The 144,179-nt window shown below is 43.6% G+C and overlaps 4 protein-coding genes across 7 annotated transcripts in view; 1 reads left to right on the forward strand and 3 right to left on the reverse strand.

Annotated features, from left to right (window-relative positions):
* LOC139384882 (immunoglobulin superfamily DCC subclass member 3-like) overlaps positions 1–20,967 on the reverse strand; it is a 121,814-nt gene extending 100,847 nt beyond the window's left edge. The window contains exons 1-2 of the mRNA XM_071129781.1: positions 20,904–20,967; positions 10,161–10,466 (exon numbers count right to left, since the gene is read on the reverse strand). Of these exons, the coding sequence (XP_070985882.1) occupies positions 10,161–10,466; positions 20,904–20,967 (370 nt within the window). The remainder of the gene's footprint in view (positions 1–10,160; positions 10,467–20,903) is intronic.
* A 6,111-nt stretch (positions 20,968–27,078) lies between these two features.
* LOC139384521 (immunoglobulin superfamily DCC subclass member 4-like) lies at positions 27,079–87,136 on the reverse strand. Its single transcript, XM_071129351.1, has 20 exons — positions 86,808–87,136; positions 58,591–58,905; positions 53,331–53,472; positions 50,877–51,010; positions 47,942–48,079; positions 47,176–47,328; positions 46,407–46,817; positions 46,035–46,199; positions 45,458–45,595; positions 44,969–45,142; positions 43,267–43,503; positions 42,976–43,077; positions 42,657–42,840; positions 41,265–41,392; positions 40,157–40,327; positions 39,898–40,032; positions 38,745–38,847; positions 32,752–32,989; positions 32,516–32,644; positions 27,079–31,868 (listed from the first exon to the last, which is right to left on the reverse strand). The coding sequence occupies exons 1-20, from the start codon at positions 86,881–86,883 to the stop codon at positions 31,182–31,184; spliced, it is 3,960 nt and encodes a 1,319-aa protein (XP_070985452.1). The 5' UTR covers positions 86,884–87,136; the 3' UTR covers positions 27,079–31,181.
* Positions 87,137–98,447: 11,311 nt separating this feature from the next.
* LOC139384711 (secretory carrier-associated membrane protein 5-like) lies at positions 98,448–102,988 on the forward strand. 4 transcript variants are annotated; one of them, XM_071129539.1, is made up of 7 exons: positions 98,448–98,628; positions 99,198–99,253; positions 99,460–99,585; positions 101,118–101,274; positions 101,553–101,654; positions 102,214–102,331; positions 102,527–102,988. In XM_071129539.1, the coding sequence occupies exons 2-7, from the start codon at positions 99,247–99,249 to the stop codon at positions 102,716–102,718; spliced, it is 702 nt and encodes a 233-aa protein (XP_070985640.1). In that variant the 5' UTR covers positions 98,448–98,628; positions 99,198–99,246; the 3' UTR covers positions 102,719–102,988. The 4 variants fall into 4 exon arrangements, with proteins under 4 accessions (XP_070985640.1, XP_070985642.1, XP_070985643.1 ...); XM_071129541.1 differs by having other exon boundaries at positions 99,463–99,585; XM_071129540.1 differs by lacking the exon at positions 98,448–98,628 and adding an exon at positions 98,674–98,980.
* Positions 102,989–120,994: 18,006 nt separating this feature from the next.
* Positions 120,995–142,994, reverse strand: LOC139384845 (lysyl oxidase homolog 1-like). The gene is made up of 8 exons (XM_071129741.1): positions 141,477–142,994; positions 134,175–134,283; positions 132,889–133,026; positions 126,272–126,428; positions 125,884–125,979; positions 124,305–124,420; positions 122,768–122,802; positions 120,995–122,660 (listed from the first exon to the last, which is right to left on the reverse strand). The coding sequence occupies exons 1-7, from the start codon at positions 142,591–142,593 to the stop codon at positions 122,796–122,798; spliced, it is 1,740 nt and encodes a 579-aa protein (XP_070985842.1). The 5' UTR covers positions 142,594–142,994; the 3' UTR covers positions 120,995–122,660; positions 122,768–122,795.
* Between the last annotated feature and the right edge of the window lie 1,185 nt (positions 142,995–144,179).

Below are 144,179 nucleotides of genomic sequence, written 5' to 3' on the forward strand. Positions count from 1 at the left end.
GGAAATGAACCATGGCAATCACAGAGTTAAAAAGTAGTGCTAAAATACTGAAGCAGGGGAGGTTCTACAGTGTAGCTGTCTGGGATACTGTATGTATAGAAAACACACACAAATGGTAGTCAGAATGAGTTGTACCGATTGTCTATTTTCACCTTCACTCTTCATATTTGGCCTCTCCTTTTCTCCACCCAACACCCCACCGTGCTTCTCTTGATCCCCCAGGGTTACCCAGGTCAATTACAGACTCAGAGCCTGAATGGGCCCCAGAATTAAAATAAATTATAACTTAACAAAGCTTAAACTCTTTCCAATTAATGCATAAAAAAGGGGACAAAAGCCTGTCATTTCGATTGATCCTATTTTGTAAGCGAGGGCTTTTATGATCAGTTGCCTGGTGACAGGCGTGCGGGGTATAAAAGGAGGACCATTCAGTAAACCGCTGGTCCGACCGGTCTACTATACTGAGCACTGTAATTAATTGAAATGATGAAAAGCTTCCTGAGCCTAAGCTAATGAGGAACTCCAAGAGAAACAGGAGGGAGAGATGGAGAAGGAGAGGGAGAGAGGCAAAGCCATCAAAGAGATAACATTTACAAAAATAAGTGTTTCCTGGACGGCTGGCCAATTGAGCGGGTCGACGGGGAGCCCATGCTGCACCAGCTCCCAGCAGAGAGCTCACACACATGGCAGACAAGTAAATAAGAAGAACAATTTATGGTGGATGGGGTTGAGGGCCGGGCGGGACACTTTATCTGAGGGGGACTATAAAGAGGCTTCACTAATCGCGCCACCATTTGCATGGCAGCACTGCCTGCCTGTCACTGGGACTGCCACAGAGCCGTGGTGCAGGGAGCGAGGCTGTAATGCAACACAAATTATCCTAAAGTACAAATTGAGCATGAGCCCCAACACAGACAAATACACGAGACAAAAAAATAACCTTTGATCTTTAGAAGTCTTGAGTAACGAACCTCTCTTTAAAGGAGAGAAAAAAGGTCTCCGCTTCCTTCCCGTCTCAAATGTATTTCTCTACTGGTGGGCCCTAAAAGGATAAAAGAGATCTGAAATGGTTCAAGCCTCTCTCATATGCTAAACTGCCCCTGCTGGAGGTTGGCTATTAGTGTCTTCCCTAGGAGAGGCCTGCTGCACTGACAGAACATAACCCAGCACTCCTGTCTGCCTCTGTGTTCCTCCCTTCCTTATAGCTACTTCACTTTCACACTTCCTGTATCACAATCCTCTGCACCAAGTATTTAGACAACCCCCCAAAAGCGCAATACAGGAACAGTTGAGAGCGGTAGAGGCATCTAACAGAAATGGAAACATTCAGAGGCTGATAACATAACATCATCATAGCATTTTTTCACTTCCCATCAACACTTCTTCCCTGCTCTCTACTGGCTGGATATATGTGGACAGACAGAGAGGCCATGATGGTGTACACTGAGATTATCAATGTGTAGTTCAAACTCTGAAAGGGAGGAAGGTGTGAGAGACAACTCCCCTCCTTCACCTCTCCCTCCTCCCTGGGAGGAAAGAAGAGCACAGCTGTTTCAATTTGCCACATCTCTTCTTATGTCTCCTCCAGTGAGTGAGCCAGGGTTGATGCCTACTGCGCTTCATCCAATGATTTATATATACACTAGATGACTGAAGATACCACGCATCCATCTTGGCACTGCCCCACCGTTGTAAATAATATTTTGGAAGCTATAGAAATGCATTCATTAATGTCTACATTTGTTTTTGCCAAGTTTATTCTATTACGAACATCTTAATGCATACTTTTAAATTATATTATGTGAGCTAAACACAAACATTTTCCTTAAGTAAGTATAATTTTGAGAGATTACTAATGTTACTGTCCTTACTACAACAACATAAATACTTAAATACATGTAATTTTGTCCTTGAAACATTAATTGAAATACTGTAGAATTTAATTCATTCCTGTTGAGGACCGCTCTACTGGGGAGTACCAATATGGCCGCCCGGTGGCTTCAAGGCCCCTCAATGGCCAATACATAGCATCAGCAATCCAGGGATTATATACATCATTGGCTCCATCTAGCAGGGAATCCCTCCAGTCCATCACAGTCTTTTACTAAAGAATAAAATACAAACAAACAAAGGCTCCTACTGGATGATATAAAAAAACAAAACAAGAACTAGACCCACTGCTTTTGAAGAAGGAAATTGATTTTTTTTTGCTTCATGTGATAACAATACCCAGTGTGGATTGTTCAAGCCCCTCATGATGTGTAATGATTCATAGATCAAACTCCATATCTAGCAGGGCATCTGTACGTGCTGCTATCAAAGGGACATTGATTCTGGTTTGTAAGCCCAGAAGCATTTCATGTCTGTGACAGTGCACCCAGGAGCACACAGAGACCTTTACTGACACAAGGCAAAAGACATGAGAGGATCATGCTTTAACCACCATTTCCCCAAACAACAATAGACATGACCACGCTTTGATGGGCAACATGGGACGTTGGGGCTGTGAATTCCTGCGGAGCCAATTTGTCCTTCTCTAGCTGGGCATTTCCATTGAAAAGGACCCATTAGCACCAACATGTGAAGCTTTTAGGAGCATATCAAATTGGGTGTCAAATGACAGCTAAGAGTCTATATTTGTGGGAAATAAAGGCATAGATACATTTTCCAACAATTTTCCATCTTAAAAAGTTTGGCATAAGTCATGCATTTGATTTGTGGGTAAACAGATGGAAAAGGGGTCTTAGAAAACATCCACCAGAAAAAGTCTTAAAAGGTTTCAGAAATACATCAAAACCCAATAATGATGATGTAAAGACCCCTGCTAACTAATATCAACACTTATATTTCGTTTTGGAGAAATAATTTTCCTTCTGTAAGTTTAAGAAATATTGCCTTGTGCCTTGTAATTCCTTTACCAAAAACCAACATATCTTCACGCTTTAAGATATTTTCAAATGTCTCTACCTAATGAGAGAGGATAATGAAATCTTACAGAAGTAACAAGTAAAGGTAGACCTATCAATTAGTTAGTGTTTTTACTGATATCAATTTTGTTAATGAATTATTGAGTGATTAAAACTCGTTATTCCATTATCAAATCAGTAATGGAATTACTGCAAATGAATTGGCTACAATGGGAAATCCTAATAGTCACAAACCACAGTTGGGTCACATGCTACTGTCCTCCCTTCCACTGGCATACTGTTATGTTCAGCTCATAACTGTTTTCTTTGTGTTTCTGTTGTCTGGTGGTCAAACCAAGAGTGTTAAAACAGTCTGAGTCTGGACAACTCCTACCTCTCTCTCTCTCTCTTTCTGCCTCTCTCTCTCTCACTCTCCAGTTAATGTCACCTCTGCAAGCTCTTACTGACACCTACCCGTGAGCCCCTCTCTTTCCATTTCCTGTAACCAGCATCCTCCCCCACTGAGCACCGACCAACACTGGACGTCCATGGACGTTGAAACGTAGTTGAAACGTAGTTGAAACGTGGTCAGTTCACCCATGGCCTTGATGTTAACGTCCACAGATGGACAGCACTGGACCAAATCTTAACCTATCATAGACGTATATTTCACAAGTTTGGATAGTACAGTACAGTGAGTAGAGCACAGTAGAGTACAGTCCAATACAATACAGTAGTACAGTACAATACAGTACAGTGAAGAAAAGTATAGTACGGTAGAGTAGAGTATATTGTACTGTACTCTACTGTACAGAACTATACTATACTTTACTGAACTCTACTGAACTCTACTACACTCTACTTTACTGTACTGAACTCTACTGAACTATACTATACTTTACTGTACTGAACTACTATACTGATCTCTACTGTACTCAACTGAACTCCACTCTATCCTACTCTACTCTGCTATTGTACTGCACTTTACTCTACTGTGCTCCAAACTTGTGAAAACATGAAGAGAATGACATTGATATCCATAATAATGCATTTCTGTGTAGTACAGATCAGGGATCCATGATGTAATTCCGTTACCATAATTCCGGTACCGGGTGTAAATCCACTTTACTTACTGTAGTTCAATAACCAAAATATATATTTTTAACTCAATGTGTCCTGTCATAGCTGACTTCTCATTCTTTCTGCAGACATCTTTGAATCTTCATTCAGAGCAGATATTTAACAGAGTTTTAAGAAAACGTGGTCGCATAAAAACCTGAGGGAGATTTTACAGTAATTATGTTACCAAAGCTTGCATCTACACAGTTCTTCCACTAAATTAGTTTTTGTGTACATTTTTCCAGTGGAAATTTTAAAAAAATAGTCCTTGTGCATAGAGTTGTATGGTTTGTTAAACTTTGTCAAAGCGTTACCATGGAATTCCGTTACCGTGGAATTGCCCAGCTGTTCTTTTTCACTATGATTGCTTCCTCCTGTCCTGAAGCCTGGTGTCCTGCAGGCTCAGGTAACCAAGTAAAGATTCATTAAGGAGAAGGCCCTGCCCTTAGCTTCTCTTTGTCACTCAACAAAGACATCAATTCCCTGAGTCCAGCATCGGCACGCACACACACACGGTTACTATCATATGGTAGGCATGTCAGGACTCCGCGGTTCCCCATTCCCAGCAGATAAATATCACATGCTTCATTAGAATGGGGCCCTTTCTCAACACCCCCTCCTTAGGGGTCAAAGGCCATAATGTCAGAATGTGACCTCCAGACCATCAGTAATCCTTAAACTGATCAATATGAGTCACAGGGCAGGGGTCAACCATTTAAGTGACCCTGAAGAACAAAAGGGAAGGAAGCCCAGAAGAGAAGAGAACACACTATTATCTTTCAGGAGCAGCCAGTGGTGGAAAAAGCCCTACCACCCGAAGCAATGAGCTTCAACTTGAAGTTGTCTGCACATAACATTACATCCTAGTACATCCTGTAATCAGAGAGATCTGTGCTGGCCAGGTGTGGATACATGAGTAGATTCATTGTGTGACACATTCATTGTATCACTGTATATGAAATGTTGTTCGTAATACCAGCTCTACAGCTGAGCTCTACAGCTGACAAGACAAGACCTAATATTAGCCATCCCCCTCAGCAGTGAATATTCTAATTGGCCCAGGTTTGACCAGGGGTAGGCTGTCATTGTAAATAAGAATTAGTTCTTAACTGACTTGCCCGGTTAAATAAAGGTCAAATAAAAAATAATACTCCTCGGGTGCTGAGCTGTCAGTCAAATCGGGGGACCGATTTTCATTTCACCCCCCCGGTTGTACATCCACTCCACCCTCAGACCACTAAATCATAAATAAGAAGTCATGGAATAGTCAAATCCAGGATTTTCTCTCATGTAAAAGCAGGGAGGTGCTGAAACGGTAACTATGGGCTGACTTTTGAGAGAAAGCCTCCCTAAGGAGGTTTTAAAAGGTTTCTTGTGTCTGGCGGCGCCACTGCGCAGGGATGACTTTTTCCCGTGGCCTGCGAGATGCAAGGCCCTCCCCGTGACCACTTAGCCACCTCGGTCCCATTGAGCGGCGAGGCTGCATGGACACAACAGCACTGCAGTGAGCTGTCTCCTTCCTGGCCCGTGTTACACACAGGGCAGGAATCTAAGCCCTCTGCCAGCCTTTGTCTGTCAGTGTGTAACTCGACGCAGCACAGAAGAGCTTTCAGAAACGCTTAACTGTACAGTATCACAAAGGTGCTGCTTTGATTGCTCCCCACGACCTCTGCAAGGAGAGGATGCCTGTGCATTTGAGTTACTATATTGTAGGCAAGTGTGTGTGTGTGTGTGTGTGTGTGTGTGTGTGTGTGTGTGTGTGTGTGTGTGTGTGTGTGTGTGTGTGTGTGTGTAAGCACAAAGGGTTTTTAAAAGAATACTGCACATTCAACTGACCCATTGTTCTCCAATGTAAGGCAGTGACATATGCCGTTTTTTTTCTCCCACAGAAACACATGGGTTTGTCTATTGTTCTCCAGCACTGCACAGCAATGGAGTGCTGGAGCACACCACATCATCATTAACAAACATATGAAGGTACAGAGTTCAACACAAAGGGTCCTCCATTAGCCGTTAAAGGACAAAGGCTGCTGCACAAGCTTGGAGACCACATCAATTACTGTGGCTGCCTTGCTTAAGACACCACCGACCCTCTGCTCTATGGTCACTTCACTGTTCAGTTAAAACGACCCAAAGCCTCATGAAGCAAGGAGGCAAGACCTTCTGAAAATAACAAGCGCCACATAACATAACACATTCACTTTGAGACTAACTCCAGTGGAGGCTGCTGAGGGGAGGACGGCTCATAATAATGGCTGGAATAGAGTCAGCGGAATGGTATCAAACACATCAGAAACATGGTTTCCATGTGGTTGAGACTAGAGGTCGACCGACTAATCGGAATAGCCGACTAATTAGGGCCGATTTCAAGTTTTCATAACAATTGGTAATCTGCATTTTTGGACACCGATCATGGCCGATTACAGTGCACTCCACGAAGAGACCGGGCAGGCTGACTACCTGTTATGCGAGTGCAGCAAGGAGCCAAGGTAAGGTGCTAGCTAGCATTAAACGTATCTTATAAAAAACAATCAATCTTAACATAATTACAGGTTAACTACACATGGTTGATGATATTATCTAGCTTGTCCTGTGTTGCATATAATCGAAGCGGTGCCTGTTAATTTATCATTGAATCACAGCCTACTTCATCAAACGGGTGATTTAACAAGCGCATTCGCGAAAAAAGCACTGTCGTTGCACCAATGTGTACCTAACCATAAACATTAACGCCTTTCTTAAAATCAATACACAAGTATATATTTTTAAACCTGTGAATTTAGTTAATATTGCCTGCTAACATGAATTTCTTTTAACTAGGGAAATTGTGTCACTTCTCTTGCGTTCTGTGCAACAGAGTCAGGCTATATGCAGCAGTTTGGGCCGTCTGGCTCGTTGCAAACTGTGTGAAGACCAACTTCGCCAAACGGGGGATGACTTAACAAAAGCGCATTTGCGAAAAAAGCACAATCGTTGCACGAATGTACGTAACCATAAACATCAACCCCTTTCTTAAAATCAATACACAGAGGTATACTTTTTTAAACCTGCATATTTAGTTAAAAGAAATCCAGGTTAGCAGGCAATATTAAACTAGGGAAATTGTGTCACTTCTCTTGCGTTCATTGCACGCAGAGTCAGGGTATATGCAACAGTTTGGGCAGCCTGGCTCGTTATGAACTAATTTGCCAGAATTTTACGTAATTATGACATAACATTGAAGGTTGTGCAATGTAACAGGAATATTTAGACTTATGGATGCCACCCGTTAGATAAAATACGAATAAATGTTTTGTTTTCGAAATGATAGTTTCTGGATTTTACCATATTAACGACCCAAGGCTCGTATTTCTGTGTGTTATTATGTTATAATTAAGTCTAGGATTTGATATTCGATAGAGCAGTCTGACTGAGCGGTGGTAGGCAGCAGCAGGCTCGTAAGCATTCATTCAAACAGCACTTTCGTGCGTTTGCCAGCAGCTCTTCCATGTGCTTCAAGCATTGAGCTATTTATGATTTCAAGCCTATCAACTCCGAGATTAGGCTGGTGTAACCGATGTGAAATGGCTAGCTGGTTAGCGGGGTGTGCGCTAATAGTGTTTCAATCGGTGACGTAACTCGCTCTGAGACCTTGAAGTAGTTGTTTCCCTTGCTCTGCAAGGGACGCGGCTTTTGTGGAGCGATGGGTAACGATGCTTCGAGGGTGGCTGTTGTTGATGTGTTCCTGGTTCGAGCCCAGATAGGGGCGAGGAGAGGGACAGAAGCTATACTGTTACACTGGCAATACTAAAGTGCCTATAAGAACATCCAATAGTCAAAGGTATATGAAATACAAACAGTATAGAGAGAAATATTCCTATAATAACTACAACCTAAAACTTCTTACCTGAGAATATTGAAGACTCATGTTAAAAGGTACCACCAGCTTTCATATGTTCTCATGTTCTGAGCAAGGAACTTAAACGTTAGCTTTTTTACATGGCACATATTGCACTTTTACTTTCTTCTCCAACACTTTTTTTTGTATTATTTAAACCAAATTTAACATGTTTCATTATTTATTTGAGGCTAAATTGATTTTATTGATGTATTATATTAAGTTAAAATAAAAGTGTTCATTCAGTAATTGTTGTAATTGTCAATATTACAAATAAATAAATACATTGGAAAAAAATTGGCAGATTAATCGGTATCGGCTTTTTTGGTCCTCCCATAATCGGTATCGGCGTTGAAAAATCATAATCGGTCGACCTCTAGTTGAGCCCACTCCATTGACTCCATACCAGCCATTATTATGAGCCGGTCCTCCCCTCAGCAGCCTCTACTGGAATAAATACAAGCTGTTTGCTTGTAAGCAGGAATCAGGATAGAATTATGGTCAGATTTGCCAAATGGAGGGCGAGGGAGAGCTTTGTATGCATCTCTGTGTGTGGGGTAAGGTGGTCTAGAGTTTTTTTTTCTCTGGTTGCACATTTAACATGCTGATTTGAGTTTCCGTGCATTAAAGTGCCCAGCCTCTAGGAGCGCCGCCTCTGGATGAGCGTTTTCCTCTTTGCTTATGGTTGCAATGCTTAGCACTTGACGTGAAACTTAAGTCAATCCAAAAAAGACCTTTGTTGCTAGAGCGGAGCCTAGAAAATTCATCTTGGTGCCAGCAACCAGCAACAGGGCGATCAGAAACACTTTGAGATTACAGCAGGCACAAGAACGCAGTGTGAACATCAAGTATAAAGGCTTGCTAATAGTAAATTACAGAGAAGAGTACAGATTATGAAATTTTACTAGGGACAACACTAAGGGAGGGCAAAATCCAAAATGCTAATGTATCTGTGTAAATAAGGCAAACCATCAAATCCATCTCCCTGGCTCCCTAAGTCGCTCATATTAGGCTCATCCAAACATAATGTGGCTCCAATATTAAAGCTTGGTAAATACAGTAGCCTGTTGGTTACTCTGACTGTATAGCCACGTATCCAGCAGCGGTCGGCTACATGAGAGACATTCTGTAGACATGGGTTGACGAACCCAATGTCAGATTTCACCACCTTCCAACAATAGTGATGCCAAAAAGTTCTGCAGATTTAAACTTAAACCTACATATTATTTAGTTATTGTATTCATATTCATTGTATTAATTGAGTCAAACTTCCTAGCAATCAACAAATACCTCTCCTATTACCAATGTTGGTAATATGTTGGAAATGGCTAATTATGCTTTTCAATAACAGTGTAATAACATGGTACTACCATGGCAGTAATAACCCCGTAGCAAGGTTATTAAAGGAACACCTAGTAAAACTGACTATCCTACCGATCCTCGACTTCGGCGATGTCATCTACAAAATAGCTTCCAATACTCTACTCAGCAAACTGGATGCAGTTTATCACATTGCCATCCGTACTGTTAGTAAAGCACCTTATACCACCCACCACTGCGACCTGTATGCTCTAGTCGGCTGGCCCTCGCTACATATTAGTCGCCAGACCTACTGGCTCCAGGTCATCTACAAGGCCATGCTAGGTAAAGCTCCGCCTTATCTCAGTTCACTGGTCACGATGGCAACACCCACACGTAGCACGCGCTCCAGCAGGTGTATCTCACTGATCATCCCTAAAGCCAACACCTCATTTGGCCACCTCTTTACAGTTCTCTGTTGCCTGTGACTGGAACGAATTGCAAAAATCACTGAAGTTGGAGACTTTTATCTCCCTCACCAACATTAAACATCTGCTATCTGAGCAGCTAACCGATCGCAGCAGCTGTACATAGTCCATCGGTAAATAGCCCACCCAATTTACCTACCTCATCCCCATACTGTTTTTATTTATTTACTTTTCTGCTCTTTTGTACACCAGTATCTCTACCTGCACATGACCATCTGATCATTTATCACTCGTGTTAATCTGCTAAATTGTAATTATTCGCCTACCTCCTCATGCCTTTTGCACACAATGTATATAGACTCTTTATGTTTTTTCTACTGTGTTATTGACTTGTTTATTGTTTACTCCATGTGTAACTCTGTTGTTGTCTGTTCACACTGCTATGCTTTATCTTGGTCAGGTCGCAGTTGTAAATGAGAACTTGTTCTCAGCTAGCCTACCTGGCTAAATAAAGGTGAAATAAAAACTTACTGGCGGCCTGCACCCTGGCCCTGCGGCTCACCACCAGACCAAAGGAGTTCTGGCCCACGCACTCATAATCCCCTTCATCAGTTGAGCCGTCAGACTTGGTCCTCTGGAAGCGTCCAATCAGCAGAGTGCCGTTGTGGAACATGGTGTAGTATTGGTCAACCACCAGTAGGACTCCGTTCCGCCTCCACTGCGTGGTGATTGGTGGGATGCCGTCCACCTGACAGTGCAGCATGAGGGGCTGTTCCTGCACCGCGATGATGTCACTGGGCTCCAGCGTGAAGGAGAGCTCTGCTCCCGATGTCACACCTACACAAATAGCAGAGAAATACATACGTTACACCTACACAGCTACACAGAAAATACACATGATTACTGTGCATGCCACTGTCTGCCAGCTTCCAGTCCCATAATAAACCACCTTGATGTGCTGTTGACAATCCGCCTACCTATTGCCTTTGAGACATGATGCACTCAATACTGTCTCGTTCTGCTCTCGCAACAAACAGAACACACCGCTGGCTAGTGATGGAGGAAAAACATTGATACAGAAAAACTACTCAACTGTCATACTTGTGTAAAAGTAAAGATACTTTAAAAGAAAATGACTTAAGTAGAAGTGAAATACTACTCAAGTAAAAAGGCAAAAAGTACTTTGGTTTATACTTAAGAATCAAAAGTAAAATTAAAATGATAACTCGTAAAACGGCACAATTTTCTTTTTTAAATGTATTTACGGATAGTCAGGGGAACACTCCAACACTCAGACATCATTTACAAACAAAGCATTTGTGTTTAGTGAGTCTGCCAGATCAGAGGTAGTAGGGATGACCAGGGATATTCTCTTGAAAAGTGTGTGAATTTTCCTGTCCTGCTAAGCATTCAAAATGTAACAAGTACTTTTGGGTGTCAGAGAAAATGTATGGAATAAAAAGTACATTATTTTCTTTAGGAATGTTGTGTGAAGGTTTTCCAAAAAATAAATAGTAAAGTACAGATAGCCCCCAAGAAACCACTTAAGTAGTACTTTCAAGTATTTTGACTTAAGTACTTTACACCACTGCATATCAGGATATATTGTTGATATATCGCATCGTTTGACAATATCGCAATATTATTATTCCGCTAAATGGCTTCACCTGCACAAAAACTCCAGTATTTTTCCTTCATAGCTTGTTCTCCATCATCTTTTTAAATAGGGAGGCAATTTGTTTTCAGCACTTTTATTTCCATGACTGATCCAAACGTGTTTTCTCATGGCTCTCTTGTCCCTCTGCAGCAGACATATGAGGAGCAATATGTTTGGAACATCGAATCGCAATAAAATCACAATAGATATCATGAGAATCGTGAGAATTGCAATACATATTGTATCGGCACATAAGTATTGTGACAACATCGTATTGTGAGGTCCCTGGTAATTCCCAGCCCTATTGCTGGGCCACATTGATGTTTCCTTACTCTGTTATCACCTGCAGGGCAAATCATCAACACCAAGAGCAAAGTGTCAGTGATGATGGCAGTAATAAACATTCATTTAGGTCAGCAACTCAAACGACTGCATTTTGAATGGCTTGAATACAGGTTTGCTCAGATCAATAATGGAATGCAACAGAGAGAGGGTTTTGAAATGTCTGCTTTTCAGAGACACGAGCAATGCCTTTTGAGGGCAGATAGAAAAAGAGGCTAAAGATTATGGCCAAGGTCACTGGTGTTGTGTTTTCATCATTTTATCTGCTGCACTCATTTCATCTTTGTCTTACAGTAACATAACTGGAAGATTCTTTCCTCTTCCCCTGACCTGGTGACATATGAGAGAGAGAGAGCTGATTGAGGACTCTCCATCTAGTGTCCATCTACACTGAACAAAAATATAAATGCAACGTGAAAAGTGTTGGTCCCATGACATGGCTCCTGAGCTGAAATAAAATACATTTTCCATATGTACAAAATGCTTATTTCTCTCAAATGTTGTGCACAAATTTGTTTACATCCCTGTTAGTTAGCATTTCTCAGTTTCTCTGATTAAACAGCATGATCAGCATGATCATTTCACAGGGGCATCTTGTGCTGGGGACAATAAAAGGCCACTCTAAAATGTGCAGTTTTGTCACACAACACAATGCCACAGTTTTGAGGGGGTGTGCAGTTGGCATGCAGAAATGTCCACCAGTTCTGGTGCCACCAGTGCTGTTGGAGGAGAATTTAATGTTAATTTCTCTACCATAAGCCGCCTCCAACGTTGTTTTAGAGAATTTGGCAGTATGTCCAACCGCAGACCACGTGTATGGCGTTGTGTGGGTGTGCGGTTTGCTGATAACAACGTTGTGAACAGTGTGCCCTATCGTTGGCAATTTGAATGCACAAAAATACTGTGACGAGATCCTGAGGCCCATTAAAAGTGCCATGAAAGTCTTCTGCACCTCCGTGCTCTCAGTATCAGGTTTCAGCTGCTGAAGGACTAAGCACTAACAGTCCCTGCCTCGGACCCAGGAATCTGGGCGGGAGGGGCAGCACAGGGGTCAGCAGAGAGGACCTCCGACGTCATCCCTCAAATCCCATCCCAGGGATACTCCCCTTTAAGTGCAGACAAGGAATGCATTGACATGCTCTCCTTTCTAACCCGTTTCACTCCCTCCCTCTCTCTGCGAGGTAAGTAAAGCTGCTACGAGACCAAAGAGACATTAGCGCTACTGCCGCTGAAAAACAAAGGGGTGGTGAAATATTTAACCCCTTGCTGGCCGTGCTGCCCGCACAGAGCGCTCTGCTCCGCTGCCCCAACAAAGCCTAAGCGTTCCACACACACAGGAAGCCAGCGCAGTCAGCACAGCTACCAGTACATGAACAGCAAACGAAGAGGACGCGGGTACAGAGGCAATCAGTCACGCTTCCTGTTATGGGCAAAACAATGTTGGAAGCTAAAACACCCATTAGACACTAAAACGCTTCTGGACACAAATAAAGAGGATACAAAAGTGTTACATTATACATATTCTTAGGAGACAGAGCGGCTCTGTTTCTGACCCCTGGATATAGAAGGGATGTTCATGCCAAGCTTTCCAAACTGTCACAGGGCATTAATAGATGTTATACAGCATCAGAAACCCAGATAAAGTCTCAATGCAAGTAGTATTTCGTCGCCCGTAGTAACATCAACAAACTGAATCTGTGTTATTATCATGTCAGGGATTTCAAGAGCAGCAGAACATGGCTTTATTAAGGTATTTCACAGAGATGAGCCATTCATGAATGCATTGCAGTGTGTCCTTTTAAGCTGAACAGGAAGCTGATGAATTCATTGAATGAGTTGATTTTTAAATGAATAAAGCATGGAGAGAGAGCAGAGTCCTGCAGGTTTTCAAATGATAGCTTTGACTGATTGGCTCATCAATGTCATCAGATAGACTCGGAGGTCTGTGGACTCTCACAAAGCACTGATGACTGCCTCCAAGACATTAAACATTAATGTCCACATGGAACATTACATGACTGCTTCCAACACGGTCTTTGTAATCAACATGTATGAAAAAAAAGGAGAAGAGGAGAGGTGTAATAACAGACGGGTTAGAAGAGAGAGAGAGGGGAGAGAGAGAAACATAGAGAGGTGGACAGCATTGCCAGCACATGAGCACAACAGAAGCACTGAGCAGCGAGCTAAGATATAGAGGGGTCAGGGTTATGGATGAGGAGGGGAGGGATGGCTGGCTGGCTGGCCATGCGTGTGTTGTGTGCCGTGCTGCTGGGTGCTGTGCTATGCTGTGTGGAATAGGAGAAGAGTGGCCAGCACAGCTGTAGATGCCAGAGGTCAGAGCAGAGCCACACTGTCAAAGAGAGAGAGAAAGAGGCACACACAGTCAGGCAGACCCCTCCTCTTAATGCTCCCTTTAACAAGGGAAAGGGGACCCTGGGGTTTGGGATTACCACCGTGGGAGACCAGAAGCCTGCCAGGCTGAGAGAGACAACTGCTGGCTAAGTGTGGCTCGCGCTCGGGCTTACTACTGTCATTCAATAAAACCCACCGTGCTACTGTACGAAGAACTGGAGGGAGGGAGGCATCCACAGCCTCACAAACAAACTGCTGCAATTGGCTAAATAATAACCAAGCTCTTATCAACATGGTTAGTGATCAAGCGGTCAAAGCTGCATCACAGCACATTCTGTTGCGGAGCAAAAACACATAAAAAGCTTGGTTTAATCAATCACAGACAGTGAGCATCCTGAACACTGCAGAACAATGCATACTTAATGCTCCCATAATTTCCTCCTCAGTAAAAAGCACTCCTGGGTAATTTGTCCCGTGTCACATGAGGCACTTCAATTTCAGCAGCCACTGCTGTTGTTGTCTAATCAGACCCATACAGTCACAGATCTGGATCAGAGCATTACAATGCAATCAAGAGGCAGGTCTCAATTACAGACGCACAAAAAAACAAAGACTTGTGAGTGTAAACGTGTTAAACGTTTAAATAGCAATATTGTCTCTGCATCTACTCATCTAGTTTCAATGCCAAGTCTACTCAACCCTGTAGACTACCATCCATTGCCAACTCGTACATGATACAGGCAACATCTTGGTGTAATTTTGTACTCCTACAGCGTCCTCTAAAATATGGAATATGTCTAGATTCTGAAATAAAAACATTAATTTATTCAACATTAAAATGATTAATATCTCAAAAGTGCCCTTTTTGCTGTCGTTCATTTTAAGACATTGTTTGGAACAATACATCAGATTTCCAGAGTGGGCTCTATGCTAATTGTTAAGTTATGAGCACCACCAACACAGTGAATGGGGATATGGATTCAAAGGGAACTCTCTGCTGGTGATTTGCTGAATGTACAATCCTAAAGGAGGGCTGTGATTGGTTAATGACCTATAATGTGAAATTCTAATATTCTAATATGAATTATCTTCAAAAGTACCAGAGCCCACTCTGGAAATGTGACATGTTTGAAAAATATATTGTTCCAATCAATATGTCTAAAATAAGGGTTTAAAAGGGTTTTTCAGAATCTAGTCATTCTCTATATTTTAGAGCAAACTATAAGAAGTGACCACAAGATGTTGTCTGCATCATGTACAGTTCACAGATCACAGGGTCTTACAGGAGGCAGGTACAGGGGGGGATTTGGGGGAAGGGGGGGTAATGTAGGGAGTAAAAAGTACATGATTTTCTTTAGGAATGTAGTGAAATAAAAGTACAAGTTGTCAAAAATCTAAATAGTAAAGTAAAGTACAGATACCCCCCAAAAATACTTCAGTAGTACTTTAAAGTATTTTTACTTAAGTATTTTACACCACCGGTTGGCAGAATAGGCACATGTACAGGTAACTGCCAAAATAATGGAAACACTTGAGTAAATGAGGGATACAAAGTATATTAGAAGAAAGAAAGCTGGTGTTTCCACACAGGTGTGGTTCCTGAGTTAATTAAGATATTAACATCCCACCATGCTTAGGGCCATGAAGAATAGTGTCACATCCCTCCAATAGAGTTCCAAACACTAGTAAAATCTATACCAAGGTGAATTGAATCTGTTCTGGCTCGTGGTGGCCAAACAGCCTATTAAGACACTTTATGTTGGTGTTTCCTTTATTTTGGCAGTTACCTGTATATAGCTTCATTTACATATTTTAATACAATATTTCTGAAAATGTGTAATAAAAATAATCTCATATTTGTGTCTATATATAACTCGTAATGGACATTTTGATATACGTATATATAGATTTTAAAAATATTGTATTCGGTGTAGTGCCTGCCTGGCATTAATTAGCTTATGGAGTATACTATCAAGGCTACCTGTAATTATGTAGTTCTGAGGTAGAATGGCTTCTGTTGACAAAAAATGTGTCATGCTAGATTTCGATCAAGAAATTAGACTCATTTTAGTTTCATTCTCTGTAACATCCATAATGGTGTTTTTCCTCTCTAAAGTAATAACAGAAATTACATTAACATTATGGTTTTTGTGTTCAGCCAAGTCTTTCCTTCGAAATGGCTATCTCTGACAGCAGCCAATCAGACTCTGTAACATCCACAACAGTCATTTTCCTGTCTAAAGTTTTTAAAAACTATCTCTGACAGCAGCCAATCAGACTCTTTAACATCCATAACGGAGGGTGTAACATCCACAACAGTCATTTTCCTGTCTAAAGTTTTAAAAAACTATCGCTGACAGCAGCAAATCGTGGAGGTAAAAGTCACACACCTCCACACCTCTGCTATTTTTACAGCACTTTGCCGTGGGAGATCAAAACATTATCTTTAATTCTTGGGTAGACCCTGTAAGTAAAGACTATATAATTGTACACCTATCCACAAGCATCTACCCATGTCAATTATGAATCATTATGAACCTTCCTTTTGCTCCTCATACTATAAACACACAGACACACGCACACACACACACAGCTGCAACAGGGTGCCCTTCACCTTTCAAAGATCAAAGCAATACGCTGACCCACAGACTTAATCACAACACCAGGAAGATGATATTGAAAAGGAATATCTACTAACAACGGTCCCAATATAAGCTCGAAGAAAATGTACATTTTATACAAATGACAACTGTGTTTGCATTGTGATGATGACTCACCCTGGCCAATGCATTAACTCCCACCTGCTTCAATCAACAATATTCCTATGTCTAGTTCCCTCTAGTCCGGCGGTGATATGTGTCCATAACATTGTCAACACATGGTCATTCCCTATGGGATAGGTGCACCTGAGGTCTCTGTATAGACAGTATCTTTCACCACACGAACACAGAAGAATAACAGTTGTGTGTGCAGGCTATAATTATATTACAGGGTCTCACAAGAATAACACAAGTAAACAACAATAGCATCCTTATAGTGAATGTGACTAACAAAATCATTTGTTTCACAATGCAAATCCAAAAAAACAATACGAACGATTTATGCTAATTGAGAGACATTGCTGTTGCTCAGCCAATATGATTTTTTTGTTGCTGTTGTTGCTATTTGTCTTTATTTTGAACAAACATCTAACAGTGCACACCCCTCTGGTCATACCTTGCAGAATGAAAAGAAAATACAGACTGTTCTATACATGCTTCACTACAGCTTCTAACCGTACACCTTCTTACCTAAGTGGTTTAATGTGGTCTTCCTCATATTGACTGAAACTTTAAACGGCACAAAAAGTGATTCAATCTTTGCAGGATTAGTGAAACAAATCAATTGAAGCTATTTGATTTCTCTCAGATGTGTCGGCTAGAATACATTACAACAACTCCCCTATAACACTCACTAGCCACACACAAAGAACTCAAAGGCCCCAAATTACAAATGTGTTTACTCATTCACTCCTCCTTCCTCACTCCTTCAGTCCTCCTTCCTTACTTCCTCACTCCTCCTTCCTTACTCCTTCACTCCTCCTTCTTTACTCCTTCACTCCTCCTTCTTTACTCCTTCACTCCTCCTTCTTTACTCCTTCACTCCTCCTTCTTTACTCCTTCACTCCTCCTTCCTTACTCCTTACTCCTTCACTCCTCCTTTACTCCTTCACTCCTCCTTCCTTACTCCTTCACTCCTCCTTCTTTACTCCTTCACTCCTCCTTCCTTACTCCTTCACTCCTCCTTTACTCCTTCACTCCTCCTTCCTTACTCCTTCACTCCTCCTTCCTTACTCCTTCACTCCTCCTTCCTTACTCCTTCACTCCTCCTTCTTTACTCCTTCACTCCTCCTTCCTTACTCCTTCACTCCTCCTTCCTCACTCCTTCCTTACTCCTTCACTCCTCCTTCTTTATTCCTTCACTCCTCTTTCCTTACTCCTTCACTCCTCCCTTCCTTACTCCTTCACTCCTCCCTTCCTTACTCCTTCACTCCTCCCTTCCTTACTCCTTCACTCCTCCTTCCTTACTCCTTCACTCCTCCTTCCGTACTCCTTCACTCCTCCTTCTTTACTCCTTCACTCCTCCTTCCTTACTTCTTCACTTCCCCTTACTTACTCCTTCAATCCTCCTTCTTTACACCTTCACTACTCCTTCACTCCTCCTTCCTTACTTCCTCACTCCTCCTTCTTTACTCCTTCACTCCTCCTTCTTTACTCCTTCACTCCTCCTTCTTTACTCCTTCACTCCTCCTTCTTTACTCCTTCCTTACTCCTTCACTCCTCCTTCCTCACTCCTTCCTTACTCCTTCACTCCTCCTTCTTTATTCCTTCACTCCTCTTTCCTTACTCCTTCACTCCTCCCTTCCTTACTCCTTCACTCCTCCTTCCTTACTCCTTCACTCCTCCTTCACTCCTCCTTCCGTACTCCTTCACTCCTCCTTCTTTACTCCTTCACTCCTCCTTCCTTACTTCTTCACTCCCCCTTACTTACTCCTTCAATCCTCCTTCTTTACACCTTCACTCCTCCTTCCTTACTTCCTCACTCCTCCTTCTTTACTCCTTCACTCCTCCTTCTTTACTCCTTCACTCCTCCTTCCTTACTCCTTCACTCCTCCTTCCTTACTCCTTCACTCCTCCTTCCTTACTCCTTCACTCCTCCTTCTTTACTCCTTCACTCCTCCTTCACTCCTCCTTCACTCCTCCTTCCTTACTCCTTCACTCCTCCTTCCTTACTCCTTCCTTACTCCTTCACTCCTCCTTCTTTACTCCTTCCCTACTCCTTCACTCCTCCTTCTTTACTCCTTCACTCCTCCTTCCTTACTTCTTCACTCCCCCTTACTTACTCCTTCAATCCTCCTTCTTTACTCCTTCACTCCTCCTTCACTCCTCCTTCTTTACTCCTTCACTCCTCCTTCCTTACTCCTTCACTCCTCCTTCCTTACTCCTTCACTCCTTCTTCCTTACTCCTTCACTCCTCCTTCTTTACTCCTTCACTCCTCCTTCCTTACTCCTTCACTCCTCCTTCTTTACTCCTTCACTCCTCCTTCCTTCACTCCTCCTTCTTTACTCATTCACTCCTCCTTCCCTCCTCCTTCCTTACTCCTTCCTTTCTCCTTCACTCCTCCTTCCTTACTCCTTCACTCCTCCTTCCTTACTCCTTCACCCCTCCTTCCTTACTCCTTCACTCCTCCTTCACTCCTCCTTTCTTACTCCTTCACTCCTCTTTTCTCACCCTCCATACTACTGCTCCAGCCTTTACTGGAAATGTGATTACATGGGTGGTGTGTTCCTGTGGGTCTCTATGGCATGATGCTCATCATAAAAGCATCCCTCTATCCGGGTTACATGCTGGGAAATGGGGCCTCGCATTGAGGGACTAAAAACTGTCAATCATACTGAACAAAGGAGCCAAGAACATTTTAAAAAGAAGTTCATCTGTACAAATATTCTCCTCAGCGGGCAATAACTGCTGTCTTTTTTTATTCATTCTCACAGCAATAAATTGACTACACAAAGACTCACTCAATTAAAGATATCTCCCCCTATGACAGATGATAAGCGCAGCAGTGTTCAGTGCTCGGATTTAAAAAAAAAGGCTAATATGCTCTATGCAGACAAGTGCAAGTATGAACTGTCCAAACATCACTGCTATTATGTCAAATGTTTAATATTGGGTTGTAGATTAATTAAATTTTAGATTAATAACACATATACCTACCTACACAATATTTAAATGTACTTTTCATAAGCGGCGGGGAAAAGGAGGCAGAGAGATGGCAGAACATATTGGGAATGGCAATAAAATGGAATTAAAAAAGTTATAACATTCCATCAATGGATGAAAGGCTGGTTTGTGTGTATCAATGGTAAGGATTTATAGTGACCACAGCCAAGAAAGAAAGGAAGGAGATACTAGTTTTTCAAGCACTCTTTGGCACAGAGAGTGTATTTGGCACAAACCAACACAACAGGACACACACGCACGCACATGCACACTCACACACCTAAGAACCACATGGACCATAATGGGTATAAACAATTATCATTCTTATTTTTAACACATTAGATTAATAGGATAGCCTACTTAAACATCATACAATCCCAATCATATAATAACCTATTGTTGTTGTTATTATTATTGTTAGGCCTATTATTCTATTATTAGGCTATTATTATTATTATTATCAATATCATCATAATTATGATAATAATTAGCCTAACACTTTTTCTTGGTTCAAGTCCTTGGCTACAATGGTAGGAGCCTATCATCATCATCATAATCTGCCTATATCATTTTCCGGCTCTGAGGTTTTTACACAATTATGCATCAGACCCTATGTGGGTTAACCTATGTGTTTTCTAGGACGTAGGCTGCTGCACGTGGCAACAGTACAATAAAACCATAGGGCGCATGGATTCAAGATTCATTTTTTAAGCAACAACCATGTTGTTATATAGGCTAATGTGAGAATATTTTCAAAGAGTGTCAAACAAGTTCGTGCCAGCTACACATCACCACCGGCTCAAGAGTGAGATCATTGATACAGAAATATCGGGTTCTAAATTCCATTAGCACACATTCACAAAACACACTCATATAATACACATGCTGCATGGAACTCAATTCCCCAAATGAAGATGAACGTTCAAGGAATAAACGCAAGAGAAGAATATGGTCAAGTTCACGTCCAGCCGAGATGCTCCTATAGTTTCGTCCAACCATGTCTGCAGCGGAGACGGTATAGAAATATAGGGCTAGATATTATGCACTATCTTTGGTCTGCAGCACCAGCTTCTGATAGGGGCAAAAGGCGGTTCCGTTCCAAAAAGGTGTTATCCTGCAGAGGTAGTAGTAGCCTAGAAAGGATATCAATAAACACTTACCGACTAAAGCGTTGAGGAGCAATCCAAAAATGCATGGAACAAGGCAGAGCCTTCTGGTAGCCATTTAATCACTTTGAAATATATTACGATACTAAAAACAACGTGAGGCGATCGGAAGAAAACAGACATACAGCTAGCTCTTCATGTTCATGAACTACAACAATTGGTGGCTCGCAGGGGTAGAACTTGCTTGCGCCATTTTGCACATCTATCAGGAATCTGTCAGCATCTCGTGCTCTCTCCTCTATATCCCAGTGTCGCTGCCTCACACACATATCCACGTTGTAGCTTTTCCCACGAACTACACTTCTCTTCCATCTGTCTCCCCTCCTCCCTCTACTGCATTCGCTAAATCATTTTTTTAGGAGTCTCTACTCTGGGAACAAAAGCGACCAGAACGCTGCACTCTCAAGGCATATATACTATTAAGCTATGTTCAGTTTGCAAGTGGATTTATATTGAAAAAAAAGATACCATAATGTTTACCATTAGACTACTCACTACTGTATCCAAATAATTGATTCCCATCGTTATAGGCTAAGCCAAATGTATAAACATTTGCGAGTTGTAGCCTAACATTAATTTCATGTTTTCTAATCTGTTGTTTTGGCATATAATGCTACTATAATACAAATAATAATACTTAATGTAATGAATAATATTCGAACAATGCTGTTATCTGTTGAGTTATATTACTAGTATTATGAAATATAATAATACATCATGTTAGTCAAGGACAAATAACTGAAACATAAACGGTGTTAAAATGTGAATTGAAAACAATAATGTCAAAGTGCGCTCACAAATCCCCCTTTATGCTGCTCGACATTTCCAGGGATTTATTGTGCATCAATTATTGTGGACCACTTTTGTACCACATTGGGGGGAAAAAGCTGGTACACGGTCGACCAAGAGGAGAGGAGTGACATCTAACGGTGAGGAACAGTGTTGCAATTTATCAGCACAGCATCATTACGTGGAATTCCCCAATAGAAGCGCTGTTACAGCGTTGTTGCCTTCTCTGTTCTGCTGTTATAGGCTACATTTTCCCCTCCTTGCTACTCCTGTCATTTGCCAAAGTACAGTGTGTGTGTATTGACTAATTCTAAATCAATTCAGAAAGTTTCCTTAAGATAGGGACAAATAATAGGTAACTGAAATGAGCATAACAAAATTGTAAAAATGCAAGCAAGTCATGATGATCTGCATGTGCGAGGAATGAAGACTGGTGAGTTGTGTTTCTTTCCTCTCATTAACGGGATGCAACTGAAGCAAACGTGCTGTATGTAGCTCAATTAAATCTTGTAGGCTAATATTTTTTACATATATTATTATTTCTTTCTCATTACTAAGGCCTCTCTAGCCATTTAAAAAAAACATTTTTTGTTGTTGAATTTTACCCCTTTTTTCTCCCCAATTTCGTGGTGTCCAATTGTGTTTAGTAGCTTGTCTCATCGCTACAACTCCCGTACGGGCTCGGGAGAGACGAAGGTTGAAAGTCATGCGACCTCCGATACACAACCCAACCAAGCCGCACTGCTTCTTAACACAGCGCGCATCCATCAATCTCTAGCCATTTTAGACAACATGATCTTGCATTAACACTGCCTCCACACATTGTGTTGTTGTTCTTAAAATTATATATTGTTCCAAGTTTGCACGCACCCCATGTTCCTGTCATGGAATATATTAATGCTGCTTCCAACCATATAATTAAGAATTCGAAGAATTGAATAGGATCTCTATGTTTCCAACTACCAATCAGCAACTGCATCGTATATCTGGCTGCATATTAAACGATGAGTTTCCTGAAAGGCAAATGGCAAATGACAGGAGTGGAATGTTAGCTAAAAATACTGATATCTAGACTACAATTACTGTAATTGTAGGCAGTCTTAGAAGGTGACATTTCAGAATATGTTGCAAGTAGGCCTAGATTATATGCCTATAGGTAAAGTAGCTTGTAGAGTAACTGTGGTGTACTGCTATATTGCATGAACACCTTTATAGCATACGGTAGGCCTAGCCATTGGTCCAGGAAGGCTCAATCACAATTTGGCATTAAAAATATAAATATGCCTATTCATGAACTGTTTACTCTTTAGGGTAGCTCTGTCCACTTTCATTCATTTCATGATAATATTGTATCTCCATATACCCTAAACACAACAAAAGGCTTTTATGTAGGAATACCAAAGTTGTTATACTACTCCATTATGTCACTATGCATAAGGCAATCCTATTACGCAAACTAAATTGTCATTAGTTATCCTTAGTAATGGACAGGTTTGATTTTCTTAATAGGCCCACCTCTTATGGTGTGATTGCAATCTTGGAGGTTGTAATTTACATCTTATTTCCCCCCCCCCCCCCCTCTCTCTTGTTCTACGTGCCTGGTGCCTCGGCTTAAGGTAGCCTAATAGAACCAAGTTATACACTTACAGTAAGTCTGCAATATTACCTGACTGTCATCTGGAGGAGAGGATACATGTGACACATGTTCAAAGATAAAGCCTCTGTTTTTCTCCAAGGTGAACTATAGTAATCACAAAACCACACATACCTCCTAGTAAGTGCTTCAAAGATGAGCTGGGCTACTTTTTATTCTTTCATTGATATATAATTACAGTGTGTGCATAATGTCTCTGCTATTTTAGTGTATGGCCTGTGTTCCACCTAGGTGTAACGAATTGAGAGTTGTGGGAATGTTCATTTTTGGTTTCCCATTGGTTCTGGGAATGAAGCCATACATTTCCTGACCAGTAAAACCACTTCCTTTATTAATGTTCTGAGAACATAAATTAAAGGTTATTTGAAGGTAATGAAATAATGTTCTGGGAACGTTCTCTAAATGTGGGCATTTAAGGTTATTTTGAGGTTTATGAATAACTTCCTGTTTCAATAAGACTTTTTTTATATCACTACTAGCTTAGGTTAACTGTTTTCAACTCCAAGCACAGGGTGGACACATGGAAATTAATTTGTTTAATCATGCAAACACATTTCTTCTTTATTGTGGCACAGCATCAGTGAGATTCTAACCCATGATCTTCTGTTTTCTATCCATGGAATGAATCCACTGCACCACCAGGATGGAGTTAGCATGCCATGTTTTTTATTAACTCATACAAAGCTGTTCAATTTAGTTTATTCAAACAGACCCCATTTCAAAGGAAACATGCACTCCTTAACGTTCTGAGAACCATATGTTTGTTAGAGATGGGTGAGAGCGTGGTTGTCCTATGGGTATTTTGCATACAACCTTCCCACAACATTTTGTGAAAGGTGCAGGATAGTTGATTGGTTTTGGAATATTCTCAGCACATTTGAGGAACTTGACAAAATAGTTATTTTCTTGGTATTTCATTACTTTAACAGAACGTTTCCCTAAAAGTTCAAACGTGGTTACATTTATTTTTGATGATGTTCTATGAACGTTTTCCAACTGGGTTGACATTGTGAATTTTCTCAAATAGTTAAACAATTTTCTTCTGTGGGAATTTCAGTACATCAACATAACATTTCCTACAGGTTTCCTCATGGTTCTATTTAAAGTAATGTCCTCCGAATGTTCAGAGAACCTTAAAGAAACAACATTCTTCTGTGGGAATTTCAGTACAAAGTTTTCTGCAAGTTTCCTCATGGCTGTATTTAAAGTCATGTTCTCAGAACATTGAGAACTTTCCATAAAAACCAAAAGAAAACAGTGAAGTTGAAAGTTTCTTCTAATGTTTTTTAAAAACGTTTACATTCCGTTCTCACATCAACAAAACTCTCTCTATCCTCCATCTTGTTAAGTGTGTTCAGGTGTGTTGGCCGCGCCACACCTGATCTTATGTGCTAGCTGGGCACTGACACCGGTTACACAGAGAACAGAGAACCAAGAACAGGCACTGCTCTCCATGTCCATAAGTATCCATACATGGTTGTTCATGGGTGACTGTAATATTAGTGAAACATCAAGATTAAAGATTATCAGGAGGTCAAAGAAGGGTTACAAACAGTCAGACATCTTTGTTCAGTTATCCTCATCTCTTTATTAAGATGTTTTATTTACACAACAGTAGTTTGCTCAGACATCTTGAGTTGCTGTGAGTTTGACAAGTTCACTGATGGTAGCACAGTGTGGATAAACTTCTAAAAAAAACAAGATTACTTCTCATCCATGTCCACAACTTTGGCCAGCCATATGTACACAGAGTATACAAAACTTTTGGAACATGAGTTAGACTGACCAGGTGAATCCAGGTGAAAGCTATGATCCCTTATTGATGTCACTTGTTAAATCCACTTCAATCAGTGTTGCTGAAGGGGAGGAGACAGGTTAAAGAATGAATTTTAAGCCTTGAGACAATTGAGACATGGATTGTGTATGTGTGCCATTCAGAGGGTGAATGGGCAAGACTAAAAGACTTAAGTGCCTTTGAAAGGACTATGGTAGTAAGTGTGAGGCGCACTGGTTTGAGTGTGTCAAAAACTGCAATGCTGCTGGGTTTTTCCACGCTCAACAGTTTCCTGTGTGTATCAAGAATGGTCCACCAGCCAAAGGGCATCCAGCCGAAATGGGTGCAACTCAATATTAGGAAGTTGATCCTAATGTTTTGTACACTCAGAGTATACGTTATCGCTAACACTTGAGTCGACCTTGGCTCCAAACATCCTCCAAATTTGTAAGACCAAGTTAAATTGCACTTCTTGACACTGACCGTCTGAAGTTTCCATGGCCCCAACTCCCATAAGAATGAATTAATAAAACAATGCTGGAATGCATAAAAAGGGGACGACATATTACTGTGCAAAGCCGATGCCAACAGGGAAGGGGCCATGTGTAGTGATGGACAGGTGTGTTAATCAGCGAGGATGGCTGTGAGGGAGAGGTGAGCATCAGAGCACTGCCCGGATGTATGTAATGTAGCACCGACTCACTCATAGACACCCTCTACTGCCTCTCTCACGCAGCGATACCGCCGCCAACATGTTATACCTACTTTCACAATGCAAGCGCTTTTTCAAAACACATACACATATGAAGATAATGGAAGTGCTCATTCACAAGAAGTGCTCCAACAACCAGAGTTGATATCACGAGTGAGTTTGAAGTGAAAGAGGTTGCATACATACGACACAATGAAAATAATGTACTGTAATAAAAGAGTGAGTTCTGCTGGTGGCACAAGACCAGGGTCTCTATGATTGGACATTCTTGATAAAGCACAGTTCAGCTGGTTAAGAAGTAGAAGAAGAATGCACAAATGTGACATCACTGGACAAGGTAGCTCACCACAAAGCACCAGAGGACACAGAGCCAGAATACATCGATTCATTTTTTTAAATACAAAAACTAAAAGCTAAATAAAATATGCCATTTAGCAGAAACTTCTATCCGAATCTGTGTATCAGCATTTGTTTAGTGTTTTTCAGGATTACAAGTGGTGAAGCTTTGTTTGACAACTAATGACATGCTTCAGAGTCGGGTATACTGTACATGCTGGCAAGTCCTCTACAGTTTTATGCAAAGACAGGCCACCTGAGTAGAGAACAGTAAAGACCAGTATACTACAGAAATGTCTGCACTGAGAGGTAAGACCTGCAGGTAGACGTTCCTCTTCAACAGTCAATCACCGCTCCACAACTCCACTCTTCTTGGCACTGATATCACACGGGTTTCCCTTCACTACTTTCCCTAACTTCACCCTCCTCCCCTTAGCTCCCTGCCTTCATGCCTCTCCTCACACCCCCCCAACCCCTGCCCTGCACCCACTCACCACTCAAGGGTTTATTCTTGGAGTGGAAAATAAATCCACTGCAACAAGTGCTATTTCCAGCTGAGATAAGACAAGACAAGCAGTATTACGTCATCTTCTGCCAGCTTGGCTCCCACATAAGGATTCTTATAAACATAATTTCCATTATTCATAATGATCTTCATTAAATTAAAAAGTAACCAACAAAAATGAGGTATTCTTGTGATAAAATTTCGATAAAAGAGAGGATCCCGTTATTGAACTAATGTGCATATTTGATCAGATTAGAGCAAGATATTACTACGTTGAGCATCGCATCTGCTTACTCTGGGCAATGACGCTTACAGTAAGGGACACTATGCACTGCAAGATATGTGGTTAGAAGGAAACAGTAAAAAGAACCAACTGGACCTCTTCAGTGAGAGCACACATTCTTCATGCCGGAGGTGGTTTTATGTCTTCAACGCTGGCTTTGTTTTCAACAGACCACACAAAGCCGCTGCAATAGGTGCCCCTCGAGTAAGAGTTTGAAACAGAGCTGACATTGACACTACAATGTAACAATGTATGTTAAAAACAGACGCTTTAGTAGAAATGTGAGTAAAGAACATGTAACAACTTCTGTAATGTTACAAAGATACAATACATACTATACGCCTGTGAGATTCAAATTAACTGTAAACAGTCACCTTCTCACAGCTTCACTCAGTCGAAAATAGATATTGGTAGTTATACTGTATACAGTCCTATTAAATCATGCATTGGGTGGACACCTTTCATTCAAATCTAACTGACTAAATAAACCTGAGTGAGTTAGTCAGAGCACAACGATCCATATCCGAAAGGACTTTTGTATCGATAATGACTGGACTAATTGTATAGATTATAGACGGACTGAGAACGTTTTCCTGATGATCATGCTGTAGAGGAGCAAAGTGCTGATCTCTTAGACCAGAAGGATTTGTCTTGAGAAAAAAAAAGGCAGAACAGGAACATGTAGCGTACGAGACTGAGAATGTATGGGTTAAGGGGTAAGACGACAACACAAAATTGACATTATTTTGCTTCGATAAAGTTTGAGCATGCCTGATCCTGAGTGAGAGCTGTTCAAAGTTTAAAACTGGAATGCTTTAGTTATGAGACTCTTCTATATGCCTCTGAGTTCTAGCACCTATCTGGACTAACTGAGTCCTCATTCATCTGACAGACCATAAGACTCAATGTCTTAGGCCACGTTTACAACAGGCCCATTATACCTGTATAGTCTTTGATATGGGCATACTCTAATTTAGACAAAAAGCCTCACACAAAGTATGACGAGATATTCTTGTCCTTGTGTGGAGAGACAATTTTGAATAAATATTTTGTTAGGGTACACAAAGTAAGTATAAGAAATGTAAGCATGCATTATGCTAAATAAAATAAAGATGCTTGTTTAAAAATGCTATAAAGAAAGAAATGAAAACGTGAAGGTAACACAACATTTACACCGCCAATGTAAAGTCTACACCACCTCCTACTTTTTTTCATATTTTGTTGCGTTACAAAGTGGGATTGAAGTCAATTTAATTGTATATTTTTTTGTCACTGATCTACACAAAATACTCCATAAGGTGAAAGTTTAAAGAACATTCTACACATTTACACGTTTACAAATTAATAAAAACTGAAATGACTGAAATATAGCTCTTGCACAAGTATTCACCCCTTTGTTTAGGCAAGCCTAAAGTAGTTCAGAAGTAACATTTGGCTGAAGAAATCACACAAGTTACATGGACTCTGAAATAATAGCGGTTGAACTGATTTTTGAACGACTAACCCTTCCTCTGTCCACCATACATACAACATCTGTAAGGTCCCTCAGTCAACTATTGAATTTTAAGCACAGATTCAACTACAAGACGAGGTATGCTTTTGGAAAGCCTCAAAGAAGGGCAGTGATTGGTAGATGGGTAACAATAACAAATCAGAGATTGAATATCTCTTTAAGCATCGTCAAGTTAATAATAACGCTGTGGGTGATGTATTAAACCACCCAGAGACATCAAAAATGCAGTCGTCCTTCTGAACTGAGCTGCAGGACAGGATGGAAACTGCTTAGGGATGTCATCATGGTGATTTTAAAACAGTTACAGAATTCAATGGCTGTAATGGGAGAAAACGGAGGATGGATCAACAAGATTGTAGTGACTCGACAATAATGACCTAAATGATAGTTAAAAGAGAATAGAAATATACAGATTACAAATATTCCAAAACATGCATATGTATGCAACAAGGCACTAAAGTAATATTGCAACAAAAAAACAAACAGCAAATGAATGCACCTTTTGGCCTAAATGCAAAGCATTATGTTTTGGGCAAATCCAACACAACACATCACTGAGTTACTGCCTTCTTATTTTCCAGCATGGTGTTGGCTGCATCATGGTATGGGTATGTTTGACATCGGCAAAGACGGGGGAGTTTTCAGGATGAAAAGAAAAGACGGGGCTAAGCACTGGAAAAATCTTAGAGGAAACCCTGCGTCAGTCTGCTTTACACCAGACACCTGGAGAGGAATTCACCTTTGAGCAGGACAATAACCTAAAACACAAAGCCAAATCTACACTGGTGTTGCTTACCAAGAAGACAGTGCATGTTCCTGAGAACCAAGTTACAGTTTTGACTTAAATCTGTGTGAATTTGTTGGGCAAGACTTGAACATTGCTGTCTAGCCATTATCCCCAACACCTATTGGGCAATCCATATGTGCAAAGCTTTTATGAGACTTACCCAAGAAGACTGAGGTGATTCTAACATGTATTGACTCAGGAGGGTGAATACTTACCTAACAAGTTATATTAAAGTTTGTTTTTTTCTCAAATCTTTAAAAAAAATTGAATTTTTCTTCCACTTTAAAATTACAGATTATCTAAAAATGTCAATTAAATCCATTTTAATTCCACTTTGTAACAAAAAAATGTGAAAAAAGTTCAAAGGGGTGTAGACTTTACATGTGATATTGTGAAAGACCTCAGGCTGGCGAGAGTCAAAAGTACAAAGAAAGACAGGAAATATGGCTGAAAATAGAAGTGGTTTCTAGGTCTATTTCTCTATGATATTTCCATCCCCCTCACCTGCAAAGGGAGGAGCTTAGACACAGCTGAGAAAGGATGAGTGAGATGGCATCACAAAGGGTGAGGCCTCCTGACAGAGCCTTGTTCATATGTAGTAGGTCTAGTAACAAGCTACCATATATTAGGCCTGGTCACTAAAATGCTGCATTATTTCCCCAAGTTGAAAAGTGATTTGCGGTAATTGGTCAATTCAAAATGTTTATCTTTTCCGGTCCAAAGTAGATGTGACGACAGTTGGAAACCCAAATCTAATGGAACGACTGATAAAGGGGAAAAGGGCAATAAACAGAGATCTGAGACAGGCCGTTATGTACCATACGTGTCATTTCCTGTAGGGAATACGCATCGATGTATACAGAAAGAAGGGGACAGGAAATTATTCCTGAAAGTAGTGAAGGCTATGAATTCAAACAGTTAAAAAACAGATTCTAAAAGATGCACCTATCTGCATGACACTATTAAAATCACCAACAAACCATCCTGTAAAGAAATGAGGTAGTGCTGTTGACTGGGAGCAAAACCAGGAGACCGCTGCTATAAGATGTGTTATTTTGTCATACACCTGCACATCTCATCTAGTCCTCCCCCCAAAAAATAATGCTACCTATATCAACTACATGTACTGTATGCGGTTCCTTCAAATTATCTTCAATTGCCTAATTTATTTTCCCTTTTCAACATATTTGTCCTATTTTTATTGAATACAATCATCTATATAAATATACAGAGGTTAAAAATGCTCCTAAAATATTAGGCACCTGAGACCCCCAAGCTCCATTCAGGGAATGTGTGTGTGGATCCTGAGACAGCAGGAGGTTGGAGAGAGAGAGAGAGAGACAGGTCTGCACTCTGTGTCTAAATATAAGGCTTCTTTCCTGGTGCTGAGGCAGGCAGCATCCATACAGTGGAACAGCCAATAGGAACAGCTCAGTCATTTGAAAGGAGCCAGAGTGAGTGAAAGGGCCACATGGTCACGGTTCTGCTCCATCTTCATCCATGGTGCTGAATCAAGAGCCTCTCCACCACCATCAGCTGACCAAAGGTAGGTCTTGAAGTACCACACGCCCACACTCATTCTAAGAGTCCAACAGGTCAAGGCTTATGAAAAAAGGAATATCCTGCTTTCTACACTATGATTCCGTCATCGTACGTCTGTAATAGGAGCCTGTAGCAATGTACAGATTAAGGCCAGACTAACATACTGCTTCTATGCAACAAAATGAATACCCATACATACTAGCACTAAAAAATATATACTGTATATATACACATATAAAACAATGGATTCAAAGTACTGAGCCAGGAAGAAGAAAATCAGATACTGAGGTGCTTTAAAAAACAAAACATTTGATTCATCATGGATGAGAAAAAGAAAGAAGTCCAGTTGGTCTTTGTGTGGGGGTTTGTTCCTCTTGCTAAGGGCACAGGTAGCTGTGCACTGCTGAGTTAGAGTGGACAAGGCCGGCGCTGACGAAAGGAGAGGGGGCCGGGGGAGGGGGGCAGTGTCTGGAGTCCCCGTTCCCCAGGGTCTCCTGCCCTGGCCGCAGGGGCTTGGTGGAGTGGAAGCCGTTGGTGAGCCCCATTTCCGGGTGCCGCCCCACATCTACAGTCAGCTGCGCTGCCACGCCCACCATGCCCCCAACAATGCCCTCTGGCTGCCCATTATGATTGGACACTGGCTCCAGGACAGGGCCGGATGGGACCTTGGGCAGGGGTTGTGTCTGTAGGGACTCCTCCCCTGGTGATAGAAGTTGTGGTGCCTGGGCAGCCTGACTGACTGGCTCCCCTGGGTGTTGTGGTGCCTGGGCAGGCTGTCTGACTGGCTCCTCTGGAAGATGTGGTGCCTGGGCAGGCTGTCTCACTGGCTCCCCTGGATGTTGTGTCCCCTTTGGGTGTAAAGGGGCCTGGGCAGGCTGTCTGACTGGGGAGTAAGCTGCCTCGGACAGTGAAGGCCCCCTGGTGGCCTGAGAGTGCTCTTCCGTGTCACTCTGCGCCTCCTGCTGCTCCTTCTCCAGGTCGTTCAGCTCAGAGTGAACTATGACCTCTGCCTCCACCTGGTTACTACTGCACAGGGAGGAGTCCAGTTGGTCCTCGGGGTTGCCCTGAAACACACCACACACAGTTAGCAGACATTTAATTATTTAATTTCATACAGTCAGCCCATGTAACAGTGGAGTCCTACAAGGCAGTGTGTTTGTACTCCTGTTGTTCTGTATTAACATAGAACTGTAAATGACCTTACACCAGTGGTGTCAATCATAACTGAAAGGCAGCCATAATACAATTATAAACACAGTCATTATTTCTTGCTATGCTATCTAGCTTTCTGAACTGCTTACCATTCTCTAAATTAAATCACTGAGAATGCGACTGAAATGTCACCAGTAAAATAGAGCAGTGGTGGTATGAGGTGTGACTGCAAAATAAACGAGGGATTCATTATAGATTAATTATAGCTTTCCCCTCCTACACTTTTGAAGGGTATGAGAGTGCCTTAACAGTGGCAGAGTAATTAATTTATCAGATGCACGATCAAGCGGCTCATTCAGCTTTCAGCCAGTGTCACATTCTAATTAGCTATACGTCATCCTGACACCTCGTTCACTGTTTCATTACTTCCTGTTCAGCTCTCACACACACCTCTCTACCTCTAAACCAGCTCTTACTGCTCTTCTAGACGCATGCTTGCACACACAAACCACTTTCTACCCCATCTACCTCTTATTCTTGTACACACACACGCACACACCTTGCCATTCTCTGTGGTGTCCATGTCCAAAGTTCCATTGTTGAGCGTTGGAGAGTCCTCTGTGATGGTATCCCTGTATTTGGAGATCCGGTTGGCCCAGTTACGACTAACTGACCCATTCCAAGCAGCCTGGAGAATGACAAGGTCAGAAGAAAAACACGACTCAACAAGTAATCTTCAAAAGTACTATATTTGTAGTTGTTTCTAGTGTGGTATCTAGTGTCCTGACTACTCACCATGAGCTCAGCTCCTAGGGCATCGTCCCCTATTCCTACATTACCCATGAGGCTGTGCTCCTCAGTGGGCTCTGTGAGGGGCTGGGTGCAGTCATGTTCATGGTCCAGGCTGCCCAGGGGCATCAGGGTCTCTAGCTCATGGCAATCACTGCATTCTGGCACCATGGTGGGCACAGACTGACACCCATGATGGTACTGTGGGGGCAGAGCAGTGGAGTCCAGCCCTCCAGACACCTCTCTGGTTACACAGCACAGAGGAGTGACACAGGTTAAGGATTAGAGTTATGTCACTGCACATGGTTTAACCTCAGACCACAGTATACAAACAAGGATGATCATTAACAATTGTGGTTTTTATAGGAAAACGTCTGGATTTTTCCAATGAAGCCCTTTATTGACTTCCCCAGAGTCAGATGAACTCGTGGATACCATTTGTATGTCTCTGCGTCCAGTACGAAGGAAGTTGGAGGTAGTTTCGCGAGCCAATGCTAACTAGCATTAGTGCAATGCCTGGAAGTCTATAGGTATTAGAGGTCGACTGATTAATCGGAATGGCCGATTAATTAGGGACGATTTCAAGTTTTCATAACAATTGGAAATCTGTATTTTTGGACGCAGATTTTGCCGATTTTTTTTACAACTTTTTTAACTAGGCAAGTCAGTTAATAACCTCTTGGGCTAGGGGGCAGAATTTTCACTGTTGGATAAATAGCGTGCCCAATTTAAACTTCCTGCTACTCATGCCAAGAATATAAGATATGCATATTATTCATATATGTGGATAGGAAACACTCAGAGGTTTCTAAAACTGTTTGAATCATGTCTGTGAGTATAACAGAACTTATGTAGCAGGCAAAACCCAGAGGACTAACTGTTCAAAATAAAAAATGTTTCCCCTCTCTGTTCCCTGGGTTGTCATTGCCAAGGGATATTTCATAGGAACCTGTTTTCAGTTCCTACCTCTTCCACTGGATGTCACCAGTCTTTGAAATTTGGTTGAGGTTATTCCTTTGTGCAATGAAGAAGTAGGCCAACTCGGAACTGGGTAACACTTTTGTGAGTTGCGCAAGACGTGAAAAGCAGCGCTGGTTTGTTTTCATTCCTGTATTGAACACAGATTGCTCCGTCTACAATTTGATTGATTATTAAAGTTTAAAAATACCTAAAGTTGTATTACAAAAGTAGTTTGAAATATTTTGGCAAAGTTTATAGGCAACTTTTGAAATATTTTGTAGTGACGTTGCGTTTTTTGTAAGCTGTTTTTTTCTGGATCAAATGCGCTTTATAAAATGGACATTTTTAAGATATATGGACAGAATTAATCGAACAAAATGACCAATTGTGATGTTTATGGGACATATTGGAGTGCCAACAAAAGCAGCTCGTCAAAGGTAAGGCATGTTTTATATTTTATTTCAGCGTTTTGTGTAGCGCCTGCAGGGCTGAAATATGCTAACTCCTTTGTTTACTGCTGGTGCAGACAGTGCAGGCTATCAGATAATAGCTTCTTATGCTTTCGCCGAAAAGCATTTTTTAAATCTGACATGTTGGCTGGATTCACAACGAGTGTATCTTTAATTGAGTATCTTACATGTGTGATTTAATGAATTTTATAGCATTTTATTTGAATCTGGCGCTCTGCATTTTCCCTGGCTTTTGGCCAGTTGGGACATTTGCGTCCCGCCTATCCCTAACTAGTTTTAAGAACACATTCTTATTTTCAATGACGGCCTGTGATGGTCTGTGTTTATCTGGTCTCCACGTTGATTGACAGGAATGGGATAGCAAACAAAGCAATGCAATCAAACAGCGAAAGCAGACGTGGGGGACCTGTCCGCCTGCAGCGGGATCAAATAAGAGACATGAACTGCACTAGAGCAGAGCTGCATTGCAATATTGATGCTTTACTGGGGAAACAGTGGACAAAGAGAATTTTAAAATTGATTTTACCTTTATTTAACTAGGCAAGTCAGTTAAGAACAAATTCTTATTTTCAATTATGGCCTAGGAACGGTGGGTTAACTGCCTTGTTCAGGGGCAGAACGACAGATTTTTACTTTGTCAGCTCTGGGATTCAATCTTGCAACCTTACGGTTACTAGTCCAACACTCTAACCACCTGCCTCTCATTGCACTCCACAAGGAGCCTGCCTGTTACGCAAATGCAGTAGAAGCCAAGGTAAGTTGCTAGCTAGCATTAAACTTATCTTATAAAAAACAATCAATCATAATCACTAGTTAACTACACATGGTTGATGATATTACTAGTCTATCTAGCGTGTCCTGCGTTGCATATAATCGATGCAACGCTGGGGGATGATTTAACAAAAGTGCATTTTGCGAAAAAAGCACAATCGTTGGACGACTGTACCTAACCATAAACACCAATGCCTTTCTTAAAATCAATACACAGAAGTATATATTTTTTAACCTGCATATTTAGCTAAAAAAAAATCCAGGTTAGCTGGCAATATTAACCAGGTGAAATTGTGTCACTTCTCTTCTGTTCATTGCACCAGAGTAGTTGTTATGCAACAGTTTGGGCCACCTGGCTCATTGCGAACTAATTTGCCAGAATATTACGTAAATATGACATAACATTGAAGGTTGTACAATGTAACAAGAATATTTAGACGTAGGGATGTTAGATAAAATACCGAATGGTTCCGTATTTCACTGAAAGACTAAACGTCTTGTTTTCGAGATGATAGTTTCCAGATTCGACCATATTTCTGTGTGTTATGTTATAATTAAGTCTATGATTTGATAGAGCAGTCTGACTGAGTGGTGGTAATCAGCAGCAGGCTCGTAAGCTTTCATTCAAACAGCACTTTCGTGTGTTTTGCCAGCAGCTCTTCGCAAGCACAGCGCTGTTTATGACTTCAAGCCTATTAACTCCCGAGATTAGGCTGGTGTAACCGATGTGAAATGGCTAGCTAGTTAGCGGGGTGCGCGCTAATAGTGTTTCAAACGTCACTCGTTTGGGCCGCGGCTTTTGTGGAGCGATGGGTAACGCTGCTTCGAGTGTGGCTGTTGTCGATGTGTTCCTGGTTCGAGCCCAGGTAGGGGCGAGGAGAGGAAGCTATACTGTTACACTGGCAATACTAAAGTGCCTTTAAGAACATCCAATAGTCAAAGGTTAATGAAATACAAATGGTATAGAGAGAAATAGTCCTATAAATACTAGATTAACTACAACCTAAAACCTATTACCTTGAAATATTGAAGTCTCATGTTAAAAGGAACCACCAACTTTCATATGTTCTCATGTTCTGAGTAAAGGAACTCAAACGTTAGCTTTTTTACATGGCACATATTGCACTTTTACTTCTCCAACACTTTGTTTTTGCATTATTTAAACCAAATTGAACATGTTTAATTATTTATTTGAGGCTAAATTGATTTTTATTTAAGTATTATTTTAAGTTAAAATAAGTGTTAATTCAGTATTGTTGTAATTGTCATTATTACAAATAAACACTTATATATTTTATTTATTTATTTTTTTAAATCGGCCGATTAATCGGCATCGGCTTTTTTTGGTCCTCCAATAATTGGTATCGGCGTTGTATATACAGTGCCTTGCGAAAGTATTCGGCCCCCTTGAACTTTGCGACCTTTTGCCACATTTCAGGCTTCAAACATAAAGATATAACTGTATTATTTTGTGAAGAATCAACAACAAGTGGGACACAATCATGAAGTGGAACGACATTTATTGGATATTTCAAACTTTTTTAACAAATCAAAAACTGAAAAATTGGGCGTGCAAAATTATTCAGCCCCTTTACTTTCAGTGCAGCAAACTCTCTCCAGAAGTTCAGTGAGGATCTCTGAATGATCCAATGTTGACCTAAATGACTAATGATGATAAATACAATCCACCTGTGTGTAATCAAGTCTCCGTATAAATGCACCTGCACTGTGATAGTCTCAGAGGTCCGTTAAAAGCGCAGAGAGCATCATGAAGAACAAGGAACACACCAGGCAGGTCCGAGATACTGTTGTGAAGAAGTTTAAAGCCGGATTTGGATACAAAAAGATTTCCCAAGCTTTAAACATCCCAAGGAGCACTGTGCAAGCGATAATATTGAAATGGAAGGAGTATCAGACCACTGCAAATCTACCAAGACCTGGCCGTCCCTCTAAACTTTCAGCTCATACAAGGAGAAGACTGATCAGAGATGCAGCCAAGAGGCCCATGATCACTCTGGATGAACTGCAGAGATCTACAGCTGAGGTGGGAGACTCTGTCCATAGGACAACAATCAGTCGTATATTGCACAAATCTGGCCTTTATGGAAGAGTGGCAAGAAGAAAGCCATTTCTTAAAGATATCCATAAAAAAGTGTTGTTTAAAGTTTGCCACAAGCCACCTGGGAGACACACTAAACATGTGGAAGAAGGTGCTCTGGTCAGATGAAACCAAAATTGAACTTTTTGGCAACAATGCAAAACGTTATGTTTGGCATAAAAGCAACACAGCTGAACACACCATCCCCACTGTCAAACATGGTGGTGGCAGCATCATGGTTTGGGCCTGCTTTTCTTCAGCAGGGACAGGGAAGATGGTTAAAATTGATGGGAAGATGGATGGAGCCAAATACAGGACCATTCTGGAAGAAAACCTGATGGAGTCTGCAAAAGACCTGAGACTGGGACGGAGATTTGTCTTCCAACAAGACAATGATCCAAAACATAAAGCAAAATCTACAATGGAATGGTTCAAAAATAAACATATCCAGGTGTTAGAATGGCCAAGTCAAAGTCCAGACCTGAATCCAATCGAGAATCTGTAGAAAGAACTGAAAACTGCTGTTCACAAATGCTCTCCATCCAACCTCACTGAGCTCGAGCTGTTTTGCAAGGAGGAATGGGAAAAAATGTCAGTCTCTCGATGTGCAAAACTGATAGAGACATACCCCAAGCAACTTACAGCTGTAATCGCAGCAAAAGGTGGCGCTACAAAGTATTAACTTAAGGGGGCTGAATCATTTTGCACGCCCAATTTTTCAGTTTTTGATTTGTTAAAAAAGTTTGAAATATCCAATAAATGTCGTTCCACTTCATGATTGTGTTGTTGATTCTTCACAAAAAAATCCAGTTTTATATCTTTATGTTTGAAGCCTGAAATGTGGCAAAAGGTCGCAAAGTTCAAGGGGGCCGAATACTTTCGCAAGGCACTGTACTAACTGTACATTGTGCTAAAGCGAAATGACCTCTAACTTCCTTCATACTGGACAAAGAGACATGGACATGGTATCCATGAGTTCATCTGCCTCTGGGGAAGTAGATAAAGGAAGGCCTCATTGGGATGTTGGCAAAGTATCCTTTTAAAAACAAATATGAGGAATGCATTGTCATAGACAGTCATTACAACTATAACAGTAGGATGAACAAAATATTGTCACTCCCATCTCAAATTGTGATGGCTAGCTGGATTCACTATATATAGTACACACTGGAATTCAAACGAGCTAAATACCAAAACAGACAGTAATAATAGTTGTTCCATATTAATGCAAAATTATTCAAAATTATTCACATCTGAAATGTCAAATGTGCAGCATGAAGACATGGACCCCCCCTGGGTCTCACACAAAAGTCATCCTAATTCTGTAGCTATATAAAACATCTCCAAAACCTCCACTTCTATTTAAATCAGTTTACTGCTCTCCCTGCCAAACCCAATGCAGGGAAACATGACTTTTGTTTCATATTCTTTCCTGCTCATTAACCGCACAGCTTCATAATAGACCAAGAGCAGCAGCCATCTGTGGTGCTCTGTCTTTCAGGACACACTCCCCAACATCTGCCTGTCTGTCTCTCTGCTGCTGCAGCTTCACACACACACACACACACACACACACACACACACACCCTTAAATCTTACAATGCCAGTGAAAGCTTAATGATCCTCAAATCCTAGACGTACATACTAAAGTAGACATACTAAAATAGACAGTAATTTGCTTTCAGGTGGCCTCTTCTTACCTGGCCTTGCCGTTGCGGAAGCTGACACACATACAAAGGAGCATGCTGAGCAGCCCCAGACACACACCAACTATGATGCCTGTCACTGCATGGATGTCCAGCTCTATAGAGAACAGAGAACAGCCCAGGAAAGGCATGCAGGAAACGGGGAGAGAAAACAGACGAGATACTGGATGAGTATCTGAACCTGTCAGCACAGGACGCAGTTAGAGAACAGAAGGTAAGTGGGAGGATGAATGATAATATAGTGTATATACAGTATGATGACAGCCGGATTCCACCGCTCAATCAATTTCAGCGGGCCATGAAGGAACCAATTCACACTTCCAGGGAGGGAGATATTAATTGAGCTTGGGCAATTGCTGTCTATCTGGCAGCAGAGTGGAGAGAGGACAGATGGTGCTTGCTCCGCTCTCGCCCGCCCACAATCACATTGCATTTACTACTCAGCAGGACCAGAATAAACCTGCTACTCGGTCATCTTAGATTGTCTCCCAGAGGAGGATGGACTCCCCTAGCGCCAATGTTGTGACCTTTTTCTTCTGCATGGAGCTCTCGCCTGGCTTGTTTCTAGATGCTCGAGTTTAGCTGTTGTGCTCATTATTCTCTGATGGACAAAGTGTAATTGGGCTACAAATAGATAATGACTGATGGAGGTCTCCTTGAGAAGCCCAATGAAACTGCAGTAGTATTCAACAGTGTGCACATATCCCTCTTTCTTTTTCCCTGCCAAGCCGCCATAGAATGAGCCGCTCTGTCACAGGCCCCTTCACCGTGGTTATAGGCAAGGTGTCATCCACAGCTCTTCTGCTTCTCAAAGTCAGATATGAAGTTGAGTCACAGAGCTCTCTGGGTGCAGCGGGTGCTGAGGCCACCCCTTTAATATTCACCTCAGAAGGCCAGAGAGTGAGGAGAGATATGACACAGGCTCCCCAAAGTGACAGCCTCCTGCAGGCTTCTCTGCCCCACTGGCAGGGATGGATTAACCACTTTAAAGGACTCTCTGTGTGTGTGTGTGTGTGTGTGTGTGTGTGTGTGTGTGTGTGTGTGTGTGTGTGTGTGTGTGTGTGTGTGTGTGTGTGTGTTAGGAAATACTTATGTAAGTGATGACACACACACCATCACAGTATATGTAGACAGTAGACCCACTCACCATATTTCCTGGGAGGAGTGTGCACATCTTTCACTGGGGAGTAAGGCCCAACCCCCACCTCAGTGGATGCCCTCATCTTAAAGAAGTATTGTGTCCCACTAGACAGCCCTGCTACCTCAGCACTCATGATGGTCCCTAAGAGGGAGGGAGAGAGAGAGGGGGAGAAGGAGGTAAGTGTGTGAGTCATTAACAGTCTCATTTGCATCCACTTATAGAACCCACACAGTTCCTCGCAACAGCCGCAGCTTCAACCACCCACCATCTTGGGAGAGGTTGTTCCACAGGTGCTCAGGCTGGCTGAGGTTGATGGTGTATAGGATCCTGTAGCTGATGATGATGCCATTGGGCTCCACAGGCGGGCGCCAGTTCACCAACACAGAGGAGGAGTCCAAGGCACTGAGCTGCAGCTCCGCTGGGGGGGTGGAGGGTACTGGGGACACAGAAGGGGGGGGGGGGAGGGGGGAGTCAGTAATCACAACACAGAAATAAAGCACCACAGCGGGCTGGCCACACAGTCTTTGTGTGGCTGGCTGGGACAGGTGTGACACCCCTCTGGGACAAGGTGCCCTTGCCACCTGGTCATAAAGTGGGGGCTGAGGGCAGGGACTGGGTCTCAGGTGACAGAGGGCGGTATAGTATGGGATCCGGCAGGCAGCTACCCCGGCTGTGTCAAACCAAAGACCCCTACTTCGTTGCCCTGGTAATGAATCCCCTGCTGACTGGCCCCTCCTGGCCAGTATTCACAAAGCGTCTCAATGCTGATCTAGGATCAGTTTGACATTTTAGATCATAATGAATAAGACAGAGAGGACTTGATGCTAGAACAGCACTCGTCCCTGGCTCCTCCCTGACACCACTTGGCTGAACTGATTGATGGGCCCTGCCAATTATCTCCCTACGCCCCTAAAGATGAATCCCTTCTCTGTTAACCTGCCTCAATCACACTTGCTTAGTCTCACACATAGACCGTTTTGTATTGCTATCCTTGTGGGGACCAAATAATTGATTCCCATTCAAAATCCCATTTTCTCTAACCCTAAATCTAACCCTAGCCTTAACCCTTGACCTAACCGTAACCCTAACCATAACCCCAAACCCCTAACCCTAAAACAAACCTAACCTTAACTCCTAACCCATAACTCCTAACCTTGTTTTACTATACTTGTGAGGACTTCTGGTGCCCACAAGGATAGTAAAACAAAACCACACATACACCAACGAACTACACACCTCTGTCAGAAACAAAAACACCCACACAGAGGAAGTGAAAGTGAGCGACAGAGCATACTGAACGCAAGCATCCACCTTTATGTTACACTGGATGCACAGATTTGTCCACTACACTGATGAGAACAGGCGAGACTTACTGTCAGTGAGAGTGGACTCCTCCACGGTGCCGCTGAAGGGGCCAACCACATCTCCTCCATTGGACTGCACAGCCAGCTCATAGCGGGTGTAGGGTTTTAGCGCCCCCAAGAGGATCTCCTGAGCAGAGCTGCAAAACACAGTTTGGGAGAGAAGAAAATAATGAAAGAATGAATCACAAATGGGAAAACTTACACGTCCTTCCTTCCATTCATAACCTGAATATCGATTTAGCCATTCTGGAAGAAATATTACATTTCAACAAAAAGGGCTTCTTTAATGTGATCGAACTTCAGATAATGGAATTTGGAACTTCCATTTTCCTCTAAAAGAAGCTGGATACTTGGTATAGTAAGAGACCAGGATATGTGTTGTGTTTGGGGTGGTCCCTGACTGACCTGGTGTAGTAAGAGACCAGGAGATGTGTTGTGTTTGGGATGGTCCCTGACTGACCTGGTGTAGTAGGAGACCAGGAGATGTGTTGTGTTTGGGATGGTCCCTGACTGACCTGGTGTAGTAAGAGACCAGGAGATGTGTTGTGTTTGGGGTGGTCCCTGACTGACCTGGTGTAGTAGGAGACCAGGAGATGTGTTGTGTTTGGGATGGTCCCTGACTGACCTGGTGTAGTAGGAGACCAGGAGATGTGTTGTGTTTGGGATGGTCCCTGACTGACCTGGTGTAGTAGGAGACCAGTCGATGTGTTGTGTTTGGGGTGGTCCCTGACTGACCTGGTGTAGTAAGAGACCAGGAGATGTGTTGTGTTTGGGATGGTCCCTGACTGACCTGGTGTAGTAGGAGACCAGGAGATGTGTTGTGTTTGGGATGGTCCCTGACTGACCCGGTGTAGTAGGAGACCAGGAGATGTGTTGTGTTTGGGATGGTCCCTGACTGACCTGGTATAGTAAGAGACCAGGAGACGTGTTGTGTTTGGGGTGGTGGTGGTCCCTGACTGACCTGGTGTAGTAAGAGACCAGGCGATGTGTTGTGTTTGGGATGGTCCCTGACTGACCTGGTGTAGTAAGAGACCAGGAGATGTGTTGTGTTTGGGATGGTCCCTGACTGACCTGGTGTAGTAAGAGACCAGGAGATGTGTTGTGTTTGGGATGGTCCCTGACTGACCTGGTGTAGTAAGAGACCAGGAGATGTGTTGTGTTTGGGATGGTCCCTGACTGACCTGGTGTAGTAAGAGACCAGGAGATGTGTTGTGTTTGGGATGGTCCGTGACTGAGCTGGTGTAGTAAGAGACCAGGAGATGTGTTGTGTTTGGGATGGTCCCTGACTGACCTGGTGTAGTAAGAGACCAGGAGATGTGTTGTGTTTGGGATGGTCCCTGACTGACCTGGTGTAGTAAGAGACCAGGAGATGTGTTGTGTTTGGGATGGTCCCTGACTGACCTGGTGTAGTAGGACACAAGCGATGCGTTTCTAATGCCCGTCGGGCTGCAGCGTACAGTGTAGTTGATGATGCGGACGTTGCTGAAGCGAGGTTTCTCCCAGCGCAGCCAGATGGATGTGGAGCTGTTGGCTGTAGCCTTGATGCTGCTGGGGGGCAGGGGAGGGGGGTTCCCCTTAGGCGGCGCTGCAAAAACACACTGCCAGTTTATACACAAATATTGGTATTGTACAGACTTTCTTTAACACTGACAGACAGAATAGACTGACACACAAACTCGCACACACACACACACACACACCGATGAATGAAGACACACACCTTTGCCATGTGCCTTCTCCGTCCTGCCCTTCCATCCTGCAGCATAGCCATCCGTCTGCTTATTGAAGGCCCACACCTTCACTTCATATAGTCTGTCAGGGACTGACACACACAGAGAAATATATAGAAACGTAAACACGCCAAATTATACATAACCACAAGAAAGCCTGGCATAATGACCACGAGGTCCAAACATGTTATTAAGAGTCACATTTTTCCAAACAAATATTATCACCTGGACCAGTAGGAAGGGATTTAAACAACACTGGCATGTGAACATCCCAGACTCACCCAGACTAGAGACCTCATGATGTTTGACCCTCTTGCGGAGCTTGATGGTGTGGGCCTCCATCCTCCTCACCCTCTCCCTCTCAGGATGAGCCTCCCCATTGGTCAGCTCCTCACCAACCACCTCCCTGCAAAAGAGCTTGTAGCCGGAGATCTGCGTGTGATTGGGCGGGGGCTGCCATGTGACATGGAGGGAGTTCATTTTGGCCCTAACCTTCAGCTCTGTGGGAGCAAAGATCACTGGGAAAGACGAAAAGCAAACAAGGCACCAGCGTGAAACAACGTTACTGGAGCTTATAACATGATTCAACAAAACAAGATCCAGACATTGATTTATTGTACCAACTCAATTTGACAATCTCCTAATGACTATAACATTAAATCATATAATTCTATAGACCTGTATCTAGAACAGGTGCCGCCTTAATTGGGGAGGATGGGATTATAGTAATAGCTTATGATAATTAATGGAATGGTATCAACTGGTTTGTGTGTGTTCAAATACCATTCCATTTCTTCTATTCCAGCCATTATTCACATGAACTGACAATTCAGTAAGATGATCTTCTTGTGTGTATTAACAGATTTTCTTCTCATGTGAATGAAAGGCATTCGTGAGAGCTTAGTCACTGTATAGAAACGGATTGAATAGATTTCTGCCTTTACCAAGAACCTCAGACACATACATTGTAAGAGGCACAGTCAGCCCTGTTGCCTTGCCCCTGAATGGAGAGCAATTGTATGGCTGATGCAAATGTGTAGGTGAAGGTGTATTCAACAACATGACACTGCCCAGCCATGAACAGTCAGCTTGAATGGAAGGCCGCAGTGTTATTTTCAGTGCTAGTATACTTAGGTATTGTCAAACCCTGATCTGTTTCACCCGTCTTTGTGCTCACCCATTATCCACATTATTCCAAGTGTATTTAAACCCGTGTTCTGTTTGTCTGTTGCCAGTTTGTTTTGTTCATCAAGCCTACCCGCGTTTTTCCCGTTGCTCGTCTTTTTCTAGTTCCTCTTTTCCAGTTTTCCTGGTTCTTGACCATTCTGCCTGCCCTGAGCCTGCCTGCCGTTCTGTACCTTGTCACACCACTCTGGATTACTGACTTCTTCCTGCCCTGACCCCATGACTGCCTGCCGTTCTGTACTTTATGGACTCTGATCTGGATTACTGACCTCTGCCTACCCCTTGACCTGTCATTTTATCTGACCCCTGTTCTAGTAATAAACGTTTGTTACTTCGACACTGTCTGCACCTGAGTCTTCTCCTGAAACGTGATAGTTCTAGCATGAGAATGGGAAGGTGGAGGCTGCTCTTATGTACAAGGATAATAAAAATATATATGGATATCAGTTTGACTACATCTATCATTTGTTTATGGTGTGCTTGTTATTACTGCATGCCTGACAAGCATTTCGCCACACCCGCAATAACATCTGCTAAACACGTGTATAAAATGTGATTTTTGGATTTGGATTTTCTGAAACTTTGTTCCCCCTGCTGCTGTCTTGATTGGACCCAGGTCTATCTTGAAAAAGAAATGTTCTCAATGAGATTACCTGGATAAATAAAGGTTAAGGACCATACCGGGTCAGGTCACTTATTGTGGTGGATATTGATGCTGAAGTTGAAGGGCGTGTGTGTGTGAGAGAGAGTGAGACACACACACACACACACACAGACAGACAGACAGAGAGGTCTCACCCATGCTGTGGTTAAAGTGGGCTGGGGTGTGGTGCTGGTTCCACTCTGACGGCACACCAAAGCCTGCTCCCGTTCCCGCCGCCACCCGCAGCCGATAGGCCTGGTTAGGCTGCAGCTCCCGCAAGGTAAGCTGAGTCTCATTCCCCCCCACCTCCACAGAAAACACGTTGTTCACTGCAGTAAACACACACACATTAGATGCAACCCATCTTCTTGAAAGGCCACTCATGGCACACTATCACCACAATCCATTATCCTATTATGTAAGACCTGATGACTCATTGTATACCATGGATAGAACAGAACACTTTATGCTTTGGGCTTATACCCTAAGTCACCCTTCAATACTTAATGTTTAAAATCCACAATTGTTCTTCCTGAAACATGAACACATGTACCACCACTTTCTAATGCCAGACAGTGTTGCAATAACACAGGACAGCAGTGTAGTACTGTGGCCTCCGTGACAGTAGATGGCGCTGGGCTCACCCTGTTCCAGTGTGGAGTAGTCGATGCGGTAGCGGGTGACAGCTCCTCTGCTGTGCTGGGAGGACAGGGGCAGCCACATAACTCTGATGTCTGTAGGGGAGGTGCTGAGCAGGGACAGCTGTGGAGGGGCACTGGGTACTGTGGGGTGGAGCATGGCAGGACATTCTTGGTATTAACGTGTCATTACAGCTAACCCTTGATCTAGTGACTGGTGACTTAAGTAGCCGATCATATTCTCTGGAGGGGCACAGGGGAGTACAGCATGTCAGATCAGGTACAGGACACTCTTAGTATCCATACATCAACCATTCTATTATGCAGTCTACTAAACTACTTTATTAATTACATTAGCTCTTAGCAACCAAGTAGAATCACATAGTTAGTTGACGGGCAACAATATCTACTTTTGTGCGTCATTGGTGCATAATATAGGTCGTATTACAGTTGACTGTGTCGTGCAGTCTATTTATTCTCAAGTGTACAATGACTCATGTAGGCTGTTGTATGGATTAGATCTAACAGTGTCACTGTTATTTTCCTTTGAGAAGTGAGGTCTGTGGTCTTCACGCCTACTCACCGTCCTCCAGCATCTCCACGATGACGGGCCGTGACGGGCGGCTGGCTCCCATGGGGGAGTAGGCCACCACGTAGAAGGTATAGGCTGTGTGTGGCAGTAGCTCCTTCACATGGTACTCTGTGGTGTCGTTGTTCACAGCAAACTGGTATTCCATGTGATCAGAGCCTGTGGACCACACAAGTTCTGTGTTTTACCAGGAGCACAGGACACACTCAGCCTGACCTGACAGTGTCATTCTCTACCATGCTACCAAGGAACCAGGCACCTATGTATGTTAATGCCTATACACTTGAAACTAGCTAGCGTCCTTGTGGATAGATATCATACGTACAAGCCTGTAGGTTTGTCCATCACACACACACACACACACACCTGAAGTGGGCTGGTAGTGCACAGAGAAGCCTATAATCTGGTCACTGTTGTGTTCAGGCCGTTCCCAGGTGAGGAGGGCGGTGGTGCTTGATTGGGGCGTGGCAGAGAGCTGGTGTGGTGGGCTGGGTAGACCCTCTCTCACAATGACAGACAGCTTGGCTGTGGCGCAGGCCGTCCCCAGAGCGTTGTCAGCGATGCACTGGTAGTACCCTGTGTCATCCAGGCCCAGCTGGTTGATGAGCAGCACCCCAGGGCTTTGGGTCTTCACCCGTCCGTTAGACTTGACCGGCTTGCCATTCTTCAGCCAGTGCAGCGCCGGGGGAGGCTCCCCAGAGCTGTTACACACAAACCTGGCTGTGTTTCCCCGAGAGAGAGACACCGTCTCTGGGGGCTGGAGGATTACTGGTGGGGCTGGGAGAATGCAAATAGAGAAACATCCTTCTTAGGAAAAAGGAAAAAAATCCTTCACAGCAGCATATATTACAATTTACTGAAAAGGACCAGAGCTGTATGATCGAAGCCAAACATGCAAACCAGATCTCTAAGACCGAAACCAAACATGTAAACCAGATCTCTAAGACCGAAGCCAAACATGTAAACCAGATCTCTAAGACCGAAGCCAAACATGTAAACCAGATCTCTAAGACCGAACCCAAACATGTAAACCAGATCTCTAAGACCGAAACCAAACATGTAAACCAGATCTCTAAGACCGAAACCAAACATGTAATCTATACCACATTCTCACACTCACATTTCTTTTTCTTACCTGGCACGTGCAGTTCAGCTGCAGCTATGACAAACTCGCGGGTCTTGGGTTTGTTGGCACGGCAGACGTAGACCCCCGCATGGTAACGCCGTGTGTTGGGGATCACCAGGTTAGTTTCCAGGACAACCACGTCGGTGGCGATGGGCTTCCCGTCTGTGTCCAGGAGAAAGAGCAGAAAGGAACAGAGAAGAGACAAGCGATTTCAGAGAAAAAAATATCAGAAAAGACCAAACTAACGCAATTAAAAACTGTAGCTGCACACACACAACACTTGGCATTTCATGCCAGCTCAGTTTAGCGGTTGAATACCAATCACAGAAAAGTATAATGAGCATATCTAGCCACCTAGGTGGTACTGTGAGACCTCTGTGATGACTAGAGTTGTTTTGTCAGCAAAGGTAGAAATATGAAACACAATGAAGATATTACAGGAATAACACGGTGCCTAGTACCAAAGTATGGACCAGCCTCTCGTTGTGACATTGGTGGTGAGCCTATTTTTATTGTATTTCTTATTTTACTAGGCAAGTCAATTAAGAACAAATTCTTATTTAAAATGGTGGCCTACCCCGGCCAAACCCAGACGACACTGGGCCAATTGTGCGCCGCCCTATGGGACTCCCAATCAAGGCCGGATGTGATACAACCTGGAATCGAACCAGGTACTGTAGTGATGCCTCCTACACTGAGATGCAGTGCCTTAGACCGCTGCGTCACTCGGGAGCCCCTGTAGATGGACCGATGGGAGGGATTGAGAGAGTCTTACCCTGTCTGCTCCAGGACACCAGGGGTTTGGGCTGCCCCCCCTGGGCCATGCACTCCATCACCGCTGGACGCCCCTGCACCACCGTGGCATTCTGAGGAGGTGCCACGATCACTACCTCATTTTGGGCAGGGCCAGGACCTGTGCACGTAGACACAACACAGACACACACACGAATCAACACACGCAACCAACTTTAACCATCAATGTCTCATATCAGACAGCGTCATTCTAACACCACAAATGACCTACTAATGAACTCAGCACCACAACCCTGCCTAAACTATCTGATGTAAGACAATGCTGGGGCCCTTGTCAGAAATGTCAGACTTTCGACTTCAGTGCATTTAAGACAACTGGGAATGGTCATCCAGCTCGGAGGGTCAAGGCCAATTGGTGTTGTGACGTCGTCACGGCAATGCCAAACGTCATCTAGCGACTTATAGCAACAAATCAAGGAGCCAATAGAGATTCTCACTGAACAATCGTTGGCCACACTGTTTAGGACAGCTAGCAGCACTGTCAGGAAGAGGAGTGGAGGAGACAGAGCTAGCTACTAGACTGGTTAAAACAGAATGAATGCAGCACAACCAGGCTAGCTAGCTGCCCCAATGGGCTTAAGAGAGGAGCAAAAGGCTCTATATTATGTATGCTAAACCTCTTTGGAGTCACTTATTGTAGAGACGGACTGATAGAGAGTAAACGAGGGGAAGATGGAGGGAGGAAGAGCGAGAGAGAGAGAGATCGAGGGCATCTGAGGGAGAGGGGTGAGTCAGATAATGGAGAAGAGGCAGTGAGGGCCTTACTTAGAGCCTGGTGGTGTAATTCTGCCAAATTATATGACTAAATAAATCTCTATCGTTTTCTTGGAGGAATAGAAGTGTGCATTAGCAGAGCAGATGAGGCCCTTATTTTTAGTGGCTCTGTGTGAGTGGCTCTAGGGGTAATTATGGTAGGAAGGGAGGCCCATCACACTGCCTGTGCCGGGGCCTGCTCTGCCTGTCTCTCTGCTCAGAGCCTACATTATGATAATGAGCTCCAGCAGGGTTCCTGGGATACTGTAAGCACATTATTAATTAATCATTGAGCATTCATACAGCACTACTTGCTTATGCATGAGGGCTTTAAAAATGGGCCAGTCGAGTTCTCCCAGGATGTGCCTCGATATGGTTTTGTGTAAGTTCTGTACTCAGAGTGTGTGTGCGCGCGTGTGTATGCGTGCATGAGAGAGAGAAAGTGCACTGGACAAAAATATAAATGCAACATGTAAAGTGTTTGTGCCATGTTTCATGATCTGAAAATCCCTGACATTTTCCATACGCACAAATAGCTTATTTCTCTCAAATTTTGTGCATACATTTGTTTACATTCCTGTTAGTGAACATTTCTCCTTCGCCAAGATAAACATCATGATCATTACAGAGGTGCACCTTGTGCTGTAGACAATAAAAGGCTGCTTTAAAATGTGCAGTTTTGTCACACAACTCAATGCCACAGACTTTTTCAAGTTTTGAGGGAGTGTGCAATTGGAATGCATACAAGAATGTCCACCAGAGCTGTTGTCAGATAATTTAATGTTCATTCTCTACCATAAGCCGCCTCCAACGTCATTTTAGAGAATTTGCCAGTGTGTTCAAGCAGCCTCACAACCACAGACTTCACACCTCCACATCCGGGGGGGGGGGGGTGCTGAGGAGTATTTCTGTCTGTAATAAAGACATTTCGTGGGGACAAACTCATTCTGCTGGCTGGGCCTGGCTTCCCAGTCATTTTAAAATCTATAGATTAGAGCCGAATTAATATCTTTCAATTGACTGTTTTCCTTATATGAACTGTACTCAGTAAAATCTTTGAAATTGTTGCACGTTGCGTTGATATTTTTGTTCGGTATGTAAAAGGTATAGACAATGTACAATTGAATAAGTGGAGGCAACGTGCTCAGCATCATTCTGTCAGGGAGAATGCATTTGTGTTCAGGCATTCTAAATCATAAACCTCTCCACAGTGAAGGCTAGCGATGTGATGGCATTAGATTTGCGTTTTATGTAACGCCTTTCTTCCATGACCTCCAGGTTTCTAAGGCAGCAGGGCTTTGTGTCAGACCAAATACCTGCTACTGTAAGTTAGCATTAGTTGACACAGTCTGTTGGATATTGGGAAGTGGGAAAAAGCTGTAAAATGCTGTAATCTCGTCACCTGCTCAGGCTGTCTGTGAGAGTGGTGTGTGTGTGTGTGTGCGCGTGCATTTCTGTGTGCGTGTGTGTGAAATATGTGACTGTGTGTGTGCGCGTTGTGGTGTTTGTGTACACATCCGTGTGTGTGGGAGAGAGAGAAGGTATACGCGTGTCAAGTAGCATCGAGGCATCAACATAATGCACAGTTGAATGAGTGAAGCTAGTGTCCTCACCATCAGTCCGCCATTCGCTTCTGTGCATTGTCTGTGAATCTCAAGAGTTTTGGGCGTGTCTGCCTGTGTATGTGTGTCTCTACGTGAGAGTGTCTATTTGTGAGTGTGCGTGCTTGCCTCTGTGTGTGTGTGTGTGTGTGTGTGTGTGTGTGTGTGTGTGTGTGTGTGCTAACGCTCACATAGAAGCAGATCAAGACGTAGACCTTCCACAGACACTGAAGTCTGACGGAGCCAACTAAAGGCCAGGATTCATCTCCATCAGTAGTGCACCTTTTGTCAGACGGGAAGAGGCGTGGGTGTGGAGATGCTGCTTACAGCCTGCTGATATCAGACACAAGACCATAGGTCTGGAGCCGCCTCTGTCTCTTTACCTCTCTCATTCCAGCAGAGTTCCAGGAAATACATATAAGCAGGAAGCCAACCACTAAATAGTCCATGTAAAGAACACACCCAGACAGAGGGGGTCAAGCACATCCAAAGGGATCCCTTGCCTACAGACGTCATCAGAGAGAGACAGAGAGCATAACATACCCGTAGTGACAGTGAGGATGGCATCTTGGCTGAAGCGTTTCCGGGCCGAATTGGAGGCCACACAGCGGTACGCACCCCCATCCTCCTTAACCGCCCCCAAGATCTGGAGCACACCGTTAGGGAGAGAGATGAACCTGGAGACAGAGGGATGGAGAGCGAGAGAGAGAGAGAGAGGATGGAAAGGAAGAGAGGAAGGGTCAGAAGGAGAGAGAAAGAGTGTGTGGGTGGGGGAGAGAAAAGAGCGAGAGAGAACGTGTGCTTAGTGAGATATAATAACTCCTCACTGGTAATCTCCAACTGTGCACACGCTCATTACCACCATACAGGACTAGGTCTCCAGTGACGGCCATTAGCCGAAACTCTCCTTATATCTAACAGCTATTTAGAATAACGCCGTCCAAAAATGTAGAACTTAAAAGAAAAGTAGACAAAAGAAAGGAAGAAGAGAGAAATGACACTACTGCCTACCTAATGACAGAGAAGACGGAAACGGGAGGAAAAAGAAGAGACTGGATAGAAATATTCTGAAATCTTTACTGATAGATATAAGAGAACAAAGAGCTCTCAATCTAGGTCAGAGAGATTGCAAAACAGCATTTACAAGCAGCCATGGCTGCTGGTTGTACCGACTCTTGTCAATATTTATCTCTCTTTCACCCACCAGCTCCTCTTCCTCCCTCCCTCCTTCCCCCTCTGCTGCCATGGAAGACAGGTCAGGTTCCACACACACCCACCCACTCCCGTCTGGATGGTTCCTCCAAGCCTGAGGCCCGGACTTCCCACTATTCAACTCCTATTCCACAGCCTTTTAACTCTATGATGATGGACTAGTAATGCCCTGACAGACAGACAGAGAGCTCATCTGTGCAACAGAGAGACTGCACACAACACTGGTCTCTGGTCTGGGTCTCATCTCTACTGCAGCCCATTTGTACCACAACATCACAGCACTGTACAGCTTGGTTCACCATTTGATTCAGCATTGGCCTATGGGTCACACAGGGATAGACCGTTTTTGAGCCAGATGCCTCTAATAATGTCAGGCAGGCACAAATGTATAGCCAACAGCAGAGCTGAGGCAGAAACGTCAATAGCGTTAAGTGCTTGGGTAAATGAGCATGAGAGTGTGACCGTTTCTGGTGACTAGTGAGAGGGCGTGCGCGCTGCTCAGCTGTGAGTGTGGGACCATTTCTGATGACTAGTGAGAGGATGTGCGCGCTGCTCAGCTGTGAGAGTGGGACCGTTTCTGATGACTAGTGAGAGGGTGTGCGCGCTGCTCAGCTGTGAGTGTGGGACCATTTCTGATGACTAGTGAGAGGGTGTGCGTAGTGCCCAGCTGTGAGAGTGAGACCGTTTCTGGTGACTAGTGAGAGGGTGTGCCCGCTGCTCAGCTGTGAGAGTGAGACCGTTTCTGGAGACTAGTGAGAGGGTGTGCCCGCTGCTCAGCTGTGAAAGTGAGACCGTTTCTGGTGACTAGTGAGAGGGCGTGCGTGCTGCTCAGCTGTGAGAGTGTGCATTTGAGTTCAGGTAGACAGGGAGGCTTTAAATCGGGGGTTTCTATCAGTAACGCTACATGATTCTCCGCTGTTCAGGCCCGGATGTCAATGCACAGGGTGTTAGCACACTGGTCCTGCCCCCCCCCCCTCCCTCCCTCCCTCCGCTCCTCTGATGCCCTTCTCCACTCTGTGTGTTGTTAGAACACTGGTCCTGCCCCCCCCCCTCCTCTGATGCCCTTCTCCACTCTGTGTGTTGTTAGCACACTGGTCCTGTCCCCCCCCCCCCTCTTCGCTCCTCTGATGCCCTTCTCCACTCTGTGTGGCCAGGGAGGAGGAGCGAGGAAAGGCCAGGGAGGAGGAGCGAGGAAAGGCCAGGGACGAGAAGGGAGGAGAAGCCAGGGACGAGGAGGGAAGGAACGGAGTCATGTGCAGTAGATTATGGTCATCTTTCCACCTAATTTGATTCAAAGCACATCAGTTCCCAGGCCCTGGACTGGCATCAGCCTGTAGCCATGTGAAAGGGAGATGCAGGGGGGTATTTGGAAGTAGAACAAACAGAAGAGAGAAAGTGACCAGGCTGAACTTTGTGGCCCTGACCTTCAGCCTCTGGCTGACAGAGAGGAAACCAACAGATCTGTGTCCATCCCTTATCTCTGAACTCTGCACTACTGAAAAAGACCAAAATGTACTAATTTTATTTAACTTCCTACCAAATTCTCAGGATATTCCCTGACTGCCATTATGCAATGAAGTAGAATGGTGGAGGAGGGAGCACAGCCCTCACATGATCAGTGGCAGCATGGACCTTAGAACCGATCCAGTCTCCACTGTCTGGCTGGAGCTCTCTCAGGGGACAGCATTGGGACCAAGTAGAACAGACAATCACTTACTGCCAGGCACTACTGGAGTGCATCACCGTGTGTGTGTGTGTGTGTGTGTGTGTGTATGTGTGTCTCACCTAAGCTGGCTGGGGATGGGTTCCTGGTCCTTCTCCCAGGTTATCCTTGGCGTGGGCACTCCGTCTATCTGGCACTCAAAGCGGGAAGCACCCCCCACGGGCACCACCTGGGCCTCTGGGTCCTGATGGAAACGAGACAGCGCTGAGAGTGAGGGAGAAAGGTGAGGGAGATAGAGAGACAGACAGCAAGAGACAGGGAGAAAGAGAGAGAGAAAGAGACAGGGAGAGAGATGCAGTCAGCTAGTCCGTAGCCCACACGTAATAACTGTAGTTAACAGCAGGGGGCAGCAGTGAGTCCTGGAGCTGAGTCTTAAATGGCTGAGAGGGCCCCTGACCTCAGGCCAGACTGAGTTGGGGCATTATGGGGGAACACAAGAGCTCGGACTACCTCACCAATCAGCTTCAGGGTTGCAAGCTGTTCTGTCCAGCCTGCAGTCCTAAAGAACTGAACATACATATCCAAGATTAACTTCAAATGGTATTCTCACCAAACCGCTGTGACAGACTAGACATAAAGCCATACATAAAGCACTTGAGGAAAAAGTCACATCCTTACATCCTGAAGTTGTTCCTAATTTCTCCATTGAACTGTAAAAGGCCCAGACATGCACTTAATAATAAACATTTAACTGATTTAAAAATGTGACGCATTAGCCATGCTTCATAACACATGTAAGGGCTAATCCTACCTAGCGACCAAACATAAATCTATCACAACTACTTCTGAGAAGATTCTCACATGGCAAAGTTCTTCAGAAAGCCACATATTATTAGCTGACTAACAGCACAAATAAACTCAGCACCTGTCATGCCCCCCCACATACACACCACACACACACACACACACAAAGCCCAAATGGAGCAAAGTTTCTCAATGAGCACACAGAGCAGAGCTCCACGGAGCAGCTAGATAGATAACAGGTCATCCAATACTGTAAAGTAAGCTAGCACTTGTAACTGTTGTGGCCAACTGAGCTAATGATTAACTTACTGAGTGAATGGAACAGATGAAATAGATTACTGTATCTACTAAATCTGTTAGCATGTCTTGTGCTCTATATGAGTTCAATCCATAGCACGTTTATCTTTAGTCTCTCCCTTCTCTGTCTGTTCCTGTTCTCTCTATGCCCCCCTGTCTTTCTCTCTCCTGTCCTCCTCTCTCTCCCTCTTTCTGTCTCTGCCCCCTCAGTGATCAGATTGCAACTTTCTTCCCCTCCCCTTGTACTCTCCGACCACAACACATGGCTTCCCGTCTGTCGGCATGTCCACCAACTCCTCTCCTCCCCTCCTCCTCCACTACCGCGATTTACCTCTTTCTCCCCCCTCCCTCTCTTTAACTGACTCGCTCGCTTTTTGGACAAAGTCACATGAAGGGAGCATTCAGAACAGCCATGCACATAAAACATGTTTAGAGTATTAGAGACAAAGGACTGTCACTCATTTCTCTCATGTGATCTTGTTCTGCCTCCTAATTGGTGGTGGTAAAGTCATGAGACAGAAAGACAGACAGACATGGGCCTCTCTCTGCTCAATGTCAGTGTGCTCGTTGAGGCCCATTGCATGCAGGCCCCTGGCCTTGCATGTCTCCAGCAGCCCATCCATCTCACAGCAGTAGCAGTCTACAGCACATTACATTTACCAGCTCCTCCACAGACACCTTCTGAAGGACACACTTATTAGTCTCTCTCAGAACAGCCTCTGACTTCACCATCTCAAACTCCTCAGTCACCTCCCACCCAAATCTCCCACCTTCCCTTCAACCCCAACGTATCCTCCCCTACTACTTCCTTCTCTTTTCACCAATCCTAACTCCTCAGCCACCGCCCTCCCGCCATCCATCTTAAAGTCCTCAGTCACCTTCTTCCCTCCATCCCTCTCGTTCTTCACCTCCCTCCCTCATTGTCCCCTTGTCCCCCCCCCCCAAACAAGGCATCCTCATAAATAGGCATGTGACAGCTGACAAAAGGAGAGGATACAGTCCCATTCTACACAAAGCTAATGACTGAATAAAGACTGCCACTTTTACAGAGGATAATGAAAGCAGCTCTACGGGAGAGTGAGTGGAGGGGGGGGGGGGGATAAGCTGGATCTCTTGCTACCTTCTCTCTCTTTTTCCTTCCCTCCCTCTCTGACCCACTTCATCCCTCTCTTGCTCTCCCCATTTCCCCCTCTCTGTCCTCAGCCCACCAATGTGGAGCCTGCCTGTTCCCAGGACACCACCGGCGTGGAGCCTGCCTGTTCCCAAGACACCACCGGCGTGGAGCCTGCCTGTTCCCAAGACACCACCGGCGTGGAGCCTGCCTGTTCCCAAGACACCACCGGCGTGGAGCCTGCCTGTTCCCAGGACACCACCGGCGTGGAGCCTGCCTGTTCCCAGGACACCACCGGCGTGGAGCCTGCCTGTTCCCAGGACACCACCGGCGTGGAGCCTGCCTGTTCCCAGGACACCACCGGCGTGGAGCCTGCCTGTTCCCAGGACACCACCGGCGTGGAGCCTACCTGTTCCCAGGACACCACCGGCGTGGAGCCTGCCTGTTCCCAGGACAGGTAGGCTCCAAAGGACAGGAAAATTATCTATGGATTTCACATGACTGGGCAGGGGTGAGGGCACTCGGAGTGTGGTTTCTGTAAAACAACCTCAAAGGAGAAGATTGTCGACTTCAGGAAACAGCAGAAGGAGCACCCTCATATCCACTTCGACAGGACAGCAGTGGAGAAGGTGGAACGTTTTAAGTTCCTCGTCGTACACATCACAGACAAACTGAAATGGTGCACCCACACAGACAGTGTGGTGAAGAAGGCACAACAGTGCCTTTTCAACCTCAGGAGGCTGAAGAAATTTGACTTGTCACCTAAAACGCTCCCAAACTTTTACAGATGCACAATTGAGAGCATCCTGTCAAGCTGCATCACCGCCATGTACGGCAACTGCATCGCCTACAACCGCAGGGATCTCCAGAGGGTAGTGAGGTCTGCACAACGCATGACCCCCGGGGGCAAACTACCTGCCCTCCAGGACACCTACAGCACCCGATGTCACAGGAAGGCCAAAAAGATCCTCAAGGACACCAGAGCCACTGCCTGTTCACAACCGCTACCATCCAGAAGGCGAGGTTAGTACAGCTGCATCAAAGCTCGGCCCGAGAGACTGAAAAACAGCTTCTATCTCAAGGTCATCAAACTGTATAATAGCCAGCACTAACACAGAGAGTCTGCTGCCTACATGCAGACTTGAAATCATTGGCCACTTAAATAAATGGATCACTACTCACTTTAATAATGCAACTTTAATAATGATTACACACAGTGGGACAAAAAAGTATTTAGTTAGCCACCAATTGTGCAAGTTCTTCCACTTAAAAAGATGAGAGGCCTGTAATTTTCATCATAGGTACACTTCAACTATGACAGACAAAATGAGGGGAAAAAAATCCAGAAAATCACATTGTAGGATTTTTTATGAATTTATTTGCAAAATATGGTGGAAAATAAGTATTTGGTCAATAACAAAAGTTTCTCAATACTTTGTTATGTACCCTTTATTGGCAATGACAGAGGTCAAACGTTTTCTGAAAGTCTTCACAAGGTTTTCACACATTGTTGCTGGTATTTTTGCCCATTCCTCCATGCAGATCTTCTCTAGAGCAGTGATGTTTTGTGGCTGTTGCTGGGCAACACAGACTTTCAACTCCCTCCAAAGATTTTCTATGGGGTTGAGATCTGGAGACTGGCTAGGCCACTCCAGGACCTTGAAATGCTTCTTACGAAGCCACTCCTTCGTTACCCGGGCGGTGTGTTTGGGATCATTGTCTTGCTGAAAGACCCAGCCACGTTTCATCTTCAATGCCCTTGCTGATGGAAGGAGGTTTTCACTCAAAATCTCACGATACATGGCCCCATTCATTCTTTCCTTTACACGGATCAGTCGTCCTTGTCCCTTTGCAGAAAAACAGCCCCAAAGCATGATGTTTACACCCCCACGCTTCACAGTAGGTATGGTGTTCTTTGGATGCAACTCAGCATTCTTTGTCCTCCAAACACAAGTTTTTACCAAAAAGTTATATTTTCCACCATAATTTGCAAATAAATTCATTAAAAATCCTAGAATGTGATTTTCTGGATTTGTTTCTTCTAATTTTGTCTGTAATAGTTGAAGTGTACCTATGATGAAAATTACAGGCCTTTCTCATCTTTTTAAGAGGGAGAACTTGCACAATTGGTGGCTGACAATACTTTTTTGCCCCACTGTTTATACTGTACTCTATACCATCTACTGCATCTTGCCTATGGCGCACGGCCATCGCTCATCTATATATTTATATGTATATATTCTTATTCATCCCTTTACATTTGTGTGTATAAGGTAGTAGTTGTGAATTTGTTAGATATTACTGCACTGTCCGAACTAGAAGCACAAGCATTTCACTACACTCGTATTAACATCTGCTAACCACGTGTATGTGACCAATCGCATCTGCTAACCACGTGTATGTGACCAATCGCATCTGCTAACCACGTGTATGTGACCAATCGCATCTGCTAACCACGTGTATGTGACCAATCGCATCTGCTAACCACGTGTATGTGACCAATCGCATCTGCTAACCACGTGTATGTGACCAATCGCATCTGCTAACCACGTGTATGTGACCAATCGCATCTGCTAACCACGTGTATGTGACCAATCGCATCTGCTAACCACGTGTATGTGACCAATCGCATCTGCTAACCACGTGTATGTGACCAATCGCATCTGCTAACCACGTGTATGTGACCAATCACATCTGCTAACCACGTGTATGTGACCAATCACATCTGCTAACCACGTGTATGTGACCAATCACATCTGCTAACCACGTGTATGTGACCAATCACATCTGCTAACCACGTGTATGTGACCAATCACATCTGCTAACCACGTGTATGTGACCAATCACATCTGCTAACCACGTGTATGTGACCAATCACATCTGCTAACCACGTGTATGTGACCAATCACATCTGCTAACCATGTGTATGTGACCAATAAAATGCCCTTTGATTTGATACCTGTTCCCAGGACACCACCGGTGTGGCTGACCAGCCACACAATCAAACCCTTGTCTGAGACAGAGGAGAACCAAGCACGGAAATCCCCCTGAGGAATGTGGCTGTGCTCCTATGTTGGGACACCAGACCATCATGCCATTCCATGCGAGTCTGACCCTGGTGGAGTTGAGCGGGCACAGCCCCGCCCTGTCTGAGAAATAGTAGTACTCACTGGCCAGGTGAACGGTGATGGTGCGGCTGGTCAGAGCTCCAAAAGGGCCGGCGCTCACACAGCTGTAGCCCCCCTCCACCCCTTGAGGCGTCCGGCCATCCACAGAGGTGGGCAGCACCAGCAGTGAGCCATTGGCCAGGGTCCTGAGGGAGTCCCCCTCCAGTACAGGGAGCCCATTCTGCAGCCAGGTGACGTTAAGGGGCGTGTCCAGGGGCGTGGCCCCCAGGTGACAGTCCAGCAGCAGAGGCTGTCCCGGCTCCAGCACCACGAGGACAGGCCCCGCCCCACAGCTCAGCTCCACCGTAACAGGCTTCTCTAGAGCGGGAGAGAAGGGGGAAGAGAGAGAGTTAGACTCCAAATCCTGACATAAGTGGTCTGAGATTAGTGTGCATGGGGAGACAGGTCCGAGTGAGAGATGGAGGAGGGAGATAAGGAATGCTACAAAACACGCAACACAACTGCTTCTCTTTAGAACGCTCTAAGGTTCTTCCCTGTACTTTGTACATTCCAGTGTTCATCTTTGGCTGTATGCATATCCCCGTTTACAGCGGCATAGGTGAACTTCACCTCCTGTTCATCAACCTGTGTACTGTCAGGTTTACGGAGTTGTAAAATGTCCAGAAAAGTGTTGGGCAAACAACAACCAACAATCATACATTTTGAAGTCAGACTATTCCCAGATCGAAAACACAGCATATTGCAAGCAACAGATGAGGATATGTACAGTGCATTCGAAAAGTATTCAGACCCCTTCCCTTTTCCCACATTTTGTTACATTACAACCTTATTTTAAAATGTATTAAATTAAATAAAAAATAATCTACACACAATACCCCATAATGACAAAGCGAAAACAGTTCTTTAGAAATGTTTGCTAATTTATAAAAAATAAAAAACAGAAATACTTCATTTACATAAACATTTGCTACGAGACTTAAAATTGAGCTCCAGTGCATCCTGTTTCCATTGATCATCCTTGAGATGTTTCTACAACATGATTGGAGTCACTCTGACAGAGCTCCAGAGATCCTCTGTGGAGATGGGAGAACCTTCCAGAAAGACAACCATCTCTGCAGCACTCCACCAATCAGGCCTTTATGGTATAGTGGCCAGACGGAAGCCACTCATCAGTAAAAAAAAAAAAAAAAAGGCACATGATGGCCCGCTTGGAGTTTGCAAAAAGGTACTTAAAGGACTATCAGACCATGAGAAACAAGATTCTCTGGTCTGATGAAACCAACGACCCTAAGCACACAGCCAAGACAACACAGGAGTAGCGTCAGGACAAGTCTCAATGTCCTTGAGTGGCCCAGCCAGAGTCTGGACTTGAACCTGATCGAATATCTCTGCACCACTCCCCATCCAACCTGACAGAGCTTGAGAGGGTCTGCAGAGAAGAATGGAAAAAAACTCCCCGAAAACAGGTGTGCCAAGCTTGTAGCGTCATACCTAAGAAGACTCGAGGCTGTAATCACTGCCAAATGCGTTTCAACAAAGTACAGAGTAAAAAGTCTGAATACTTATGTAAAATGTGATATTTCGGGGGTGATAGGAGGGACGCCATGTGCGACTGACGTGTTTTCCGTTTGCTCCCGTGGTATTCTTAAAGTTTGTGAATTTTGCAGCAGAACCGTATTTATTTTCAAATATTAATTTGGTGATCCCTTTCCGTAAAAACCAAGACTACTTTGCTTCCGAATGTCAGCATGTCGACCAAATATAAGGCCAAAAGCATGACTTTGAGAAAACCCGGCCTACAAGACCCGCTCTCATCACCGCCCTCTCCTGAGTCTGAGGGCCCGGGGACGCACACTTTACCCGGGGGTGCGGCTTGGCCTGGCGGCGCTGAAATGAACATTCGAGGCCATCAAACTACTACGCTCTGAGATAGTTGAAATGAAAACACAGGTGGTTGCCACGATTGAGGCCAGAATACAGGAGGTTTCTGATACTTTAAAAGCAGATTTAACCATCCTGCGGAACGAGACTGTACCAGCAATCACATAACTCAAGACAACAACTGCGTCACACACTACAACGATTGCAGCACTGGAGACCTCCGCTACTAATGTCTCAGACTTAACTACATCCCTGGAGGCTGAAGTTAAACGCCTAGCTGCGGATTTGAAAAAGGTGAAGGAGAGCTGTGTGAGTTTAGAGGGATTCTCTCGCCGCAATAATCTGAGACTTGTATCGGTCCCAGAGTCAGCGGAAATGCATCGCGCCACGGATTTCGTTTCAGGGCTGCTGAAGGATGTTCTTGCCTTAGATGAAAAGCTACTGATTGATCGAGCCCACCGGTTGCTGCGCCCAAAGCCCCCGGATGGGGAGAGGCCCCGTGACATAATTCTTCGAGTGCACTTTTTTCATGAGAAGATGGAGATCCTCTGACGAGCCCGCAATACCACTCTGAGCATTCAAGGACAGAGCTTCTCCATCTATCAGGACTACTCCCCCACTGTTTCCAGGCAGTGCGCAGCTTTCGGACAGGCCAAACGAGTACTTCGGGACCATCCAAGTGTGAAGTATGGACTGCGATTCCCGGCCCATTTATGGCTATCTCATAAGGGTAAAGACTACACATTTGAATCTCCGGATGAGGCTATGGCTCACATTCAACGTCACATCAAGAAGTCTTGAACATACTCACAGTTCAGCAACTGTTGCTTGCGAACTGTGGATAGTAAGTAACCCACCTGTGGTACAATTATGTTTAGATATAACAGGCTAGTCTTGTATAGTGGACGAAACCATTCAGGCTTATTTTATGTGATCTAATGTTTTGACCATCTAGTGTGCTTGCCTTACAAGCATTCAGTCATTTTAATTTAATTGTATTAAGGTTTTACTTAACTCCTGTGTTTCTAGGCTGTCTCGCTCACCTATTCAGTTTGTTTACACAGTGTCTCAAAATATTTTTGGTTATTTGTTTACTGCATCCGTTTGCATTGACCCAGTAAACAGTAAATGTCTCCCGAGGCTACACGATTTTTGGGGTCTCACTTCAATTTTAAAAGTTTTGAGCGTCATTTATGCCCGGCAAACGTTCAACGTTGCGCACACATAGTTTTTTGGTATTGGTTGTAAGCTGTCTCAGCGTCAAATAGACTACTATTATAATTACTATTATTTTTGATTGTCTTACTACGATTTCCTTACTTCAAATTAGATTTTTGGCTAAGAGCCTTTATACATTTTATTTATTTTCTCTCTCAATGCCTGTTATAAGACTGGGAATATACAGTGCCTTGCGAAAGTATTCGGCCCCCTTGAACTTTGCGACCTTTTGCCACATTTCAGGCTTCAAACACAAAGATATAAAACTGTATTTTTTTGTGAAGAATCAACAACAAGTGGGACACAATCATGAAGTGGAACGACATTTATTGGATATTTCAAACTTTTTTAACAAATCAAAAACTGAAAAATTGGGCGTGCAAAATTATTCAGCCCCTTTACTTTCAGTGCAGCAAACTCTCCAGAAGTTCAGTGAGGATCTCTGAATGATCCAATGTTGACCTAAATGACTAATGATAACAAATACAATCCACATGTGTGTAATCAAGTCTCCGTATAAATGCACCTGCACTGTGATAATCTCAGAGGTCCGTTAAAAGCGCAGAGAGCATCATGAAGAACAAGGAACACACCAGGCAGGTCCGAGATACTGTTGTGAAGAAGTTTAAAGCCGGATTTGGATACAAAAAGATTTCCCAAGCTTTAAACATCCCAATGAGCACTGTGCAAGCGATAATATTGAAATGGAAGGAGTATCAGACCACTGCAAATCTACCAAGACCTGGCCGTCCCTCTAAACTTTCAGCTCATACAAGGAGAAGACTGATCAGAGATGCAGCCAAGAGGCCCATGATCACTCTGGATGAACTGGAGAGATCTACAGCTGAGGTGGGAGACTCTGTCCATAGGACAACAATCAGTCGTATATTGCACAAATCTGGCCTTTATGGAAGAGTGGCAAGAAGAAAGCCATTTCTTAAAGATATCCATAAAAAGTGTCGGTTAAAGTTTGCCATAAGCCACCTGGGAGACACACCAAACATGTGGAAGAAGGTGCTCTGGTCAGATGAAACCAAAATTGCACTTTTTGGCAACAATGCAAAACGTTATGTTTGGCGTAAAAGCAACACAGCTGATCACCCTGAACACACCATCCCCACTGTCAAACATGGTGGTGGCAGCATCATGGTTTGGGCCTGCTTTTCTTCAGCAGGGACAGGGAAGATGGTTAAAATTGATGGGAAGATGGATGGAGCCAAATACAGGACCATTCTGGAAGAAAACCTGATGGAGTCTGCAAAAGACCTGAGACTGGGACGGAGATTTGTCTTCCAACAAGACAATGATCCAAAGCATAAAGCAAAATCTACAATGGAATGGTTCAAAAATAAACATATCCAGGTGTTAGAATGGCCAAGTCCAGATCTGAATCCAACTGAGAATCTGTGGAAAGAACTGAAAACTGCTGTTCACAAATGCTCTCCATCCAACCTCACTGAGCTCGAGCTGTTTTGCAAGGAGGAATGGGAACAAAAATTCAGTCTCTCGATGTGCAAAACTGATAGAGACATACCCCAAGCGACTTACAGCTGTAATCGCAGCAAAAGGTGGCGCTACAAAGTATTAACTTAAGGGGGCTGAATAATTTTGCACGCCCAATTTTTCAGTTTTTGATTTGTTAAAAAAGTTTGAAATATCCAATAAATGTCGTTCCACTTCATGATTGTGTCCCACTTGTTGTTGATTCTTCACAAAAAAATACAGTTTTATATCTTTATGTTTGAAGCCTGAAATGTGGCAAAAGGTCGCAAAGTTCAAGGGGGCCGAATACTTTCGCAAGGCACTGTAATTATATACATCTACAAGTGGTGCTTTTGTCATTCCGTTTGCACAAGGGATTCGCCTTTTCTTTTTTTTTGAAAAAAAACCCCCATAAAAATCTTTATTTTTGCTGCTTGATCCACTAACAAAACGTGACTTTAAAGAGCGGGACTGTGGGTTTAGGTTTAAGACCGCACTCTCACAGACATACTGTGCGAAGAGAACATGTTCTATTTAGGCTTGTACCTCGTGTCTGGGATGGGGGGGCAGGTTGAATTGTTCAGTTCTAAATGTTGCCATTCTGTCTTTTTAGTTTTTTTTCTGTACTTTTTCCAAACATCTACCACCGAACATTATTACTCTGAGACAAGTTATTTTGGGGGTTTTGGGAGATCAAGTACATTTAATGGAACACCAAAGAGGTTAATAACCCGGTGAAGCATAAGAGGGTGTTGACACACTTAAAGGGTTTGAATGCAAATATTGTATTTCTACAAGAGACTCACTTGAGGACTGGTGAGCATTTTAGGATGCGTAAGGACTGGGTTGGTCAAGTATTCCACTCAAACTTTCATAGTAAATCAAGAGGTGCTGCTATTCTGGTTGATAAAGCTACTCCCTTTGTAGCTTCTGAGGTTATTGCTGATCCTAAGGGACGATACGTCATAGTAACCGGTGCACTGTTTTCTACCCCTCTTGTTTTGGCTAGTGTTTATGCTCCCAATTTGGATGACACAAGTTTAATTTCTTCCTTTCTGTCTGCTATTCCCAATTTCGATTCTCATTTGTTGATTTTACAAACAAACAAATACAGGCCCGTCTAAATGTGCCCTACTTATTCAATCCTTTCTTCAGAAATATGCTATGTTTGAGGCCTGGCGTTTCCTACATCCTACAGATAGACAGTATTCCTTTTATTCTCATGTTCATCAAACATATTCCCGGATTGATTTACTTCTTTTTGGACAAAAAACTTCTGCCTATCCTTCGAGCGGGGTACTTACGAGAGTATTGTTATCTCTGACCATTCACCATTAGTGCTTGAACTAGAGTTTCCCCAGCGACCTCCTATGTGTTATCAATGGCGTCACAACCCCATTTTACTCTCAGGTAAGGAGTTTGTCAATTTCATTTCTTCTGAAATCACCTTATTCCAAGAAACTAATTCAACACCAGGTATGTCCTGCTCTACCATATGGGAGTCTCTCAAAGCATACCTATGTGGCCAAATGATTTATTATACAGCCAACCAAAACAGAGTTCGCTCTCAGCGACTTCAGAACCTGAGCGAGTCCATAGCCACATTGGATGAGAAGTATGCTATGGATCCTTCCTCTGATCTGCATAAAGAGCACCAACTACTCCAATCTGAATTTGATGAGCTTTCTACCAGGCAAGCTGAACAGTTACTCTTGCGAGCTCGATACAAAGTCTATGAACAAGGCGACAAGGCCGGTAAACTCCTTGCGCATCAGATCCGTAAATCTGAGGCCTCATGTTTAATCCCACAAATAAGGACCCCGTCTGGTGCCACCACAGTTATACATAAAGAGATCAATGATCAATTCAAACAATTTTACTCTGCGCTATAGACCTCTGAATCCCCTCAAGACCCTTTGCTGATTGACTCCTTCTTTAATGGCTTGAATATGCCTTCAATTGATACAGACTCCCATGACTGTTTAGAAGAAGAATTTACGCTTGAGGAGATTGCAACAGCAGTGTCCGCAATGAAAAGTGGCAAATCACCGGGTCCGGACGGTCTCCCAACCAAATTTTACAGGACATTTTCTGGTCTGCTTTGCCCATTCTTGTCTCGACTATTTGCAGAGTGCCTTAACACTTCAAAGCTACCGCCTAGTCTTTATCAGGCTTCAATTGCATTACTATTAAAGAAAAACAAAGACCCCCTGGAATGTGGATCCTATCACCCAATCTCGCTTTTAAACTGTGATTACAAAATCCTAGCTATGCTTTTAGCCATCCATATGGAAGGCTTGCTGCACCAAGTAATTCACTCTGACCAGACTGGCTTTGTGAGAAATAGGCATTTATTTTTCAATATTAGGTGCCTTATGAATATACTGCACTCCCCAGCGTCGGAGGACCCGGAGGTGGTGGTCTCACTTGATGCCGAAAAAGCGTTTGACCGCGTTGAGTGGGATTACCTAACAGCTGCCCTTTATAGATTTGGCTTTGGCCCCAAATTTATTGCGTGGATAAAGATTCTTTATTTTTCCCCCATGGCTTCGGTACGGACTAATAACTTGTCCTCTGACTATTTTCCCTTGCACCGCGGATCCAGACAGGGTTGTCCACTCTCCTCCTTGTTGTTTGCTTTGGCAATCGAGCCTCTCGCCATTGCACTATGCTCTAATGATGCCATTCAAGGTATAATCAGGGCGGGCTGGGAGCAGAAAGTCTCGCTATATGCTGACGCCCTCCTTTTGTTTATCTCCAACCCTGATACCTCATTGCCACGTGCCCTATCTGTTCTTAAAAAGTTTGGATCAATCTCAGGGTACAAGCTGAATCTAGGCAAGAGTGAGCTTTTTCCGGTAAACAAGGCTGCTTTAAAGTGCTCTTTTACAAGTTCTCAGTTTAGGATTGTCCGAGATCAATTCACCTACTTGGGAGTAAAAGTGACAAGGAAATATTCAAATTTGTTTCAGGAAAACTTTGTTGCTCTAGCAGACAGTTTGAAACAATCGTTTACTTTTTGGAATTCGCTACCCCTTTCTCTTATCGGAAGGATTAATGTCATTAAAATGAATGTGTTGCCCAAATTTTTATATTTATTTCAATGTTTACCCATTTTTATTCCAAAATATTTTTTTATTTCACTGGATCAAACATTCATGCATTTTATTTGGGACGGCAAGGTACCACGGATTGGTAGAAAACATTTACAGAAGCCTAGGTCATTGGGGGGGTTTAGCTCTACCGAAATTCAGACATACTACTGGGCTGCAAATTTCAGAGCCCTTCTGTACTGGCTGCAGACTGATCCTACTGGCCCTAGACCACTCTGGGTCCAGATGGAGTCTGAATCGTGTAAACCTGCAGCACTTTCCTCTGTGTTGTGCTCGTCTCTCCCAGTGTCCCTAGGCAAAAGGTGTGTCAACCCAATTGTAAAGCAGTCTCTTAAAATTTGGAATGAGTTCCGTTTAGCCTTTAGCCTCCGAGGCTTTTCTCTATCAGGCCCAATCAATCAGAACATTTTATTTTCTCCATCTTTGAATGATGGGGCGTTTGGCACTCACTAGGCCTCTCCTCGCTAGCCCAATTATTCTTTGATGATACATTTGCCTTTTTTTCTCAGCTGCAGGAAAAGTTCAATCTCCCCCAATCCCACTTTTTCCGCTATCTCCAGACTAGAAACTTTGTCAGAGCTAACACACCTGGATTTCCCCATAGGCCTGTGAATACAGCTATAGAGAGCATCTTGGAGTTGAACAAGCTTCCTAGGGGTGCAATTTCAGATGTATAGGCAATCATACATGACTTACCGAACCCTTCTTTGGTGCCTTTAAAGACTCGATGGGAAAATGATTTGGGGGAGGAACTTGGGGAAGACGGCTGGGAATCTGTGCTGCACAGGGTGCACTCGTCCTCTTTTAGCACTAGACACAGCCTCATTCAATTCAAGGTGGTTCACCGTATCCACTGGTCGGGGGCCAAACTTGGAAGAATATTCTCTGGTTTTGATCCTGCCTGTGTCAGATGTAAAGTGGAACCAGCCACACTGTTGCATATGTTTTGGGGCTGTCATAAACTGTCAGGTTTCTGGGAATTAATATTTAAATGTTTCTCTGATATATATGACACTGTTATAGATCCGTCTCCCCTTACAGCCCTTTTTGGAGTACTGCCCATGGGTACCCCCCTATCAAGAATCCAGTCGGACACTGTTGCTTATACAACTCTTTTAGCTAGACGGCTAATACTACAGTGCTGGAAGATGGCAGCTCCCCCATCTTATAAATATTGGGTGAGAGATGTGTTGTGCTCTCTGAAACCAGAAAAAAATTAATTAAATTCACGTGGGAACCCCAAACTGTTTAATGAGGCTTGGGCTCCATTCCGGTCTTATTTTAAACAGTCCATCCTCTGATGGCATTCCAACTAATACTAAAATAAGTCTGTATTTGACCCCCCTGTGACTTAAGGGTTGGAGGAGCTTCTCTCTGTGTTTTTGCTGGGGGGGCATTAAGGTCCATGTGCTTATTGATTGTGACCCGCGGATGCCTTGTTCATCTTGCCCGGGCAGAGACTGAAGTGTGAGCTTGTTTTTCCCAGTTATTTTTACATTTTGTTCACGCCTACATCAATAATCATTCTATTTATTTTTTATTTTAAAGCATTGTAAAACTTTTTTTTTGTCCAGTGGATGGTCGGTCTGTGGCCATGACTGTCTGTGAGTGGTTGCATTTCTCCACCCTTATCCCTTGACTGTTTACAGGAACAATGGTGAGGTGTTTGCTCTGTCCCTGTACTATAGATTGCCCTTTAACCTTTGTAGCCTTCTGCCTGGTGTGTTTAACTTGTCTAAAGTATGGTATCTTTAAAGCTATTTTTTTATTTGTATTTTCTAGTTGAGTACATTATTTATATTGCTTTGTGTTGTCTTGTCTGTGTGTGTGTGTGTGTGTAAAACTTAATAAACAGAGTTTAAAAAAAACAAAAAAACAACATCAAATGAATGAACAGGTTAATGACAAAAAAAAAGAAGGAAAAATAAGTGATATTTCAGGTTTTGTATCTATTGTTCTGTATAGTTGGCGTCAGTGGATCGCCTGTTGTCCGGCTGAAAAGCCACGATCAATGTACCATATAGAACTGTCTCGTAGCATGTACACCCCCCCCCCCCCCCCCCACACACCCCCAGTAGTGTTCCGGGTGGGTTTCCCTCTGGTTCTGTTTTGAGCGAGGCCTTAGATTAATTAACTTAATGGGAGATGGAATTGTTTCCTTGATTAAATGGGGGCTGACACTCCACCCCTGTCTCAGAGCAGTGTAATGCTCTCAAAGCCTCCACTACTGGCGATTGGCATACATACATCTGCCACACAAACACAACACACACAAAGCTCCATTGTCCCTATTTGTGGGCATATGTTTTTTGTTGTGTGTGTGTGAGAGAGAGAAAGCGATAGCACCTGAAGGCAGCAGTGTGATGTTATCCAGAGGTGATCCTGGGATGAATAAACACAGAGGAGTTGGCCTACTTTTCATCAGCTAATAAAAGAGGGCTGCCTGCTGTATGTCTGGCTGCTGTAGCCAAGGCACTCAGTCACCCCAACTCACCTCCACTGCTCCGCTCTCTTCTCCTCCATTTACACTAATTATGTCTTATTAAGTCATTAAACCATTTGCTGCCATTTCCCTGCTCACTGCCAGAGGTTTTACTGGATCATTCTGTGTGGAAGCCATTACCCCACATACACACAATGACCCACACTACCACCTTTGGCTACATTAATCACATCAACCACCCTGTGAAGAGAGACAGACCACAACCGCAACATATTACTGCACTGAGACACACACACACACACACACAGTTATCATCACTCAGAGATGTTTTGCCTGTCCAGTACGGATGGTGAGTAGGGGGGCTATGAGGTATCCATCTGAGCATGTGCAGTAGAGTCGGGGCTAAGGGGCCTGGGGTCCACTCCAGAAGACCCCTGCTGGGCATTCATACTGAGCCATGGTGAATGGACAACATGGCATGGAGCTCCTTCACAAACTATACAACTCTATGCACAAATACTCATTTTTAAAAATTCCACAAATATTTACCCCCCAAAATGTTTTTTTTTGCTTTGGGAGGGTTGTGGATCGTTTGTCCAGATCTGCAATAGGCTAACTAGCAATCATACCAGGCATTCAAAGCTGCATACATTTTCAATGTGAATCCACAAGCACAAATAGGAATAGTTGATAGGCAGCGGAGAGGCCAGGTGCATCATTGAGCATGAAAGAAAAGCAGACATGAGACACGCAGCTCAAAAAGCCCCACTATTGATCTTGTTAAGGAACAACACAATTATCCTAGACTAGCCTACAACACCACAATGTATTGAATAATTGCACTATTGTTTTCAAGCGAGTACAAAATTCGAATCTAGGCTTCAGTAAAAAATGTAATTTGAATAATGGCGCAAAAGCCCTGTGATTTGAATGTTTCATTCCATTTGGATTAGTTGTGGGTCTACTCTGCACTTTATACGGTCTAGAAAGGCACAGTAGCAGGTCCGTCTTGCTGTGTTTTTATTTCTGATACTGAGATGCTGTGTTTGTTGCGCATCATCATTCACCCAAATCGTCATACAGTTGTGTGACCACATGCTCCCGACAAGTTTAACATGCGCTCTTCCTCCTCTCCAATCCGGGCGGCTATTCCTCAAACACCTATCATTTAACGCCTTAATATAGCCTACATATTTGTAATTTAACTTTTAAAATGTATAACCTTTTATATGTGTCAAACACAACCAGTCTGTCACGCCCTGACCGTAGAGATCTTTTTATTCTCTGTTTGGTTGGTCAGGGTGTGACTCGGGTGGAAACTCTATGTTCTTTATTTCTGTGTTTTGGCCGGGTATGGTTCTCAATCAGGGACAGCTGTCTATCGTTGTCTCTGATTGGGAATAATACTTAGGCAGCCCTTTTCCTTTGGTATTTGTGGGTAGTTGTCTTTGTTAGTGGCATTATAGCCTAAGGAAGCTGCACGGTCGTGTCCTTGTTTTGTAGGCGACATTTATCAAATAAAGAAATGTACGCTCACCATGCTGCACCTTGGTCCGGTCATTTCCACGACGACGGCGACTGTGACACAGTCACAATATATTAATCTGATTAGGCTACTTCAAAAGTCTCCTGCAGGCATGTGGAGGTTCGTCCAAAATATAATTCCAGCATCCTCAAAATCGCTTGACATTAAGACATTAACGAGTTTTCCATCCAAACTTTTATATGCGAGTAAAGTTGCTACATGTCGGATTAAAAATGACAGGCCTGATAGAAACAGCTAATTTGTTGGTAAACTTTCAAATGTTGACAAAACCAAATATGCTAGACAAGGTGGGATATTTGTGTCCAAAAAAATATGAATGTCACTGGAAACGCATTTAACTTGTATTTTTTTATTCATTATATTGGAATTTAACCACAAACTGTTTTTTATGTGCTATATATCAAATATATGTACTTAGGCGCATACCTTTATCCGCAACAAGTCAATTTGATGGAAACAACTCTGATGGGGGAAATGAGCATATTGTTTTTAATGCGGATTTTAGAAAATGTACATACAAATCTGTTGCCAATTGGATGGATGGTCCCCAGAATTGCCATTGAGAAAGTTCAGTGCAGTAGAGTAGAGTAGAGTTCAGTACAGTGCAGTAGAGTAGAGTATAGTATAGTTCAGTACAGTAGAGTAGAGTAGAGTTCAGTACAGTGCAGTAGAGTAGAGTATAGTATAGTTCAGTACAGTAGAGTAGAGTAGAGTTCAGTACAGTGCAGTAGAGTAGAGTATAGTATAGTTCAGTACAGTAGAGTAGAGTTCAGTACAGTGCAGTATAGTATAGTTCAGTACAGTAGAGTATAGTATAGTTCAGTACAGTAGAGTATAGTATAGTTCAGTACAGTGCAGTAGAGTAGAGTACAGTATAGTTCAGTACAGTAGAATATACTGTACTGTAATATACTTTACTTTTCTTCACTATACTCTACTCACTGTACTATCCAAACGTATGAAAACACATCTATTATAGGTTCAGATTATGTCCAGTCCGGTCTGTCTGTAGGCATTAACAGGGTGGACTGATCAAAGTTCAACTACACGACCAAAAGTATGTGGACACTTGCTTGTTGAACATATCATTCGGAAATCATGGGCATTAATATGGAGTTGGTCCCCCTTTGCTGCAAAGACAGCCTCCACTCTTCTGGGAAGGCTTTCCACTAGATGTTGTTGCTGGGACTTGCTTCCATTCAGCCACAAGAACATTAGTGAGGTCGGGCACTGATGTTGGGCGATTAGGCCTGGCTCACAAGTCGGTGTTCCAATTCATCCCAAAGGTGTTTGATGGGCTTGAGGTCAGGGCTCTGTGCAGGCCAGTTCTTCCACACCGATCTTGACAAAACATTTCTGTATGGACCTTGCTTTGTGCACGAGGGCATTGTCATGCTGAAACAGGGAAGGACTTCACCCAAACTGTTGCCACAAAGTTGGAAGCACAGAATTGTCTAGAATTTCATTGTATGCTGTAGTGTTAAGATTTCCCTCCACTGGAACTAAGTGACCTAGCCCAAACCATGAAAAACAACTCAAGACCATTATTCTATGCATTGGGGCAGGTAAGCGTTCTCCTGGTATCCGCCGAACCCAGACTCATCCGTTGGACTGCCAGATGGGGAAACGGGATTCATCACTCCAGAGAACACGTTTCCACTGCTCCAGAGTCCAATAGCGGCGAGCTTTACACCACTCCAGCCAACACTTGGTATTGCGCATGGTGTTCTTAAGCTTGTGTGTGCTGCTCGGCCATGGAAACCCATTTCATGACGCTCCTGATGAACAGTTATTGTGCCGACTTTGCTTCCAGAGGCAGTTTGGAACTCGGTAGTGAGTGTTGGAACCGAGGACAGACCATTTTTACTCGCTACGCGCTTCAGCACTTGGCGCCCCGTTCTGTGAGCTTGTGTGACCTACCAATTTGCGGCCTACCATCCATGGTCAGTGCTCAGTGGGTGAGAATGCTAGTTAGAGTAAGTGGAAAGAGAGGGGCTCATGGGTATGTGTCAGTAAGAGCTGGGAGAGGTGACATTAAATGGAGGAGAGAGAGAATGGGAGGTTGTCCAGACTCATACTGTTATAACACTCTTGGTTTGACCACCAGACAACAGAAACACAAAGAAAACAGTTATGAGCTGAACACAACAGTATGCCAGTGGAAGGGAGGACAGTAAGCCGGTGACCCAACTGTGGTTTGTCACTATTATGATTTCCGATTGTAGCAATTACAGATTTCTTGGTAATTCCTGTAAAATTCGTAATTTCGTTACCAAATTGGTAACTGAGAGCATCTTGATTGGTTGCATAACCACTTGGTATGGCAACTGCTGTGCATCTGACCGCAAAGCGCTAAGTGCTTCTGTGGGAAGATGGTGGTGGGGGTGCTGCAATTTAGCGCTACAGACGGCTGGCTATATGCCCACGCTACAGACGGCTGGCTATATGCCCACGCTACAGACGGCTGGCTATATGCCCACGCTACAGACGGCTGGCTATATGCCCACGCTACAGACGGCTGGCTATATGCCCACGCTACAGACGGCTGGCTATATGCCCACGCTACAGACGGCTGGCTATATGCCCACGCTACAGACGGCTGGCTATATGCCCACGCTACAGACGGCTGGCTATATGCCCACGCTACAGACGGCTGGCTATATGCCCACGCTACAGACGGCTGGCTATATGCCCACGCTACAGACGGCTGGCTATATGCCCACGCTACAGACGGCTACATCAGTCTGCTAGTAAATGACTAGTAAAGGCCCAGTGCACAATAATTTGTATTTATAAAAAAAAATATTCTTGATATTTTAGGGGGTGCTGCAACGCCCTCAGCACCCCACGGCTATGACAGAGGGTAGTGCATATGGCCCGGTACACTGGGGCAGAGCTCCCTGCCATCCAGGCCCTAAACTTGTCAAAGACTCCAGCCACCCAAGTCAAAGACTGTTCCCTCTGCTACCTCATGACAAGCGGTACTGAAGCCTGGAACCAACAGGACTCTGAACAGCTTCTATCCCCAAGCCATAAGACTGCCAAATAGTTAACCAAATAGCTACCTGGACTATCTGCATTGACCCCCCCCCCCCCCTCCCCTTGTACTTACTCTTTTAACTCAACACATACGCTGCGGCTACTGCTTATTATTATAATATCCTATTGCCTAGTCACTTTACCCCTATCCTATATCTACATACAGTGCCTTCATACAGTATTCACACCGGGAAATAGAAAGAGCGGGAAAGACAAATGGATTCATTACACACAGTCTATAATTCTATTAATTGAAATGCTAATCCTTTGCACATGAACATCCGCTCATTCGAGAATATATGCAATACATACGCCCGCCCGTATGTTCTCTCTTGGAATCATTGATCGTCCTGTAGGGTTCAGAGTCTCTGGTTAACTTTCATTGAAGTCATAAAGTCTTCGTGATTGTATGTAGTTGGAATGGATACTTCAGATGCGTCTGCGGTTGTCTGTATTCTCGTCCTAGGTTTACGTCATTTCTAGCTGCAGACTAGTAATTCGTGTTCAAGATTTGCTCTTATTCTGTAGGGATCGATAGTCTCAGAGTTGAACCATTTCCAGCCGTGTAACCGATGCTCCACGTGGTATAGTCTTGTCCTTTGGTAGAGTTGTAGTTTAAACCACTTCACACACCAGCATTACCCGGCATGTTTTGGTCTTAGAAATTCAACCATTTGCAACCTTAGCTTACACCAGGATTTGAATTTCATCAGGAGTGGGTTTTATGCGTTTCAGTAGAAAAGGGCAGTCCATGATGCTGACATAATGTCTATTCTCAGGTGGGCATGGCCACTGACTAGTTAATATTTATATGAAAATCCATAATCTCATTTAGAAGTTAAACATCACATTACATGTTTAATCACATACGTTTCACAATATTTAGATGTTTTCCCAGCTGTCAGGTTTACAACACTTTAAGAGATACAGTTATGCGTGTTTCCTGTCCTTCATGACATCACCGAATGAAACACACTCGTCATAACTGTCCCTTAAGTACCCACTGATCATTCCCACATTCTCAAAAGTAGAAAGAATGTTTAATTCTCCCATTTTGGGGATTTAGGAGTTTGGCCAAGTGAAGTCCTTTGTTCTCTCTCTGAATACTGCATGGTAGTTTCTATCCAGTATTTATGACCTGAGCTACTAAACCTGGTTTAGGAGAAAGAGTGAGAGAGGGCCACGATCTACATCCAGAAAGGGACACGTCATGACACTACACAATCCGCCAAAATGTCAAAGTGGGAATTATGTTTTTAGAATCGTTTTCAAATTAATTAAAAATGAAAAGCTGAAATTTCTCGAGTCAATCAGTATTCAACTCCTTTGTTAAGGCAACCTGTTGCGACGAGCAATCCCGTATCCGGGAGCGTAATTATAGCCTCAAGCTCATTACCATAACGCAATGTTAACTATTCATGAAAATCGCAAATGAAATGAAATAAATATATTGGCTCTCAAGCTTAACCTTTTGTTAACAACACTGTCATCTCAGATTTTCAAAATATGCTTTTCAACCATAGCAAAACAAGCATTTGTGTAAGAGTATTGATAGCTAGCATAGCATTAAGCCTAGCATTCAGCACGCAACATTTTCACAAAAACAAGAAAAGCATTCAAATAAAATCATTTACCTTTGAAGAACTTCGGATGTTTTCAATGAGGAGACTCTCAGATAGCAAATGTTCAGTTTTTCCAAAAAGATTATTTGTGCAGGAGAAATCGCTCCGTTTTGTTCATCACGTTTGGCTAAGAAAAAACCCCGAAAATTCTGTCATTATAACGCCAAACTTTTTTCCAAATTAACTCCATAATATCGACAGAAACATGACAAACGTTTAGAATCAATCCTCAAGGTGTTTTTCACATATCTATTCGATGATATATCATTCGTGGAAGTTTGGTTTCTCCTCTGAACGACGTGGAAAAATGCATGCAGCTGGAGATTGCGCACCAATTTCGACAGAGGACACCAGGCGGACACCTGGTAAATGTAATCTCTTATGGTCAATTTTCCAATGATATGCCTACAAATACGTCACAATGCTGCAAACACCTTGGGGAAACGACAGAAAGTGTAGGCTCATTCCTTGCGCATTCACAGCCATATAAGGAGACATTGGAACACAGCGCCTCCAAAATCTGGGGCATTTCCTGTTTGAAATGTCATCTTGGTTTTGCCTGTAGCATCAGTTCTGTGGCACACACAGATAATATCTTTGCAGATTTGGAAACGTCAGAGTTTTCTTTCTTTCCAAAGCTGTCAATTATATGCATAGTCGAGCATCTTTTCGTGACAAAATATCTTGTTTAAAACGGGAATGTTTTTCATCCAAAAATAAAAATAGCGCCCCCTATATCCAAGAAGTTAACAATGCCCCAGCAGTGTTCCAGGCCCTGGTCAATGACATTCTTCACAACATGTTGTTCGTCTTCGTCTACCTCGACGACATCCTTGTTTTCTTCCACTCAAGCACAAGAACACAATTTCCACGTCTGACAGGTCCTCCAGCGCCTCCTGGAGAACCAGCTTTTTGTGAAAGCGGAGAAATGCGAATTCCATCGCTCCACAGCTTTTTTTTTACCTTTATTTAACTAGGCAAGTCAGTTAAGAATAAATTCTTATTTTCAATGATGGCCTAGAAACAGTGGGTTAACTGCCTGTTCAGGGGCAGAACGACATTTGTACCTTGTCAGCTCGGGGGTTTGAACTTCCAACCTTCCGGTTACTAGTCCAACGCTCTAACCACTAGGCTACCCTGCCGCCCCATCCCCTTTCTTGGTTACATCATCGCTGCAGGGAATGTACAAATGGATTCTGGGAAGATGAGAGCAACGATGGATTGGCCCCAGCCTATGAGTGCAGCTGCAATGTTTCCTGGGATTTGCCAACTTTTATTGTCACTTTATCTGGTGCTACAGCATCCTGGCATCCCCCTTGACCGCACTCAACTCTCCCAAGGTTCCGTTCACGTGGTCCCCAGCTGCTGACCGGGCGTTCCGGGACCTCATGCATCGCTTCACCACAGCTTCACCACAGCTTCCATATTAGTTCATCCTGACCCGTCCCATCAGTTCATGGTGGAGGCCGATGCTTCGGATGTCGGATTTGGGGTTGTCCTGTCCCAGTGTTCTGCCCTCGACCTTAAGGTTCTGCCCTCGACCTTAAGGTACACCCTCTTCTCCCATCACCTCAAGGCCATGGAGAGGAATTCCGATGTTGGAAATCATGAGCTTCTCGCAGTGAAGATGGCTTTGGAGGACTTGGAGGGAAAGGAACATCCATTCCTTGTATAGGCGGATCACAAGAACCTGGAATATCTCAACACTGCCAAGTGTCTCAATTCCAGTCAAGCTAAGTGGGCCCTGCTTTTCACCCGGTTTAACAAGTCCAAACGCTCATGCAGGTCCAGCCGAAAGTCGGGACGAAAACTTCAAAAAGTTATATTACAGGTCGAAGAATCTTGTCAAACTAAGTATAGAATCAATCTTTAGGATGTTGTTATCATGAATCTTCAATAAAGTTCCAACCGGAGAATTCCTATGTCTGTAGAGAAGCCATGGAACTCAGGTCGCTATCATGTGAAATGCGGGTGACCAGGACCTGGCTCTCTGCCAGACCACTGACTCAAAAAGCTCCCATCTGGCTCCAAAACACAGTAGAAGCCCCATTCAAGTTTCTAAAGACAGTTCACATCTAGTGGAAGCCCTACTGTGTATTCAATAGGGGCAGGGTTGAAAATCGACCAACCTCAGATTTTCCACTTCCTGTTTGGATTTCTTCTCAGGTTTTTGCCTGCCATATGAGTTCTGTTATACTCACAGGCATCATTCAAACAGTTTTAGAAACTTCAGAGTGTTTTCTATCCAATACTACTAATGATATGCATATATTAGCAACTGGGACTGAGGAGTAGGCCGTTTATTCTGGGCACCTTTCATCCAAGCTACTCAATACTGCCCCTGCAGCCATAAGAAGTTTTAAATAAAGGTTATAATAATAATACAATTAAAAATTGGCCAAGTCAGTGTCCAAAAATACCGATTTCCGATTGTTATGAAAACTTTAAAATTGGACCTAATTAATCGGCCATTCCGATGAATCAGTCGACCTCTAGTGTGAACATGTGTATGTACCCACAGGAGCAGGGAACATTATGTGCACTGCGCCAGCCCCACAGAATGGGTGGACAGAGACAGATGGGCTGATTGATAGCACTGTGCAAATAGTCTGACGATCAGCAGGACGTTGGAACATGCGTGCGTTTGTGTGTGTGTGTGTGTGTGTGTGTGTGTGTGTGTGTCAGCATAAAATTTAATTAAAATTTAAATACTTTATGTACATGAAGACAAACGGTTTACGCCTGCCTACCCACCCACTCACAGGAATATCAAATCATGTTTTTTGTGTGTTTTTTAAAACAATTTGTGGTCCAAGTGGCGTAACTACAGTAGTTGAAAACATCTATATCAACTGTGTGGCTTTGGAAAAGGTACCTGCTAATATCCAAATCTCATAATTATTACACAAATTCCCGATATTGTATATAAATGAGTAACTGTACAATAAAGACATATGCATATGATTAATGGTCATTAAAATCAGTTTTCAAACATTGCAGCATCAAGGAGGAGGAAAGTCCCAGGCAGCCATAAACCAAGGTGGACAGGGAGGGACTCTCCAGTTTCACCATGCACTAGGGAGCTCCACGTACAATAACATTGACATGCCGACAATTTTATACAACCAAACATATCTCACAATTGTCTACACATTTAACCTGATAGCTTTATCTACGACACCGACGGCCTGCTGAAGTGGGGTATAATGTTATCAGATCCTTCCCGGAGAAAAACGGAATCACTGTCGACACTCTCTAGAGTAGGGCGAAGAGGTAAAGCACACACATTAATATCTCTCTCTGGCTCTTGTTTAAGTCCCCATTTTTCCTCTAGGCTCGCATTATTAGCCAAATAATGATCATTCTACGCAACCAGACAGGCCCACTGGACTGAAGATGGACCAGCCCGTCTGGCATTTGCCAAAACTGCCTAATGGCAAGTCCATTTCTGGGATACGACATGGAATATACTGCATATTGCCTTAAATTTCACGCAGTGGGGGTCATATTCGTTCTGCTCTGTCTATGTACCTTGTCTTGGTCTAGACCAAACGACAACAATGGAGAAGTTGGGAAACACTAAACAGTACATTGCCTTGGTGGTGATTTTCAGTTTGACTCTCAAGAGTAATATCCACATGCTGTAATTCCATCCAGGACAGGCTGCGTAGAGTTTGAGTCACACACTGAGTGGGGAAAGGCACGCCACCCCAACAGCAGCTGCAGTGTCAGGTGCTGGCCGTTCCAGCGGTTCAGCTACAGCACGATTCTCACAGTCACCCACATGACTTTTCACACCGCTCTCAAGTTGGCACAAACTGGATTTATACTCTTTATCACATTTATACTGTTTATCATATAGGCCAGGCGTACAGTAAAGTGACCAATCATAATGTGGTTCTGGAGAGATAGCAGAGGCCCAGGGAGCTAGACTCTTTCCCTCTCATGTTTACATTTATACTCAAAAGGACAGTCTGCAACATTAACAATAGGAGGCAGACAGATAGACAGAGACAGAGACATAGACAGAGAGAGAGAGAAACAACAGAGAAGAGAAACATGGCCTGAGCTAGCATTTGTTCCCCTCCAGTGCTTCAGGACTGCTGGTGTGCTCACTCTATGTACAGTACTCATCCATGCAAATCCTGGGCTGCTTCAAATCACAGCCCTGTGCTCCTATAGGCTTTACAAAGGGCCTCAGAGCAGCATGTGGCTAGGGGCCTCGGTGCGGCCACATCAATGGGTCAACAACGCCAGCAACAAAACTAACATGGGACGGACGGGAGGCTGCAGGAGGGGAAAGCCCTTCCAGGGCATCCACAAGGTCATATATTGTAGCTGCAGGGTTGGAGAGAGAGGGACACGGACTATTCAAAACCCAGAACTCCCCCTTTGACGTTTTATTATTGTGTCTGAGATTTGATTTGATCAATTCAACCAAGTGGTTTCGGAGGGAGACACTTGATAGTATCACGAGGCAGTGATCAACAGCACTGATAGAAACCGAGTGGTGGTGTGTTATGAATTAAGATGATACATTGGTCATATACTTGTAAGAATGTTCTGTTTTCTCGGGTTAAATTGCTATTTCTACCCTGCAACTTACCACAGGTGAGATAAACTACACAATGAACAACTCACTTGCCTCCAACCAAATTATTTAGAATTTTTGACCAACTTAGTCCATGTCATTTTTTGACTTTTAAGTGAAATATATAATTTTTGGGGGGATTCTGTGCAGTTGTAAATCAAACAAATACGTGTAAACACCAAAAGTTCTCAATTTCAAAGAATTTTAGAATAAATAGTGAATGGTGCAAGGGGGACAATATATTTGACCACAATTATACATAGACATAGTACCAGTCAAAATATTGGACACACCTACACATTCAAGGGTGTTTCTTAATCTTGTACTATTTTCTACATTGTAGAATAATAGTGAAGACATCAAAACTATGAAAAAAAAAGTGTTAAACATATCAAAATATATTTTATATTTGACATTCTTCAAAGTAGCCTCCCTTTGCATTGATGACAGCTTTGCACACTCGTGGCATTCTCTCAACCAGCTTCACCTGGAATGCTTTTCCAACAGTCTTGAAGGAGCTCCCACATATGCTGAGCACTTGTTGGCTGCTTTTCCTTCACTCTGGAGGCCAGGTCATCTGGTTGGATTTGTGTCACATGCTACAGAGTTTTGTGTGTGTGTGTGTACTCTGTACAACCTCTTACGCCGAGCCTAATATAAACCCCTAGCTCCTGCTCCTACTGAACCCTTCCAGTCTCTTAAATTGGATGCAGCATAGAACGACTGCCCCCTCTTATTGAAGCCACGGAAGTTCAAGGCCAAACACGGTACTGCAGGCATTGTTAGCAGAAAACAGGATCCCTCATTACAGTGAATGGAAAAATGGCCATGTAAATAAAATAAAAATACTCCACAATTACGTTACCAATAATTGCTTCTAATACACCAAATCGCACCCAAAAGAAGCTATAAGAACAATTTAGTTGCTAACGGCAGCATACCGTACCCCGGTCGGCCTTCAACTTGAGTTACTCAATAAGAAGGGGCAGCACTGAGCTAGCCTGCAACGTCTCTTCCTGGAGCAGCTAAAACTGTGCATATTATGTCTCCATGAGACCACATCTTAAGCGACTTCATTGGGCTTCAATGCGCTATTATTGAGTCTTCACATATGAATGGTGTCACATGATCAATGGCTTTGTCCATTCATATATACATACAGTCATTGATTGGATTAAGCAATATGGTGAAAAACCCACCTAGCATAAAAGAGGGTTAATTAAGCAATAATGCACCTCTGGGGTTTGTGGAATATGGACAATTTACCACGGCTAAGGGCTGTTCTTAAGCACGACGCAACGCGGAGTGCCTGGATACAGCCCTTAGCCATGGTATATTGACCATATACCACAAACCCCAGAGGTGCATTATTGCTATTATAAACTGGATACCAACGTAATTAGAGCAGTTATAAGTAGATCTATAACATATTGTTTATACCCTTCTTATCTTTTCAGATATGCAAAAAGTATTTAGAGGTAGGGGCAAGGGATTTATTTGGGACTCTGACCTACTCTGCACCATGCCTACTCAATCAGGGTTCTCTCCCCTCCTCAGTCCCCCTCCCCACTACAAGCCCCATGCTACTCCTCCTTGGTCATGTGACTGAGTGGACAGCAGTGCGGAATGGAAGGAATGTGATCGCATGACTGTTTACCCAACCTGCGCCGTGAGGAAGAGACCCTGCTCTCACACACACACAAATCACCATCACTGCCTAAAGCACACACACACAACAGAACAAAAACATATAGCCTGTAGCTTGTGACTCGTTTGCCACACAGACACGTCTTTTAACGGCTAAATTATTATCCCTTAGATTTCACAGCTCACAAACCATAATGAGCCAGACATAATAAATAAAAACAATCTAAAATAAATATATTGATGAAGCTAACGTGTGGCATTATACAATACAAAAATGAATCCATCAAATCAACTACTTTTCTTCAAGATAGCAGTATCGTCCTGTTAAAACTAGCCGACAGCAGGCAGTGGCCACACAGCAGCAGCACCTGAGTGTTTTAACATTCAGCGCCCTAGCTGTAGTGGAATACTCTGGGGATCACCTGACTGGACCCATCCCTGAGCCTGTGACAAACACATCACACAGCATATTGATCCAGCACTATTGATCCTGGGCTGTTTATAGCCGGGGGGGGGGGGCATCAATACTCACAACGCTCTCTCTGAAGTCCCTTTGGCACTGATATGTATTTCTAGAGAACATCAAAACTCCCCACAGCCAGTGGGAACTCCCCACAGCCAGTACTGGGAAATGGACTTGAGGGTCATGCAGTGTAGCAGTCGTCCGTGACCATGTAAAAGGAGTAGGCCTGTGTGTTGTGATGATTGTGTTCACTAAATAATCATCCCAAAACCCATTGCAGAGATAAGTCAAATAAGTAGCATCACTTAAAAACCAATAAGCCTTTTTTTAGTGCAGAGTTGGCTGAAGTGTAAAGGTTGTTTTGAGAAACTTAGAGGAATCCTAGACGTCAGCCTACAGAGATTTAGGTGCCGTCTAATTGAGCAGAATGAGCTCTGCTCTTATCCCAGCTGGCAGCCATCAGAGCAGGGAAGGAGGCTTTAGAGACCAGACATCTCCAACAGTGCAGGAAGATGGACGTCTTACATTCACAGGTGGACGGATCTCAACATCATGACGTACGTTACACGTACACGTAAAGCGTTTCGGTGCAGATCAAAAGTCTACCCAGAAAAGTTGAATTGGTGCACTGGTAATAACAACAACAAAAAACATTCCGCTCCATTACATACAATATTGTTACTAGGGGGCAATTAGTGTTACTACACACACACACACACACACACACACACACACACACACAATAGCATGAAGTGAAACCAGTCAAATATTTCCAGATACTGAAATGTATTGAGTGAAATAAATCACTGAACTTTAACGTAAAATTGGGTGAATAACATTTTGACTGGCATTGTAATCCACAACAAAGACGGGTTCTACTAACATGACGACCTCTGCTTGACAGTATTCTGGTTAAAGGGAAGCTCTCTGAATCACATACAGGCAACCACAGAAACCCTGAACCTCAAGGCCACCACAATAAAGAGCCCAGTAGACACCAGAGGCCAGACATACAGTAAAAGTGAAAGTCTCCCTGTCTCATTCAAGCTACTTCCCTCTTGAACAGTCCTTTATTTATTTTTTTTACCTTTATTTAACTAGGCAAGTCAGTTAAGAACAAATTCTTATTTTCAATGACGGCCTAGGAACAGTGGGTTAACTGCCTGTTCAGGGGCAGAACGACAGATTTGTACCTCGTCAGCTCGGGGATTTGAACTTGCAACCTTCCGGTTACTAGTCCAATGCTCTAACTACTAGGCTACCCTGCCGCCCCTGGGACTAGGATTGGTCCTCCTCTGACACTACCAAACATGAACAGACACACGCGGACAGCCATACAAACCAACATCTTCACCGGACAAAGATATGCAGCTCAAATTCAGCTTGGGGCCTCTTTAAATAATATGCATCCTAATTTAGCTGTGTATCTCCAGGGGTATCAAGATGCACTCACATACAAATAGAGTAGGCACTAGGCTTGGGCGATATACTGCTTATACCATATACCGGGGTATTTCGAAATACCAACGGTATGATTTTCACTGCCATTGCGGGGGCGTCCTATGCCACTGCGTCCTATGCCACTGCTTATTACTACAAGACATCTAAGGTGTCAAATAAATCAGATCTGGCTCAGGGCTCCAGCTGTGCATTTGGCTTGCTGACCTGCTAGCTAAGTGTCTAGATGTCAAGATCAAACTTCTTGGTTACAGCAGAGACATTCAATCCTCTTCTGGATCAAGATCGCTGTTACGTAAATGGTTTTGTGCGGTAAAAAAATGTACGGTTTGACAGGACTGAAATTCTGGATAACTCTCAGCCCTAGTAGGCACAGTCAGACACACACTACACTCATCATGCTTATAAACATGCCATTTCCACCCCATTGGGCTGTCAGAAACACAGCAATCACACCTCAAGGACCAAGGGATTGAGATATGGGCACAATAAATAAAATAAGACAGCTTTTATTACAAGCGGATTTTTGACAGACAAAGTTCAAATAACTTTAGCCAAGCGCACAGAGACTGAGGTAGGGTGCTAAGGTAGCTGCAGACAGGGGCTGAGGTAGGGTGCTGAGGTAGCTGCAGACAGGGGCTGAGGTACGGTGCTGAGGTAGCTGCAGACAGGGGCTGAGGTACGGTGCTGTAGACAGGGGCTGAGGTAGGGTGCTGTAGGCAAGGGTTGAGGTAGGGTGCTGAGGTAGCTGCAGACAGGGGCTGAGGTAGGGTGCTGAGGTAGCTGCAGACAGGGGCTGAGGTACGGTGCTGAGGTAGCTGCAGACAGGGGCTGAGGTACGGTGCTGTAGACAAGGGTTGAGGTAGGGTGCTGAGGTGGCTGCAGACAGGGGCTGAGGTAGGGTGCTGTAGGCAAGGGTTGAGGTAGGGTGCTGAGGTAGCTGCAGACAGGGGCTGAGGTACGGTGCTGTAGACAGGGGCTGAGGTAGGGTGCTGAGGTGGCTGCAGACAGGGGCTGAGGTAGGGTGCTGTAGGCAAGGGTTGAGGTAGGGTGCTGAGGTAGGTGCAGACAGGGGCTGAGGTAGGGTGCTGAGGTAGCTGCAGACAGGGGCTGAGGTAGGGTGCTGAGGTAGCTGCAGACAGAGACTGAGGTAGGGTGCTGAGGTAGCTGCAGACAGGGGCTGAGGCAGGGGGCTGAGGTAGCTGCAGACAGGGGCTGAGGTAGGTTGCTGTAGGCAAGGGTTGAGGTAGGGTGCTGAGGTGGCTGCAGACAGGGGCTGAGGTAGGGTGCTGTAGGCAAGGGTTGGGGTAGGGTGCTGAGGTGGCTGCAGACAGGGGCTGAGGTAGGGTGCTGAGGTGGCTGCAGACAGGGGCTGAGGTAGGGTGCTGAGGTAGCTGCAGACAGGGGCTGAGGTGGGGTGCTGCAGACTAGTGGCATGTAATAGAGATGGATTAGGTGTATATAGGCCCTGTGGGTAACTAAGGTTACCTACCAACCTACTTCTTTCACCAATCACAACCAGTTAATATATGTGATTACATAAAGAAGGGGGAATGAAGGGGAGGGAGGCTTTGAACAGAGTCAATGACGAAGGACTTGGAGGGGCAGAGGTCAGTCGAGTTTCAGACAGAGGCAGGAAGAGTGAGGAGGAGTCAAATTGAAGCAGGGGTCAGTGGGCTGATTAACACTGAGCATTAAATCATTGACCATGGGTGAGATAGGATGACTAGAGCGAGTCAGGATTAGAGAATAAAAGGAGAATGGGAGACAATGCTGGGAACCATAGAGAGGAGGCCTCTTTTGAGTGAAGTAGTGATGAGGGTTCAGTAAAACCCCAATAATTTGGTCGGTGTGCATGTGACACTCCTAGCAGGAGTACTGGGTTAGAGAGAGAGAGAGAGAGAGAGAGAGAGAGCTTGTCTACACACACACTCACCCACAGCATTCATTTGTTCCTGATGAGTTCAGCAGAGTTGACATATTTTCATTTGATCTTTCGAATGGAAAAAAACAAGCTCTTTGTTTGTGGATCTGATGTAGCGAAGTCCCATGCACCCGTCAATTCATCCCTGCCCCACTATCACCCCCTACTCCCACCCAGTAACCTCCATTCGCCAGCTCCAGTTCCCACAATACCCTCCCAACCAACCCACCACATTCCTCTTTCTCTCTCCAAACATGCCACACTCACACGAAAGCTCCCACCAGTCCAGCGAAGGCTCTACAGTGCTCCACTGTGGGAACACACCCCAGGGTGTATGAGGGCTGAGGGAGATGCTCAAACACACTACTGTGGGCCTTGTGATGAGCACATGCCACTGTTGCCTGCTCCAAACACACACACAAGCAACCCCTCAAGATAATGTACTGTAGTTTGTATCTCCATCTTAAACCACATTGAGACAACATGATGGATAGAATGGGTAGAAAATGCATTATCAAGGTACACAGTTTGTGCTCTCAAGCATTGAAAATGCATTAGTCCAAATGACATGATCAACAACTTATTTTCCGATCCTATAGGTTTGCAAGCCATACTTGAAGTCTCACTTGTACATATTCAGGTAGAACAGGGATGCTCCTCCATGCATCTTGATTAACAGGAAAGCATTGTCAGCCCTGATACCACTATTCCTCCAGGTTTTTCAAAGCAATGATCCAATATGTTTGCCTTTCCTCTAAAGTGAGCTACGTCAAATAGGCTAAAGCAGAACAAAATCCCATCGGCCTATTTCATGTTTCTCCTCCCGTGCTCCTGCACTTTTCTTTGTCATGTAAATGCTGTGGCTGGTCTCTCTCGCTCAGCGCCTGCCTGCCTGCCTCGCTCCCTCGCCGCCTATCGGTGGCTCCCTGGCTCTCAAATCACAGCTTCCCTTCTCTATCTGAAGGCCACCGCAATGCCTGAAAGGCAGCGACCAAGTGCATCCTCTCCCAAGCCCCCAAAAACACAAAGCACATGTTTGATATGACGATTCAAACACCACCCAAACATAATAAGCCTTCATTTGTTTTGAGGCAAGAGCACAACATAAATACAATTGTGACAATAGATTAAAAAAAATATTTAAAAAACGTTATTGTTTTAGGCATTTTTAAAAATCCAGATCGTGTGTCAGGTATGAGCAGCTCATAAATAATTGTAATAACAGTGTTATTTTGGCATACACCTTACTAGAGGCAAACAACTGTCGTAATATGGGGTATTGCGTTCGATTTATAAAATAGTGACATCTGAAAAACGATTTTGTCCCACCGGCAACGCTATTTTAATTGTGAAAAATTATATTTGTGCAGAAAACCCACATGTTTAACGCTCATTGAAACGAAAACCACATTCCTCAAACTCAACTCCACAACACATGTCTTCAAAGAACGAACGCATGACTCCGCATTAACATTAAATACGTTATGGGCAGATAATGGTTACATTGTTGCAGATGTGCAACTAACTTTGTAACCGGCAGTCCAGCATTGGGTATAAAGAGAAACCCGACAGCGTGTGCTGGAAGACGAATAGGCTATTGAACAAAAATAAGCACGTTACAGCCTTTGATAGATAGACCTAACATAGTCCTGATACCTAGACTCAACAGTTAGATACAAACACTGCAACGAGCAAGGTGCAAAATGTGTTCACTAACCAATCTCTTGTTATCGCACCTGCATATGTTCTGAAAGATAACTGTAATTGAATACATTACTAACTTGAAAGGCATGCGCAAGTCAATAACATTTCTATTAAGCTAAGCGACTTACCATGAGCGGATGGTCCACAGAAGCCCAACGAAAGTAAATAGAAAACCCAGATAGTCTCCACCGCCATGTAAAGCATTGATTTCCAGCAGAGGGTTGATGCAGCGTGTGGGTCTCTACAGCCAGCTATACCGCTAGCAATGTATATATATATATAATGCAATCCGCAATAATCCCCTCTCTGAAGTAGGCTATTAGTTGGCTATTAGTTCATGTATATCCCTTTGACATAGTCCCCTGCTTTCACTCAGAACAGGGTCGCATTTAGTTGGGAGAGAGCCGTCGTGTCTCTCGGCGCTTCATCGCCATGTTGTGAGCGAATGCAAGTGTGTGTGGCACACACGCGCGCACGCACGGACGTATGCGCATATACACACACTCTCCCTCAAACACACGGGCAAGTCACGCTTTAGGTGTCTATTGGAGCCACCTGAAACGCTGCCAATAATTTCACACACCCCCTTTCGTCGTTTTTGAGCTCTACGCTCGTGAATAGACTGATGTGCGCCGCAGCCGTGCCAATATAGCCAGAAAAGACCTAGAATCAAACTCGCTGTATTGGGCTCCCGAGTGGCGCAGCGGTCGAATGCACTGCATCTCAGTGCAAGAGGCCTCACTACAGTCCCTGGTTCGAATCCAGGCTGTATCACATCCGGTCGTGATTGGGAGACCCATAGGGCGGAGCACAATTGGCCCAGCGTAAATCACGTTTGGTCAGGGTAGGCCTTCACTGTAAATAATAAATTGTTCCTCACTGACTTTCCTAGTTAAATAAAGGTAAAATAAATAATAAAAATAGAATTCTGCAGTTTCATAAGGAGACACAGCTTGGTCAACTGATGTTTAAAACAGAAGTGCTGTCCAGTGGTGATTTTAGCATGTACATCTTGGTGGGGGAAACAAAAAATGTATAATTGGGAATGCATGCCAGCAAAGCCACTACACAACACAGCACTAAACAATACATTAATTGCACTATAACAGTGACAAACGGTGCCCACAAACTGTTAGGGTCCTACATAAAGCTGTCCCAACAGCAGAGCCAACACATTTACCACTGCTACACCTGGATATCAGCTGAGTCTTGTCTGGCAGTGAAACAGTTCATTCAGCCTCATTACTGACTTTAAAAAACATAGCTGATTTGGCTGACTTGCTTAAACAAATGTGGTGTCCACTGACAATTGAGATGTACAAACTATGGCATAAGGGGACGACATGCGGATAAGAAGCAATCCGTAATTTCGGTTAAGACATTAATGGGATTGACATAGTCAATATATCTATTTGTTCAGAACTTTTGAAATGTACAGTGAAAGAATTCAGAACATGGGCCGTTCTTACAGTGTTCTCCCAGTACACCAAGTCAGAACAGTAGGATAAATAAAGGCTGCATATAAGCAGACAATGAAAGCTCTTACAATATTCAATGATTACATTTCTCTAAAACAGGTTATAGGCTACATGTGTAACCAATGTGAAATGGCTAGCTAATTAGCGGTGGTGCGCGCTAATAGCGTTTCAATCGGTGACGTCACTCACTCTGAGACCTGAAGTAGTTGTTCCCCTTGCAATGCAAGGGCCGCAGCTTTTGTGGAGTAATGGGTAACGATGCTTCGTGGGTGACTGTAGTTGATGTGTGCAGAGGGTCCATGGTTCGAGCCCGGGTCGGGGCGAGGGACGGATAAAAGCTATACAGTTACACATGTGCACCACCAAGTCAGAACAGTAGGCGAAATTAAGAGGGGAAAATAGACCAAATTATTAGGGTGAGGCACATGGGCTAGTAACAGCTTACTACACAACATACACTTAGTATTACCTAGCTAAGGGATGCATACTTACTTAGCTAAGGGATACATATCTCCCTGGCATATTACATCACTTATGCAGCAGCATACAATACATTTTTGGACTCACTGTGTTGTGCTGTGCTCATTTGAACAGAAAGGTGGCGCTGCGGGCCTTTGTGGGAAAATTTTGTCTGACACTCTCTGGATTTATAGTGCTTTCAAGACAACTGGGCACTGAAAAAAAAACAAGGTTCAAAACGTATTTTCCCAGTCGGAGCTCGTTTGTTTCTGAGTTCCCAGTTGATTGACCTCACTGAAGTCAGATTTCCCAGTTCTGAGTTAACAGTTGTTTTGAGCGCTCCAGAAATCATACTGGATTGACAGCATGGCCAATGTTGAATGTTTATCATTTTAATGTGAAAAGAGACCCTTAAACCCAGAATTGGGACCACACACCCACTCCACTGAATAGCAGGCTAATGATTGCTTGCAATGCTTGCAGTTAGCCACTGATTCCTTCCAAACCACTCATTGTTGAATTTGCAATAGCCAACTTGTTGTGTAATATTTATGTCTAATGGCCGATGAGCACTTATACGTTTTATCTATAATGTATATTCATTTGACAAAGATTAAAAGGGTTTGCCAGTAGATTGTCGACTTGATTCATGATGATGACTGCTAGCTAGGATTTTAAAAGGATGATGTTGACATGATCAGTCCTATCAAAGCTACTGTAGATGTAACGTGATTTGACATTATATTTATCTGTGAGCCTTCTTGGATGGACACTTCTAATGTAACTCTATGGCAGCACCCAAGGAGCTTGAATTTTCAAGCTCTACCCTTAGATTTAGCAGTGACCTAGTGTCCCTATGAGTGACAGAACACTGAGCCAATCACGGCACAACTAGAGAACATTACCAACCCCTATGCTCCGTATTTTTCGCTGGCTGCCCCACCACCACAGAAAGCACTGAGCTAGGCTGCCCCACCTGCCCTGAATGACGGGTCGCTACTTGTGGTGTCCAAGGTTGGGTGCACCTGCCATGTGTTCAAGATGCACATGTGTCACTCATACAGCCTACAGAAACACAAGCTTTCTCCCAGATAACTATTCATATCACACATCATTACGATAGCCAACATAATACATGCTCCCTAGTTGCTATATGGTTTAACCAGTACCCTTAAATCATTTGAATTGGCAGGTCATTTTTATCTCAACTCTCAGGGTAGGCAGCCTCACCCTCTCCCCTATCTAGAGGGCTGAGAGAGAGAGAGGGAGAGAAGAGAGAGGGAGGTAGAGAAAGGGTAAAGATGAGGACCAGGGATTGAACATTTGCTCACTAGTGAAGGGCTCTTATTGCATCCCAATTACCCATCAAGTCGCCGCCTGGCCTGGCCTGGCCTGGCCTGGCCTGGCCTGGCCTGGCCTGGCCTGGCCTGCTCTGCCCTGCCCTGCCCTGCCCTACCCTGCCCTGCCCTGCACCATGTGTTAAGGGACCCACCGTTGGTTTTCACATGCAAACACACAGCAGGAGCCAGCTGGACCCCAGCCCTCTGAGAGAGAGAGGAGACAATAACATGCTGTGGCATACCCAGCAGCCCCATGTGCCGTTTCCGCTCTGCAGCCAGGGGAATAGTATGCCTACAGGAGGAGATGGGTTGGAGAAATGTGGCTGAGGGATTAGTGCCTGCACAGACACTTTGCATTGCAGCCCCTCGTTTCCAGGGATCTGACGGGTCGATCTGAGTCCATCCTGTTATTGTGGTGAATAGGTAAGAAGAACTCCCATCTCTTGTTCAATGCCTCGCCAATGTACAATGCACTCTGTCTATGCCTGGTGTTGAAATGCGTCCCGTGTGATTGGATTATGGCCACATTCAGAGAGATTGGTGTTTTTGGCCAGGTGGGATGAATTTCAATACCATGTGCGGACACAGATCCTGTGATTGTGTTGTTATTTGGATCATTTTCTCTTGGATTAGAAAAGTTCCTTTTGAGTGTAGTACCAGATGTGGTTGGGACTTGAGTGTTTGTGGTCTGACAATGCTTTCTCTCCTTTCACCAGCCGTCATAAAATACTGAGTGCATTGGTTACTTCAATACAGGAACAGCTGTCCGTAAGAGGTAGTACAGTATATGACCCCTGCAATTAAAACTCTCCACCAACATGCAAAGTGTAGTAGGTTGCATTCTGAAAGTGATTACTTACCCAAGAGAAATATGTTCCTACTTTAACCAAAACCTAAATGAATGAAGCCTTTATAAACCCTTTATAAGCTTTGTGGTGCTTATGAAGACTTTAGAAATGCTTTTAAAGTTGCTTGTTAAAGGTGTGATCTCAAACGGTACTGAGAAAGAGAAAGAGGAAGAGAGGACAACTTCTATGTGTGTGACATGTGACATGTGACATGTGACATGCAACATGACAGGAGCAGAGGCTGCAATGTTGCAGTTTTAAAGCAAGTTTGCTGCAATTCTACACAGTCTGCCATGTGGCGGAGAGATGATTTTGCAATTTTATGACATGTTTCATTCTATTCGCAGTTTTACAGCTAATTCCCTACCATTCTACACAGTTTGCCATATGGTGAAGAGAAATGCTTGCAGTTTTTAATATGATATTTGAGTGAGAGTGACTAACAAGATCAATGGGGGCCCCTAGGTCGGTAAATCGACCACGATTACTACAAGTTTAGATAGCTGGCTAGACTAATTCAACAATCTAAAAAATGTTAGCTGACATGGGTGACTGTCAGTGACTGACATAAAAAGTGACAAACTGCTGATGCACAATTTTTTTGTGGAAATTGCTCCTTATGCATTTGACTATTCCAGTAAGTTAAGACCACGAGCAAGTTCATACATTATTTTTCAAAATAATTATTTGTAAATTATTGTTGATCCGCAGGGGGCGCAGGCCGCCAGTTGCCTATCCCTACACTACATGAATGTTAGCTTGCCCATGATAGAAACAAAGTCGCAGCGCTCCAGACGTGCATATTTACAAAGTGATGAGACGTGATTTGTCCTACTAGTGCCACAGAGCTAGTTAACAGCAGAAGAGACCTGGTCCTGAGCAACTCTGCTCTGATCTTAATTCACTCTATTCCCCCCAAACCACAAACTGACAGAACCTGCCAGAACAACAACAAGAGTACCCCATCTGTGATTTGTTAACACTACAGAAACAAGCCTCACAGTAGACCGTGTTCAGATGGAACACATTTTGAGATCTGTGGCGCTGTGATTCTACACTGGTCTCTCTCATTACCACATCAAAGGTTATTTTTGTCACAGGACAACACAATACAGATATAGGATCTTAATTTGAGCCAGGTTGCTACAGCAAGAAAATAATCCTGCAACAACAGGATATGTGAATTATTATGTAGATTATAATCAATGAACATTTTGTAGGAGTTGATACATTTTTTGTAAGGGAAAATCCAGTCTGAAATTTCAAAGTGGAAAATACAAACTTCAGACGCCTTTTAAAAACTAAAATACACAACCTGTTTTAAATTGCTGGAAAGTCCTCTTTCAACAGGGTGATCAAATTAAGATTCTACATCTGCCCCAGGAACTATGGGTTGCTATTTTAACTCCTTTCTCTTCACATTGAAAACAAGTCAGTGAGAGCGAGCCAAGAGAGATAAAGATAGGGCAAACTTATTGCAGACAAATTATTTGCACACGTTGAGGTTCCACTTAATGAGGCCAATTAGGATAGTAAAGTTGTCAGGCTTCAGTGAACAGGGAAAGTAGTTTTTCTTTAGGCAATGAACCCAACGTTTGTGTTTTTCCTGTGTGTGAACAAATCAGATTTTTCCTTCTTCTCCTAGGGCCTTTTAAAACTTAATTGGTTGTGTGTGGGTCTTTACATCTTGGACAATGGATGGCACTAGTAGACAGGATTACTATGCTCAGAGGAGAGGCTGAGGCAGAGCGATTGTAAAACCAAATAGACCCAAACCCTGTCTCGCTGTACACTTTTAATGGTTGTCAAAAAGGCCTTGCAAAGTAGTTGAGATAAGCATCCATTTTCTTCTCTTGCCTCCCCTCCCAGCCACCTGTACGGTCCCATATCTCTCCTGGCCTCTGTCTCTGGCTGTGGTTCCTGCCCTGGCCTTTGTGCTCTGTAGAGGTCACAGTGTTCTTGAAGTGCCGAGGTGTTTGCATTTTGGTCGTGCTGACTGCAGTAGCCTCCACAGTGGCTGAGTTTCGTCCCCCCAAGGTCTATCTGTCTGATAGGCAGCAGCAGGGCTGCTCTACACCAAGGAGAGAAGAGGACACAGACAGAACACTGCCCCCTGGTGGAAAAGATGAGGGGATGTTACATCAGACAAACATACCATGAGTTACGTCAACAAAGAACATGCTACAGGGGACGAGAAAAGACAAAAGACCAAAATAAGTATCTTATGTACTTTTTTTTTCATTTACATGTCAGATGATGCAATTTGTGCGCAATTTAAACAACAAAAGTGGTTTGGGTGAAATGAATAGCTTTTTACTACGTCTTTTTCTTCTCAGAACAGCCATTCAACTAACACTAGTATAATCATTTGGGGAGCAAACTGTGCACTATGGTGAAGTTCATGGTCCATGTTTGCATATGTAAATTAGGTTAGTGTGTGTGATTGGTCCGGCTTGGTGTTATCCCACCCCCTTCCGCTGGAGGGGTGCCGAGTGCATGCTTGGCGAGAGGTAAGGGGTCTCCATAGAAACCAAGACTTAGGGTGACTGGGCAAATGGTTTACTTTAGTAGTACAATACCACCAGGGTGCACTGGCAGCATGCCCAACCCTGGAGCACTGAGGGGGGAACAGGCTGGGAGGAGGACATTCATATTCAGAGTTTAACAAGGCAAACATGTACTTACCTCACACACAGAGACACTCACACATGCACATGCACATGCACGCGCGCGCGCACGCACACACACACACACACACACACACACACACACACACACACACACACACACACACACACACACACTCACTACTATTCAATGAGGGACCAGTGTGTGTGTGTGTTCATGATGTAATGCCTCCCTCTTTTCATTATTCTGAGCACATCCTGGGTTATGATCTCATGGGCAAAGGCACAAAAGCCCAGCCTTCTGCCCACTCCTACCAATCTGCCTACAGAGGGAGAGGTGAGGGGTGAAGAGAGGGAGGGAGCAGAGAAGGGAGGAGAGAAAACATGAACTCTGTCCTCTATCTTCTTTTCTGGGCCGTTGAACATACAGTTTAAAAAAAACGTAATTAGCTTAAAAGTAGATTTTAAATCTCAGTAAAAGGCTGTGTGGCTCGGTCCTGCTCTGGGAAGGAAAGCTCAGTCCTGCTCTACTAACATGTCGTCATCTCAAGTGCCCCATCAATGGGGGCCTTGTTAGCTGTGGGAGAGAGAACCCCCACCACCAGCCAACTCTTATCTGTGTTTTGGCTTTCTATTGAAGGTGCATGTGATTAGAGATGGTTTTAATAAGCACTGTCGAGACTGGGCCTGCCGCTGGTGAATATTCATGGAGTATAGAGAGAGGGTCATATAGGAAGGAGTAAGGATGGGGGAGATGGGGAGAGGGCGGTGGAGGGAAGGAGGGGGAGAGAAAAGTGTAAGAGTTGCAGGAGTCTTAAGAAGAATCAGGGAGCTCCTGAAAGCCTGTTCAGAATGTTTCAAAGACATTCACATTTCCATCTGTGAGTCTCTGATGGAGATTTTGTGTAGCATGAACATATTTCATGCTACACAGACGTAAAGAGAATGGAGCTTATGTCTGTACATTCTCTGGTGTCAGGGAGGCAAGAAGGATCTCTCCCAGAGATGTGTTGACCTCTAGTTGGCCCCTGTTACATCTGAAAAGCTTCAGAGCCATTCCAACATAAATATCTTATAGACTGGAAACAGACATTTCCTCTGGCTGGGAAGAATTGGGGTAATGATTCAAACGACATCACCCATTTGGAACTATACACTCTTAGAAAAAAGGGCTCCAAAAGGGTTGTTCGGCTGTCCTCATAGGAGAACCCTTTTGGTTCCAGGTAGAACCCTTTTTGATTTCATGTAGAACCCTCTGTGGAATGGGTTCCCCTATGGGGACAGCTGAAGAACCTTTTAGGTTTAGATATCACCTTGGTTTCTAGGAGTGTAGTAGCTAATCTTAATTATGGTGACATTTCCAAATACCATGTGGCTTTTCTAAAAACGGCCTGTTTATCCTCAACGCTCCAAAGCGTATCCATCCACTGCGTTAGTTGGTGTTGGACAGATAATGTCAGTGTGAAAAGAATGCTTCAGGAAAATATGATAATTGTCGAGGGAAAGACCCTGTTTCATGAAGGCAGACTATTCCAGAGAGGAGAGGAATATATTGTTCATTTAGTTGTCTACTGCAGATCAATAAGAGGCAGTGATGAGCAGGGATGAGCAGTGATGAGCTGAGGGGCCAGGGTGTTCAGGGGGAGGTATGTAATGCCCAGCGGTGCCTCTTTCTCTCGGTGGCCACTATCTCCCGTCTCACCCCTGTCTCTAGTGACTACAAGTGGACAAATGCCTACCTGGAGCCCTATGGACAGGCAGACAGGGATCTTGAATACTAATTGGCTTGTTTACTAATTTCCCAGAGCTCGCTCTCTCTGATACTGTAAGTTTGTCACAAGCTAAATTGTATAGTATGTAATGCCCAGCGGTGCCTCTTTGTCTCGTAGGCCACTATCTCCCGTCTCACCCCTGTCTCTAGTGAGGACAAGTGGACAGATGCCTACCTTTTGAGAAGAGGAGACTAGACAATAACTGCATTGTGTCTCCTTGGGCAAGCAGATGACAGCTGTGCTATTTTTAAGGATTTCATCACTGAGAGTTATTGCCATTACTTCTCAATGTGACACATCAGGCAGATTCAATAATTATTGTAGTTTTATAATATGAGTTTTTTCAGCTTTTTTTGTTGTTGTGTCAATTGCCCTCAAAATACTTATCTTTGTTATTGGAGAGAAGGTGGGCTGCCAAATGGCCTTCTGGTAGAGAAAACTATGCAGGCCAAGCCTTCCTCTCCCTGAAGCTGTGTGTGTGTGTGTGTTGTATGCGTGTGTGTGTGTGTGTGTGTGTGTGTGTGTGTGTGTGTGTGTGTGTGTGTGTGTGTGTGTGTGTGTGTGAGAGAGAGAGAGAGAGAGAGAGAGAGAGAGAGAGGGGGAGAGAGAGAGAGAGAGAGAGAGAGAGAGAGAGAGAGAGTGAGAGTAGGTTAGTGAGAGAGAGCGAGATAAAAAGAGTGAGTGAGTGAGAAAGTGAGTGAGTGAGTAAGTGAGAGAGATAGAGAGATAGAAATAGACAGAGAGAGAGATGGAGAAAGAGAAAGAGAAAGAGAAAGAGAGATATCCAGGAGAGTGAGCATACTCTCTGAGTGCCTCTCTCTCTGTGTGTGTGTGTGTGTGTGTGTGTGTGTGTGTGTGTGTGTGTGTGTGTGTGTGTGTGTGTGTGTGTGTGTGTGTGTGTGTGTGTGTGTGTGCGTGTGTGTGTGTGTGTGTGTGTGTGTGTGTGTGTGTGTGTGTGTGTGTGTGTGTGCGTGCGTGCGTGCAGATAGAGACCACACTCTGAACAACAAGTAGAAACCCACAGCTCTCAAAAAAGGTGACCTACACAAATCCAGTGTCACCAAAGTATCTTCAGCAGCAGCAGTAGCAGTAGGATACTGACCTAGCTCACTCACGCTCATTCACAGTTAGAGGAAAAGTGGCTAACAGTGCCCCCTAAAGGTCGTTGAACAGAAGTGCTACTGCGGGATTCCTGTGTTCTCCTTCTTTGTTGTGATGAATCCCACACCCTTCCTCTCAGCATGGGGCTCTTGGCATCCCCCAGCCTGTTGGTTTCAAAGCAAGGCCCTTGCCTGCCAACACAAGAATCAGGTTACAACAGGGCTTTAGTTATGCAGAATAAAAGCCAAGTATTGGAAATCAAATTACAATTTAACAACTTATCATGCAGTGCACTGCAAGGTTAAGCTCCTTAGCCTTTTGATCGAGGAATCACCAGATGTCCATACATGCTGCTGTATGAGCACTTTCAAATAATGACCATGCATATTCACCTAAGTTTCACCTGGATTCATGTTAGAATGGACTCCTACAGGAAAGCACAGTAAACTTACAATGTAAACAACGTACCCTCTCTAGATGCCCTGTAGTGACTCTCTCTCGTGCTGTGTCTGGGACATGCAGAACCCGGTCAGCCCAGGGACCAAGATATACCTGTATCTTTTTACTTTGTATGACTAACATCCCAGTCAGCCATATATGTCAGGTCTAACCTTAGCTTATGTCACCAGCTCTGATGAGCACAGACTCATTGTCCCTGTCTCACCAGCTGACCTTCAGCCCCCACCACCCAGCCAGCCACAGTAATGAAATACACAGGGCCATATGAGTTTGGAGCCACTGATGGAAATAAATCACAGGTTGGCCTTACAGAGAGGAGATAACTGACTGACAGCGTCTGTCCTTACGTGAACTGAACTTCAGTGGTTAGGCTAGGCTATACTGTCTGTCTGCTCTCTGGGGGGAGGGGGGGGGGGGGGGAATAATGTCTACCAGCTTTTTTTCATCTCTGTGAAAATGTAAGTGGCTGGAAGAATCCTGATAAGGTTTTAAAAGAGAGACATGTCCAGGTGGGCAAAGATGAGGAGTTTAGCTCAGTGAGTTATTCATGGTAGATTTTATGGTAGAGTTCTCCAATTGTGTCCCTAGACCTGATTTGATTTTAGTAAGGATCTCTTTTATCCCAAGGGCTAATGTTCCAAGAGTCCAAGACTCGAGTACAGATTCATCCCATGCAAGTAAGTGCATATTTTAACTTTGTGAAAGATATTGTAATCACTGATTGGGCACCATGTACAACAAAGGGACAATTGGATCTGCTGTTGGAAAGGGCAGGAGAGGATCTATGGTCAATACATCCAATTTGTCATGCTAAGCTATTTGAGGACAACAAAGAAAGGGCTATACCAGACAGTGCAGTTTGGGTATGCTATTCATTATTGTTGGAATAGATGTGTAGAATGTTTTAACCAGTGTTGAACATAAAAGTTGAGGTTTACTGTAAACAAGAGAAGCATAGTGAAAAGGTCTGCATGCTAAATTCATCCATCATAAAGCATTAAAACATAAATGCCATATTACTCTGTAAGATGAGGAACATTCATAGGATGAGTATGTCAACTGTATAGATAGATGATACTGTAACTCAAATCAGTAAAGCTGTGCTGAACTGAACCGACTGACTGACAAACCAGAAACCAACCAATATCAACACTGCCATCTGCTGGCTAACACCCCCTCCTGTTTTGTACATTATTGATGGAATACATTAATAAACAGTAAACAATGTCAGTCCTGCCCATAAACCCTATGGCCCCTATCAAACAGTATAAATGAGACCCCTGACAGACCTTAATTGCTGACCATAATTTCTGCATATGAATATCAAACATTAAGTGAAAGATTGTATGCCAATGACTAACCAAAATACCTACTACTTGATCATTACGGATTAATAATCCCGTATTTGATTAATTTCATAAGCATTCATTTGGTGATCATTATGAGTAAAATGATCGAAGCGCACCAGTAAAACCAGAGTAGGTCACTGATGACATGGCTTTCTCTGTTGACAGCGGGCTATTAACTTCAGCACCGTGGAGAGCAGCCGCCATGGAACGAGGGAGCGCCAGATAGCGATTGGATAATAATGTAAAGACGCCGAAATCGCGAGTAGAGAGCAGTGTGCCTATTGGTCAGGACTGATGGGACAGCAGATTCACGGACAATGATAGGACAGCTACGGCATTGGAGATGCATTACTTCCACGACCTCGTATAAAAAAGTGAAATAACAGTGATTTATTCTACTTTATCTCTTCATTATCAAGCTTTGTCATTCCTCATATTCGATGAGGTGGAACTGACAGCATGCAGCCGAGGGACAGGACATTGTAAATAGCAACAGTGCGCTCAGGACAGGAGGAGGTAAGCAGATTATGTTTCCAATGGAAGTCCGTAATGTCTTTAGGGTCCGTTGATCCCTATCAGGATATCACTAATTTCAAAGATAGCGGGTTGACTTGAAGCGAGTACCGGTAATATATCGTCTATTCAGCGAATTCAAATCAAAACACCACGAATGTTAGGCTATGAAGACTGATTTAGCAAGTCTCCACTTTTACTCGCACACCAGAAGGATCCCAGTTCTTAAACCCTGAAGAGTCACCATTGAGCCGATGCCACCAACACGTCTCTGTATGTGTGTGTGTGTCAGCAAATCTCTTCAGTCGAATGTGACAAGTGACAACGTTGAGATTATAGATCTTGAAAACACTGGGTAAAAGCATAGCTACAGTATGTCACAAGTGGTGTCACACATAAACTGCACACTGGCATAATTGATCCATCTCTTTCTGTCAGTAGTCTTTGTTCAATTATTGTGTTAGACCTACTAATGTAATGTGCAAATACATTTCACCAGTGAGTGCAAAAGCTGATTGGTACTGAGTTTTAGAATGACTGCATTTACAAAGCTACACTTTCTTTATTTGTAGGTTCAAGAGATTGAGGACCAAAACAATCTGAACAATAAAATCAACAGTCATGGCTGGTAAGGATTTGCATTACATTTAAATTGACACAAAGTATGCATATGTTTTGATACATTATCATGGTGTTGGATGAAAGTCATTTACTTTCTGGTTTGGCTCTCATCAACCAACCAATCATACAAACAATATTATCTAGCCTAACATGACACACCTGCAAATGCTACCAATGTATTATTGACTCATGAAATGATTGTCATTTCTCCAGCAGAGAATAACTTCCCTCCAATACCGGGGTTCATCCCCCTGCAGCCGTGTTTCTACCAGGACTTTGACGAGGAGATCCCTGAACAGCATCGCACCATGTGCAAGAGACTCTACCACCTGTGGATCTGTGAGTGCCCACTGCCCACTACCCACAGCCCACTAGCCACTGCCCACTACCCACAGCCCATACTAGAACAACTCTAGTCAGCCACTCTGTTATAGAGTCCACATATTTAGGGGTTATGATCTCTTATTGCACTGTTATACTTGTTTCACACTACTGAGCTGAGCCAAGAGAGCCTAGCCAAGCTGCACTGCGCTGGCCTGATTACTCATCAACCGTAGTTGCTGGAACTGTGCTGGAAAGGAACGTGTGAAAGGAAAATAAGTGTGCCAGGACAGTACGGTTCAGGAAGCCACAATAGTGTTAAACAAGTTTCCCCTCTGTGCAGCGTTTCTGTGTAGTACGCTCTCCAGTGTAGCCTACTGTTTAGATTAGATCATTGTGGTGAACACACGGGAGCTGACAGTTAACCTCTCCCATGCCACATGGGTTGTCTTCATCCACCACAGCTACAAAGAATGACGGAGGGTGTTCTGGTTTAACTAGATATGTGTATGTCAGTGGTGGTCGGTGCCGTTTAAGATGAGGGAAGAGCATTTTTTTTATGAGCACGAGCATGGACTAAATCAATTATTTAGTGACGTGAATATATTTTGTATAATTTTATCTAAAAAGGATAACTTTTCCACTGTTTCACTATTTACATTTTCCTGAAATTCACTGAGTATCTGCCTTCACTAGTGGGTCTGTCATCCAGGCCCATGGGATGATGCATACGCTGCTCCTTCTTCACATTTAATGACTTATCTTTTATTCTCTCTGCAGATCCCCCCCATTAAGTGATAAACATGTAAACAGGTATTCTGTACCTCTGTGTTTGCACTTATACACCAAAACCAGTGTTGATGGAATGTTGTGCTTGTTCTGCATGTTTGATGTTTCTATGAGTTTATGTGTCTATGATTTCAGTCATTCTAAAATTTAACCCCTTAAACTCACCTCATTGAATAGTCACCCTTGTCACATTAGATGTATTGGTCAAGAGTAGACAGAATTGTACAGAAAACTCAAAGGTATTCTTTGCTCAACTTAACCAATTAAAATACTTCTAGCCTTCACTTTGTTTCTTTGCCTGAGATGAAAAAAAGACTAATCACTTAATGGGTCTATTATTATAGCTCTGGTTGGGTTTGTAAAAGACTAATCACTTAATGGGTCTATTATTATAGCTCTGGTTGGGTTTGTAGCTTGGATGAAGGGATATCTCTTCCCTTTGTGGACCAGTAATTGAAGCTGATTGGCTGCCTGTGGCAGTTCTGTGGAGCAGGCCGGAACTGAACCTCTAGCTCGCGCAGTGCTTTAAATTACAACCAATTTGTTCTTAAGAACAGTAGGTTTGCTAGATTACTGAGCAAAACAGAGAAGAGAAAGAAAATATGGACATCTGAAGAAAGGACACCAAAGGAACCGGAGTGGACAGAATGTGCACATTTATCTGAGAGCTGGTTCCCTGACTGGGGTTATACTGTATTATACTTTGGCATTGTTCTACTGGTGTGTATAACAGTGTGTTCATCTGGTGGTGTGTTTTATAGTGTATGCAATCACCCTGGCTGTGAATTTGGCGGGCTGCTTTGTGTGGATGCTGGGTGGAGGGGGCGTGACAAATTTTGGCATGGCCATCATATGGTTGATTCTCTTCACCCCCTGCTCCTATGCATGCTGGTTCAGGCCCATCTACAAGGCCTTCAAGTAAGTGGATTTCATACACATCCATAAGGTATCCAAGTACCACTAGATCCTTTTAAGCTATAACTAGGGCCCATAGTTTTTCTTGATCAGGCTATGTGGTCAGGAAAACCCCCCCAATCTTACGATGACACCATTATGCTTGATCATAGTGATATACCGTCAGTCAAGGGAAATCAGTTACCGCCAAGAGAAATCTTGAAAAGGGGCTTATTTATTAACAAGTACCACACTGTGTAATGTGTCCGTGTATTTACAATTCCTTTGTGTTGTTCTCCGAGGACTGACAGCTCGTTCAACTTCATGGCGTTCTTCTTTGTGTTCATGGCCCAGGTGGGCATCAGTATTATCCAGTGCATAGGGATCCCAGGCTGGGGAAACTGGTAAACTGGTTACACATTCAAATCACCTTCAATAATAAGCCCATTATAAATGATTATACACATGTATAAATGCTTAGAAATGTTCCATGATGTATTATAAATGAAAGTTATTGTGTTACCGACAAATGTTTAGCCAAAACATTTATGTCTTTAAAACAACAGCAGTATAACCTCCTACATTACCACATCCTGTCATATCATTAACAATGCAATGCAGTAGATGACAGTCAGGAAATAGCCTCACTCAGGACATTTATGACTCCATTCTGTCATTCTGTCTGAGTTTAAGGCTGTTAAGGGCTAAATGTCACCTGGCTTCACTTTGATTAGCAGATATAATTGTAATTGCAGCTTCCATAAAGTGTATGAATGTCAACATTCAGAAATGGATGGTTTTATATGTGGGATATAAAACTTTTTTAAGGCTGATCCATGATATTAGCCTGCTACATAAAGTGATCATGATCGCTGTCAATGTTCGGAAGGTCTTCCTAATTTTTGGTATACTCAGTGTACACAAGCAAAAGGTAACTGTCTTCTTCTTCTCTACATCTCTCAGCGGCTGGCTGGCCACCATCTCTTTCTTCAGCTACAACCTTTGGATCGCCTTGCTGATGCTCATCCCCACCCTCTTTTTCACTGCCACGGCAACGCTGTCCTTCATCGCCCTCACCAAGGCAAGTTAATATCATCTGTGTTCCGTCACAACCATGGGACACGTAGAGCATGAGGATGTGCTGATCTTTATGTCAGTCACTCATGCCCATTGTGCCGGCTGGTGCATAGGGCAGCAACAAAGGTCTCCATTGCTCTCTGTCATCTTTATGTGCAGCCTGACATTTTCCTGTCGTCAAACTGCTCCCTCTCTCCAGGTCCATAACTTCTACCGTGGCAGCGGGGGCAGCATAGGCAAGGCTCAGGAGGAGTGGACCACAGGGGCCTGGAAAAACCCCCACATCCAGCAGGCAGCGCAGCAGGCAGCTATGGGAGCCACCACGGGGGCCATGGTGCCGGATCAGCAGTACTCCAGCAACACCCCACAGTACAATGACAACCAGATGTAGGGGATAAAGTGGAGGGAAGCTTGTCAAAGCAGGAGCAGGAGTTTGGTATCTGTTTATCCCATCCCCCCAAAAGTGTGTCTTTATCACAACAGCTCTTTCTATAGGGCAGGGGTCTTCAACCTTTTTTGCCCAGGGACCCTCTCCCAGGCACACCTGCAACCCAGGGACCCCCATCATACGTTAGTGATTTGTTTTCTTCTCACTTGTCTTGTCTTAGCATCAAGTTAATGATAATGGCAAGGAGAAGTAATCAACATTTCAAAAATGAATAGGATTTGGTAGATTGTTTTTCATTATTGTAATTGGGGAAGGAAGTCTAACATAGCCTATTAGCTTGAAAGGTAACTCCAAACACACTAAGAGCTGCTGTTTAGCTGGTTACACAAAGGTTAGCCATATGTTTGGAAAAATGCATGTCTAAGCCAAGAAAGCTTACCAGCAGCCAGCGACACTTAACGCACTGGTAGCCGATGTCAGATACTCCGGTGAGTGTAATTGGCTCCAATAAGTGTAATTTGCTTAATATTAGGAGTTAAGAAATAATGTTGACATCATTAGAAGGAAGATATTCTCCTCTTTTCTGCTGTAATCATTTATTCTATTGTTGCTAGCGATATACCCCTGCTATAGGGCACTACACTACACTTCCACACTATACCAGCTGACTCTGAACACCCATAACGTAAAGACATTTCGTGTTCCCAGCATCTACACTGAACTACAGTATCTGGTTTCTACTGTGTGATGTCATATTTCTGCTTCCGCTGCTTTGTTTTGATGTGTCACATCAAAGATGTGTCCCTATCTTGTGTCACTGTGTTAGCAGGGCCCTGTGGCCACATGCACACAGCACCAACTCCGCTCGTCAGCGCTCATTCCGATCACCCACTATCCTCTCCTCTATGATCTTCGGTTTTGGTTTTTGGTAGCCTCCTCCTGCTCATGACTTGTAAAGTCATGCTCATGATATAGTATCTTTATTATATATTTGTTTGTTTTTTTCATAGTAAGTTACTGGACTCGAGGTTTTGCCGTGAATAAATGTAGCCACTGGCTGTAGGAAGAGAGCCATGTATGTAAGACTGTGTTTGAGTGCAATACTATTCACTTTAAATTATTATTATAATTTTTTTTAATCTACTGATATTTCAAAGCGGATAAAAACGGTTTATTACAGAACGTAGCACTGGGATAACTTTAATATTTTATCAGGAGTGTTTATGTACAGTAGGAGATAGCGTATTTGGTAATAAATATGTATTTTAAGAATGTATTACTTTGTATACTAGTGAATGCCAGCTGATTGAACAAAAATGACTCTCCTCTGAGCCATCAGGGTATTATTTTCAGGTAAAGCAAAGCTATAAACTCTGGGCACAAACTGTGGACCTTTTCCCTTTACGTACATATGTATGTTTTTGATAGCTTATATAATATGTATTTAAAATGAACCCATAGTCCTGTTTTGATTTAATACTGAGGAGGTAGCGAGATTTGGAAGTCCACTTCCTTCGAGTTTAACCTGGACGTTGGTGTTGATGTCCCTGGGGCTCACTGTGACACTGTGCATCTTTCATCGGGCTGGCTCAGAGGCTGTTTTAAAGAGACTCAACGGAGAGATAACTGTGTGCTACCAGCTCCTAGGCCTGAGCTGAAAGATTACAGGCCAGTCGCATTTATCCACAGTCATGGAAATGGGACTTTCTTCTGAAAGTCTGAGAAGTAATGAATGAAGTAATGAATGCGTACCAAAACACATAACTCTTTTTAGGGGACTATTGTACAACATGTCTTTTAGAACAAGGCTCTCCAAGCCTGTTCCTGGAGAGCGCTACCCTCCTGTAAGTTTTCGCTCCAATCCTAATCTAGCACACCCGATTCTAATAATTAGCTGGTTGATCATCTGAATCAAGTAAATTTCAACTGGGGTTTGAAGGAAAACCTACAGGAGGGTATCTCCAGGATCAGGGTTGGAGAGCCCTGCTTTAGATAAACATGTAACATCTAATGTAAATGAATCAATGTGAGCTATAAATGAATTGCTAGGATTTCTCGTTGTGTTTTGTATTGAATCTCTACATGTCTTAGAGGGTGCTCTTTTTTAAACGTGTGTAGTTAACGTCTTGTCTAGGGTTGACAATGTTAGACAGCAGCGTTGCATTGTATGTCTTGTTGTACGATTGTTTCACCACAGAGGGGCGCCGATGGTTCCTTTTATTTGTATGAGAGAAAATCCCTGATATCCAAGCTGCCTGCACTCAGACGTCTGTCTATCCATACGGTAGACTTTAGGTCTATAGCTCAGTCAGTATTCAGTCAACAGCTCAATGGTTCCTCCTGTTCCCAGGTAATAGCTACATGTGACCAGGAAGGAAGGGAGAGATAGAGTCTTACATCTAAGTGGGCTCCAGTCAGCCGCAGCCTGGCTCATACTGCCCTCCTGCCACCTCTCTCTCTCACAGGGGCAGATGGCTGAGCAGGCGGTCCCTGTGAACACACATTACAGGCTCTAAGCTGTAGGGGAAAGAGAGACATTTATGGCACGGTATGGGTGCCACTTTCTCTGGGGTAGTAGGGGTTTGAAAATGACCTAAATGGGCTCCTATTGAGGGAAGAAGAGAGAGAGCAGTAGAAAAGCAGTGTTTCCCAGGTGTTCATTAGTTCATGTTCTAGCTAGATCACTAACCTGGCCTAATCTATATATACCAAGGCACCTTAACCCCTCAAGTAGCTGTATTCAACATTATTACAGTATGCAAATTATTTTAGAGAAATCCCCCAAACCTATACTTCCTTTCTCTCCTACATCTAAAAGGAATCAGCTATGTACTCAGTACTATGTGCTGTGGTGTAAGCTATGCAGATAACCCTTGACTATGGAAGGGTTGTGTTTGTAAGTACAGTTGTTTGGGCTTAGATTAGCCTGCGACTGATGTAAAGGTGTCTAGAGCACTGTTAGCTTAAACTGTGATATAATCAGTATTCAATAAGCTCCGTCTATGCAGTAATCAAGCAGAAGCATTAACCAAAGTTTTCCCCTGGCACACGTTCATGTGCAACCACCACAGCTCACACAGTACCAGCAGATGCTGTTGCTTCTTTGTCATGTCCATGTCATTAAATGTGTGGGAGATCATTGAACCAGTGGGATATCCCCCTTATGCCTATGCTGATCATGTGAGATGGCGTGGTCATCTTGGAGAGACAACTAGACAGTATTCTGAAGCACAGTTAGAAGAGGACTTTTATTCTAAAGTGTAGTTGTTAAGTACATTTAAAAATGTTGTCTTGTCGTTTTATGTTTTGATTTCCCTTACGGACATTAAACAAACTCTATTCCATTTTATGCCTTGAAAATATACAGTGGGGTAAAAAAGTATTTAGTCAGCCACCAATTCTGAAAGTTCTCCTACTTAAAAAGACGAGAGAGGCCTGTAATTTTCATCATAGGTACACTTCAACTATGACAGATAAAATGAGAAAAAAAATCCAGAAAATCACATTGTAGGATTTTTAATGAATTTATTTGCAAATAATGTTGGAAAATAAGTATTTGGTCAATAACAAAAGTTTATCTCAATACTTTGTTATATACCCTTTGTTGGCAATGACAGAGGTCAAACGTTTTCTGTAAGTCTTCACAAGGTTTTCATGTTGGCCCATTTTGGCCCATTCCTCCAAGCAGATCTCCTCTAGAGCAGTGATCTCCTCTACAGCAGATACTTATTTTCCACCATAATTTGCAAATAAATTAATTAAAAATCCTACAATGTGATTTTCTGGATTTTTTTTCTCATTTTGTCTGTCATAGTTGAAGTGTACCTATGATGAAAATTACAGGCCTCTCGCGTCTTTTTAAGTGGGAGAACTTTCACAATTGGTGGCTGACTAAATTATTTTTTGCCCCACTGTATATGTTGTCTGGTCTTTGTGTGTCTTGACTGTGTGTTGTTGGGAAGTGGAGTCATGGTGTGAGTGTTAGTTGGACTGCTTGTTAGTTGGACTGTCTGTTAGTTGGACTGTCTGTTAGTTGGACTGTCTATTAGTTGGACTGTCTGTTAGTTGGACTGTCTGTTAGTTGGACTGTCTGTTAGTTGGACTGTCTGTTAGTTGGACTGTCTGTTAGTTGGACTGTCTGTTAGTTGGACTGTCTGTTAGTTGGACTGTCTATTAGTTGGACTGTCTGTTAGTTGGACTGTCTGTTAGTTGGACTGTCTGTTAGTTGGACTGTCTATTAGTTGGACTGTCTGTTAGTTGGACTGTCTATTAGTTGGACTGTCTGTTAGTTGCTGTCACTGTATTAGCTCTCCAGTCCCTTGCTGATTTTGGAACCAGGCAGTTAAATATGCGTTATGAAGGTGTTGTATAATTTCAGCCGGTAGTTTTGAAAGTAGCGCTCACGATCCAAAACTGGTCCCCGAAAATGGTGTGCTATTGTGTACAACATCATCCATTTCATATGATATGTGACACTCCCTCCTGCAATCCGTATAATATGTTACATATTCCAGGGGAATCTGCAGTTGCTATTCATTTGTTTACTTGAATTAATGAATTATTGGTATGTACCCATTGAATCTTGAAGAATATACCTTATACTGTAAATGCCTCATGAGCTTATTAGTTAAACTGTCGGTACGACCCAAAATATGAGCTTGTTTTACTCCAATGTTTGTTAAGAAAGTAAATGTAAACAAACAAGATATAGACGAAAGACATGGTGAAAATGATCATTTTTATATAATGGACGGTCAGTGTTAGCTCTGGTTAAATTTCTCCAGCCCCATCCCTCAGCTTTTTACTGAAACAGGGAGCGGGGACGTCACTTTGCTGTTGATTAAACTGGTGATTGCCGCTTTAAGATCCCGTTCAAATCTCTAACTTGCTGTCTGGAAGTTATTCATGTCACTTGTTTACCCACCGTCTCTGTGCAGATCGTTAATCTGCGGTCACGAAAGCATCTCACAATGTGTGGCACCTATTTGTTGCAATTGCCTTTTCTTCATTTAAATCAAACATTTGCATTTCGTAATTAAAATGTGATGTTGAAATACTTTCCAAAACACAACAAATGAAACCAAGAAACATTTATTCTCTATCTAGTGAGAAAACCTAGTGTGAGCCTGTGCATCCAGAGACTGCCTATAGGTGGCAGTGTTGATCCAGTGTGAGTGAGGGGTGCGCTGTTAAACTGTTCAACCAGTTGTCCACTGGGGGCAGTATACGATCTGTGTTTTTCTCCTCTGCCAGTGTGTGATTTCCCCAGATACACAGCCCTGAACACAAACAGAAAGAAATCCCAGATAGTCAAGGTGATAAAAGCGATATGGCCAACATTTACTTGTCTGGCTAATAACTTTACTCTTGGTAAACTCAAATTTACTGAGCACAATTTCACCCTGGACATCCTCTGAGAAGGTGTCTCATCATAGATTAGATTCAAAAGCCCTTTAAATGGATTTATCTCTGGATGTCCCCTTGCTTTCCCGCTCTCCCTGTGTTGAGAGTGATATAATCACTCAGAGGAGCTGGAGGAGAAATGACACAGTGATATAGGCACCCAGAGGACCCACTAGCAGTCACGGACCAGCCCTGTTATTGGTATAAACATTAAAAGCCATCTGTTGAATTGGGCCCACGTTTTATGAAAGAACAAGTCAGATAGATATTCTGGTTAATATGAAATAGCGATGGTTGGCAGCATTGGAATTGCATCATTGATTCATAAACAACTAAGGTTGTATAGTGATAGTGCATATCATACTCAGCATGTTATAAGCATTTAGTAACATCAATAGTATTTAGACAGTTGCTATTTTTAACACATTGTTTTGTCTTTCATGATAGTGTAGTAGACATGAATATACCAGGAACTCAGCTTAGCAACATCTCACCCAGGTCTTAGCGAAGATGTGAAAACTGCTCTCTGTGTTGAATTTATAACATAAAGTCAACAGCCATTCCTCAAAATGTGTCGGCATTAACTTTTGACCTGGCTGTGTATCCCCCTCCAGCTTCAATATTTTGATTACAGTCACCATGACAAACTGCTAAAAATTCCCTCATACAGTAAACACATCTCTTCCCCATGATCAGTCAAGCTTACATGAGAGGAGAGGGCGGTGGAGGGCAGTGTGAAGAAGGAGGGGGGTCCACACAGAGGCCACAGTGTATGACCTGGAGCAGGCCGAACACAGAGGGGCTTTATGTGCTACCAGTCAACAGAGAGACAGACAGAGAGTTCCCCTTCAGGCTGTTCTAAACACTCCCAGGGACCTGGGCTGAGGGATCACACCCTGGCTACTGCTAAACCATGCTCTTAGAGGTGTGTGTCTGCGGTCACTTACCTAAACCAAACCTGGACTCTCTGGGATCACTCAGGCGTGTGGTGAGTCACCTGGAACATGGTGGAGCTGAAGATCAGTTTAGGTGTGACCTGGTCTCAGTTGGCCTTGTAGACCAGGCCTCTTGGAAGGCCAGACTTTGGTTTCTCTCATTTAGTTGCTCATTAAGATAAATACATCAGCAGCTCAGCGGTTAACTAACAGAGTGATTAATGGCTAGTAGAAGGCACACAGAAGGCAGTATGGCAAACCCACAGGCATCCCCTGTTCTTATTTTCTTGAGTGTAACTTAAAATGATGTGTTCCGGAGACACAGGCAAACACACACACACTCTCTCCAAGAGTAGCAGTGATCATGTGGTAAGAATTCCCAACCCAGCTCATCTTCTCACGCACATCACGAGATGGATCAGAGCAGCCAGCCAAGAACTAAGGAGGGGTCACCAAGCTGTCTGGAGTCAGGCCACGTTACTCTGCTACAGAAAAGACTGTTGCCGCCACCAGGATGTGAAATCACCCATCTGATGATGGGAGGCGTCCCATTGACACCCAGAGGAGACAGGGACAGTACAGGCTGTTGTGTAGAAAGAGTTCACTGAAATATGGTGCTGTCAGAGGATGGGAGACGCAGGGCAGAGTGGCGCTGGCGGCTGCAGCCGAGGCGCCATCACTCCCTGTGGCTGACTTCATCAGCTTTCCCTGTGGAGCCCATTGGGAAGGATGACGTCTGCAGACATTCTGTATATACATACATACAGACAGATATATCCCTCACTAACTGGGGGAGTCCTACCTTGCCTTCTGAACATCCAGTCATTAGTTTCAATTGTCTGGGACCATAAACACGAATATCCCAAATTCAATTTCTTCCCCTTTCAAAGAAGGGGCGCCTTAATGAGAATGTATTGCCCTGTTGTTGCAGCCGTGCAGTCGTTCGGACTCCCATGGATACGAAGGAATGAGACATTTGCATACTCCTTAAAACTGATGAGTGGGGAAAGTGAGAGAACCTAAGTTTTAAGAAGAATACATCTTTGCCTCAGACACCAAAACCGGGGCCAGATGTTTCAGAGATGAGGCACGAGGCATTTAAACTGTCAGGCTGTGCACTCGAGTGTGTCGTCAGTCTACTACTCAAGCTGCTTCCCAGCCTCCTATAACGCCCATCGCTTTCGATGCAGAGCGCTAACACAAAAAGTGAGATGTTTGTTATCTCAGATATATACGGCACACTCTGCTCTGTATAAAATATGTACAGGATGAGCCAGGATGAGCCATTATCAAAACAAATGAGCCAGTGACTGCAGCTGCATGTAAATCAGAACATCATTTAGTTCACTGTTCAAATGATGGAAACAGTTTTTTTTCTTCTTGACTTACACTGTGCCCACTCAGTCATTGCTCCTTTTCTCTCCATCCAACCTGGACTCGGGGGTAGATGCAACAAGGAAACGGAAATCCAGGTTAAATATTATACTCATTTGTGTCCCGGATTTCCGTTTACTCTGTTGGATCTATCCCTAAGTATTGTAGGGGTATGGTATGTATCAGGTATGGTATGTAGCAGTCTGTAACCCTTTCCTGCAGTCGAATCACCAAAGCGCCCTCTCGTGGCCTCATGGGTGGAATGTTATTAATATTTTTTGTACAGAAAATCCAGTGTTTCTATGTCAAACGTTTAAAAAAAATATATTTTATTCAGTTGTTTATATAAACTGTAATATTGGCATGTAAACTCAACATTTAAAAACATGTCAACTCTACACTGAGTGTATAAAACATTAAGGACACCTTCCTAATATTGAGTTGCACCCCCCTTTTGCCCTCAGAAGAGCCTCAATTCGTCGGGCATGGTGTCGAAAGCGTTCCACAGGGATGCTGGCCCATGTTGGCCCATTTTGACTCCAATGCTTTCCATGTCTCAATTTTCTCAAGGCTTAAAAATCCTTCTTTAACCTGTCTACTCCCCTTCATCTATACTGATTAAAGTGAATTTAACAAGTGACATCAATAAGAGATCATAGCTTTCACCTGGATTCACCTGGTATGCCTATGTCATGGAAAGAGTAGGTGCCTTTAATGTTTTGTACATTCAGTGTATATCTGACATGGTACAGAGCTCTTCTTTTTGTTAAGCCCATAACCATGTGTGTGTGGTGTATACTTTTGTTTCAAAGTAGATTTGTTTAAGAAACCTGATTTAGCCCACTGCAGGAAAAGGTTATTCACATTTTTTGGTGAGAGATTGCATTTTTTTACGAGCATGGCCTTATTTATATTATAGCATATTGGATGACTGTCATTCATATTTCATTCACCCAGCTCAATGTAACATCGACAGGTTTAGGCTACTACATGATACTTGAATTTTCACTATACCCATCATGAGGTTGCTACAACCTAGCCTATGAATGAAAGTGTACAATATAGGTGTACATCAAATTTGAATAATCAAGGTGACAGACAGTGACACATTCAATACCATATTGCACATGCTTGCCTGCATCTAGCGGATCTAAGGTGTAATCATTAGATCAACAGTTGAAATCGAGACTTTCTATTGGACAAATTCCTGTATGTTTATCCCCATTTCATTCCGTTTAAGAAATGCTTTTCAACAGAATCGGCGGAATTACTAAATCCTTGATCACATGCAAACACAGTTCACTTTCATAGCAGCCACATACAAACAGCATAATCATTTTGCTTGTTGTAGAACTCCTTCTCATAACTATGTGTTCTCCACCTCTCACCTTTTCTCTTCGCTTGTGGATTTCAGTGCACAACACATCAGCTGTCTGAGACCAGACAAAAAAAACTTTCAAAGCCAAACCTTCATATCATAACCACTAACCACTACTCATGAACCTACATCGTTGTCAACAACCCGCTCCAAGCAGTTACACAGGCGGGCCCTGGTGGCAATAAATTAAGAAACCCTGACTTGGAAGAATTCCAGTGTTGGATAGCCATAGCCAGCTTGCTAACATAGCATCCCTCTCTGTTTGAGCCGGGTGTTTGAGTATGCTAAACTAGCTAGCTGCATTTGTTAGCTAAGTGAAAGTGAAAAAAATAAAACAAAATCTCTCTCTCTCGTTTCTCTTGAATTTTTAAAGAAATTAATTTGCTCAGAATTGTTCAACCATTGTCTTTCTCTCTCTGAGTCAACTACTCACCACATTTTATGCATTGCAGTGCTAGATAGATTTCAGTACTAGATTAATTATCTGAACCATTAATTGGGTGGACAACATGTCAGTTCATGCTGCAAGAGCTCTGAGAGGTTGGAGGACGTTCTCCAGAAGTTTTTATAATTACTCTGTTAGTCTATGGAAGGGGGTAATAACCATGAGCCTCTTAGGTTCTGTATTCAAGTCAATGTACAAAGAGGAGGACGGAAACTAGCTGTCCTCCGGCTACACCATGGTGCTGTTGAGGCTACTATAGAAACTTCATTGCAAAACAGTGTGTTTTAATCAATTATTTGGTGATGATGTAAATATATTTTAGTATAGTTTTAACTAAAAAGGATAACTTTTTTATATTTTGCTATTTTGATATGTATGAAATTCACGGTCCTCCACTTCCTCCTCTGAGGAGCCTCTACTGGCATGTATTAATTTGTAGATGTCCATCATCCATTTTGTATCATATCTTACGAATTACAATTCCTATGATATGTTACGAATTGCAATTCGTAAATATGTTGCGATTTTCAATTTGTTGTGGCTAATGTTAGCTAGGTGGCTAGGTGGTTAACGCTAAGGTTAACTAAGTGGCTAATGTCATCTAGGATAGGGGTCAGGGGTTAAGGTTAGAGTTATAAGTTATTGTTAGGGGAAGGGTTAGCTAATATGTTAAGTAGTTGAAAAGTAGCTGAAATGTAGTAAATAGTTGCAAAGATGCTAAATAGCTCAAATGCTAAAGTTGGGCTGCTAGACGTTTGCGTTATATGCAGACCCATTCACCCAGACCAACCACCCTCTTTAAGTTTAAAGTAACCTTCTTTCTTGTGCAACCATATCAAATGTAACATATCATGCTAATTTAAGTGTCCTGAATTTACATTTACTATATTACGTCTAGTATTTCAGACCAGGCTGCTCCATCTCTCCTTCTCCCGCTCTTTGTTCCCTCCATTCCCAAAGACAATCTCTCCTTTCTCTTTGACCACAGAGCAACATGTTTATCCTCTCTGAAAATGAAGGTGAGCCTTTATTCATTGAATTAATTTGAAAAGCGCAGTAACAGCCAGAAGATGAATTACCTGTGGCCTTGATGTTGTGCCACAGAATATGTGTGCAGCAGGAAGGCTCTGCAGAATGAGACCGCATGTCTGGGGGTTATTTTTTGGCAGTGTCTGGTTGCATAATAATTCCTTTTCTCTCCTTCCTCTCAATTCAATTATCCTCACCAAGAGAATGCTTGAGTGGGGAGTAGAGCAGTCTCAAGTTATGTCTTCAAGCCTTGTCTCAAATTATGGTCAAATGATGTTGGAATGCTTAGTGAGCTTATAGCTAGTTAGTTCTATCATTGATCTGAGAGTAAGTAAGGATAGAATGCTAAGGCCAAGTCAGAACACTTAGAAGCTTTGTAACTGTGTCAGAGGAAGTAAGATGGTAAAGACCAAAGGTGGACTAATGAATATTGATGGAGAGGAGACAGACAGGCAGAGACCGGCAGAGATAGATAGACAGGCCATGGAATGAAGATCCATGTAGCTTTGACATGATTAAGTGTTCCGTGACTGGTTATTAGATACATCAATTACCTGTCCACTCCCTCTGGCCTCGTGGGAGTTTTAATAGATGGATCTCTAGGACTGTAAGCTGCCCTGTACCTCTCCTATGGGTGTGAATGGATCTCAACTTTGTCCTGAGTGACGGTCTATGACACCCTCACAATGAGGATAATGTCAGATTTAACTCTGCAACACTGTACAGCTCACCATGTATTTTACAAGTCACTCATCACCCTCATCGACCCTCCTCACACCCACTGCTTCCTTTCCTAGAGCCTAAGCAGTATAAGACCTCAGTTGATCCCCATAGAGCCACGCCTGTAGCATGAGAGTTCTTAGAGGCCAAAATGTGTTCCCAATGTTTACACAAACTGAATCACATGCCATAACATGGATTACATTCACACTTGTCCATTTTAAATGTAGAGCCTAGGAATGCCTCCCCACCTTCCCCAGGCTGTATCACATCCGGCCGTGATTGGGAGTCCCATACAGTAGGGGGGCACACAAGTGGCCCAGCGTCATTCGGGTTTGGCCGGTGTAGGCCGTCATCGTGAATAAGAATTTGTTCTTAACTGACTTGCCTAGTTAAATAAAAGTAAAAAAAAGTTTAACAAATACAATAATAAAGCTGATGTCAAATGATGTACAGTAACTCACTGTCGTGTATTCTGTTACCCTGTCCTCTCTTTCCAGCAAGCACACACGCGTACACACACACACGTACTCGCACACACACACAATAATCTGGAGGACTTTTTTTAGAAGTGTCTGTGTACCGTAAGGAAAAGGCTGAGAGCAGCTTGAACAAATAGCCATCACAGAGAGGAAGTCCCCTCAGAGTGGTCAGGGTAATACAGGGACAAACAGGAGGAACATAACACCCATGGGGATGACACAGGAAATATTGGACATTTTGTTCTCCGGAGATGAGAAATATTTTCATTTTTTTTAATTTCACCTTTATTTAACCAGGTAGGCTAGTTGAGAACAAGTTCTCATTTTCAACTGCGACCTGGCCAAGATAAAGCATAGCAGTGTGACACAGACAACAACACAGAGTTACACATGGAGTAAACAATAAACAAGCCAATACACAATAAACAAGTCAATGACACAGTAGAAAAAAGAAAGTCTATATACAGTGTGTGCAAAAGGCATGAGGAGGTAAGCAATAAATAGGCCAAAAGGAGAGAATAATTACAATTTAGCAGATTAACACTCGAGTGATAAAAGAGCAGAAGATGATGATGTGCAAGTAGAGATACTGGTGTGCAAAAGAGCAGAAAAGTAAATAAAATAAAAACAGTATGGGGATGAGGTAGGTAGATTGGGTGGGCTATTTACAGATGGACTATGTACAGCTGCAGCGATCGATTAGCTGCTCAGATAGTTGATGTTTAAAGTTGGCGAGGGAAATAAAAGTCTCCAACTTCAGCGATTTTTGAAATTCGTTCCAGTCACTGGCAGCAGAGAACTGGAAGGAAAGGTGGCCAAATGGGGTGTTGGCTTTGGGGATGATCAGTGAGATATACCTGCTGGAACGTGTGCTACGGGTGGGTGTTGTTATCATGACCAGTGAACTGAGATAAGGTGGAGCTTTACCTAGCATAGACTTATAGATGACCTGGAGCCAGTGGGTCTGGCGACGAATATGTAGCGAGGGCCAGCCGACTAGAGCATACAGGTCGCAGTGGTGGGTGGTATAAGGTGATTTGGTAACAAAACGGATGGCACTGTGATAGACTGCATCCAGTTTGCTGAGTAAAGTGTTGGAAGCTATTTTGTAGATGACATCGCCGAAGTCGAGTATCGGTAGGATAGTCCGTTTTACTAGAGTAAGTTTGGCGGCGTGAGTGAAGAAGGCTTTGTTGCGAAATAGAAAGCCGATTTGATTTTGGATTGGAGATGTTTAATATGAGTCTGGAAGGAAAGTTTACAGTCTAGCCAGACACCTAGGTATTTATAGTTGTCCACATATTCTAGGTCGGAACCGTCCAGGGTGGTGATGCTAATCGGGCGGGGGGGGTGTGGGCAGCGAATGGTTGAAAAGCATGCATTTGGTTTTACTAGCGTTTAAGAGCAGTTGGAGGCCACGGAAGGAGTGTTGTATGGCATTGAAGCTGTTGTATGGCATTTGGAGGTTAGTTAGCACAGTGTCCAAGGAAGGGCCAGAAGTATACAGAATGGTGTCGTCTGCATAGAGGTGGATCAGGGAATCGCCCGCAGCAAGAGCGACATCATTGATATATACAGAGAGAAGGTACGGTGGAATTCGAAATGGTCAGTGATCTGTTTATTAACTTGGCTTTCGAAGACTTTAGAAAGGCAGGGCAGGATGGATATAGGTCTATAACAGTTTGGGTCTAGGGTGACACCACCTTGAAGAGGGGGATGACCGTGGCAGCTTTCCAATCTTTAAGGATCTCGGACGATACGAAAGAGAGGCTGAACAGGCTGGTAATAGGGTTTGCAACAATGGTGGCGGATAGTTTTAGAAAGAGAGGGTCCAGATTGTCTAGCCCAGCTGATTTGTAAGGGTCCAGGTTTTGCACCTCTTTCAGAACATCTGCTGTCTGGATTTGGGTGAAGGAGAAGCCGGGGAGGCTTGGCCGAGTAGCTGCGGGGAGGCGGAGCTGTTGGCCGGGGTTGGAAGTAGCCAGGAGGAAAGCATGGCCAGCCGTTGAGAAATGCTTTTTGAAATTTTCGATCATCATGGATTTATCAGTGGTGACCGTGTTACCTAGCCTCAGTGCAGTGGGCAGCTGGGAGGAGGTGCTCTTGTTCTCCATGGACTTTACAGTGTCCCAAACTTTTTTGAGTTAGAGTTAGAGCGAATTTCTGCTTGAAAAAGCTGCATATATTGGTTCCTGACTTCCCTGAACAGTTGCATATCATGGGGACTATTCGATGCTATTGCAGTCCGCCACAGGATGTTTTTTGTGCTGTTCAAGGGCAGTCAGGTCTGGAGTGAACCAAGGGCTATATCTGTTCTTAGTTCTGCATTTTTTGAACGGGGCATGCTTATCTAAGATGGTGAGGAAACTACTTTCAAAGAATGACCAGGCATCCTCGACCGACGGGATGAGGTCAATATCCTTCCAGGATACCCGGGCCAGGTCGATTAGAAAAGCCTGCTCGCAGAAGTGTTTTAGGGAGCGTTTGACAATGATGAGGGTTGGTCGTTTGACCCCGGACCCATAGCGGATACAGGCAATGAGGCAGTGATCGCTGAGATCCTGATTGAAAACAGCGGAGGTGTATTTGGAGGGCAAATCGGTCAGGATAATGTCTATGTCTATGCCCATGTTTACGGATTTAGTGTTGTACCTGGTGGGTTCCTTGATGATTTGTGTGAGATTGAGGGCATCTAGCTTAGATTGTAGGACTGCCGGGGTGTTAAGCATATCCCAGTTTAGGTCACATAACAGAACGAACTCTGAAGCTAGATGGGGGGCAATCAATTCAAAAATGGTGTCCAGGACACAGCTGGGAGCGGAGGGGGGGTCGATAGCAGGCGGCAACAGTGAGAGACTTATTTCTGGAGAGGTTAATTTTTTAAATTAGAAGTTCAAACTGTTTGGGTATAGACCTGGAAAGTATGACAGAACTTTGCAGGCTATCTCTGCAGTAGATTGCAACTCCTCCCCCTTTGGCAGTTCTATCTTGACGGAAAATGTTGTAGCTGTGTATGGAAATCTCAGAATTGTTGGTGGCCTTCCCTAACCCAGGATTCAGACACGGCAAGGACATCTGGGTTGGCGGAGTGTGCTAAAGCAGTGAGTAAAACAAACTTAGGGAGGAGGCTTCTGATGTTGCCATGCATGAAACCAAGGTTTTTTCGATCACAGAAGTCAACAAATGAGGGTGCCTGGGGACACGCAGGGCCTGTGTTTACCTCCACATCACCTGAGGAACAGAGGAGGAGTAGGATGAGGGTACGGCTAAAGACTATCAAAACTGGTCGCCTAGAGCGTTGGGGACAAAGAATAAAAGGAGCAGATTTCTGGGCATGGTAGAATAAATTCAGGGCATAATGTGCAGACAGGGGTATGGTGGTGTGTGGGTACAGTGGAGGTAAGCCCAGGCACTGAGGGATGATAAGAGAGGTTGTATCTCTGGATAAGCTGGTTATAATGGGTGAGGTCACCGCATGTGTGGGAGGTGGGACAAAGGAGGTATCAGAGTTATAATGAGTGGAACTAGGGGCTCCGCAGTAAACTAAAACAATGATAACCAACATAAACAACAGTATACAAGGCATATTGACATATGAGAGAGACATACAGCGAGGCATAAAGTAAGCACAGGTGTTGATTTGGAGAGCTAACTAAGACAACAACGGGTGAGACAACAACAGCTAATCAGCTAAAACAACAACAGGTAAAATGTCAATGACTGGGCAGAGAGGTTCGGTTAACTACACACAGAATGGAGTACCGTGATTAATGGACAGTCCAGCGGGCATCAGCTATGTAGCCAAGTGATCATAGGGTCCAGGGGGCAGCAATAGATGGAAGAGGAAAGCCGCGGAGTAGTCGCTACCACGCTAGCACGAGGGCGACACAGCGTTTAAAGTTAGAAGCCCGGGGCTAGTAGAAGCGTCTGCTCCGACGTCCGACGGAGGCCGGTTGAAGCCACAGTGGATGGAGTATTCGTCTGCAGACCAGTCGTGGTGGTGCGGCGGGGCGCCGTGTCGACAAAGGATCCAAGCCAGATGGCGAAAGAGGTATTGTAGTTGTAGTAATTTAGTTTTCTATTCAGGCGATGCGCCTGGTTCACGGCTAACTGGTGCTAGCTTCGGGGCAGGGGCATTAGCACTCGGTAGCAGCGGTGATCCGGTGCCAAGGTCCAGAGCTTATGGCAAGGATCCGGTGGAGTAGTGGGTTCTAGCTGTGTTTGGGTGGAGTCCGGGTGAAAAACTGAGTAGGTCGGGAGGTGGGCCTCAGGGATAGTTTCGGTACTGGGTAACTCGGTGGGTGCTAGCTAGCTGTGAAGATCAGGAGAATGGTCCAGGGATTACGGCAGGAATCCAGCGTTGTAGTGGAGAGACAGTCCGTTACTGGTAGGCTGGCGAGTATTATCCAAGCTAAAAAACGGGCTGGTACCTGTGCAGAAGATAAAGGCCACAAGCAGTGGCTACCAATGACTAAATAGCTTGTAGCTAATTAGCTGGTTAGCTTCTGATGGCTAGGTGGTTCTTGCTATAATGTCTAAAAATAAAAAATAATAGTGGTTCCGTATCACATTGGGTGAGGCAGGTTACCGGAAGGTATAATTGAACTAAAATGGAGAAGAGATGAAAATAAAATTGAAATATATACAAAAAAGACGAAAAAATACAAAAGTACACGAGAAGATGAACAAAACACGTCTGCACTGCTATGCCGTCTTGGAATCGGATGACAATGCTTCCTGAACAAACACCACTGGCTATGGTCACCCAACACATTCAAATCGTAATTCTTTACGCAATCATTATAAAAAATTGCCTTTAAGGTCCAATGCAACATTTCTGGGTAACAATTAAGTACCTTACTGTGACCTTACTGTGATTGTTTTAATTTAAAATGGTAAAAAAATAGCTTCTTAGCAAAGAACAATTTCTCAGGCAAGAATTTTGCTAGGACTGTCTGGGCGTGGTTTGACTCAAAACTAGCTGTTATTGGCAGAGAAGTTTGGAACTCTCTTTCTTATTGGTCTATTAACTCATTTACCACATGGTGATGTCACCATGTAAAGCCAAAACTCCCTCCCACCAAAACACGCTGATATTTCAGACGGTCTTTTCAAACAGCTATCATACTAAAAGGGCATTGATCATTATCACTATTTTCACAATTTCACATTATTATTCCAACCTTATAGTTTGGAAATATATATAAAATACAGGTACATCTGATTTTGACTGCACCGTGTCTTTCAAGTATTACAGTAAAAGTAAAGTTGAAGTGAGTTTAACAGAGGGCAAATCCCTGTTTTTATAATCTTATCCTGCTGCATTAGTAATACAGGAAAAGTATCGGCCAGACTGTTACACAGGCAAACAGTCCCTCCCTCACAGTATGAATCTAGGCTGCTCCACTCTCCTGGTGAGACAAGCCTGTGAAATATCCTCAAACACTTTCACTCAGCCTCTCTCTGTGTGTGTGTGTGTGTGTGTGTGTGTGTGTGTGTGTGTGTGTGTGTGTGTGTGTGTGTGTGTGTGTGTGTGTGTGTGTGTGTGTGTGTGTGTGTAGGTGGGTGGGTTGTATCTGTTCTCTTCTCCTTTCATTCTCTTCCATTGGGTTTTTCAAAGAAACTAAATCAACTCTTCTTTGTTTAGAGAACCTTCTAATAACCCTTTCTACTGAAGGTGATTGTTCCTTTTAGGAAGTCTTCAAAAGGGTGGATATTGCTTGCTGTGATATGTCCTATACTCCCTACTCGGGCTTTCCTGTTACCTCTTGTTGCTTTAAGTGTGTATCACTAACCCACATATTTGTAGTCTAGTTAGATTGGCCTGTACTGTGGGGTCAGGAATGCTTCGTAAAATAAGCCTTAGCCCTTCAGCTGCTGTTGGAAAAGCATCATTATAGAGAAACACGTCAACAAATGTTACTTTTCAGTATTGGGGTCATTTGAGAAAGCTTTTGCTTTTTATAAAAATGGCTACACTTATTTTTGTTTCTTTACCGAAGGCACTGTGTGCCCATATCCATATTCTTATATGGACATTATGGCATTGGATGCCCATAATGATGTTCAAATGTAAAGCCAGCCCAATCAAGCTGATCTTACAACATGTCTCCGGACAGGAGATGTGTGCTCTGTTTCAGGCTTACTAACATCGAGAGAGACTGATGACCAGCAAGCCTGCTCGGACACACAAAGTAATTAGTTGTGCGATATCACATGATGAATGCACGACACAAATGAGACAGCCATGTCTCTTGCTTGGCCATGAACAGCTGTCTATATATTTGTATTCACTGTATATTTTTGTGAATCTGAAAAGGTCTGTTTTGCATTCCTGCACGGATGCTGCATGATAAATGTACACGACAACACAGACAGACCTACAGTAAATGCCATAATGCAATAAACATACCTTCACCTGACATTTCAGAGTAGGAAAACTTTTTTTTTTTTTTAACACAGTGACAGAAACCACTTCGGTAACTACAGCCTGTAAACAACCGTCACATGTCAGTCCAAACACCTTATAGAGGTGTAAATGTATGTCTCTATTAGGTATGTCATTTTTGACAGGTGTTCAAGAACAGAAGAACTCAAGCAAATCAACATATACTCTATATATTTAATGATACCTGCTATAATCCACAAGTCTAATAGTGTCATTCCATTGATTGAATAGAATCTCCTAATTATACTTTCCACCTGTCTTGGTAAACAATATCAAGAGCAACCAGAATACAAAGAAGTGTTGGTCAATGACAGCATTGATTGACTACTATGTACAATGTTAAAATGGTAAAGTTAACGTGTAATATGGTATATAAACAGAATACAAGACCAGACCTGTTCTGCATTTGTTCGTGTTTCTAAATCCTTTCTCTTAAGTGTTTTACTGTAGGCGTGTGTTGCAATGGAGTGTGTGGGAGGCCACAGTGGGCCATCATCACAGGGATGTCTGATAGAAACCGTACACTCAACTGGAAACAATAGCTCACTCTTTGAGAGGTAGGTAGAGGCGGCATTTCGGCACTCTGTCTGTCTGTAATGCCAAGCTAAACCTACTAGTGTAATGCATCACAACGATAGGTATTTACAACAGTAGTTTCTTCTTTACAGTCACTCTCTGCCGCAACACACTCAATTGAACAAATCCAAAGTATGTTCTGGATTCGTATAAAAAACCATATATGAGTTCCTGGAATTTCACAAATACAGCAACAATTCAAACACAGTACTAAAGACCCTTTCATTAAAGAAGAGAAGAATCAAAATACAATCAATTAAAACAAGTACAGTTCTCCATAGCTAAAACCATGCATCAGTGGGTTAATTGTCATGTACATTCTTCTTACAAAGCTACAGATAACCTATTTGGCATCTGACCAGTGTTGGTAGTTGAAAAAGAAAACTCCAATGTAAGTTTAATTCTGGAAAGCACCTCCTTGAAAATAAATGGCAGTTCTGCCAACTAAGCTTTATGTTTTCTTGTGAGACAAACACAAAAATGAAGGACGAGGACGAAAACTGGCTTTGACGGTATTTAGAGGCGGTAACGCTCTGGGTTCTGACAGCCTCTTTATGTTGCGTGACTACTTGATGGAGACTAACGTGTGCAAACGAACAAGACCTGGCTTCTCCCCTCTCTCTCGTCTCTCGATAATATTACACTATGTAGATGTGCTCAGAGAATCACATTGTTTTAAACCTGGCACAAAGAGGCAGAGAGAAGAAGAACAACAACACTATAATGGTCCTAGTGAGTCACTGGCTGGGGCTGCCATGTCTTCCTCCCAGACAGCGTGGATGAATGCACCATTTCTTTTTTTTTGTTGGATTGCAGTTGAGCCCAGACTCGTCTGGGACCACTAATTTCAGCACCAGCTCCATTTCACACCTTATTTCAAACCAAACCGAGCCAGTCTGCTCACAGCTGTGAGCAACGTACTCACAATGTCCAAGATGTTTACTATTTCATGGACAAAAGACTCATTAAGGCTGTCAGAGTATAAATACGAGCAGTGGGGTTGGTCTGGGAGAGAAGGTTATGGATAATATAGAGGGAAAACAACAATGGAGACGGTGGGAGACTGGAGTGTTGAGTTTGGTATGGGTTTTCAGTTTGTGTGCTTGTGTAAATATCCCCATGTTCTCTTCAGTGCCACTGGAACCCGTGTTCACTCTGGGCCCAGGAAACCAAAAACAGCATAAACAAAACAACAGCAACAACAATAACAAAACGAATTCCATTCACATTTCAATGGAACAGCACTGTCCTGGAGGACTCACCCTGGCTGGGCAGCCTTCCCACGTCCGATCAGGACCTTCAGGATGGACACAGAACAAACAACACAATGAGGCGGGTGTTGATAACACAGAGAGACAGAGAGGTTAGCCTACCTGTCCACACATTCTTATTAAAGGCCCTTTCTGTAGACCGAGGCAACGTAATTATAGTGAACTTAAACTGAAGCTAAAATGAAAACAAATCATGAAAAACGACTTAGAAACGGAAATAAAATAACTAATAAACCTGTCTGAAAAACTAAAACTATTATCTTTGACACCAAAACGAACTAAAAGAAAATAAAACAATCATGAATTATGTTCAGTTTCATTTTTTCCCCTAAACATTGGACAGAAATCGAATTTCAATGGGGTTGTCATGCTTTTGAAGTGTTTTAAAGCTACTGAACCGGGCGGGTAAATGCTGCCAGGAGATGGGTAAGTTTCAAATAGGCCTAATTTGTGCATTACTGTCACTAGCTATCACTAGCTAACAGGGGAAAAAAATGGCTAAGTAGCCAACTTGATTCTTCTTTAGGAACGGACATGCCGAAATGTTTGATGGGGTGGTGCATTTTTTGCCCAGTGGGCCTGTCTAACTTTTTTGTTGTTGTACAAAATCATCATTATCTGGCTAATAATGGGGGCCTTAAAGAAATAAAATGGGCTGGTGAGGGGGCCTCAAGTGAAAAAATGCCTGGTGTATCAGGGCCGAATTTTGGTCCCAGTCTGCCCCTGTTCTTCTTATATGTACCACTAAAGTTAAAAAGCATTGAATTGGCGTAAACATGGGTTAGAGCGAGTTTCCTTCCACCATATTGTTTTTGCACCAGTCTCAGCGCTTTTCCATTTAAATCCAAGTCACATTGAGCTGGAGTTTATAATTTAAACCTAACCTAACCTTTGACTTGATCAATCATCCCAAAAAACACACAATTTTTCTTTTACAATACAAACGTCTCCTAGCCTCCCCACATGCTTTCTGTTCCTATCACAAAAAAGAAAACTGAAACAAAACAATAAAAAAAACGAAATAGCATGTTTGTTGTTAGTTATTCACAACTAAGACAATCACATAGGGTATATACTGTCATTATACGTTTCCATATCATTCCAATGTCAAATAAAGGGTCAGTTGGTTTTCTGAATGCTTTAGCCAACTCACCATGTAATTATCTGTGTACTCCCTATATACTCCATATAACTAGAGGTGATTTACTACCTCACTTGTACATTATCATTGCTCAGATAAAGTATGCTCTAAAGCTGAGTCTCTTTCATAAAAAGAGATGGATTTTTCAGTAATTCGGAGTGTAATAATGCACTTCCTAATCAACCCATTGAAAGTCCCAATAGCATTACTGCTCCTTATGAGAGGCAGTATAAAACAGTCAGTAATCATTCATCTTGGTGACATTGATGAACATGATTCACATAATCATTAGGTAATGAACTAAAAAACATTATATCAGGTAGTTTGGCATAATAATGAGAGCTTGTCTTTTGACTAGTGTCATAAAAGAGATGTTGCCGTACTCACTGAGATATCTTGCAGTTGGTTGTTGTGACGAAGCGTCCCGTGTAGTGGATATTGCACCTCACCACATTGTTGGTGAAGTCAGACTCCGAGATAAGGTACTTGGGGTTGACCTGGAGCTGAGAGGCAGAGGAGGCAGAGGAGGATACCACTACAGCTAGGCAGGTAGGAATAAAACAATAACTTACACAGTACATTTATCAGTGGAATTCTGGCAGAGACCGGACAGAGAATCTTGACTTGAGATTCTGTATGCGTAAATAAAACATTTGAAGTGCTGCTTAAATCATCTGTTGATGTCAATGGGGAATTGATGAGGAATTAAGATAGCTACAGTATATGTGTGCTGTAGGCTAATGTGCTCTCTGACACCTGGAGTTGCATGGCAAATGGTCCAGGAACAAAGGCCAATGTCCAAGGACTAGTCAGCTCTTTCCCTTCTGAGGGGCCAAGGTTGTATCTCTGTTATCTCTGTTACAGTATCCAGAGCACCTGATATTGATTGTGATAGAATAATACTATAGTATCCACGTGTGGTTTCTGTCTGAGACTTGTTCACTGAGAAATAACTCTGATGCTATCTATATGTATGTATGATCTCTGTGGTTACTGTTCACTGAGGATAACTCTGATGCTATCTATATGTTTGTATGATCTCTGTGGTTACTTGTATCTGTATAACGGTGAAATCTGAATGACTATATGCCAAAATGTCTCAGTAATTCTTATTACTGAGATATTTTTTTACATTGCTGTCATCCCCCATACAAGCATTTATATGCTGTGACACCCTGTGGAGATTGGGCCTGGGAGTGTTCAGGTTACTGTAAACTTGGTATCATTTGATTGCTCAATGGTGGTTGGTTTCAGGTTGAAAGGTTACGGCTTCAGATGTTATAAATGGAATGAAATGCCTGATCTCTCTCTTATCCTGTATCCAGTCTATGCCCAAAACATTGACAAAGACTGCAGTCACCCAAGTCATGGACTGTTCTCTCTGCTACCGCACGGCAATGCTTTGTAAATTAAGCTTTCTGGCTTGTAGGTGAACTCGCTCATTGTACAATGTTAATTAAATACCTGCCTTTGATATAGACAATTCTCAGACCAATTCTTGCTAGTCAACGTCAACACATTGCTTAAAGCTTGCTTGTATATTTGAATTATCTTTATGGAGTCAGAGAAACATTTGAATAGGCGAATTGTTTATTCTTCCTACGAGTCGCATGTGAGGTATTTATAATGTCATATATATTGTATATAGACATGTCAAATATTACTGTCCACGACATGCAACCCAATTTAAGATTCACCCCTCATTGAAACACAAGAGGTCAACACAGACAGGCAGAGAGCGATGGGACTGAATTGCAGTCAAAACGAGTAGATCGGTATGAGCCACAGTCTAGGAACCGTAATGTTTTATAGCTTAAGACAACTTTCCACATGTAAAACTTTCAGATACATTTTCCCAGTAACCTGGTCGGGCGCACCTTTTCCTATGGAATGTTGCCTTTGGAATGGCGCCTTCCTGGAAGATTACCAAGTACACATCAGAACTTTCCTCTGCTCTTAGTCTCACCTTTAGTATGTAGTTCCCAGGTTGGATGTCTGTTATATCGATCCACTGGCAATCAATATCAGCGTTGTACGTATCGTAGCAGCCCGGACTCAGACCCTGGAGGAACATAGAGGAGAGTTATTCATGTGGAACATCAACAGACTATGCTTATGGCTCAGGAGCAGAGAGACGTGCCTGCACCATCTCTGACTCATAGAAAGACTGAGTGGGGTGGAAGAACTGTTAAACAAGAGACATGTTGTGGTTGCTCGCTGAACTCAGATGATGATACCTTGTTGCGGTACCTGCTGCAAGACCATGACACCGACTTGCCGTCGGACAAATGAATGATGCCATGCCAAGTCTATTGGCAAATCTACCTTAGTGAGATATGTGTTGGTGTATCTACCTGAGTGTGAGATGTGCAGGCATAACGCTTCAGGTGACCAAAGTCACAGGTGGTGTCCTCCAGACAGAAGCTGGCCTTGTGTCCCTCAGCCACCTTTCTTCCTGTGGTGACCTCCAGCAGGTCATAGTGGCTGAACTCATCCATGCTGTGGTAGTGTCTGTGGGTAGACAGAAGGGCAAATAGGTGGTCGGTAGTGCAACAAGAGGGGAATGAATGTCCACTTTTACCATATAAAAATGCATTTGTGACAGGTAAAAAGCGTGTGCCGCGTGTGCCGCGCAGCAGAGAAAGGAGGCATGGCACAGGGTGGTCAGCAGGGGAACAAAGAAGAGTCCAATTTTAACATTTATAAATTCAGTTAATGACAGGTACAACAACCAATACTAGAGATGTGCTCAATTTGCATAAAGGATAATTACATGATAATCAGTAAACCAACACAGAGCAAACTGTTTACTGCAGGCCACCATCCAAAGTCTTTAAATTAGGTGTGCTTGTTTATTTGAACAGCCCATTGCCCTCACCTGTCAACACTTCAACTCGGTGCAGCTTGACTGAGCATATGACAACATACCAAAGGAGACTAGAATGTAATTAATACCTACAACCATGCACTGATGAAGAAAGACATTAACAATCTATTGATGTCTGAGGTCTCATTAATTACTTTCTATCAATCTGGAAAGTTTTAATCACTACCGCAAGATAAGTGAAGGATTGAACATGTATTCGTGTTGTGTGTGTGTGTGTGAATGCGTCTTTGTCAGCCCGTGCGTTTGTGTATGTGTGTGTGTGTTTACACAGCTTTAACAGTGTTGGAATGCTGGCTCTTGCCACTGCTAGCCTAGTTACCCATGAGAACAAATCATGTCCTCAGATTGTGAAATGAGCTACACCGCTCCGTATCTCAGTGTACTGCTGGTGCTGGTCCATCTGAAATAATTTACTCTAATAGCCGTGCACCATCTTGTAGCTGGGATGTGGACCAATGCCAAGTGTCAGACAGTGACCTGAGAGGGCTGGCTGTTTACTGTTGCCCTCTGCAGACCAGCATGTTGTGAATATCCTTTCCATACGAACTGTTAACACTGTGGTACTCAGATAAATCAGACAGATACCGCTACACTGTAAGGTTGAGAATACAAGTGACATACATGGGGGATTCCTTTAAATATGCAATAGAAACAGTGTTGCACTGTGAATAAGAAGGCGTCCTCTGTCCTATTTAGTCTCCTGCTGTTTGGAATAAATGGCAGCATGGTTAATGTAAAACATATTGTATCTCGATTCCCAGATACAGTAATGGCCTCGTATTTCAGCCAAGTTAGATTTCCTATGAAGATGTCATCTGAACTGTGAACACAGTGTCGAATGGCTGAAAAGCTGCAGTGCATTGTCAACGTATTCATCTCACAGGCACTTAAATGTATCCTAATCTTAGTTTTTGAAATGAATCACCCTTTCTTGCTATTTTTACTGAAAGTCACATTCCAGATTCCAGACACTAAGAATTATGTCAGTGTTTGTTTTGGTGAATGTAGTGCAGGTGTGGTAAGAGCTGGAGCTGGTTCAGTCAGTAGGACTCAGACTGTATAAATAATAACCCAGTCTCCTTACCTCATGCTCCCTGTTCTAACATAGCTACAACTTTTTACTGGCGTAGTCATTAAAAGATTGAATGGAGGCTTGGAGGGAAAGGCAGACGGGTACTTTCCACCAATGGAGGAGGTGACAAATGGAAGAAGTAATTCGTTCCATAGCAGTTGGAGATGGTAAACAGCTCCTCTCAGGTGAGGAACAGTGTGTTTCCGCAGGCTAAAAGCTACACCATGCGATTCTCTAAGGGGGAATCTGCACCGACTACACAGGGAATCTGTAAACACAGAGGAATTGAAAGGGCTGTACACTGGGTATCCTGAGAGGGCAGCTCTCTGCAAAACACCCTCTGTATGTGGTGTGTGTGTGTGTGTGTGTGTGTGTGTGTGTGTGTGTGTGTGTGTGTGTGTTTGTGTTTGTGTGTATGTGTCTATGGGCAGGGGTTTGGAGGCGGGTGTTCAGTGCAATGGGGGTTTGAAATATGGGCATTATTTTTGTTCCCGCGAAATATGTTTATTTAGATGGAAGCCTTGAGATTGTTATCTCTCTGTGAGAGTGGGACAGACAGTGAGACACTGGGTCTGTCTGGACTGGAGGGCCCTTTCCCTCGCCTTGTAATCCTGGATCTCCCCTTGTGACTATGTCAACTAGAGAGAATTAACTTTTGGAAGGACACAGAGAGAAGGCTGGAATAAGCCTGGCTTGTAATCCTAACATACAAAACATTCCAATCCCACTTTGCACTTTATAACCACAAGTCATTTTCCAGTTGTGTTAAAATGCAATACAAAGACGTCCAGGAGGCCAGGCAGGAGAAGGGGGGGAAATATTTAGTGGATGGTGTTTGCATTCCATACAGTCCAACCAGATTACAGGAAGCCCAGAAATGTATCACATAACGCCTGGGCAAACAGTAGCCATGGCCTTTGACCTTAGAGGTAATGCTTGTGTTCACCATAAAGAGAAGAAAAGAGGAGCATAATCAGAATATCTGCATGTATAGTGCATTTGGAAAGTATTCAGACCCCTTGAGTTTCTCCACATTTTGTCACGTTACAGCCTTATTCTAAAATGGATTTTAAATAAATCAACACACAATAACCCATAATGCCAAAGTGAAAACAGGTTTTTAGAAATGTTTGCAAATGTCTAAAAAAATAAAATAGAAATACCTTATTTACAATAGTATTCCGACCCTTTGCTATGAGACTCGAAATTGAGCTCAGGTGCATTCTGTTTTCATTGATCATTCTTGAGATGCTTCTACAACTTGATGGGAGTCCACCTGTGGTAAATTCAATTGATTGGACATGATTTGGAAAGGCACAGACCTGTCTATGTAAGGTTCCACAGTTGACATTGCATGTCAGAGCAAATACCAAGTCATGAGGTCGGATTGTGTTGAGGCACAGATCTGGGGAAGGGTAGAGTTCCTCTGTGGAGATGGGATAACCTTCCAGAAGGACAACCATGTCTGCAGCACTCCACTAATCAGGCCTTTATGGTAGAGTGGCCAGACAGAAGCCACTCCTCAGTAAAAGGCACATGACAGCCAGCTTGGAGTTTGCCAAAAGGCACCTAAAGACTCTCAGACCATGAGAAACAAGATTATCTGGTCTGATGATACCAATATTCAACTCTTTGGCCTGAATGGCAAGTGTCACGGCTGGGAGGAAACCTGGCACCATCCCTATGGTGAAGCATGGTGGTGGCAGCATCATGCTGTGTGCGTGTTTTTCAGGGGCAGGGACTGTGAGACTAGTCAGGATCGAGGTAAAGATGAACGGAGCAAAGTACAGCGAGATCCTTGATGAAAACTTGCTCCAGAGCGCTCAGGAGCTCAGACTGGGGCGAAGGTTCACCTTCCAACAGGACAACGACCCTAGGCACACAGCCAAGACAAAACAGGAGTGGCTTTGGGAAAAGTCTCTGAATGCCCAGCCAGAGACCGGACTTGAACCTGATCGAACATGTCTGCGGAGACCTGAAAATAGCTGTGCAACAACGCTCCCCATCCAACCTGACAGAGCTTGAGAGGACCTGCAGAGAAGAATGGGAGAAACTCCCCAAAAACAGGTGTGCCATGCTTGTAGTGTCACAGCCAAGAAGACTCGAGGCTGTAATCGCTGCCAAAGGTGCTTCAACAAAGTACTGAGTAAAGGATCTAAATACTTATGTAAATGTGATAATTCTTATTTTTTATTTATTTTTTATAAATTAGTAAACATTTCTAAAAAAAAACTGTTTTTGCTTTGTCATTATGGGTTATTGTGTGTAGATTGTGTGTAGATTGATGAAGAAAAAAATATATTTTAGGATGATGCTGTAACTTTCAAGGGGTCTGAATACTTTCTGAAGGCACTGTACATAATCCGGATATTAACTGTGTACATCTATTGCACTGTTTGATCATAATTGATCACTCTATTGTGTAAATGGACAGAAATGTTATATTGAGGTTTACATTTTTTATAGAGAAATCTGAATCTAATGATGCACACTGTATTTAAATTAAATTATTTAAATTAAACCGAGTTCATGCTATCTGTTTGTCTCCATAAAACACTGATTCTAAGGTTTTATCCTAAACTTTCCGTACCGTATAGCATTTGCTCAATACACAAATTAAAATATAGATGGATTAAGGGGTCATACTGACTACTCATTGTATTCAAATATTCCATTGGGGGGAAAAATGTAGGACAGTGAAGTTGATTTGGCAAAGAGTTGTTCTTTTCTCAAACAAGCACACTTGTTACTGTGTTCTGTGCTGTTCCACTAACACAAATCCATGTCATCATATAATACCAGGCACCAGGCCTATGATGCCAGGGAACAGATTGACAGGAACATTTATGGATTCTATCCCATTTCCATTGGCCAGTCAAATCGAGCTGTTGCATTGGCTAACTCCCGCCCTGGAAACCAATGTATAAACGAACAGTGATGTCACCAGGCAACATTGCCAATCTGCTAATGGGCAGTCAACATTCCATAGAGCTGAGGACAGTAAGTACAGCCTGAAACTTGTTTCACAAACCCAAGGAACACAGACATACTGTGACCAATAAAACCGTTGTGGAACGCAAGGTCATAGAGGAAGGGCAGGGCAGAGGGTGTCCAAACATATCAGTGATGTCATGACATACTGTATGAAGTGAAGTCATGATTGCACCAAAAAGAGCAAATGTGAACGCACTGACCTCAGCTAACCAAACTAACACAAAACGAAAGAGCTTAACAGCCAACTTTAAATGTCACATTTAACACCAAATCCGATTAACCCTGTAGAGCAAGGATCATACCGTTTTTACCATAGCAAGGTTGTGTACATTGGCGCCGGAGAGGATGGCTGCCGTTTTATGGGCTCTTAACCAACCGTGCTATTTTGTTTGTTTTTTCGCATTGTTTGTAACTTATTTTGTACTTAATGTTGCTGCTACCGTCTCTTATGACCGAAAAGAGCTTCTGGACATCAGAACAGCGATTACTCCCCTTGAATTGGACAAATCATTTTTCTTTAATGTGCCGGACGAGAGGGATTTACTCCAGACACCCGAACAGGCCCTCATCCCCGTCATTTGCAGGAGAAAGAGACTGAGGTTTCGCCGAAGGAGATCGGCGTGCCTTGTGAGGATCCAGTGACGAGTGGCAAAGGCAGATTACTGCCTTTGCCATCTGTCCTATTGGCCAATGTACAATCGCTGGATAATAAAATGGACAAACTAAAAGCACGTATATCCTACCAACTGGACATTAAAAACTGTACTATCTTGTGTTTCACCGAGTCGTGGCTTAACGACGACATGAATAACATACAGCTGGCGGGTTATACACTGTACCGGCTGGATAGAACAGCAGCCTCTGGTAAGACAAGGGGTGTATAGTTGTAAACAACAGCTGGTGCACGATATCTAAGGAAGTATCACGGTTTTGCTTGCCTAAGGTAGAGTATCTCATGATAAGCTGTAGACCACACTATCTACCTAGAGAGTTTTCATCTACAGTATATTCTTCGTAGCTGTCTATTTACCACCACAAACCGATGCTGGCACTAAGACCGCACTCAATGAGCTGTATACGGCCATAACCAAACAGGAAAACGCTCATCCAGAAGTGGCGCTCCTAGTGGCCGGGGACTTCAATGCAGGGAAACTTAAATCCGTTTTACCTCATTTCTACCAGCATGTTAAATGTGCAACCAGAGGGAAAAAAACTCTAGAACTCTAGCCTTTACTCCACACACAGAGACGGGTAAAAACTCTAAAACTCTAGCCTTTACTCCACACACAGAGACGGGTACAAAGCTCTCCCTCGCCCTCCATTTGGCAAATCTGACCATAATTCTATTCTCCTGATTCCTGCTTACAAGCACTAAAGCAGGAAGCAGGACTGTTTTGCTAGCACAGACTGGAATATGTTCTATGATTCTACCAATGGCAATGAGGAGTACACCACATCAGTCACTGGATTCATCAATAAGTGCATCGATGAAATCGTCCCCACATGGACTGTACGTACATACACCAACCAGAAACCATGGATTACAGGCAACATCCACACTGAGCTAAATAGTAGAGCTGCCACTTTCAAGGAGCGGGATACCTGAACATCTAATCAAATGGCTACCCAGATTATTTGCATTGCCCCCTCTTTTATGCTGCTGCTACTCTCTGTTATTATCTATGCATAGTCATTTTAATAACTCTACCTATATGTATATATTACCTCAATTACCTCGACTAACCGGTGCCCCCGCACATTGACTCTGTACCGATACCCCCTGTATATAGCCTCCCTACTGTTATTTTTCTGCTGCTCTTTAATTATTATTATTATTATGTTTTATTTTTTTTGTATTTATCTTAAAACTGCATTGTTGGTTAAGTGCTTGTAAGTAAGCATTTCACTGTAAGGTTTACACTTGTTGTATTCGGTGCATGTGACAAATACAATTTGATTTGAGTATCATAAACCAATAGCATATACTGTATGGGTTTGGGGAAACACTGGTTACTTACTGATGGCAGCTGTGCCACTCCCAGGTGTGTCGAGGTCGGTTGGGCATGAAGTCAGCTGTCCCCTGGTTCTTAACCCTCTGTGGGAAGCGAAGCAGGACTCTGACGTCATAGTCTGTAGTCTCAGCGCTGTAGGCAGTGCTGTGGGAAGACAAACACACAGTATGGAATAGCAATGAGTGACGGAAAGTGCAGAAGGCTACAGAGAACACATCTCCCAAGGGTTGTCCCGGTGAGTTTCTGATACCTAAGGCTCACAATGTGTTCCTGCAACAAGACAGAATTGAGCGCGTCTGGAAAAGCTAGAGGGAAAAAATATGTTAAATAAATAATTACAGATTACTGTGATTTATCTCCATAGCCTACTGCACACGTTTTCAGTTTTGCAGCAAGGGAAGCTTTGAAGTGGACAGGCATACACTGTGTAGAGACGTCCAGTATGAACACATTTTTTAACCTGCATTCCAAAGTATCAGTAAAAATCTTTGCAATTCATCTTATGGCTGTTGTTGACATTGGAGTGTATAGCACATTATACAAGGCCATCTGTCCATGACTGCTGATAACACAGGCAGGATATGAGAGGGCTTCGAGGAATGGCTGTGCTTGAGAAAGGAAGGAGGGCAAACAGGAGAGCCAGTGGGACAATAAAGTTCATCGGCTTCATTTAAATGCTCTGCAGTCTGGGCAATTGTACCGTACCCATCTAACCCTGGGGCCAAAGTCAGAGGACCATTATGTGTGCTGCGACTGCAGACCAAACCACTCAGAGAACCGTTTACTGACAGGCCACGTTACATAGGCAAGCCTTAGGCTGCTTTTACACAGGCAGCGCAAATCTGATTTTTTTCCCAATTATTGGCAAAAGACATGATCTGATTGGTCAAAAGACCAATTAGTGGCAGCATATCAAAATTGTATAAATGCAGCCTTAGTGACAGGCCTAGGTGAACAGATTTCAGGTTATTGATGTTGCACTGTGAACTGGGTTCCAAACTTTATATACTGCAGCTTAGATAAGGAGTACATTTACTAAGCAGGTTGATAAAACAGTCCGGAGCGGAGACATAATATGCTAATATTCACCCATAGGCACATGGAATCTTTCAATCTGTTCTAACTGGAGGAGACTGATTGTCCATCAGAATGTGACAACTGGCTTACAAAAATTGGTGATAAGAGTGACTACTAACAGAGTGACTACTAACAAAGTTATTGTATGTTCTCCTCATCCAAAGCAAACACAGACACTTATTAAAACACTTAAAAGGTTTCAAATGGTCTCTTACCTTGCCAAGCATTTCTCCTCGGCAGCACAGCGGAGAGAGTACATGTGAGCCCTCTGGATATACGTGGAGGCCTGCACATAGTTGGGATCAGGAACCAGGTCTGGCAAACCTAGAACAAGACACTTGGCTCAACACATAGCATCCTTCGACAGCAATTGATTCAATCATGTTAGTATCAATACCTTGATGCCAATGTCAACTTTTAGAGGTCTGCTTCCTCCCTTGCCAGAATATAGAGTATCGCTGTGGTGCACCGACCAGTGAGGTCATTCCTCAAATAAAACAGCACAGCTTTACACCTCCTCATCCATCAGCTATATTTCATTCCCCTGCGTTGTGTTAGTGTAAGGACTTTGATACAGATGCAGTAGAGGTTCACGCTTTAAATGATGTGCAGCTTATTAAGCCTTCCTAAACACTACATACATGTGTTACAAATCATTTATAACCATATTTCATGCTTTATAAACGCTTCATAAATGTGGCATAACTGCGTGACATAACCACCAATGTCAAATGTGACATAACCCGCTATGTCAAATATGACATAAACTTGTGCTTTATAAAGGGTGGTACAAGCACCGCTTAATAAAGGCCTTATAAATCATATTAAATTGAGGCTTCACAAAGCATTTATAAACCTGTCATACGTTCTTGGTAGAGCATCTCAACGGCAGGATATTGGGTTTGATTCCCAGGACCACTCATACGTAAACATTGATTCACCAATGACTGTAAGTCGCTTTGGATAAAAGCGTCTGCTAAATGTTCTATATTAATTCACTAAATCATTTCTAGGATGGCCCAACCTCTTTCCCTCTTGGGTGCATAGTCAATATTGGACCTGAACTCTACTTTCCCCAAAATGCTGTGCTGCAGAAGGATGTGTGCAGTCATGCACAGCAGAACACATTGGTAGGGCCTTTAAAAAATATTTGTTTTTGTTTTTGTTTTTCCAGGTTTCGGATTGTTCATTGTTCATGTTTAGACAATTATTTTTCATATATCGTTAATGGTTATTGACACTTTTCTACTATTACGTAGGGTACTTTTATTTAAAACATTTCTGAAATTCCGTGACATGGAAGTACTTTTTTAGTGTTGCTGACGAGACACTGATCATATTATGAGTTCAAATGCCGCTGGGCAGCGAAAGGATATTTTCTCCAAATGATTCTGAGGGACCACACACATTCTATTCTGTGTTGAACGGTTAACAAAGAAACAGGTTCTTCTATATGCTTCATTTAGAGTTATTTATGCAACTTTAATTGTGATACAAAAGTTGGGCTATATGTTAAAATGTTTGTTGTATTTGACCCCCTTTTTCTCCTCTCACCGCTGCAACTCCCCAACAGGCTCGGGAGGCGAAGGTTAAGTCATGCGTCCTCTAAAACATGACCCGCCAAACTGCGCTTCCTAACACCCGCCAGCTTAGCCTGGAAGCCAGCCGCACCAATGTGTCGGAGGAAACAACTGACGACCAGGGTCAGCCTGCAGGCGCCCGGCTCACCACAAGAAGTTGCTAGAGGAAATTCAACCAAGTAAAGCACCCCAGGCCAAATTCTCCCCTAACCTGGACGACGCTGGGCCTATTGTGCGCAGCCCTATGAACCTCCCATTATGGCCGGTTGTGATACAGCCCGGGATCGAACCTGGGTCTGTAATGCGATGCAGTGCCTTAGACCGTTGTGCCACTCGGGAGGTCTATATGTTTCGATTTTTAATAAATTCTAAGACTGAAAGATGCGACTCTGATGATGAATGGCATGAGCTCTAGTTTGTTTCTTGCGCAGGCTGCAAACACTTCATCAGTCTCTCATTCACAAGTTGACAAGCACTTGATAATGCCTCAAATTTCCTGGCAGCATCCCCCTTGTGTGGCTGTAATGCCCCCTAAAAACATCCAGGTCTTTTGTGGCCAGTGGCCGTTGTACCCTTGGGCAGAATATAATAATTATAATTTCCTTCTCCAGGCTGCGTGTTTCGAAGCACCTCTCACTTCCATGATTCTCTCAGATATCTCAATTCTTATTAACCAATGACTGTCACATGATCTGTTCCTTCTCACAGGCATCTCAGCGCCTGTAGGCTACAAGTGAATACAGACACATCGGGGACGCAATTGCGCGTGTCCTTCGTATCGAATTCCTAGGCGCATATTGAAGATATTGGAATAACTGTCCACATTTACTCAACTAACAAGGTGAGTAGGCCTAACGAACAGCAGAAGCACTAGCCTATGACAATCTACTATCCCCCATGGTACAAAAGTTGACCTATTCTATTACATTTTTTATAGTGAAAGTTATCTTCCCCAAACTTGAAACTCACGCGCCGCCTATGTATGCCAGTTAGGCTCTACACCGGTTATAAAGCAAATTAATGTGCTTCATTTTAAGAAGTTATTTGGCCACTTTAGTTGTGATTCAAACCTTGTGATACAAAACATATAGGGCTATTGGACTAGGCTACATGACGTGCGCAAATTAAGATTTTAGAGGGTAACTCATCTTTAATATTACAGATAGATTGTGGCTTCCATCAATGTAATTGTCTGCATCATTTCCAATCCCCCATATATTTTTTTTGTGTATGTATATATATATATATATAGTACCAGTCAAAAGTTTGGACACACCTACTCATTTCTATTTATTTGTACTATTTTCTACATTGTCGAATAATAGTGATAGTAATAGTTAAGACATCAAAACTATGAAATAACACATATGGGATTAGGTAGTAACCAAAAAAGTGTTAAACACAGGGAATGAGTTTAGGTGTAATGTGACTAACATGACATCACTTTATAGTGTGTGCCATCCTTCAGCACAACATGTCACCCTGTATAAAGCATGATTACATCATATTCCACATAGTGGGTTATGTCACAGTTGACAATGGTGATCATTTTATGTAGCGCTTCTGAAGGCTTTATGAAGCCTTCAGAAGCTGAACGTCATTTAAAGAGGGACCGAAGATTTAGTGTAGAGTTATGACCACAGGTTACATATGGTGGCACATTCAGATAGGTGGGCCCTGTGGTCAGTAGTCAGGAGTCACTAATTACATTCCAGATGATCATCTCAGCAGGATCTTAGTGTACACAAAAAAGCTAATCATGCCAAGAAAAATAAAATGGAGTATACATGGAAGGAGTCATTCATTCTTTAAAAAATTCTTCCCTCACAACCTGAATGTGAAAGTGAAAACATGGTTGGTACACATAGGGAGAAAATGATGCTAAAACGCTGGGGCCTCTTTATATGATGTGATGTTTCATGACACTAATCCTAATTTGCACCTGTCATTCCATGTTAACCTTTGGCATGAAAAATACGTTCAGACTATTCATATCTGGAGGGCATAATGAGAAGCATTAGAGAATCAACTTCCTCAACTAGACTTGCAATTCTGTTCTGCTACAGTAGCCAACGTTCATATTTCATATTTGCTGTAGGCTCCTAGTAATCAAAAATTGAAAGCTATTTCACATTAATGCAAGAAAATGAGCGAGATGGAGGGAGAGAGAAAGAGAGAGAGAGAAAGAGAGACAGAGCAGCATGCTAAGGTAAAACAACAATGATCTCACACCCTGCTGTTCCTAAACTGGGCCAGTGATCGACTCTGTCAGAGAAAACAGAAGAATAAATAAAAAAGCAGGCCTGAGTTGTCAGAGCCAATGTGTGTCCCATTTCCAGTAAAGGGCATGCCAGAAAGGGTCACTGGGATACCTTATCACCACCCCCTTCCCTCCTCCTTTACCTCAACCTCAAAGGCCAGACATCCACTTAAATGTGAACCAGTTGGAGCAACATAAAGTCAATCCCAAGTTTTGACCTCTGGTACCATTCAAAAACTACCATCTGCTTCATTTTGGTCCCAGCCAAATTGACAAAACAGTAAAACAACTGAAGCCATATGGGGACATGATATTTAGCATTGCGCTTTTGTATCCTCGCTCTGTCATCACGGTTGTTTACAGCAGGCCTTGGATACAGTTTGTTTATAGGAATTCTACAGAGAAAGCGTCCTATCTCCTCTGCCTGTTTAACATCCAGGTGAGCCTTCCCCAGTTTAGACACAGGTTCAAGTGAGGGTTCTGTCTTTCCGGGCACTGTGTACACATCCTATTTGTCATCTCTCTCTGAAGCAGATTTACAGGCCACGGGAAGCTTCCTGGAGCATACCATGTAAACACTGTAAGGCCTGTGTGAAATGCAAAGGTTTTCCATCCAGCAGCGGACTCGGCTCCCTCATCTTTCGGCAAAGCCTTTGTTCTTTAGCCCCCTAATCTCCGAAAACTGGAAATTGGGTATTTTTCAGAGGGATATAGTGTGTCTGAACCAAAGGCTGATCAGCCCTCGAAAGCATTTGACAAGGCTGTACATACTGTATCATAGTCTAAGTGGGGCACTAGAGAAAAGATGTTGGATTTTGCCAGTTCTTTAATAATGTCTTTCCCTGAAAGTGTACAATACACAACATATAAACACATCCCTTTTACGAAGTCAATGGCATGTCATTTATTTTTTGAAAACAGCTCTTTCATTAGAGTGGGTGCATGTGAGAATACGTGAGAGCTTAAGAGTGGTGAGAGAATAGAGTGCAATATAATAGTGCTGTCACGGTTGCAGTCACAGCTCTCCGTGAACAAGACAAGTCCGAGCCTATTGCAACACACCAACACAGGCTCTTTCCACATCCCTCATTTATCTTGTTCCCATTAAGGCCATTTGGCAATAAACAAGACAAGTTACTACTTATCTCTATTGACAAGTCAATACATTAACACTTCCCACTGGGCAAAAACTGGTTGAATCAACGTTGTTTCACGTTAGTTGAAAACTCAACCAAATATAAATCAAAACTAGACATTGCCCAGTGGACTTTGGATAGTCCATGTGTAGATGCTCTACAGACTATCACTAACATTTCAACTGACTATCTATTAACCCTAACCCTAATCCGAAACGTAACCCTTATCCTAAACCTAAACCTAACCCTTACCCTAACTCTAGCCCTAACCCTTATTCTAAACCTAGCCCTAACTGTAACCTAAGCAAGCAGTTTCTCATCAACAGATAGTTTGTTGACAGTATGACCATGTGTAGAGCATCTACAGATGGACTAGCCAGGCTATCCAAATAAAATGTGACCCGCAATAATTCTGTGTCTAATCGGTCTTTGATTTAAGTCCTATTCATTTGAGTGGGAACAAAGCGAACCGGTCTCCACATTTGAAGGTATGTCAGTTAAATTGGAATCCCTTGCTGCCTTCGCTTCTATTGACTGTCAGCCCACTGGAGGAACTTCTATCACATTGATTAAATGGCATGTGAGAAAGCCGAGGCATCTGCACACATGTTGGCTGTGTCTTGGACAGAGAAGAATGAGTGAGACTGAGTTATGGAACTGAAGCACATGGCACATTAAAGAGCCTCATGCACAGCCTGGTCAGGCAGAGGAATGTGCAGGCAGAGATATGTGTAAGTCAGTCTTCCATGCTCCCAACCAGAGGAGAGTACCCCATCTGATGTCCCAGCTCCTCGGGCCATGGAGGCTCCTAGCAGCTAGAACAGAGAAAACTCCCACACACGTGTGTGCAATTGCGTCACTTTTCGCCACACGGCTTCAGTTACTCTAAATGAATGTTTTCCACATTGATAACTTTGGGCTCCAATAATAAAGTCGGTGTCCACCCCTTACCCTCACCATACTCCCTAACCCAGCCCTGTGATTGGCTCTCAGAACAGTCTATCAATTACCCTTGGTTTTCAAGAAATTGTGTGTTTTGAATTACAAAACAAATATTGGGCATTTTGGCTGGGCCACTGCATGTTTAAGAGCAGCTCATTGATGCTCCCTCCCTCCCTCTTCACCCCAGCTCATACTAAATATTTGTTTGATTTCCTGAGGCAATGGACCATGTGAAACAGGGACTTTCCACTAATCCGTCCCCCCCTCCTCCTCTCTCTCTCTCTCTCTGGTAGTTGTACAGACAGCACCCCCTCCTCCTCTCTCTCTCTCTGGTAGTGGTACAGGCAGCAGCCCCCTCCTCCTCTCTCTCTCTCTCTGGTAGTGGTACAGGCAGCACCCCCCTCCTCCCCTCTCTCTCTCTGGTAGTGGTACAGGCAGCACCCCCCCTCCTCCCCTCTCTCTCTCTGGTAGTGGTACAGGCAGCACCCCCTCCTCCCTTCTCTCTCTCTGGTAGTGGTACAGGCAGCACCCCCTCCTCCTCTCTCTCTCTCTCTCTCTCTGGTAGTGGTACAGTCAGCACCCCCTCCCCCCTCTCTCTCTCTCTCTCTCTCTCTCTGGTAGTGGTACAGGCAGCACGCCCTCCTGCCCTCTCTTTCTCTCTGGTAGTGGTACAGGCAGCACCCCCCTCCTCCCCCTCTCTCTCTCTCTGGTAGTGGTACAGGCAGCATCCCCCTCTCTCCCATCCTGCTCACCCAGGCCCCAGTCACCCTCCTCCAGCCAGCCCCAACACCGAGGTAACCTCTATTCCCAGGTTCTACACCCAGACCTCCCCAAGAGCCAAGCCATTTTCAGCAGACTATTACTCCCCAAGCTATGACACAGTGAGCCCTGTGTGTGCGCTCACCACATTGGCAGGCCTTTCTCAACACCTGGTTTCAATAACCCCTCTGAGTGAGGGGGAAAAGATGAACCGTCCTTCAGTAGAGTTTGCTTTTGTTTGGCAAATTATAAATGAAAGACTTGAGCCAGTAAATAGCAATGCAATTCTGGTTATTTAAAAAGAGATTTCCATGTACTGTGTTTTGGGCCTGAGAGATGTGAAATGAAAGACCTCTAGAAAACAGTGCACTTCTCCAGCTGCAGAGGCACGTAGCTGGGGAGACAGGTGGTAAGGGTTCTGCTCCCCCTGGGCTCACACTGTCCACCGCTGTCAGGAAGCAGCAGAGGAGCGGAGTAGAGGAGCCACATTCCCTTCTTGTTTCCTTTCCTTCAACTGAGGAAAAGCTTGGATGTGACCCCACAAGTGCATCATCCACTTCACATGTGCACTGCCATTAGGATCTGGTGGTTCCTTCGTGGTTTACATGACTGTCTTGTACTGCTCACATCAAACAGACTATAAAGTTGACTAAATAGAAGATGACAAATCTCTCTTGTTTCTTTAGGACCACATACAGATAATCTTTCATACTCTCAAAACAAAATACTGTACATTCTGATGATTTAAAACATTTGGTTGGACAGTGGACAAAGAGCTGGCTTTGTTATAAGAGATAAGACGCTGAACTAAATGACTTTGTGCATGTTAATTGCGCGTACCTCTCTGTTCCGGCCGGTAGACACTCCCGACGTTGACGCTGGGGTTCTCCACGGCAGTGTTGGGGTTTCTTCCTGGCACCACAGGCGGAAGGAAAGGAGGCTGTGGCTGCACCTGGGGCCTACCGAACGGGGGGAACTGCTCGTACTGGGGACTTCGTACTGGAGGCTGAGCGCCAGCCACTGTCCTGTCCGGGGCAGCGGGCACTGTGTCGGCAGCGGCAGCAGCAGCAGCAGGATCTTCTCCTCCATTGTAGAGGCTGTGTGTGTATCTGCGGTCCAGGCCATCTGAAAAGGGTGGCTGGGCAGCCCGTGCTGGCACAGCAGGCACGGCAGGCACGGCAGGGTTGGGCCCGTAGCCATAGGACTGGTAGTAACGGTAGCCATCCTCACCATAGTCCTGTGGGGAGCGTGGAACCACAGGGGCCAGACCAGCACCCGTTCCATACCCGACTCCAGTGTATCCTCCACCGACACCAACATATCCTCCACCACCAGCACCGTATCCTCCACCACCAGCACCATAGCCTCCACCTGTGGCCCTCTGGAAGGGTGGCTCCGCGTAGCCCCGACCTGCTCCCTCCACCACACTAGGATCATAGGGCAGGGGGTAGGGCTGCTGAGGGAAGGGGTATTGCGGGTAGGGTTGGACAGGGACGTTGTAGGAAGATGAGAAGGATGATGAGGACGATGAAGAGGACCCAGTGGATGGCCTGAAGCGGGGGTTGGTGGAGCCTGTCCCCACGGAGCCCTGGCGCCAGTTGTCGGGCACCTGTCCGAAGCCAAATGGATGTCTGGCCTGTCCTCTCACGGTCTCCGAGCCTCCCCTGGAGGGGGCCTGCCTGCGTACATTCCCACCTTGTGGTCTGCGGGGGGTTCGGGGGCGAGAGTCAGCCACCACCACTCTGTGACTTCTCTCCTGCTCCTGTGCTCCGGCAGGGACGTACTCGGCTCCACTGTTGAGGAGGCTGAACCTCCGGCCGTTGTTCTCCCACTGGATCATTTGTCTCCAGGGGGTGGCAGCGCCATCCTGCCCCACAGCCTGGTCCTGGGCCTGGGCCCATCCAGAGCCCAGTAGTACACACACCAAGCTCATCACAACAAGAGGCAGCATCATCATGACACTAAACACACCTCAACTCACCACCACACAGAGAAAACAACCAACAGCCGCTCAAACACGACCAACCACCTGTAGCCTATGTCAACACAGCATGAATCCTTTTCTGGGGGTATGGAGCAGCGCGTGGTGGGGGTGTGGAGAGGATAGCAGGAGGATATGCCAGTGGTTCTGTCCATTCGCTGCTCCTTACAGCTGGCTAGAGAGGCTGAGGATCAGTCTGTGTCCAGGAGCAGTCATATCCGGGAGGGGGGGGGGGGGGAGTGGGCTCCAGAGGCCCCGCTGGTGGTGCTAGTGTCTGTTAGTGCTCTGAGAGAATGCCCTGTCTTCCTGGCTGTCTAGCTGTGCTGTGACTGTCAGTTGACTGAGCATTGCTCTCACTCAGCCTTCTGGAGAGGAGTGCCTGCCTGTGTGCCTCGAACGAAGCCTTCTATTTGCTTTTCTGATTGCTTACAATGGGCTGTGAAAAAAAGCACTCTCAACTGCTTTTTTAAAAAAAAGGAGAGGTCCCACATGGCCCTAGTGCTAGAGCGGTTTCCTGGACTGACTGCAGGAGCCAGGACTCGCTCTGTAAGGCTTCCAGAGTCAACATCACCATCTGCAAAGGCATTCAGATTTATATCGCGGCTCACTTTCCGTTGCCCAAATTCTTTTATCATCCTGAACAAGCAGAGATGCGTTGAACATGGCCTGGATTCACCCACACAGGTGTCTAGCAAACCCTTTAACTTCATAACTACCTGCAGATGGGAAATAACATGTAACAAATGACTTTAGACAGGAATTGGTAACAGAGTCACTCAGATCAGTTCAGTTACAATGAGCAACAGGTTCCTTTAAACTGGAGAATTGATGAAGAGGAGAGAGAGTGAGGGACAGCTTTCAGAGAAACACAGAGGGATCAGATCGTCTTTGATTCAGTCAGATCGGCCATTGAAAACAGTCACTATTATTGCCTTCTGTACACTTATGTCCTGATACGAGGGGATTTTCCATCTGGTTACAGAGAAAGTCTTGTTGTTTTTTTAATCTCAACAATCCTCCCACTATGTGGTTGTACTGTGGAAATGTGAAATGTGAAGTGTCCCCCACCCCAAGGCATATTATGCAATGAAGTTGAGGTCAATTAAGCAACAGCCTTTCTTACTCTCCCCACCCAGCATCTCCCCTGTGGCCAGTACAATGCACAATACACCCATACAGAGCTCCCAGATCAAACTGTGTGCACGGGCCCCTTTTAAATAATAGATGAGTTGCTCTTACATATGTGTAGTAACGCTGTAATCACACTAGTACACAACTGTTCTCAAAGACAAGTAAACACATTCCAAACATGGGGATTAACAGCAGATCTGGTTCCTGTTTGCCTTGACAGAAAGAGAGGGAGAGAGAGACAATATCATATTTGTCCTTGTTATCAAAATCAGCGGTTTCCAAGGTGTTTGAATTGGCATGGTCCTTTGTCGGGAGCTGGCAGAATGTGCTACAGACCAACGAAAGGACAACATTCCACCGCCACAGACAGGATCAGAGGTTTAAATTAAATCAGCTGAGCTCTGCCAACTCTGACTCAGACCAATGTCCTG

This window comes from Oncorhynchus clarkii, chromosome 26 (genome assembly GCF_045791955.1).
Source record: "Oncorhynchus clarkii lewisi isolate Uvic-CL-2024 chromosome 26, UVic_Ocla_1.0, whole genome shotgun sequence".
NCBI classification, from domain to species: domain Eukaryota; kingdom Metazoa; phylum Chordata; class Actinopteri; order Salmoniformes; family Salmonidae; genus Oncorhynchus; species Oncorhynchus clarkii.

Coding starts and splice junctions, on each gene's coding strand:
- LOC139384521 (XM_071129351.1), bottom strand. CDS start 86,883: ATGCTTTACATGGCGGTGGAGACTATCTGGGTTTTCTATTTACTTTCG. Junction 45,596..46,034: donor CGTGGAGATGCTGGAGGACG/GTGAGTAGGCGT, acceptor TCCACCCCACAG/TACCCAGTGCCCCTCCACAG. Junction 41,393..42,656: donor CTTGTGTCCTACTACACCAG/GTCAGTCAGGGA, acceptor TGTGTTTTGCAG/CTCTGCTCAGGAGATCCTCT.
- LOC139384711 (XM_071129539.1), top strand. Junction 99,586..101,117: donor ACTCTACCACCTGTGGATCT/GTGAGTGCCCAC, acceptor TGTGTTTTATAG/TGTATGCAATCACCCTGGCT. Junction 102,332..102,526: donor CCTTCATCGCCCTCACCAAG/GCAAGTTAATAT, acceptor CCCTCTCTCCAG/GTCCATAACTTCTACCGTGG.
- LOC139384845 (XM_071129741.1), bottom strand. CDS start 142,593: ATGATGATGCTGCCTCTTGTTGTGATGAGCTTGGTGTGTGTACTACTG. Junction 134,284..141,476: donor CTACCGGCCGGAACAGAGAG/GTACGCGCAATT, acceptor GTCTTGTTCTAG/GTTTGCCAGACCTGGTTCCT. Junction 124,421..125,883: donor CTGGGAACTACATACTAAAG/GTGAGACTAAGA, acceptor TCTGCCTCTCAG/CTCCAGGTCAACCCCAAGTA.